At 40.0% G+C, this 121,944-nt stretch overlaps 3 protein-coding genes and 1 long non-coding RNA gene across 8 annotated transcripts; 2 read left to right on the top strand and 2 right to left on the bottom strand.

Moving 5' to 3' along the window:
* Positions 1-12,669: 12,669 nt before the first annotated feature.
* Positions 12,670-16,580, top strand: LOC127575452 (uncharacterized). Its single transcript, XR_007957061.1, has 3 exons — positions 12,670-12,742; positions 14,376-14,483; positions 16,559-16,580. It is a non-coding gene; the product is annotated as an uncharacterized LOC127575452 (long non-coding RNA).
* A 13,180-nt stretch (positions 16,581-29,760) lies between these two features.
* fam167ab (family with sequence similarity 167 member Ab) lies at positions 29,761-45,467 on the bottom strand. 2 transcript variants are annotated; one of them, XR_007957060.1, is made up of 4 exons: positions 44,998-45,467; positions 37,323-37,719; positions 34,947-35,431; positions 29,761-30,453 (listed from the first exon to the last, which is right to left on the bottom strand). XR_007957060.1 is itself a non-coding variant. In XM_052025339.1 (3 exons), the coding sequence occupies exons 2-3, from the start codon at positions 37,689-37,691 to the stop codon at positions 35,168-35,170; spliced, it is 633 nt and encodes a 210-aa protein (XP_051881299.1). In that variant the 5' UTR covers positions 37,692-37,719; positions 44,998-45,467; the 3' UTR covers positions 29,761-35,167. The 2 variants fall into 2 exon arrangements, 1 of the variants encoding a protein (XP_051881299.1); XM_052025339.1 differs by having other exon boundaries at positions 29,761-35,431.
* A 6,878-nt stretch (positions 45,468-52,345) lies between these two features.
* mpg (N-methylpurine DNA glycosylase) lies at positions 52,346-59,222 on the bottom strand. The gene has a single exon (XM_052025358.1). It carries the CDS (start codon positions 57,736-57,738, stop codon positions 56,761-56,763), a length of 978 nt encoding a protein of 325 aa, XP_051881318.1. The 5' UTR covers positions 57,739-59,222; the 3' UTR covers positions 52,346-56,760.
* LOC127575460 (tyrosine-protein kinase HCK-like) lies at positions 57,137-118,688 on the top strand. Of its 4 annotated transcripts, none has more exons than XM_052025355.1 (14): positions 57,137-57,270; positions 59,229-61,324; positions 85,482-85,576; positions 86,072-86,114; positions 90,836-90,926; positions 92,216-92,314; positions 93,333-93,436; positions 94,193-94,342; positions 94,430-94,582; positions 107,662-107,841; positions 108,036-108,112; positions 111,422-111,572; positions 115,779-115,910; positions 117,010-118,688. In XM_052025355.1, exons 2-14 carry the CDS (start codon positions 61,288-61,290, stop codon positions 117,207-117,209), a joined length of 1,512 nt encoding a protein of 503 aa, XP_051881315.1. In that variant the 5' UTR covers positions 57,137-57,270; positions 59,229-61,287; the 3' UTR covers positions 117,210-118,688. The 4 variants fall into 4 exon arrangements, with proteins under 4 accessions (XP_051881315.1, XP_051881314.1, XP_051881317.1 ...); XM_052025354.1 differs by having other exon boundaries at positions 90,833-90,926; XM_052025357.1 differs by lacking the exons at positions 57,137-57,270; positions 59,229-61,324 and adding an exon at positions 61,876-61,937 and having other exon boundaries at positions 90,833-90,926.
* Positions 118,689-121,944: the final 3,256 nt, after the last annotated feature.

Raw genomic sequence — 121,944 nt, 5'->3', positions numbered from 1 at the left:
TGGAAACTAGGCAAGCACAACTTTTAATAGTTAGCAAGGACATGATGAGCTTCTGACCATTGCACAAATTCCATAATTCCCAAAGGAATGACAATTTCTGTGGAATTCAAGGATGATATCTTGAAGGACTTTAGAAGAATATTTTATGATCTGAGTATTGTCATTATGACAAGAACTAGAATATTATAAAATAGTGTAAACTTGGAACTGTTTCCTATGAGGAGAATTGTGCAAAGGCTGGTCAGCAGACTTCAGAGTAGGTTGCAGTGTTAGAGCTCATCCAGTTGAGTGCAGCAGAGAAGCAGCTGCATTGTGATTATAGGCTGGGATTCTTTAATGTTCAGTGGTATGATACCAACTGGAAATGAAGCATTCTTTGCAGTATGCACCAAAAATGTTCCTATCCTGGAAATTTGAAACCAATATTAATTTCTGTGGATATCTACAAGAACTTGAAGCTCATTGTATTCAAATGTTTGGCAAGTTAGTACTTTTCTTAAATGGGGTCTCTGTCAGTTCCTCAGCAGCTTTCAAGTCAATTCTGAAGGCAGATTTTGCTTTTAAATTGCTTGGTGCATGCTTTACATTACTGAAAAAGCAGAACATTCAGCTATCACCGCATGCCACTATCAGCAGCCTATGCTACTATTGAATAATAGAGTAACTGTTGTCATTTATGGCTAGGATGTGGTCAGATTCTTTTTGGACCTCTACTATGCCAGACCAGTTGTTTGCATTGTTTTAAATTCATAAATTGATAAGGTGCTGAAACAACATTCAACCCCAACATTTGTGCCAGAATGGTGTCTGCCATTATCTCTGAGCGTCTCTTATTTGGCATTTTCTAGCAGTCTGAAGATCCATATACATCACATCCTCTGCATTTGCTTTATCCTCTCTCCTTTCTCTTCAAAGAAAAATGTTATACACAGTAAGAATGTTTTATTTTAGTTGTGCAAAATGTTAAAGTTTACAGTTCTTCCAGACCCAATGCAGCTTCCCCACTAGCTCAAGAGAAGTGCAACACCTTATGTGACACAGTTGTGCCCGATGATAAGGTCCCAATACAGACTTTGTGCTGAGTGAATTGATCTCAGTTAGGATCGTGATGAGGAAGCTAATTTAACAGCACTTCTGCATTGGGAAGGAATGTATTAGCCTGTGGGACTTCATTCCACATTTTTATTCAGAAAATAAATGGGGATTGGAGTTGCAACACCTGCTCTTTCACCTCTTCCCACCATCCAGAGATCCAAACAGTCTTTCAGGATAAAGCAACAATTCGCTTGCACTTCCAGTCTAGAGTACCACATTAAGTGTTCACAATCTGGTCTCTTCATTGAAGAAACCAAATGCCAATTGGATGATCACTTTGGAGAGCTGCTATGTTTAATCCTGAGGCTCTGGTTGGTCTTCCCCCATGAGAGAGATTCCTTTTGTCCATTCCTCCTCACATTTTCTGCTACTGAAAACTAACTTGTTTTCTCTCCTCCCCAGTTCTGACAAAGGGTCTTGGACCTGACAGGTTAACTACTTTCTCTTTTCACAGATGCTACCTGACTGGTTGACTGTTTCCACCACTTTGTTTTTATTTCAGATTTCCAGCATCTGAGGTCATTTTGATAAAATTGGAAAAATGTTTCTAAGATGGAATTTTTAGTCTAGCAGTGAGCTGTTGAATATAAATTACTTTTTTGCACACTTGATTGTTATTCCATTGGATGTTATTGAAGTATCAGTAATCTTAAAAGTAACTTTTATTGCATCTAATTCAAAATTTTGCACCAAAGCATGGGACAGTCTGAAACTTCTGTCATAATTCTGAGTCCTGATGAAGGGTCTTGACCTGAAAAGTTGACTATCCTTCTCCCTCCATAGATGCTGCCTGTCCTACTGATTTCCTCCAGCGTTGCACATGTCCTTCAATGCAATGTTACTTTGATGACCTTCTCTCGTCCAGCATCTGCAGTCTCTTGTGTCTCCAATAAATGCTGGAAGTACTCTGCAGGTAACCCATCATCACTGGGAAGACTAGCAGAGTTGAAGGGAGGGAGACCACTGGGTGGATGTCCATTTTAATGGGAACCCTGAAGATGACCTTTAAAGTTTGTAACTCATCCTTAAACATAGTTTATTGTAATATTGTAGCTGATGTTGGATTTAAGTCTGAAAATGTAAGGTTGGCAGGGGAATTATGGGGTATTTTGCCTTCTGTCTGGGATTTAAAGCTATTTGCAGAAGCTGGATGAGAGAAGGTCATCAAAGAAACATTGCATTGAAGGACAATGACAGTTAAAAGTAAAGTTTTTTTTTAAAGTGATTATGATGATTAGTTATGATTTGTCTCTTTTTAATGCATTTTTCAATCCTCTATTGTCAAGTAGCAGAAAATAATTTCAAATTTAATTTCAGTACAAGTTAGCTAATTGATGGAGGTGGGTAAGTTTGAAGTCAGCTGGGATAGTTGTGTGTGGAAGTAACAAACTGAATCATCTTCGCTAGTCCCAGGTTTAAGATGATGGAAATCCAGTAAGTAAACGAGATAGTGGATCAGGCCAGGGTTGAGTTTATTGGAAATATAAAGATCCTGGTTAAAGAGATGATGCAAACACTTGTTTGTTGGTCATTCTGCACAGTAATGTGGTTCCCTGTTCCCTTGATCTGGACTGACTGAGTGCTGTGTAGGGCCATCATCTGATTATAAACTGCAGGAGACTGACACTCCTAAGTCCTTGTGATATCATTTACAGACTAGAGGGCAAGTTCTCTGGATTCCCGATGGCACTGATCTCCACTACTGACTGAATATTGCAACAGTACAATCAGCTAGCCTCTACCCAAACTTTTGGGGGGGGGGGTAGAAATGTCATTGCCTTTAGTTCCTACCAGAAATTACTCCACCCTAAGAAAGCATCATTTTGTCTCAAGCACTCTGGCTCTCTCATTCTGCACCTAGTCCAGTTTGGGCATTGGTTTCAGGATTCTCAAACTGCTCAAATTTCAAATCTCCTTGTTTAAACATATTGGTGAAATCAATGGATGTGAAAATCATGTGATCACTAGAATCAGTGGCTTCTCGGTAACCTTGGTTTAATACAGGGGTAGCGAGTTGAAAATCTAGGCCTGGTTCTTCTATTGGCTGCACTGCTGTATGCCTAGAAATTAATTGAACCTATATTGATGTATGACACCATCACTGAGTAACACCAGTGCCAAATTAAGCAAACAATTGCAAAGTTGATTGCAAAGAGATGTGATGAAGTGATCTGTATGGATGACATGCAAAACCAGTTTTTTACTGTACCTCAGTACATGTGACAGTAAACAAATTTACTGATTTTTAAATCGTGACCTGCTGGGGTCCCACTGGCAGTGTACACAATTTATTGCTGAGTCTCATTCTGAATCACACCAATCAGAGAAAGGTAAGAGCTTTGAAAGCACACTCTTTGTAGCAGACAAGTTATGGTTACCATGTTGGAAAGAGATCCTGGAAGGGGCGTAGAGAGCACAATAGTTCTCAGAGAATATAGTTCACTGCTGATGAATGAGATAAATACAAAAAAGGGGAAACGGCATGCAATGGAGTAATCACTAAAAAAAAATAAAGCCGCTACTGGATTTGTCAAGGTAACCACTACCACTTTATCTCTCCAGTGAGAAAGAAACTTCCAGAAATAGGAGACCATGCAATTGGTGCGTCAGGTACAGCATATCACAAGGCTAGACTAGAGGATTCCACTCCTTACGATGGAAGGTCCACAGAAGCAACCACTAAATGAGATTCGCAGCAATAAAAAGCAGTCTCTGCTAATTTTGAGCTCAGTCCAAGCATTTTGGGAGGTGCTTTGGGTTTAGAAGCTGCACTGTGCAGACCCCTGTTGTCAGCTGAGGTGACATCTAAATGTTGAACTCCATTAGGCATGCTCCTGGTTTATTGTGACTCCCAAATGACAGTCACTTTTATCGGCCTGAGCCTTCTGATTTATGTTGAGAAGGTTTCATGCTGATTGCTGTCACAAGCTGTATGACCGTATGAGGATGGCCGAAAGTGGTGGGTAGATCCCAAGCAGGCAATTCCAGTGCAACTTGGTAGTTGGAACAATTTCAGCTAGAACTAATCGCTAATGTAACTTGTACACTACTGCCTAGAAATTGTATTGTGTAAAGTTCTGTCTGTCACTTGATGCAAGAAACCCACAAGTATAAGTGCAAATACAGCCCTTTCCCTCTGAAGATTGATGCATGCTGCAACAACTGGAGTAGAGTATAAATGTGAGTGCTGATTCTTCAAGGTGTTAACATGGAGTTATTACCCTGCTCCCTACTCTTATCAATCTAGATTTTAAAAAAATCAATTGTGATGGAGCAATGCTAAATATCACAACTAAAAATAAAAGCCATTCAGTAATCTTTCAACATTGCATCCTTTGTTATTTCATAAGAATGATTGATGAGTAGGAAATACTTTTTAAACCTAAATAGAAATGAAATTACAATTTCATTTCAAGTTGCACTGATTTGAAATGATAGAACTGGTCCACTGGAGGGAATTATAAGGTATTTGTTGGCAAAAGTACTACTGGGTCAACAGATGCTTGAGGATTCATGATGTCTTGGGCATCTTTCTTGTACATAAACTAAAGCATTTCTAAATGTGCTTCATCTTATCTAGATTATCTTCCTTCAGTCAGGGCAATAAAAGAGAACTTCCTACCAGCTTAGTTGTCACAATGTTTCATAGGGTGTTCACTCAGAATGAATAGGTTACTATGTCAACTTAACCCATGTGACTAACAGTAAGACAGTCACTAGCCATTAGTATTCAGCACTACACAGCTGCTGCTTTCAAGTTTCTACAATAAAGCAATGCGCTGAATTACACTTAGGCACAAATGAATCATTTATTAGAACTAGATTTCAAAGATAATCCATAAAAATTTTACTGAAGAACTATTCTACAAGGTATCCATCATATTTACAGCTGGAGCAATTGTTTATGTTTAAACTATTAGAAGTGTTAGAGACGATTAAACCAACCAGAAAAATCTCTTCCACGATTCTTAGAAACCAATTTAAAACACCACATGTGTTAAACCAAGCCACATGTGGCCTGTGTCTGAAGCACACAATGCTTCACATTACGTACTGCACTAGTGACATCTGCTCATGACCCTGGCCTGGCTAGGTGTCTGCCCTCCCACCCCATCATGCTTGTCCTTGACCACACCCAATCACAGATCCAATTGCATGTCTGATTCCCTCCCTGAACCACCCAATGTTGTGTTCAATACCCCAACCCCCAACATTCAATCATGTGTCCAACACGTCCCAAAACCCAATCGTGCTTTTTGCCTTTTTCTACAATACAGAATCACATGTCCAGTAGTTCCCAAGACCTAATTGTATATCTGAACCCCAAAACTCAATTGAGTGTTCCATCATCCCCAACACAATTGTGTATTTGAGCCCTCTAACACCCAATTGAGTCTCTGACCCATCAGCATATTCTGTATTTCAATACAACATAGGAGGCTATTTAGCCCATCTACTCAATCCTAGTGCACAGTGCAATCCTGTTCCCCACTAATTTTTCTATAACCTATTCTCCCCACAATGCCCAATTGTATCTCTGACACCTCCCACAACATCCAAATGTGTCCAACTGCCTCTAATGCCTAGTGGTGTGTCTGCTCCATCTCCAGAAAACACAATTATATGTCTGACTCCCCAACACCCAACTGCAGTCAGAACAGAGCTCAGTAATGAGTTGAGGAGATGGGAGGTGCAAACTCTATAAGAAATGAAAGGCAAACCTATTTGCCAGCAGTGGAACAGATGGGCATAGTCCCTTTCACCAGTGATGGAACAGACAACAGTTCTCCAGTTAAAGCCTGCTTCATTGCTAGTTGGCAAAATCACTCACAGGCCTTGAATGAACAAACATATTTTGTGCTAATGACATTGAAATGTGTGAACTATGTCTTTTAATGTCACTACACATCCCTGGCAGCTTTCCTAATTAATTGCTGTACCAGCATGTCAGCCTTTTGCAAGTTATGCAATAGAACACACAAGTTCCTCTGCATCTCAGACTCTTCCCATTGAGATAGTATGAGTACATTCTTTTTATTTTTCTTGCCAAGATGGACAATTTCACATTTTCATACATTATTTTCCATTTGCCAGATCTCTGCTAACTCTGTTACCTATCTGCATACCTTTGTCGTATCCTTTTGTCCTCTACACATCTTGCTTTCCAACCTAATTTTGTGTGATCAGCAAATTTGGCAACTATACCTTTGATGCCTTTGGTAGCACACTACTCATTACACCTAGACAACCATAAAAAGACCTACTTATGCCTATTCTTTGGTTACTACTGAATCTATCCACACCAATACATTCAAAGCTATGAGTTTTTTAATTTGTTGCAATAACCTTTAATGTGGCAGTTTTTCAAATGCCTTCTGTAAATCTGAGTATAGTATATCCAAATGTTCCCCTTTATCCATGTTACTTCTGCAAAGAACCTCAAATTGGTCAAATATTATTGCCTTTTATAAAACCATGCTGACTTTGCATGACCATCTTGAATTTTTCTAAGTGTCCTACCATAACCTCATTAATAATAGACTAATGTTTTCTCCATGCCTGATGTAAAGCTAACTGTTCTGTTGTTTCTTGTTTTCTGTCTCTGCCCCTTTTTGGATAAAGTAGTTGCATTCATTATTTTCCAATCTAATTGAACTTTCCTTAAATGTAGGGGATTTTGGAAAATTCGAACCAAAGCATTAAGTATCTCACTGGTCCTCAGACATATCAGCCCACAGCTCCAACAATTTAGTCAGTCCCACTGCCCTAGTGATTGTAATTTTCCTGAATTCCTCCTCTTCTGATTCTCAATTTGCACAGTGGTAATGCTACTGAAGTTATAAAACCTGGTAGAGAGGAACCTCGGGCACAAACTTGGAGACCCATCTCCCTCTCCTTCATGCGAGACGGGGAGGATTTGCTGGGACCTCAGAAATGCTGTAATTGTGATGATCTTCAAGAAATAAATTGTGGTAACTACAGAGGGGTCTCCATGCCTAAGAAGATTCTTTTTAGCTTTTCAGTTCTTATTTATTTTATTGGAACTTTTGAAATACTTTTGCAATCCTAGATCAATGTAAAACTTTGTTTCTAATATTTTTCTTGTTTTGTTTCAACTGCTGTAAATTCAGGTGAATTTTCTCTATTTTAAGATTTAGAATTTTCCATGGATTTTATATTTTTCAATTAACCTGAAACTGTAAATGGAATTCCAAGAGGTTTTCATGTATCTGTACATGTGCTTCCTGACTTCAAAAAGTCATCTCAATATTCCATACTATTTCTAGATTCATTGGAGTTTTGATCTTAATTGAAGATTCACATTAAATAACAAAGCTATTAATCATTTTACATATTAAAGCACCTTTTGAAATATAGTCATTAATGTGGGGCTTGGAAATCGTTAAACTGAACACTAGATGGCTATTTGACAGGACTGGGTGCTTTTACACTTCTGCTTTTCTTTGTCAATTGGATTACTTCTCACAGCATAAAAAACAGTGGTTAAGCAAGCTAATTAATTTGCCTACGCTGGGTTTTCAGTAAATGGAACTTTATCATACTTGGTGGTTGTGAAAGACACATTGGCCTTGACTTCAGGAAAGGGTTCTTCTCTTTACAAGTAGTTCCCACAAAAGTTTTTCTAGAACAGGGCAGTGAATGACAAGGGCTTTAATGCAAAGCAATGCAGCACTCTCTGCTTGGATCACATATTTGGGCTTGGAATGAGATGTGTGTGTGTGTGTATGGATGTCTATTAGGGTCCAGTTCTCTCCCCAATAACTATTAACCCTATTAAGGACACGGGTATATGAGCATACTTGTATAATATACAAATATTTAAAGTGTATTTCCAAAAGTGGTCAGGTGTAAATTTTACCTTTGGAATGAGATCTAGAACTCCTAACATTTTGGTTTGGATAAGTGTGCTACTAATTGAACCAAGCGAACATTTGATTTGAATGTTCATAAGTTTTCATGTTGCTGCTGGTTCTTTTACAAATTCCATTGCTATACACAGGGTCAATATTTACTTCTATTCATGATTTTGAACGTTTTTATCAAACCTCTTCTTAAACCTCAAAACTCTAAGAACAGCCCCAGCTTCTCCAGTCTTTCCACAGTCTCTTTCTCATGACTATGTGGCTAAGCACAACTCAAATGCCATCTATAAATTTGCAGATGAGATCACTGTTGTTGGTAAAATCTCAGATGGTGACAAGGAGGCGTACAAGAGTGAGATAGTTCAGCTGGTTGAGTGGTGTCACAACAACAACCTCGCGCTGAACATCAGCAAGATCAAGGAATTGATTGTGGGCTTCAGGAAGGGGAAGTCAGGAAAACACTCACCAGTCCTCACTGAGGGGTCAGTGGTGGAAAGGGTGAGCAGCTTCAAGTTCCTGGGCATCAACATTTCGGAGGATCTCTCCTGGGCCTAAAGCATTGATGCAATCATGAAGAAGGCACGCCGGCAGCTCTATTTCATTAGGAGTTTGAGGAAATTTGGCATGTCACCAAAGACTTCTGCAAATTTCTACAGATGTACGGTGGAGAGCATTCTGACTGATTGCATCACAGCCTGGAATGGAGACTCCTATGGACAGGATTGCAAGAGGCTGCAGAGGGTTGTAGACTCAGCTAGCTCCACCATGGGTACAATCCTCCCCACCATCAAGGACATCTTCAAGAGGTAATGCCTCAAGAAGGCGGCATCCATCATTAAGGACCCTCACCACCTGGGACATGCCTTCTTCCCATTACTACCATTGGGGAGGTGGTACAGGAGCCTGAAGACCAACACTTTACGTTTCAGGGACGCCTTCTTCCCCACCGCCATCAGATTTCTGAATGGTCCATGAACACTACCTCATTATTCTTTTTTTTTGACTATTTACCTTGTTATTTATAGTAAATGTTATGTCTTTGCACTGTACTGCTGCTGCAAAACAACAACTTTCATGTCATATAAGTCAGTGATAATAAACCTGATTCTGATTGCTAAAGTCCCTCATTCTTGACATCATTCTCCTAATTCTGTTCCTCACTTTTTTCAAGTCCTGAATATCTTCACTAAAATGTGGTCCCCAGACTTGAACATAATACAACTGGGGCTCACCCAGTGTCTTATAAATGTTTAGTACAACTAACTGCTCCTGTACTCCATGTCTCTCATTATGAAATCAAGGATACTAGCTGTCTTTTCTCAATTTGTCCTTGTGTATGCACACTGGTTCCTTCTATCTCTATCTCAACCTCAATCAAAGTTGTACAATTTAGATTATATTGGTTCTTGTTTTATTAATTATTTCTTTGCTTAAAGTTCAATCTAGCATATGGCTGCTCATTTCATAAGTCAGTCCACACCTTTGTTTTTTACATTTGAGCTTTGCACCATCAGCAGAATTTGAAATCGTGCTTGTTGTCAAATAATAACAGCAAATACTGGAGATACACATGTGGCTCGGTTGCATCTGTGGAGAGGGAAACAGAGCTAATGGTTCAGGTTAATGAGCATTTAGCAGAATTGGGACAAGTTAGAGATAAAACAAATTATAAGATGCAGAGGAAGGGAAGGAAAAATAGAACAGAGGGGAAGGTCTGTGATGGCGGAGAGCATGAGAGATTAAATGACCAAAGGGATGATAGAGCAAAGTGAAAGGTTTTCAAAAAGGCTTCCTTTTATTACATCGTGTAAGTCTTCTTCCTTCCCATTCATACATCCCTTTACAGACCTTCCATTTATGTATTCCATCCATTTTAACTAATATTATTGTGTTCTTGACATTTGAAAAGCAAAGTACGGCAGATGTTGTAAATCTTAAATTAAAAAAATGCTAGAAACACTCAACAGGTCAGGTCATCACTAGCATTAAAATAGGTATATTGGCTACCATAAAGTCCATGTATTCTGTTCATGTCTATCATTCTAGAAGTTATGTTGAGCGGATTTGCCATGATTGTCAAGAGTGAGGTGCTGCCACGTTTGTTATTACCTCACCTCCATTTGAGGAATTATGATCATCAAGAGAGTAATGGTGCAGGTTTCTTATATAACGTGTGTAGGAGTCATCCTTGCAGACCAACATTGTAAGCTGCTCATTTAAATGTTGAAGCTATACTTGCATTCTCCCTTGACCCAATGGACGGCCTAAGAAGGAAAATAGGCTTTTAATGTATTTGTAAGTTTTGTAACATTGGTAGACACTAGGTGATGATGTGTCGCCAAGACTATAGGAGATCAAAATAGTAATATTTGTTTCAGTATTCTGCCTGCTAGATTCCTGGAGTCTGGTTTTGGATCAAATTTCTAAAAACAGGTTACAATTATACCTTTTAAAGGTTTGCATCTCATCAATGACCTCTAGAAAAAAAACAGTATCAACTCCTTTTCACCATTTGACTCCAAATTCTTTGGTATCAGAACCATCAATACAACTTTTGGATGATGAAAACTGAGCATTAAACAGGATGGAAGACAGCAGTTTTGTTGAAGGGTCTTCGATCTGATTTCAGATTAACAGCATCTGCAGTCTTTTGATGGACATTTGTCTCTTTTCCTTGAGATTACAAAAGGCTATTCCACAGAAGCTAACGTCATTACAATTCTCAAATCCCTCCCTGATTTTTGGGCCTGACTTCTGCTATAACTGGATTAAGTACTACAGAACAAACACTACCAGACAGCAAATTATCCTACTCTGGCAAATGGTTTTTAAAAAAAACCATTACCAAGATATGTTGTCAGCGGTCAGTTTAGGGAAATCCAGCGCAGCTGAAGTCCAAGGCCTTCATCTTTCTATGTCTGAGGTTTGCATGTAGTAAACTCATGTTTGTGGAATTGTACAACTTTAAGTAATTAAGTGCAGAAGGTCTAACTGCTTTTAGCCCATTTATTCATTTCACCTATCAGATTATTCAGAATGTTTTTGTGTCAGAGTTACTGTTTCTATCCAGAGATATTTTGCTTCCTGTTGTGGCAGTTTATGATTCTACAATTTTTAATTTATCTGTTGATGACTTCCATCTCTTAGCATGGTGATAGATAATGAAATCCACAATGTGGATATCATAGAGATGTGGCATGCATCCAATGCTGGATGTGATTAGCACTGAGCCTGATCATTGTTGAAGTCTTTTTTATATCCCATTTGATCCCCTAATTATGATCATTTACTTAATTATAAGCCCGACATCTATTGGATCTGCAAAGCTTACAATGTTGTGACACTTAAGTTAACCTCAGGGGCAGGGATGGTAGTGTAGCGGTTAGTGTAACGCTATTACAGCGCCAGTGACCCGGGTTCAATTCCAGCCACTGTCTGTAAGGAGTTTGTATGCTCTCCCCGTGCCTGCGTGGGTTTCCTCCAGGGCCTCCGGTTTCCTCCCACATTCCAAAGACATACGAGTTAGGAAGTTGTGGGCATGCTGTGTTGGCGCTGGAAGCGTGGCGACACTTGCGGGCTGCCCCCAGAACACTCTACGCAAAAGATGCATTTCAATGTGTGTTTTGATGTACATGTGACTAATAAAGAAATCTTACCTAATCTGATGGAAAGTAAAGGGGAAAAAAAAACAGGATTAAGTCTTCCACTATTACTTATCTAATGACCATGAGTGTAAAGCGCATGTTCATGAATCTATCATCCATGTTTAGGTTCATTTCTGATATCCTCCCCAATATACTTGAATACATTTTGAACCTTATTGTCTGGGCTCAGAGTATGAACATTTGAACACGGTGATGATGTGCAATATTCATTGAGCGGATTCTTTCTGAAGAGAACAGGAGAAAGGGTGAATATAAAATTAGACTTTGATTATCTTGAATAGTCTCATGTTATAAATGGATATTGTCAAATAAGAGGCAGTTTACTTGATTAGGTTCCAATTTGGCACTCTAAGAAAAGATTAATGTAGGTATGTCAGGAAGGAAGACTTTTGATTCCTCACCTTGCTTTCTAATGATAAAGCCAATTTGTATTCAAAATGTCATTCCAGGTGAGATTAGATACTTTGGATAAGAGCCAAAAATCAAACCTGGTCATTTTCTTTATTTTCAGAGTTCATAATGTCATCACATAGTAAGTGCATTTGCCCACCAAGACACAAGGGGAAAGTGTTGTGCTCATGGTGACTAGCTGTACCTCAGATCATTGGTTTTCCTATTGATCTTAACAATAAAACTGCCCTTTCATATAACCTGACTAGGTTTTGATGTCAATTATTGCCAATTAAGACAGTCTTCAATTTATATTGTTGCGGAGGAAGAAATAGCAAGACCCAAATTGAGCCAATTGTCTTCAGTAATATAAGATCAGAATTACATATTTTAGAGCATTATATTTCTTTTATGGTGTTTGCCAATAATGATCCATGTCACTGGGAGCAAGAATGTCATGTACACATTATTAACAAAGCCTTCAAAGTGCTGCAGTCTTGTCTGTCATCTTAAAACCAGTGCAATATGGTAAATCTCTCCAGGTCTGCGGTACTGCAAAAGGCTTGTGCCATGAATAGCAAAACAAGAGCAATTTGATGCAGTGCCAACTGAACGCATTTCAGCTTTGTGGAAAGCTGGAACAGAAAATGCTGGAAACAAGCATCAAGACCATTAGCAGTTCACGGCACTTGCAAACAGCATTTTAAGGTTGTGTTTCAAATTTCTACTATCTACTGTATTTTGCTTTTGATGTTGGAAGACAGTCAACAGAAAGGAACAGAGTCAGCAACACATAGGAATGAGAGCAAGTGTGGTGTTGGGGGAAGGGGTCTGGGTGGTGAGCAGGAACATAACAGAGTTTGAAAGGCATTCACAATAAGAATGATTCACCACAAACTGAGGATAAAGTGGAGAATGACATTAGGTCAAGGCTCCAATGTTTCATTTGCCACCCTTTCTCCCCATTCAATCAATCAGCTCTTAAATTATCTTCAATTAGTCAGTCACGTTGACAGTTGTATTCTTATTTCTTTGATAGTGCCCTGGGAAAATTTGAGTTTCTGTTATGGTAGTTTAAAATGTAGTGACATAATTGTGCAGAAATTAGTATTTTACTGCACCAAAAACCTCTGAAAAGACCTCACAATGGGACATTTTCAGCAGGACACCAGGTATCTGACATCCTTTGCACACTTCAAGTCAGCAATTAGATCTTGAAAAGTACTGTACAATCTTACATCCTTGTAAAGTCAAGCTTTGCTAGAGAACTACATGAAGCTTTGAGAAAAGAGGCAGAATTTTTTCCTATTATTTGAAATTTTGATTGAGTTGTGTGCCAACAGCCTGGAAAACTGTGCTGTTACCCAGAACAACGGCACCACATGAAATACAGCAAAATAACCTTGTCAGTGAAATCCTGTACTGCTAAATCTTTGCCCATTTAAGGTTTCTGGGACTGTGTTTTCAGTACTTCTGTTTAAAATGCCAATGATTTATGTTGACAATTACTAAAGGATCTTAATGCCTATGATACAAGTTTAAGAAAAGACCATTTGCAGCCAGATTATGACTTATATCAACTTGTACTTTATTTTATGCAAATACAGGAGCAATTGCAACAATGTGGCACAGGATGGGATTTAAAAGGGAAACCAAAGTGTGTAAAATGGTAAAAAAATTAACATTATCTGTTCTCTGCAATGACTACAATATTGATTTCTGTTCTCTTATCATAAAACTTCACTTATAAAGTATTTAAGTGGAATTGGCTAATGGGAAAGAAAGGAAGACAACAATATCGTCTTAAACCTTTAAGCCTGGTTATTACATAAATCTTGTCAATTTTTTATGACCATACAAAAGACTTGTTGATAAAAGTCAGCAATTCAGTACTGTAATCCACCATTCATTCATTCATTCATCTTACTGAGTGAGAGTAATAGCTAGGAGTGGATAGACTGGAGAAGAAAGTGCCCATTATATTAGTAACTATTCATGTTGAGGAGAAAATGTCTTTCTGAACTGGTCATGGGAGAACTGGATTGAAGGTTATCACCAGGTCGTGTCATTAGTTGCTGCTGTCAAGTCAGATATTGAATGGAGTTTTCAGAAACCCAGACAAACACCTTGGCTTCATAGAGGGGCTCGACAAGCAAAATGGTCACAGACTTTCCCAAAGTAGGATTGTTGACCTATGAGATACAATCTTCTATAATCACAGAGCTCTTGTTCCCATTAATATTAATTTAATACACATTCATTAAAAAGTAATAATTTTTTTAACTGAGCTTTTTAAAGTTCTTTACAGCATATGTAGTTAATTTGCAATTTCTCTCTGTAGCACCTCACCAAGTCATAACTACCAGGAAAGCAGCCTATCTTTATGGATGAATTAGTTTTGTGTAATATAAACTGGACTTCCAGATGACATCCATTTCACCAGGAGTGGGTAAGAGAAAACTCAGTTCAACATATAAACATTATTTTGTATGGAACAATGTGCCCCTGATTTCCTGTTTATCCAATATCTGTGAAGTCTATACTTCAAGATATTTTGCTATATGTCACATTAGCACACTTTGAGAATTTTGCCTGGGGAAACATTGGATTAGGTTCAGCATGCAAACTGTTATGGCTGCATAACCTCCCTTGGGTGACGTTCTCTACATGGCGATCAGGTATAGGCAAAATTCCTGGTTGAGCTGTATGTCTTGCAATCCATATCAAAAGAGCCAATTCATAATTTCTGTATTCACAGATTATAGTACTAGAATGGCTTCACTCATTTCTGTCTAGTTGAAGATAGTTTTTGAGAAGCTACTCCTAATTCTTTAAGAACTATGAGAACCAATAGTAATCAGATTAATATTCACTAAAATTGTGTATAGAGTAAAGTGTCTATAATCATAATTCACCTTACCTTACCCTTGGAAAATGGAAGAAGTGATCATAATCCCTACATCCATTCAAACAATGAAGGAACTTCATTATTTAATAGAAACTGGTGTAGGCGATTCGGCCCCTTGTGACTTCTCCACCAGTTAACAAGGTCATGATGATCTTTTACTTAGAGTCATAGAATCATGCAGTATGGAAACAGGCCCTTCGCCCAACTTGTCCATGCTGACTATGTTGCCCAGTAAGCTAGTCCCATCTGCCCACGTTTGGCCCATAGCCCTCCAAACCTCTCCTATCCATATCTAGATGGCTTTTAAATGTTGCTAATGTGCCCGTCTCAAACACTACTTCTGGCAGCTCATTCCAAATACACACCACCCTTTGCGTGAAGAAGCTGCCCCTGATATCCCTTTTTAAATCTCTCACCTCTGATCTTAAACCTTCGCCCTCTTGTTTTTAGCACTCCCTCCCTGGGAAAAGGACTATGTGCTTTCACTCTGTCTGTGCCCCTCAGGATCTAGTATACCTCTACCAGGTCACCCTTCAATCTCCTACATTCCAGGGAATAAAGTCTAGTCTACACAACCACTCCTTGTAACTCAGGACCCCAGGTCCAGGCAACATCCTGGTAAATCTTGTCTGCACTCTTTCTAGTCTAATAACATCTTTCCTATAACAGGGTGATCAAAACTGTACACAATACTCCAAGTGTGGCCTCACTAATGTCTTGTATAACTACAACATAACTTCTCAACTCCTAAACTCAATGCCCTGACTGATGAAGGCCAGCGTGCCAAATGCCTTCTTCACTACCCTATCTACCTGTGAAGCTGCTTTCAGCAAACTATGCACTTGCACTCCTAGGTCCCTCTGTTCCGTAACGCTCCCCAGGGCCCGACCATTCACTGTATAATTCCTACCCTGGTTTGATCTCCCAAAATGCATTTTTCTGGGTTGAAAGCCATTTGCCAGTCCTCAGCCCACATACCTAACTGATGAAGATCTCCCTGTAATTTTCCATAACCTTCTACACCGTCTACACCACCACCTATTTTAGTATCATCCACAAAACTTCTGCACATCTTTCCTGGACAAACACCATATCCTTTGATTCCATTAACGTCTATTGATCGGTCTTGAATATACTCAGCCACTGAGCCTCTACAGCCCTCTTGAGGAGAGAATTCTAAAGATTCACCAACCCTGGGTTAAGAAATTTCTCTTTAACAACATCCTGAAAGACTGGCTCCTTGTTTTGCGTCTGTAATCATTGGGTCTAGACACCCCATTTTGGGAAAACATCAGTACTGCATCTCTCCTGTCCAGTCCCTTAAAAATGTTGTACCTTTCATTTTGATCATCTCTCATTCTTCTAAACTATTGAGAGTGTAGAGCCAGTTTGCTTAATTTATCTTCATACAACAAAACCCACCATAACAGGAATCAATCTGGCAAACATTCATTGCATTTCTTCTGTCACAAATATATCTCTTTCTAGGTAGGGAGGCTAGACCTGTACACAATATTTTGGTTACCAGGTCTCTCAAAAATGAGATGCCAGGTGGTAAAATATATTGTATCTTTAAACATGAAACATGCTGTTTTCTCTGTATCTCAATGTTACAGCTTTACAAACACCCAGATTTTGGACCAAGAGCTCAGAGACTTAACATGTAAGTGCTGTAGTTATTGTGCTGTCATTTAAATAAACCTCTACCTCGTATATGTACTTGCTGTGTCTTAATGCATTCTTGAAGACATTTAGAGTAGACAGTCAGAATCTTTTCCCCAGGGTAGAAATGTCAAACACAAGAGGACATGCTTTTAAGGTTAAGGGGGAAGGTAATGGAGGAATATGGATGATACACAGGAGGAGGATAGTATAAATTGGCATCAAGATTGGCACATCATGGGCCAAATATCCTGTTCAGGCTGTACTGTTCTATGTTCTATTACATAAAATAAATCCTCTGTTGGAAAGGATGTGGGATTTGCTCTTGCCATATCCGGGGTGTAGGGGATTATCTAATGCAGACTCAGAGTTAATGTCTCATGTGTAAAAGTTGGCTAAGATCTCCATTGGGTCAGTGGTGTGGAAAATATTGGTGTGAATTGATGTACTGGGTCAGACCCCAGACTTGATGTCCCAACGTATAAGCACCTATCAGGTTGTTTGCATTTTCCACTGGTGCTGGATTCAATTCCAAATAAGGTATGAATACCTATGTGCAAAAACATTGGGACATACTGCAGATTTATCACTGAAACATTGCTTGTAAACAGAGACAAACTTCTAAGGTAAAAGGTCGCTTATCTTTGGCATGTGTGTGGTAACTCAGCAACAATCCCAGTTCTTCCTCCAGCCCATCTACCTCCTCCAATGCCACCAACACATAGTCCACATAATAGTATAATAAAGCATGATTGCCACAGCTCTGCTCTGCAGGGTCCATTCTTTGGTTGAAAGCAAATATCTTTACTTTTGACTTAGGAAGTGTGGACATTGTTGGCAAGGTTGTTATTAATTGTTCTTGCCTAATTAACCTTGGGAAGGTGGTAGTGAGGCATCTTCTTAAATCACTGCAGTCCTTCTGGTGAAGGTACTTGCATAGTGCTGCTGGAGAGGTAGCTCAGGATTCACACCCAATGATGGAATAGCAATATATTTCCAAGTCAGAATGGAGCTTAAATAAGAGGTGATTCTGGTGGTCATGATGTTCCCATATGCCTGGTGCCCTTGTCCTTCTTGGTGATAGAGGTCTTGCTCTATTGGTTACGTAAGGCAGGACTGCAAGTATGGTAATAGAAGTGCAGCATTTGAAGATTATGGCTTTCTACTTGCAAGATGACTAGTTATTGTATGTTCTACTAACTAGAGTGATAACCAGTGGTATAAGCTTGGACATAGTGTGGTCAATGAATCTGGCTTCTTTGGTTAAGCTTGGTTATTTAGATCTCCAAACAATGTAAGAGACATTAATCAGCCTTTTTTCCTATTTATTAATTTTATTTTAAGCAACATGTAGGAGCAAAGAATGGCTCGCTTCTGAATTAGAAGGTTATAGTTTCAAGTTACATTCCAGAACCTAGAACATTAGTCTCTTACGGCTGTGCAGCACTCAAATCTGCATGAGTAGAGATAGGAAAACATGACCTTGTCTGCCTTCTCAAGAGGAATTAAAAGATTTTGAGGAAGAGCAAGAGGGTCAATGCCATTGCCACGGCCCATTTATCCCTTGGGCAACGGCAGAACACACATCCCTGCTGGTGTGCAGGATTGGGTTATCAAAAAAAATGCCAGTCTTAATTTCCAAGTTATGATCAAGCATGGTACTGTAGGGCAGGCAATGTAGTGTAGCGGTTAGCGTAATGCTATTACAGTGCCAACGACCTGGGTTCAATTCCAGCCACTGTCTGTAAGGAGTTTGTATGTTCTCCCCGTGTCTGCGTGGATTTCCTCCAGGTTCTCCAGTTTCCTCCCACATTCCAAAGATGTACGGGTTAGGAAGTTGTGGGCATGCTATGTTGGTGCTGGAAGTGTGGTGACACTTGCAGGCTTTCCCCAGAACACTCTACACAAAAGATGTATTTCACTGTGTGTTTCAATGTAGATGCCACTAATAAAGATATCTTAATCTTATTGGGAGCCACTTAGGAGCGATGCATGAAACCTCATCTCACACACTGAGTGTATGGGTAAATCTGTGCAGCTCCACCTTCAGTAAGAAAATCTGGATAAAGTCCAGTGGAGAGTTTAGTTATATTGGATTGTTGGAGTCTGATGGGTGAAATATTTCAGTTAGACCAATGTGCTTCTGTCTGGTCTGTGTCAAAGGCGTTGGAGCAGCCAAAAAAAGAACACCAAACTGGCCACATTTTGTCCATGCTTGTATATTGGGTTTAGGCCTATTAGAATTAATCCAGAAAATAATGGACCATTCAGCAGATCAGGCTGGATCTGTGGAGAGAAGCAAAGTTAATATTTCATATTGATGAATTTTCATCAGAATTTTTGGATAAAACATGTTAGAAACAGGTAAGATCTTGATCAAAATAATACAAGATTTCCTGTTTCTGGTGTTGCCCTTCCTCAAAAATATTTACCAAACTTTTTAATGATTAATGATGCAGACAATAATCTCAACATAAGATCTTTTGATCAATACTCCTTTGCAAATTTGAGACTCATCTGTGCTTATCTCATGAAAATGTTCCTGAAGCAGCTTCATTGAAGGCATTACTGCAGTATTTCCGATCATTTGACCCCTTTAAGTCTTATAATTAATTATTAATAATACATTTTGAAAATTCATTAATCAAAGTTAACTGTCAGCGATTATGGTATCATCATCTATGCCAGCAACATCATTAAATAGGGACACTTAGGATTGGGTTTCAGGATAATAGTGTAGCCTTAATGATTGGTTTGAGTGACTAAAATGAGAAAACGAAGCTGGTAATATCTGATAACCAAGCTCTGTTATTCTAGAGAATGGGGAGCCAGTCAGATTGGCGTTAGATCCTGTTTAATCATTGTGCATGATCAGTTGCTTCATAATGATTCACTGTAAATGACCACAAGCTGTTCTTTTCACATTCATGGTTTATTTCTACACAATGAATAATGATTAACCCTGCAGTTTTTATGCTCATTGAGTTCCCTGATATGTTGACTGGTTGGTGAAATACAATTGTTTGTAGGTATGGAGCACATTTTTTGGGGAGAGGCAGGTATAATGTAGTAATTCAGGTACTTCCAAGAAAAATTTTAATATTAGCATAATCACCTAGAATCATATACACACCAATTTTCAAACCACCTAGTCTGTTTCTTTTTTAATCTCAAGGACATGTTATTCTCACATGATTGTTCCCATCTCCACCCATATATATCGCATTGTGAGTCCCAAACTCCTCCTAACTTAAATCAGGCAGAAACAAGGCGACAATAATGGAGGTTGTTAAGGCATCAGATGGAATTTCCCTCCTGTCTGGCACCAGGTTAAGTGTATTCAGGTTGCAGTAGGCAGTGGAGAGTTTGAATACCGACTCAATTCCCTCCCTCTTACCCACTTGCAGCTTCCCTATTTCTGGGAAATGTTTGCAGTGACTCTGGGGCTTTTGCAGTGGAGGGAGAGGCAGCTGCTGTTCATGTGAGTCCCTCTGCTGTGGCCATCATGAACCCTTTCACCATCTTTACCCTCTGCTGAAGCTAACCAGGGCATTTCTGACGCATCACCCGTCCAGCTGGCTCCTCTGGTGCTGCAGCACTAGTGGAATTCTGTGACTGGGCAGTGCTGATCTCCCTTCCTTTGGCAGGATCCTTCAGGAAATCTGCTGCCAGGAGACTGTTCCAGCATTGTTGCAGCTCATTTACAGCTCACTATTGTAATAAAGAGGCAGGTGATAGGTTCTACCTGATAGATCACTATCACTGTACAGATTATCCTGCTGGTCTGGAATACATGCAGAGAAACCACCAAAGGGACAAGCTATCTCAGATACAGCATGATGCAATTCCAGGATTATTTAGTAATTTTATAGTTCATCTGTGGAAATCAAAACATGATACAATGAAAAAAATCAAAATACTGCAGATGCTGGAAATTAAAAATATAAACTGCAAATGCTGGAAAAACTTAACAGGTCGATCAACCTCTGTGGGGAGAGAAACAGAGAGTATGTTTGATAAATGACCTTTCCGTTTTTTTTTTGACACTTAAACGTAAGGAAATAGTCTTTTGTTGAAATGCTGGATGTGATGAAGGATGAAGGGATCTGAGGATTAAATAGCTTTGAGACAGACCGAGTCAATGCAGCTGGGGAGAGAGGTCAAGGGCATGTCTGTGCTGATGCAGGACTGAGTGTGGACCTCACAATGTGACTCAAGATATTCTTAATAATGGGCAGATCCAAAGTGTGAAAGGCTGGAAGTTCAGTTGGAATCCAAGTTGAAAAATTCAGTGAGATATTCAATAAGAAAAGAGAAGCATCTGTGGAAGTAAAAGCTTGGTAATTAGCAACAAGAAAGAAAACAGAAATCAATGAAAGGTGAACAAGTGAATAAGAGAGAAATGTAAATCTCATGGGAGAGAGGAGCAGAGCATCTTTCAAGTGGGAATTCCTGGAAAAGAAGTAGCAGTAAATATTAATCCAAAATCAAAATATTGCACATGTTGGAAATATAAAATAAAAACAGAAAATGCTGGAATTACTCAGCAAGCATCCTTTTTTTTTTATTTTGTTTTTTTTTTCTCCAGATGTGGCCAGCATTTATTATTCATCCTTATTTGCCTCTGAACTGAGGAGGTAGTTAAGAGTCCAGCACATTGATTGGTCTGGAGCCAGACCAGGCCAGAATGACGGTTATTAGTTCACCCATATCCTTCAAGGAAGGAAACCCGTAGTTTCCTGTAATTATAAACATGAAATCTTGTAGTTTCATGTTTATAATTAACACACCTAGTTTTTTTTTTGCTAATGCCAGATTTATTGAATTACTTGAATTTAAATTCCCCAGTTACCATTGTGGGATTCGAACTCTCTCCTCTGGATCAATGATCCAATAGTCTGGCCAGAACTTAACTACTGCACTACCATTAACACTTCAAGTCAATGACTGCGGTTAGGCTGTTTCTCTTGACATCTGAAAAGAAGGGGTAAAAGGTTTTTTATTAAAAATTTGGATGTGGCAAAGAATGTGCTGGTGCAAGATCATCGACCTGAAATGTCAATTCTGTTTCCTTCTCCACAGATGTTGCCTGAACTCCTGAGAATTTCCAGCATTTTCCATTTTTATAACATAACAGAATTTAATAAGTTTGAAAATATGGCTGTTTAACTCTAGGGTAGTAAATATAAACAAAGCAAGTTATACTGGTATGACACATAGCCTAAGAAAGGTCAGTTTAATCTAGACAGTATGATAATAAATTATCCATAATTTTCAATAATTATGCATTCCCTTGAAGAATAAAAATTCAAGAAGTGATCCATCCGTGGCTAACTGAAGAAACGGAACATGGTAACATAAGAAAGAGAACCTGTTGGCTCTTCACAATATCATGGCTGATCTTCCACCTTAAACACCACATACCTGCTCCATCTCTTGATTCTCTAAGTATGCAGAAATTTAGCAATCTCTGTTTTGAATACAATTGATGACTGAGTTTCCACACCCCTCCAGGGTAGAAAATTCTAAAGATTCATCTCCCTCCAAGTGAAGAAATTTTTCCCCATTTCAGTCCTAAATGTCCTACCCCTTATTCTGAGACTGTGACCCCTGGTTCTAGATTCCTCATTCGGAAAACATCCTTCCTGCATCCATGCTGTCGAGCACAATTGGAATTTTATATGTTTCAATGAGGTCTTCTCTCGTTTATCTAACCTCTGCAGAATACAGGCCTAACCGAGGTAGAAATTTTTACTCTTGTATCAAATCCTTATGTAATAAATGCCAACATACTATTTGCCTTCCTAACTAGACTGCTGCACTTGCATGTTAGTTTTCTGTGACTTGTGTATAAAGATTCCTTTGAACAGTAAAAGTTTCCAATCTTTCGTTGTTTTAAAAAATAATCCATATTTCTGTTCTTTGTTACTGAAGTGGATCATCTCACATTTCTCTATATGGAACTCCAATGCTGTTGCCCACTTTGCTGGTCTATGCCCCTGGTAGCCTCCTTGCATTCTCATCACTGCTCATATTCCCACTTAGTTTCATGTCATCAGCAAACTTGGAAATATTCCGTTCGATTCTCTCAGCCAAATCATCAAAATAGATTGTGAATAACTGCAGATCAAGCAGTGATCCCTGCAGGATCCCACAAGTCACATCCTGCCGGGCTGAGAAGGATGCTTTGATTCCTACTTTGTTTTTTATATGTTAACTTACTCTCAATCCACATTGGTATATTATCCCCAATTCCATTCGCTCCAACATTATTCAGTCCTGCGTTGGACCTTATTGAAAACATTCTGGAAATCCAAGTGCATCATATCCACCAGTTCCCCCTCAATTACTTTTCTAGAACATCATCAAACAACTCCATTAAATTAGATGAATATCATGTCCCTTTTATAAATCAACATTGACTCTGCTCAATCAGATGATTTTCTGTGTCTTGATATCCCATCTTTCATTATAGGTTCCAGCAAATTCCCTTCCACTAGTGTCAGGTTAACAGATCAATAGTTCCTTTTTTTCTGTCTCTCTCCCCATATTTGCTACCTCCCAAACTGCAGGAACCATTCTAGAATTTATAGAATTTTGCAAGAGAATTCATTATCTCTGGCCACTTTTTTTAAAAAACTAGGGGATTTAGATCATCAGGTCCTTGGGATTTATCAGTTTTCCAGCTCATTAACTTCTCTAGTAGTGTTTCTTTACTAATAATTATTTGTTTTATTTCCTCATTTGTGTTGGTCCCTTTGTTCTCCATTAATTCTCAAGGTTTAGTCTAGCTTCTTCTGTAAAAGTAGACACAAAATATTTGTTTAGTTGCTCTCCTGTTTTCTTACTTCCCATTATAAATTCTCCTGTCTTTGTCTCTCCATCTCCTCCTTCAGCCATTCAGTAACATCCTTGACCTTGGCACCAGGAAGGTAACATACCATCCTGGAGTCACATCTATGGCAGCAGAAGCACCTGTCCATCCCTCTTTCTATTGAATTCAATATCACTGTTGTTCTCTCACTGTTATGAACTAGATGGTATTAGATGAAAGAAGCTCAGAGTGTTGCTAAAAAGAACAATTGCAGGGTTTTAAAACTCAGCAAAAGATAACCAAAAATTACTTAAAATGCCAAGAATAGAATTCATTCTAACATCAATATCATTTTCCTGTTTTATTTTATGTACATTATGACATTATCAATGTGCACAACATGTATTATTTACTTAAACAACAGAAAATCTATCAAAATGTTGTAACTTACAATACACAATTCAACAAGGAGTCCATCACACTGAAAGTAATGAAACCTGTGTAATTTTAAGATGCTCCCTCAGGGTATCATTTCATATGTTGAAAGTGGTCCCCAGTAATTTTTATTTCTATTAAACTTTTATCCCTCCATCTGTGACTCTTGTGTTGGCACTGATCGCAGGGACTCAGTGCTACCAATCAGCCTGCTACATGTCCAAGTGGGAGTATTCTTCCCCTAGAGATCCATGCACTGGTACCCCATCTCCTCCACTCCCCACTCATCCCTGGAGATGACATGGAGAGATCACTTTAACAGTGCTGACTCATTTCACATGGCTCTGTGTTTGAATGCCATGGTTATTGCCTGCCCAGCAAGTGGTTGTGTATGCGTAAACATCATGGATGGATTCTAATGTCTCTTAAAGTACTGGTATCACAATTATGCTTTCTTTAGGCAAGGATGTCTCAATTTTACTGTTGACTTTGGCTTCCAATTTGCTATCTGTGCTAATCTTAGTGCACATTTAGTGCACCAAAAATAGGTGTAATCCAATATCTGGGCAGAGGTATTTGAAATATTTAAATTAAACTAGTTTTACAAACATTTGTTTGTCAGTTATACTTGAGTGTATGAAAATTGTGAACATTAGGAGAGGCAGTCTGGGCACAGACACCCCTCCCACCTCACCCAAACATTGTCTAACAAATCGTATTTTATGTGAAGTTATAGTTGTGAGTGTAAGCATTAATCCCCATAACATTAAGATGCATGCATGTGTCCCTCCAAAAGCTAACTGTGTCGACATCCTGCACATGTCCTTTTTGGCCATGGAGGTTGGAAGAAGGCCAATAGAATAGATGGACAGGCGTGAACATTTACATGTTTCCTGCCCGTAGTTTTGCAAGAGACTGACAAAGGGACTTTCACCTAAAACATTAACTTTGTTTCTCTTCCCACAGATGTGGGACATCATGTTACAGTTGTACAGGATGTTGGTGAGACCACACCCGGAATATTGTGTGCAGCTCTGGTCACCACAATATAGGAAGGATGTTGTCATTAAGCTAGAGAAGGTGCAGAAAAGAGTCACAAGGATGTTATCTGGACTGGAGGGCTTGAGTTGTAAGGAGAGACTGGATAGGCTGGGGCTGTTTTCCCTGGAGCGAAGGAGGCTGAGGGGTGACCTTATAGACGTTTATAAAATCATGAGGGGCATTGATAAGGTGGATGGTGACAGCCTTTTTCTCATGGTAGGGGAGTCTGAAACTAAGGGGCATGGGTTTAGGGTGAGAGGGGAAAGATTTAAAGGGGACAAATTTTTCACACAGAGGGTGATGGGTATATGGAACAAGCTGCCAGAGGAAGCAGTAGAAGTGGGTACAATTACAATGTTTAAAAGAAATTTGGACAGGTTCATGAATAGGAAAGGTTTAGAGGGATTATGGGCCAAATGTAGGCAAATGGGACTAGCTCAGGAAGCTTGTTTGGCATGGACAAGTTGGGTCAAAGGGCCTGGTTCTGTGCTGCATAACTCTATATGACTCTGACTCTGTGAGATGTGGCCTAACCTGCTGAGTACTTCCAGCATTTTCTGTTTTTATTTTAGGTTACTAGCATATGCAACTTTTTTTTTTGATTTTCAGCTTCTGTTCTTACCATTAAGGAATATACTTTTTTTACAATTCTTTGAGATCACAGACTTCCTGCAGCAACAGTGTAAGAAGACTACTGAAGTAAATCCTGGTAATCAGCAGATTTTCCTACCAGTTTCCAGTCATATTTTCCGATTTAGCCCAATCACCGTCACAGACAGACATTGTGCTGACAGTCATGGTAATGCTGGAAATTTCCATCAAGCTGTCTCTGCTCTCTTCCTTTAACACATGGAGTGCAGTGGAAACCTGTTGATGCCAATGGATGGAACCGTAAAGTCATTCCCAGGCAAGGCATACCTCTGAGCAACTACTGGAGAGTTGCCAGAACCTACATAGCTAGATTACATGAGGCATTTAGGGGAGCAAGGCTGGAAATTGGGTGGGGGAAAAAATGATAATATTAGATAGAAGAAACAAAGAGATAATTATTAGCTCATCTTGTTTGTTTTTTCCTTTTTTCCCTCTGGGAATGGAGGATATGCCCACACTGATCTACTGGGCTTGTCCTCCTGCTCTGCATTTTGCAACTCCTACACTCTTTTATCTATGCTCTCACTCTCCCATTCATTCATTGACCTGATAACCTTGTTTAGAGCTTATCCCCATTGGCCACCCAAGTTTTACTCTATCAGAGACATCCTCCTTCCCCACATCTCCCTAGAGCTTAATGAGCTTCTTTCTCTCCTTCCCAATGCTGATGAAGGGTCTTCGACCTGAAAAGTTAACCCTGTTTCTGTGCCCACAAACGTGGCGTGACGTGCAGAGTATTTCCAGCATTTTTTGATAATGAGGTAGCTTTCTTTACAATGATTAATATCCACGTTTATTGCACAGATATCAAAGCCTGACATAGGGCCAGGATTCAGTAAAGCAAAAGTGTACACAGTTTCCTGTCCCTGCTTTCAAATTCTCCTAAGTCAGATCCACACCCAACAGGAATTGGCACTGCAGTCTGAGTGAGAGGAGAAGGCAGAATTGTGCTTTGGGGTGGAATCTTTGGGAAAACACGTGAACATCCCTGAACAAGAAAAATTCTGAAACCTGGAGCCCTTGATTGGCCAACATGATTACTATTCACATGTAGTTTTTAATGGAAAGGGCATCATCACATTGAGGACAGCAGCAAATTCCATTGTAGACTGAGTTTTAACTTCAAAATGAGGGGGTGTTTAATTTCTGGATTAAGCTCTGCAGTGAATACCAAGACAATGAAGTGCTGAGATTGCACTTTCTACATAAGCTGCTTGTGACTTATACCAGTGTATCATTTGTAGAAATGTAAAAACAGCTTTCTCAATACTGGAGCACATGGGATGACATCAGAAGCAATGGGAAACAGTAAAATTGCAAATTCAGTCTCAGCAATGTGGGATCTACTGGTATTCTTGACTATTTGGAGCCAGGTAAGGATGAGTTCTGCTCCTGATACCCGTCCAGTAAAGTTTGCTGAAATGTACTTATCTTGCGTGTGGTTGGATCGCTTGTCTGATGTTTAGACTTGAACGATAATTTTCTCCAGCCTTCTCCACACATCCCACTTTACTCAAATGATAATTCTGTGCAGAGTGAAATGCATTGGCTCCCAGCCAATAAACAGCTCCAATTTAAAATATCCATTACTGTTTACAAATTCTTCCATTGCCTTATCCTTCCTTACAGCAATGTTCCCCAATTCTGCAACCCTCCAAGAAATCAAAATGCATAAGCGCAGCTTATTTTAATGCTATGTAATCCAAAATCAATGTAACCTGCAGTAAATTGCATTAATGGTGACACTTGACATTACTCTAACAGAATTCACATCTTAAAGATTGATAAAACATAGAGTGCAGTGTAATGATTCCACGTTAACACACTACAGAAGATCAGCACTCACATTTACACTCTATTCATTGCCACGAGCACACATCAATCTTCAGAAGGGGTTGTGTTTGCATTTGAATTTATGCTTGTGACTTTCTCCCATCAAGCTGCACAAAGAACTTTTACACCGCTGCCTAGAAGCTGCCTCACACACTGCCAGTTCATCCAGAGTTGTGCGGTCCAAGAGCTGTGTTACCTCGGTCAAATCATATTTACAATCACTTCTGGGTGAATTTGCACCAATCGCCAAAGTAGATCAGACACTTCTTGTTGGGATTCCTCCTCTGCCAGGTGTGCAACTGATGATTAACTAATCATGAAATGTAATTTGACCCCTTCCCAATGTAAACCTGGACTCCCAGGTGCCGAAGATGATACAAAACGAGGAGCAATCCCAACTGAGTTCAACAGTTGGGTGTCACTTAAATGGCCACTCAGCTCACAATCGCATTCTACACCAGACAGCTCCTAGGCTCACTGGAGGCTGCTCACCCATCTACCAAAGTACTCAGATTAGTAGTGTGCTTTTTGGAGAACTTAACAAGTAATAAACTAATTTAATTCCGTGGACTTTGTCCATAAGCAGGAGGGATATCCTCAGCTTCAGGCTGGTGAGGGCCTGACCATGAGAGCAGCACCCACCTGTCCAGATGATCTCCCTGAATCTCCATCCCACTGGAGGAAATGAAGTGAATAACATGTAATAAAAAGGTTTTTAGGCTTGATTGGTGTGGGAGATTGTTGAAGGATGGGGCTGGTAATGGTCAGTGGGGTCGTGGAAGGTGTGGATGCAGGAGGATGTGCGTCAGCATTTAAGAGCAGTATCTATCGTGCCGTAGAGGTTATCTGGACCTATCTGGCAACAACATAACATTTCTTCTGGCATTGTTTCATAGAACAATGGTTTCCCCCTCCTGACATTTTATTTTATTCACCTCAGAGAACCTTAATGCTTTCTTCATGTCCATTCCAGCATCTCTCCTCTCCAACAGACATTAGCACCACAGCTGGTGTGAGACAGGAAAGTGGAAGTGTGCTTTGCAGCAGAATCTTTAGAAAAAGATTTGAGCATCCCTGTAAAGAGTGGACTCTTTTGTTCCCACAAGAAGAAGACTTTTAAAACTGTCTGTCTGTCATGGGGAGTCTATCTTTAGGGGCTGGCATCTTTCTCTGAATGCTGTGAACTGGAGATGAAGGCAACAATAAACTAGGAGTGCTGCTGTCAGGACCCATAACACATCTCTTAACACATCTCCTTAGGTAGAAGCCACACTAGAGCTATTACACTCTGTCTTCGGCCAAATGTGTCACTTTTTGGAGTGGAGGTGGGGTGGAGGAGGGGGAGTGAGGGGGTGGCCTGATCTGGTGTTCATTCTACACAACGTTTTGGCAAAGTGAAAAAGACGCTATCCAATTTCTTTCTTCCTATTGGTATCCTCCAAGCCCTTAATTTCATTATTGACCACTGTAGCTTCAGCAACCTGGGCCCTGGGTTCTGGAATTTTTTCACTAAATTTCTGTCCCTCCAACAAGCTCTTTCTCTCCCAGAACCGTCCTTAAAACCTCTCCCAAAACGTTTTTAGATTCTGTTCCTGACATTGTTTTCATTGGATTGGTGTCAGTTTTTGTCATTGCAAAGTAGCAGTAACATTGTGCAACATACAGTGAAACATACAAATTATTATGGATGAGGGGGTAGATGCAGAGATGATATTTCCTTTGGTTGGGGAGCTTTGAACCAAGGGCATGGGGTCACAACCCCAAAATAAAGGGTTGGGCATTCAGGACAGAGAAAAAGTTTCTTTGCCCAGAGAGTGGTGAATCTTTGGAATTGATTGTTTTCAGATACTAAGGGAAGCAAGGTATGAGTATGGGAATGTGGTACTGAGGCAAAAGATCAGCCGTGATCTTACTGAAGAGCAGGGCAGGCGTGAGGGGCCCAATGGCCTATTCCTGCTTCTTTTTCTTGTGGTTATACAACTCAGAAATTGCACAATCTCGATAGCTGAGTAATTAAAGTGGGTGGCCTGAATTTAGGTTGGAACCCGAATCCACAAAATTTCCATCACATTTAGAAATCTTGAAGAACTTACAATGTGGAAGATCATTCTGCTAACTGCAGGACATGCTGCAGGTGTCTGGTGGGGTAACCAGGAATCCTGTCGGATATTCCTCATAGTTCCAGCAGAACCAACACATGCCCAAGAGCAAATGCCAATTCAGTCGTGGACCTAGTGAAGGCTCTGACAGGGGCTAGCAGTCCAATGATGTCACCAAATTTCTCCCCTGTATTTATGGAAAACACAATTGCCAGTGGTTTTAATCAATCAAAACAACACCAGTCCTTTGAATCAATAAAGACAACTCCTTTGTTTTCCCTTTTACATTTTTATTAATTTTGGAGCTGCCACAACAAAGCAATAGCTACTGACAAGGGCAGCATCCTGCTCCCATTCAGAAGTTAATATTAAGATATTCTAATTCACAAAATTCAGATTCTTCATTGGGAATCACATCAGAGTGCAACAGTATTTCTGACATGGAGCCAATGGTTACTACTGCTATCAGAAGAACTAAAGCAGGTATGAGACAATGCTGCTGGGCATCTATTTATCAGTCTTCAAGCAAACAAATACAATTAATGCCGCTGCTGAACACAAATGTTGAATCCAAGTGCGCACATGCCCAGCAGCCTGTTTGTATTATGATGTTATGGTAAGGTCAGTCAGATGCTATTTGCTATTGATAACCGCCTGGGTACTTCTTGACATTTTTCTGTCAAAACAACATCAGTCCTTTGAATTTCTCTTAATTATGTGTTAATTCTGTAGTACCTGCTCTAACTTGCTGAGTTCCTTTGGAGTAATCATTTTGTTTATATATCTGTAATTTAGAATAAGCCCCACCCCAGCTCCAGGAATAGTTATATACACAAGGCATCCTTTCCAATGGAGTGGGAGAAATCCAGCTGGCTTTATTCACTCACACTTTCTCCTCTTTGGCAGTGACAGATAAGGCTGCGATCAGTTTCTTCCAACTAGGAAAAGGCTGCCTGTGCTTCTGTCCACATTCATCCTGACAATAAAAGAATGCAAAGGCACAAAACTAGATTGAAAGCAGAAGATGAGCATTAAACAGCACCTATTTAGTTTTGTTTCTACCATAGTTCAGTGGTGTGGTACCAAACCATAAAGACCAGGAAAGACATAATATCTCTAATTATTTTCTCATAAACTTGAAATCCCTCTGCTAAAGTTCTGATTAGTATTGGGCGAAAGGATTGGACTTAGATTGCCCAATAGTCTGCCAAGACCAATGGATGATGCAAAGCCAGTGGCAAGGTATTGAATGGCTGATGGCAAGATTGGAACAATTTCCAGCATTAATGACTGCTATTGGAAGAAAACTGGGGCAGAGGGAAACCAAAATGGAACTAAACATATTTCCCTAAATTTTACATTAGTAACTTCAATATCCCAGGTAGAGAAAGTGCAGATGGTCTGAACAATCGGCAAAGCAATGGCCATTGACTAAAGGGGTAACTTGTTCTTTCAGGATTAAAATACGGGTTTTTCTTTATTGGCTATTGAAGAATCCCGTTCCCATTCTCCCTGGCCTGTGTGATCTTACCCTTCTGAAACTTTGCTCAGTTTTCCCACCCTTCCACTCAGGCAGGTATATTCCTTTAGTTTGCTTTCTGTTACAATGGTCTTATTTTACTGCATTTGGGAAACCCATAAGTGGTTAATCAGCTTGCCTGATGTCTTCCTTGCTGCTGGATGCTACAAATAGCAACAAATTCAGCCCATCAGAACAGAGGAAATCCACTTAAGGATCTTTGAAGGCTGTTTTCATTTTGTGTCAATGGCAAACACCATCCCCGTGCCACTGATCACAATATCCTGACCAATAGGTCTGAAGGTCTGGGACATAGATTTTGGAAATGTGGGGCCATGCTTCCCTGCAAATTTATTTGCCCAACCACAGCAGATGACAGTGAAAATTCTAACTACATTGAGGTCCTTTAACAGTTCAAAGCTTCTCAACAAAGTCAAAGGACCAATTTGATTATTACTGTTTCCTTTTAAAGTATCTCATGCTTCCTTTTCTTCCCATCTTCAGGTCGCATTCAAATCCCACTCCCATCAAATACCATTCTGCAGGTGATTGAAACATTTATATAAACCTGCAGAGTCTTGGCCAATGTTGTTCTGTGTCCAGTCTCTTTTTGGGTGGGCGCTACCTTCTGACTTCGGATAGATGATTTTCACAACATGAACAGAACATGAATCACCTTGTTTTCCAGTAATATTAAATCTATAAACCAGTACTTTAGTTGTCAGGATTACCGTAAAATGTCCCACAACAATAGCTTCATGGTTACATTTACAGACAAAGTGGCCATAATTGCAGTATTAGCATGCTAAAGATCTGGTGCAAGCTATTTTCGTCAACAGGTGTGGGGATTGTGAGGGGAGGGGGAAGTATTAGTTATAACAAATGTGAGTATTGGTTAATCCACCTCTGATTTTCACTCTGTTCAGATAGTTAAATGTCTTCCTTCCACTTGGCATCTCATATTGAAGGTGTGGCCAACCTGAGGAGCTCTTCCTGTGGAGAACTGGGAGTGTGAACCTGTATCTCATTACTTCACGGTGCAATATTTAGGTTTTAACCCCTGCCTGACTGCATACTCTCTGGGATCATAGTTCAGCAGCTCAGGAATCTACCTATTTTCCTTTATAAATAATTACAGTGTAATGGCTTTGTTGAATATCAGATTTTTAAAAAAATGATTGCTTTGAAATTGTATGCGTGTCTTTAAAGAGCTGGAGCTTGTACGCTTGTTGGTGATGAGACGCATATAAAAGGTAGTCGCCCCATTATTGGATTCCCAGTGGCAGTTACTGCGTGTAATCAGAGACTACTGAAGGGTAAGCAAATCACTTCCAAACATAGGTTAAACATGGTCTTAAATTACATATCAGCAGTCATACGACTATATCCTGGGGTTTCCCATTGTTCTCGGTGTCCCCTACCACCAAGGACAAGAACACCAGGCACATGGGAACAGCACCAAATCCAGTTTCTCCTCCAAGTTACACACCATTCTGACTTGGAATTATATCAGTTCCTATATCAGTGTTGGGTCTAAATCCTGGAACTCCCTCCACAACAGCATTTTCCTCAGGACTGCAGTATCAAGGAGGCAACTCACCATCACCTTCTCCAGAGCACTGAGGGATGGGCAACAAATGCCGGCTTTGCCAGTAATGCCCACATCACAAAAAAATGAATAAATAACAAAATACTAAAATCTCAACTTGCTGTTTTCCCAGGGTTGCTGTATTTAAGATCAGGAGCTTAGTGTGCGGGGTTGTGGTAGCTGTGATACTCCAAAGTGTTGGATGTCATGCAGCTGTTTCCCACCAGGCCTTTAAAATCATCTGGTTTGCCAGTAATCCGTCAAGTGACTTTACCTTGTTCACCATGAAAGTTACTCACATACGTCTCAAAATTCCAGTGCACACTTGGCTATTTTGGACTGAATTTGAGTAAATGCGAGCTGATATCTCGAGCATGAGGCTGTGCTCTGGAGGCTGGCTGCAGGCACAATTAGGGAGGAGGGATGGGGAGGCTGGTAATGGTATTCACCACCACTGATGGTGCTTTATTACTGTTGTCTTCTGTTTATCGGGAGTGGGTGGGAGAAGATTGGCCTGGCATTTGGGACGGGCTGGTGAGATCAGTGAGACTGGCATGTTCTGGGCGAGGGTCAGCAGCAGGAGAAGGATGAGGAGTGGGGGAAGGAAAGGGGAGTGACAGTAAAGGTTCAGGGAGTCATGTAGAGATGGTCGGGGGTAGGCTAGGGTGGAGGGAGCAGCATGTGGAGAAGTTATTTTTGTGTGGGCTTGGATTTTGTGCTTTAAGGGCAACCTGATGAGTGGGGTAAATACTGTATCTACTTGAAGGCCTCCCAAGTCGGTGCTGAATTTATTAGGTCTATGTTCCCCTGGGATTGCCTGGAAATGTCTGGAAACATGGTTTACTCTGAGCTAATTCAACCCTCGTTCATATACCCGTGGAAAATGAAGCGCCATGCAAGCCAGTTTCCAGGCTGCATTCCTCCTGTCAGTGGGAGAAAGATCTGAACAGCTTTGCATGAATTTCAAGGGGGTCTCATCTAGAGGTGGCATAATTGGATTGTCAAAATACGGTGATGCATCTGGAATTGCCCCACTCGCTGCATGCTTACTGAAAGCCTAACTCTTCAGGTATATCTTCTTGCCTTTAGGTGTCCAGTGCCTTCATTATGAGACAAATGCAGCTGAAACAATATGTTAATTCCACAACAAACTGAATTGAGAATGGAAAACAAAAAATCCAAATACAGGAAATCTGAAATAAAAACAGAAAATGCTGGAATCACTCAAGCAGGTCAGGCAGCATCAGTGAAATGAGAAACAGAGTTAACATTTCGGGTCCAAGACCCTTCACGAGGACTGGGAAAGAGAGAAGCACAAGTTAGTTTTAAGTTACAGCGAAGTTGGGGGTGGGGGGGGGGGGGGCGGGGACAGAAATAGACAGAAGCAAGGGAATATCTGTGGTAAGGTCAGGTCAGGTCAGGGTTGACAAGGGGACAAGTAATGGTCGATGGGTTAATGGCAGCAGTTACAGAGTGACAGCACAAACAATGGAGTGTAAAATGTTGCAAAATGCAGGTTTGTTAGACATGCTCAGCAAGTCAGGAGGTTCAAATGGAGAGAGGAAAAATGGAGCCAATATCACAGATTGATGACTTACAGCAGAAATGGCTGGTTCTGATACAGACAGAGAAAGCAAGTTACCTGATATTAAGCAATTCGACATTGAGTGTGGAAGGCTACAAAGTGCCCAGTGTGGAAGGCCCAAAGTTGAGGTATTGTTCTTCAAATTTGCAGTGGGCCTTGGTAGGACGGTGCAGGAGGCCATAGGCAATGAGAGGGTGATGGTAAATTAAAGTGCCACACAACAGGGAACTCAGGGTCACTCCTGTGGAGGTGCAAGTGCTCCACAAAGTGATCACCTAATCTGCATTTGGTTTTTCCAATGTCAGTCTATCACAGATATTCACTTTGTCACATTCATCCCTCCCCCCACCTTCTCTGCAACTTAAAGTTAACTTGTTTTTCCCTCTTTCCCAGTTCTGATGAAGAGTCTTCGACCAGAAGTATCAACTCACTTTCTCTTTCCACAGATGCTGCCTGATCTACAGAGAGATTCCAGAATTTTGTTTTTATAACTGGACTGACAATCTCAATTTGGTGCCCCATTGAAATCAGCTATAATTACAAAGTGATTTTAGACTCCTTTTATAAGATTTCTGACATTGCATTCACAATGAAGATTCTTCAGCTCTGATGACCAAGAAAGTCTTGTGTTTGATCAAGGGATCCCAGCTGAGGTAAAGGGACTTTCTGCAGCATTCCTGGATAAAGGGAGCGCAATAATCTTCTCAAGTTTCATGTTTCTGATCTGCACCTCGATCACAAGGAGAAGACTGAACCATGTAACCTACCGATACTCACCCTGCCGGGGTCATTCCTGTTACTCATGGAGAAATACCACACCAAGAATTGCTGTCATCGGGAGAAGCTTGGAGGAAAAAGGGAAACAGAGTAAAAGGGAAAGCAACATAGCGAAAAAAAAAGCAGAAGAGAAGAAACTATTCAGCCTTGTTCCGCTGCAGTTCTGAAACACTGGTTGTTTCTAATGAGAAACTATTACAGTTAAACAATACATGGTGCTCTTAACACAGAGAAAACCGTCTAGAATTGATGTTCATTTTAGTTACGCCGATGAGTTTGAGAGGCGCCGACAGAGAGAAGGCATTGGTCACTGGGAAGTCACAGAGCAAATCCGACAGTTCATCCCGCTCCTCCAGCTCATAAGTGGCATCATTGAGCATCCGTTGGTGCAAGTGGCAGGTCTGCTCAATCTTCAGCTTGTTGATGTCGTTGCGAAGGCGCATCAGTTGCCTGGCCAGCTGTTGGTCTTGCAGACGCATTTCTGTCTGTGTTTTGTTTTAAACAAAAACTCTGCGGATTAGTATAGTAACAAGCAGCAAGAGCACATCAATACCGGGTTAGCAAACGGGCACATTTTCTGGCTTGCTGTTCTTGGCAGAGGAGCCATTACAATGTTAGATGCCACAGTAGTGTAGTTACACATCATTGAAGACAGATCTGAGGAGTTTTGAAGGCTTTCCATAATTTATAAATTCCAGTTTATATGCAGCAACTAAGAAAAGATTGGAAAGTATGTCCAGAAATGATTAATTTTTTTACCTTTTGAAAGTATAAGTTCTTAAAGATTGTTGGGCTCAGCATGTATTCTCTTGTCAAAATGAAGGACAGATGGAATTGAAGCCAGAGGCCTCAGGTTACTGTCAGTCATTATAACAATGTGAAACCATGCTGTCTGGCCCACCAACATCATTCACTCAGCCTTGCACACAATTGCTTCTTAGTAAATACCTTTTTAAAGGCATTGAACTCTTGTTCCATGCCTCTCTGTCTACCTGTCTTCTTCTCCATGAAGATAACCCAGTTTCACAGATCAGCAACTGTTGATTTTTCTTAGATGTTCAACTTTTGGAACTTAACTGAATTGCAACTGATTATAGTTTACCAGCTATTACCAAAAATGTAATCAAATAACTAATTGCAACAGTTTCAAATTAACAGTGTCATTAAATGGAATAAATTACTTCAGACTAAAATTTGTGTCAATAAGATTGAGGATGTATGAATGTGCAAACTCAATTATATTGCTACCCACCTCAGTCGTTTGTTGATACCTGATTGCAACAGACTAATTTAATGTTGATAGTCAATGCCCCAATATATAGAAGGCTGCCGTTTTAAATGGTGTACTACCATGTGCTTTACAGAGACCTTGTTCCCTCTCAATACTTTTGTCCTTCTTCACCCTTGATTCTTCACTTGTCAAGATTACCTGCTGCCACTCTTGTCCTCTACCACCACCCTTCAACTTGTTCTGGCTCTCCAATATTGTTTATTTTTGCTTTCAGTCCTTCCCAAACATCATAATGCAGCTCCTCTCACACTTTCCTCTAGCACCAGTCAAAGATATGCAGTGATACTAACGGGAAAAAAAAATAAGGGGAACTAAAAACTGAATATTAAGAAAAAATTCAGCAACCCCAACTGCAATGAAAACAAGATAGCTGACATGAGCAAATTAAAGACCACAGCTCTCTGTCATGGAGAAAGATTCCTTCTTTCTACCAAATGGTTTGCATCTATTGTGTAAATCTGCAGGTAAGAAAGAGGAGGTGTAGGTCAGATGGCCCTGGAGCCTGCTCCACCATTCAGTAAGATCATGGCTGTTTTCAGCACTGGCCTCATGCCGACTTTCTTATCTGATCCCTGTAAGCCTCCATTTCCCTGTGGGTCAAAACTCTATCCACATCAGCTTTTGGTAAGTGACAGCATTTTGCTTTAAAGTATTGGCCAGTGCCAATAACAGTCAGTTGCTGTGAAAAATGTACTTTTTTCTGCAGTTCCTCTCTGCTCCTGATCTCAAGGTGAGCGAGTGTGTGTGGTGACGGTCTGCCAGAAAGATCATCCTTTTCATGATGCCATGGGATAAGCACATTTGATGTGATATCTTTTGGGCACAATGAGCTTTATTCTAAAGAAGGGATTGAATCCCTAGCTGGCTTAAGACACTCGCATTATGCTTAAGACACACAAGCCTGCTTTACAACTGATCTAACAGTAAACAGATCATTCAGGTAAAATTTTAAACTGCCAAAATTTGAAATTTGCCATTTACAAAAAAAGTAAAGCAATTTTCCCAAGTATTATCCAATTTTCACTAATAAATAACCTTTAGAAGAACCAGAAAAGGGAAATGAAAGAGAATGTGTTTAAACTTACCAATTCCTTCCTAAGCCAGTTCAATGCCTGGTCAATATTTTCAAAGCCACTAAATTTCCCTGAAGTCAAGCTCCTATCCTTGTCAGACCTCTCACTGAGTTGCTTTTGTGTTCTCTTGAAGTTGCTGGGGTCCTCACTGGGTTTCTTTGTAACTGCAGGCTCTTGGTCATCTGATGGCTTTGTACTTTTCCACTCTTTCCCCTCCAGGTTGGCTTTCCACTCCAGGTAGGAAGGCCTTCTGGTTTCAAGTCTCAGTTTCTGGGTGAGTGCTTTTAAACTCCTCAGATGATCATCACTCTGACTCTCTGGGTTGTCCTGGCCACCTTCGAAAAGATTTACCTCAAGTTTTGGCACTGACCAAGTGGCCATTGTGCCTTATTTACACCGTAGCTGTTATCTGTAATAGAGCACACATCCTCTTCTTTTTAAAACTAATTCAATTTGAAAAGTGTCAGAAGTTCCAGTGTTAAAATTCCTCAATTTGTGGGACTATTATTGGAGTAAACAGGATTGCCTTAAGAACTAATTTTATTTGCATTATAAAGAACAATAAAATGCAGCATTAATAATGACCACTTGCAGTACAAATTTTGATATTACATTTTTTATAAAGCTCAATATAAAGAAATCTGCAAAAATCTAAAGATGGCACATAATATAACTTTGTTTTATAGTGACATCTTTAGATTTTTGAAGATTTCTTCCGATATAAAATTCTGATGATCCTGATAGTCACTAGTATTGGAAACACATTAGAATGTTTGAGCCTAGGCAGAGACGGCTCCCGTTCCTGTCTGCTTCCTTTAGTGCCCAGCAGGCTGCAGACTCAATACACAAACATTCAATTGCAGGTTGACTGTCCAACAAAATGACAAAATCCACCGTGGACACAATTCATTTATCATTGTAGCAGTCCAAACAGTAATTAGTATCAACAGATATTCTCTATTCTCTTGTTTGACTCGGTACACTCGTTTACCACCTGTGGTTGTTTTTGCTATTACAACAGCAAACTTGGGCTCTAAACTTGCTAGTAACAAATGTCTTGCATGTGACTGAATATTCCTGCTAGCAAGCTGCAATGCCATTACATCAGAATAAAAAACACAGGGGACACTGATGGATGCCAGGAACTTACTTGAGCATTCTCCCAGCAGGCACACTGACTTTAGCAAAAGATCAATAGAAGCTCAGGTTAATGCCTATCTAGAGTGTCCACTGAACTTGCTGGTCAATTGAGAGAGGCACCAAGGAAATTTCCAGTGACAAATGTAGGAATATTTAAGAGAACACTTTGAATACAGAAAGGAATAAAGTTTTAAAAAAAAGTTAGGAGAAGGAAAGAATAAATTAACAATATCATCACCGGAATTTATTGGGGTGTTTTGTTAATTGGATGATGTAACTTCAGTGCAGGATTGATAAAAACCTTATTTCATATTAGCAGGGGTTTTTTGCTATCTATCTGTTACTTAGCAAGAAAACCCTCAAGGAAGCTTAAAGCAGATTTAATACCAAGCAACTAAAGATGACCATTAATGTTAACCTTCTAGATGTTGGGTACATGCCGCGCGGTGACTTGTGATAAATATTCCATCCATAAGTTTGCGAGCAATGCACTCACCCTGGTAATTAAGGCAAGTGGGTAAAATACAGAGAAGGTTTTAACTGCATGTAAAAATATCTATAAAGAGTGTATTGTTAATTTGCTGATGAATCTCTTGAGCATAGCTTCAACAAATTTGAGTGAGAAATGATTTGTAAATGACTGGCAGCTAAACCTTGTTGTCCATTGTCTCATCTATCAGCATCAGTTTTCAGTAGATGTGGAGGGGTGGGTACTGAGCCTCTCCCTAAAGTGGGATCCTATATTTTCTAGGGCAATCTAATTATCTTTCAAACCTGTTCTGCTGCTGCCTGATTATGTTGCTTCAATATTAGCTTTTCATTGATAATAGCACCCAGAACCCTGTTAATGAATGGAAGTCAGAACTGCTGAATTAGGTGCTACAATAAGCTCTTTGGAGAAAAACAACCATCATTCAGATTTGTTTACCTTTCCAACAAATGGCTACTGCTTGAGTGTTTAGGTTGCCTGCCATATAACTCTTCATTCTACAGTGAAATAGTATCTGTTATCTGGAATGAGACTTGCAGGAGAGTCAGTTGTCAATCCACACCTGAAATTGGACAATCAGCTGAAGAAAGCCACTCTGCATCCGATACTCCTGTTTTTATCTCTGGTTCAGTCTTCAGACAGGCTTTTAGTAGACTTCCACTCATCCACTCAAAGCACAGATGTATAAGTTAGGGTTTTAACCTGGTTGGAGGACACTGATTACAAGTATTAAGAGGTTGAATATACATGCTGATAGATCTTGTTTTGTTGCATTTTGTGCCTCAACCAGTGGCCCTTAAAAGGGACCTTTAAAATCTGTAAATATTTATCCTAGATTTATTTATTCTGACCTCTATTAAGGGTATTATCTTTTAGGGGTATAATTTTCACTATTCTGTATCTCAAAAGAATTATTTCATACTTTTGTGTATTGAATGACACCCACCTCCTATCTGTCCAATGCACTAACCCATTATGTCCTCATGCATTCTTTCTTTTCTCATGCTCCCTAATTTGATAGCACCAAGAAACTTTCATGCAACGCCTCTTCTGCTTACATTCCAAAGAGGTTTGAGTTTATAGGAAGGTTTTGTTAGAGTTGTACAGGGTGTTGATGTGGCCACACCTGTTATATTCTGCACAGTTTTGGTCCCCTTACCTTAAAAAAAGATATTATAGCAATGGAGGCGGTCCAAAGGAGATTCACCAGGCTAATCCTGGTGTGACAGGGTTGTCCTATCGAGAGAGGCAGGACAGTTTGAGTCTGTATTCCTTGGAGTTTAGAAGAATGAGGAGTGACCATATTCAAACATATAAGATCCCAAGGGAGATTGACAACGTACGTAGTTGTTGAGATGTTTTTACTGGTGGGAGAGTTATGAACAAGGGGAAATATCTGCAAATTAAGGGGTCAGTCATTTAAAACTGAGATGCATAGAGATTTTTTTTTGTCAAAGCATAGTGAATCTCTGGAATTCTCTGTCCCCAAGAGTAGTGGAGGCCAGATCATTAGATATATTTAAGGTGGAATTAGATATATATTTGAAAGATCAAGGAATTGAGTGTTATGGGAAACTGGCACTGAAGAGTAGCTGAGGTCAGCATATTTCATTTGCTCTCTTGCAGGATGTTAGGGATAAATTTTTCCCGGTGAGGCAGAGAAGGAATGGCAGGGTGAAGGAACCATGGGTGACAAGAGAGGTGGAAAAACTAGTTAGGAAGAAGAAGGCAGCATACATAAGGTGTAAGCAGCAAGGATCAGATAGGGCTTGTGAGGAATATAGAGTAGCAAGGAAGGACCTTAAGAAGGGGCTGAGGAGAGTGAGAAAGGGACATGAAAAGGCTTTGGCGAGTAGGGTTAAGGAGAATCCCAAGGCTTTTTACTTGTACGTGAAGAGCAGAAGGATGGCTAGAGTAAAGGTAGGTCCGATTAAAGACAAAGGTGGGAAGCTGTGCCTGGAAGCTGTGGAAGTGGGTGAGGTTCTCAATGAATACTTCTCTTCAGTATCCACCAAGGAGAGGGGTCTTGATGATGCTGAGGACAGTGTTGGTAAGGGTATTGTTCTAGAGTATGTAGATATCAAGAGAGAGGATGTGTTGGAGCTGTTAGAAAATATTAGGACATTAGAAGATAAGTCCTTGGGGCCTGACAGAATATTCCCCAGGCTGCTTCGTGAGGCTAGAGAGGAGATTGTTGAACCATTGGCTAGGATCTTTGAGTCCTCGTTGTCCACGGGGATGGTACCAGAGGATTGGAGTGTCCCCTTATTCAAAAAAGGTAGTAGGGATGGTCCAGGGAATTACAGACCAGTGAGCCTTACGTCTGTGGTGGGTAAGCTGCTAGAAAGGATTCTAGGAGGTAGGATCTATGATCATTTAGAGAATCATGGACTGATTAGGGACAGCCGGCATGGCTTTGTGAAGGGAAGATCTTGCCTCATTAGCCTGATAGGGTTCTTTGAGGAGGTGACCAGCAAGATTGATGAGGGTAGTGCAGTAGATGTGGTCTACATGGATTTTAGTAAGGCGTTTGACGAGGTTCCGCATGGTAGGCTTCTTCAGAAGGTCAGAGGCCAAGGGATCAACGGAGGCTTGGCCGCGTGGATTCAGAATTGGCTTGCCTGTAGAAAGCAGAGGGTTGTGGTGAAGGGAGTGCATTCGGATTGGAGGGCTGTGACTAGTGGTGTCCCACAAGGATTGGTTCTGGGACCTCTACTTTTTGTGATATTTATTAATGACTTAGATGAGGGGGTGGAAGGGTGGGTTAGCAAATTTGCAGATGACACAAAGATTGGTGGTGTTGTGGATAGTGTGGAGGGCTGTTGAAGCTTACAGAAGGATATTGATAGGATGCAGAGCTGGGCTGACAAGTGGCAGATGGAGTTCAATCCGGAGAAGTGTGAAGTGGTACACTTTGGAAGGACAAACTCCAAGGCGGAATACAAGGTAAATGGCAGGATTCTGGGCAGTGTAGAGGAGCAGAGGGATCTGGGGGTTCATATCCACAAATCACTGAAAGTTGCCTCACAGGTGGATAGGGTAGTTAAGAAAGCTTATGGGATGTTAGCTTTCATAAATCGTGGGATTGAGTTTAAGAGCCGTGAAGTAATGATGCAGCTTTACAAAGCTCTGGTTAGACCACACTTGGAGTACTGTGTGCAGTTCTGGTCACCTCATTATAGGAAGGATGTGGAGGTGTTGGAGAGGGTGCAGAGGAGATTTACCAGGATGCTGCATGGATTAGAGAGTATGGATTATGAGGAGAGACTAAAGGAGCTAGGGCTTTACTCATTGGAGAGAAGGTGGATGAGGGAAGACATGATAGAGGTATACAAAATACTAAGAGGAATAGATAGAGTGGACAGCCAGCGCCTCTTTCCCAGGGCACCAATGCTCAATACAAGAGGGCATGGCTTTAAGGTAATGTGGGGGAAGTTCAGGGGAGATATCAGAGGGAGGTTTTTCACCCAGAGAGTGGTTGGTGCATGGAATGTGCTACCTGGGGTGGGGGTAGAGGCTGATACGTTGGTCAAGTTCAAGAGATTGTTAGATAAGCATATGGAGGGATTTAAGATAGAGGGATATGTGGGAGGAAGGGGTTAGATAGTCTGAGGTGTGGTTTGAAGGTCAGCACAACATGGTGGGCCGAAGGGCCTGTATTGTGCTGTATTGTTCTATGGTTCTATGATCATATTGAATGGCAGGGCAGGTTTGAAGGGGGTGGTGGCCTACTCCTGCTCCATTGTTTTTGTGTTCTTGTATTCGCATCATTTGTGGAAAAATGGTTATGATTCTAGCAATTCCATATTTGTACGAATCAAAATTCATCCATTTGCCTTTGTTCTCTACTTTCTCCTCCTATTGGTCTGTCTGAAATTGCATCTTGCTTAACACCACGTCTCTGTTTCCCGTACAAGTCTCTTCACTACCATAAAGTTTTCTGGAAATCCCTGGATGTGAGCTTCCCTTTTGATCTGCTGAATAAGAAGTAAAAGAAGAGATGCAGTTCTCTTGGCTGAATGAAGCCGTGCTCACCAGGTCCAAGCCTTGAGTGGGACCCTTAAAGACAGAGATTTCAGCACAACCAGAGGCTGCTGGGCCCAGTCTTGGTCATCTTTTTTTTTCCCAAGCATTAGGCATCATCTACAGTAACTGCTCCTTTCCTATGGCCAGCATTCTTACCAGCTAGCCACCTCCTGAGAATATTTAAAGTAGGGAGCTTTCTCCTGAGCCAGCGTTAACTGTGGAAGTTCCTTCTAAGTGGATCCTGACTCTTCTACAGCCTATGCAGTTTCAGGGCCTGAATTATTATGAGGAGGAATCGTTACAAGAATTATCTTCACAGAGGGCCCTATTATTAGAACACAACACAATTATATCTTTCTGTGGGTAAGAGATGAAGACTGCATGCAATATTCCATGTATGGTCTCACTAAAGCTTTGTACAATTACAACAAAACTCCAACCCCATTGCAATAAGATCCAACAATCCTTCCCAGCTGTTGCTGTACCTACATGTTTACTTGCTGCATTTTTGTGTGCAAACACATTCAGATCCCTCTATACATGATTTACCAGTTAGTCATCATTTCTAAAATATGTTTTTCTAATCTTCTTTCTAAAGAGAACAATCTTCATTTTCCTCACATTATACCATCTGCCACCTTCTTGCTACTCAAATGGCTGTCTATATTCTTTTGCAGACTCTATGTCCTTCTCACAGCTCCCTTCATCACCCAGCTTTCATCACAAATGTTACACACAATCTTTTAAAAACATTATTAATGTAGGCGATATATACTTGACGGCTGGTCCCTATGGCAAAAATGGGCCAACCTAAGGATGATCCTTTATTCATACCTTTTTTCCTGCCCATCAACCAATCCACTGTTCTTATTACCCCAAATTACAAGCCTTTATTTCAAAAAATAACCTTTCACAAGGCACCGCAGCAAAAGTCTTTTGAAAAGCCCGATACCCCACACCTATTAGTATCCTCTTGTTAACCCTGCTAGGTGCAGCAAAACATGAGCAGGATTTTCTTTTTATGAAATATGTCGACTCTACCCAAACACATTAAAATTTTTCAAGACCACTGTGAGCACTTGCTGAATGATGATTTCCAACATTTTCCTGACAACTGATGTCAGGCTCACTGGTTTGTATTTTCTTTCTTTCTCCTTTCTGTAAAAGCATTATTATGTTTGCTGTTTTTCAATCCACTGGATTCATTCAAGAATCTCAGAATTTTTTTTGAAGATCGCCACTAATTTATCCAGTGTCTTTTACAAACTATCATTTCCAGGGCATTTGTTAGCTATTTACAAGTGCTAATTACTTCAAGTTCCTCAATTAAGTTCATTGCCTTCTCACTATTTTTGGTATGTTGTATTGTTTCTTCTACCGTGAAGAGAAATAAAATACTTGTTTAACATTTCAGCCATTTTCTTCTAATCTTAAAATGCAGAATGTTCTAACCCAATGTATAGTGCGTTTAAATCTAATTTTACAATGATAGCCCACTACTTCAACTATTTACAAATATGTCATTAAGATTATTAGCTTTCCTTTAAGTTTAACATGAATCATCCTTGTTCTCTTTCCAGAGTTATCCTTAACATGGAAATATTTGCACTCACATACTTTAAATTATAATGCTATTTTAATCGGTTGGCAAAGAGATGTTATGTTCCGTTTGCTCTATATTTGTGTGGTAGATGATATTTAGATCCTATTATTGCAATAACAGACACCACAAAAAGGGGAAGGAAATCCTTTGTGGTGAGCCCCCACATGGTATGGATCAGAAATGACACACAGATTCTGGCGGGGTGGCAAATGACAGTTTCATGGGTGAAGTGTAACCCCGCCAATTCTCTCTCTCTGCTTCTCCCCCCCTTGAGATCCTGTAAAACTGAAAAGGTTTTGTTTAGACAGGTACAAAAGCAAATGGAAACAAATCTAACTGCTGCTTCATTTCTTACAATTGGCTTTCTGTTTGCAAGACGCAGAAAGCTGATGTCCATCTGATTGCACTGAGACAGGAGCTGTGCTCACCTGGTTTTACTGAGGGACGGAGCGGTACCGAGTGTCCATGCTGCAGCTTTCAGATTGCACCGACTCCCCGCAGCCGGCGGCCAGTGCTTATTCTCAGCGCAAGTCCCTGGGAAAAGACTGGGATTTCTGCGTCAGGGCCGTTGCTGGGAGACCGCAGAGAGTATTTAACTCCAGTTGTCTCCTCAGCTCCTCGTCTGCGTTGTGTGTGATGCAGACTCCTATCTGTCTCCCTCCGGCAGGGAATGCAGCACCAGCTGCCCGGGTCCTAGCGCCTTCACGTTACTGCCTGCTCCAGTTGTAGTGAGGCATTGCACACAAGGAATGTTTCCAGGGCAGGTCTCGGCAGGCAATAAAGAACAGTTTAGAGTCTTCATTTTAAAACCTTGCTGACAATTTGTTGAATTTAGTTTCCGAATTTTTAAAAACTATCTTCCTGAAGTCTTCATCCTGTTCACTTGGTCCAATTTATTGCCATACAAGCGTCTCTTCACTTAACAACCGGTTCTGCTCTGAAATCTTGCCGTGTTTTTGTCCTTTGCAGGCAGCGTGACCGAAGAGCGAAATGGACGGTGTTGTTTCGGTTTATACAATCACTTCCAGTTTTCACTTTCAGAAATTTAAACAGAGGCCGTGGCCCTGACCTCACCCTAAATTGGATCTGAATCAGATGAAGTTCCCAAATTGCTGCTCTGCCTGATATTAGTTAACACAGTACAAACTGAGAATAAAGCCTGAGAGTCTGATCCAAGTGGCCGAATCATCCGCTAGACAGTATTGGGAGTGTTTTGTCCCTTTCTAAACTGCACATTGATACCAGTTAGACCATAAGTCATAGGAGAAGAATTAGGTCATTCGGTCCATCGAGTCTGCTCCGCCATTCGATCATGGCTGATTTATTTTTCAATCTCATTCTCCTGCCTTCTCCCCGTAACCTTTGACACCCTTACTAATCAAGAACCTATCAACCTCCGCTTTAAACGTACCCAATGACTTGCCCTTCACAGCTGTCTGTGGCAATGAATTTCACAGATTCACCATCCTCTGGCTAAAGAAATTCCTCAACTCTGTTCCAAAGGGACATCCTTCTATTCTGAGGCTGTGCCCTCTGGTCCTAGACTCTCCCACTGCTGGAAACATCCACTCCACGTCCATTCTATTCAGGCCTTTCAATATTCAGTAGGTTTCAATGAGGTTCCCCCTCATCCTTCTAAACTCCAGTGAGTACAGGCCCAAAGCCATCAAACACTCCTCATACGTTGACCCTTTTGTTCCCAGGATCATTCTTTATAAACCTCCTCTGGACCCTCTCCAATGCCAGCACATCCTTCCTCAGATATGGGGCCCAAAACTACTCACAATACTCCAAATGTGGTCTGACCAGCACCTTATAAAGCCTCAGCATTACATCCTTGCTTTTATATTCTAGTCCTCTTGAAATGAAGGCTAACATTGCATTTGCCTTCCTTATTACCGACTCAAACTGCAAGTTAACCTTTAGGGAATCCTGCACTAGGACTCCAAGTCCCTTTGCACCTCCGATTTCTGAATTTGCCCTCTGTTTAGAAAATAGTCTATGCCTTTATTCCTTCTACCAAAGTGCATGACCATACACTTCCCTACGCTGTACTCCATCTGCCACTTCTTTGCCCATTCTCCCAACCTGCCCAAATCCTTCTGCAGAATCCTTGCTTCCTTAACACTACCTACCCCTCCACCTATCTTTGTATCATCTGCAAAGTTGGCCACAAAACCCTTAATTCCATCATACAGATTATTAACATAACGTAAAAAGTAGCGGACCTTTACACCAACCCCTATGGAACACCACTAGTCACTGGCAGCCAACCAGAAAAGGCCCCCTTTATTCCCACTCTTTGTCTTCTGCCCGTCAGCCAATCTTCTATCCATGCTAGTACCTTTCCTGTAACACCACGGGCTCCTGTCTTGTTTAGCAGCCTCATATGCGGCATCTTGTCAAAGGCCTTCTGAAAATCCAAGTAAACAACATCCACTGACTCTCCTTTGTCTATCCTGCCTGTTACTTCCTCAAAGAATTCCAACAGATTTGTCAGGCAGGATCTTCCATAAAGGAAACCATGCAGACTTCAGCCTATTTTATCACGTGCTTCCAAGTACCCCGAAACCTTATCCTTAATAATGGCCTCTAACATCTTACCAACCACTGAAGTGAGGCTAATTGGCCTATAATTTCCTGTCTTTTGCCTCCCTCCTTTCTTAAAGAGTGGAGTGACATTTGCAATTTTCCAGTCCTCCAGAACCATTCCTGAATCTAGTGATTCTTGAAAGATCACTACTAATGCCTCCACAATCTCTTCAGCCACCTCTTTCAGCATCCCGGGCTGTAGTCCATCCGGTCCAGGTGACTTATTCACCTTCAGGCCTTTCAGCTTCCCAAGCACCTTCTCCTTTGTAATAGCGATTACACTCACTTCTGCCCTCTGACTCACTCAAATTTCTGGCATATTGCTGGTGTCTTCCACAGTGAAGGTGGTGAAGAGTTGTTTAATGGATGGAATATATTCTTCAAAATAATTTATAACCACTGTTGTGGAAAGCACTAATTTACCAGTGGGTGGAGTTGGCGATGAAGGAACAGCTGCACACCTGGAAACAAATGGAATTTATTGCTCGACACTAAATGTTCCATTAAATTTAAAATTTAAAACTTAAAAGTTAAATTTAAAACTTGCTCTTGCATGGTTAGTACAGCATTACAAATGTTATATTTCTCCAACTAGATGGGGCTGGGTTTGCTTGATTCCAATCTTTAACTATTTCTCTTTCTTTCTCTTTGCTTTCTCTTCCATGTTACCTGTTGCTGACATTGGCTTGGACCTTGCAGTCAGTTTCAAAATGATAGTACTCCCCCTGGGCTGACCCACCAAAGCAGCCACCCATAAATATTGAATTCAGCAATCAGCCTGGATTAGATTTTGCCCTTCCCATCAATGGATGCTATCAGCATTGCATTCTTTGTGTCAAGCAGACCTAGCAGCCAATCACATCAAAGTATCTGCACAGGCTGCAGACCAGGAAGTTAAAAAGCACAATTTTTGAGAAACATTGAAAAATGAAAGGAAATGAAGATTAATACATAATCACAAGATTAAAATGGAAATTGAAATATCATGAACTTTTTAAAAAAGTTAACCATTTTTAAAGTTTAAAAATATGTTGAATGCTGAAATATTTACTGTATGAGGGAATAAAAATCCACAAATATAAAACTAATCTTTTAGCACCAGAAAACTGTTAAGCAGTAACTATACCCATTATACCATTAAAACCCCACTTATACCTTGTTCAACAAAGCTTGATGTTCTTACAGTGGCAATAAATACCTCAAATTTTCATCAGATTCTTGAATTCTGAAGATCAAATTGGAATAGATTGTAAGATAGCATTTCCTATTGAGAAGCAGGAAATCAGCCGTAGTAACATCCAGATTTCCATGGTTAATTGTGCATGTTGTACCCCAGATGTTATCAATTTTGCTGTTTAATGACAAATGTAATGCAAAATCAGGTATAATATACAGGCATGGGGGTCATCTTCCTCATGTATGCTGAAACATCCAGCTCTCTCTCTCTCTGATACCTCACTTGACTGCCAATGTCAAATTTGCTGGATATTGAGTCTTGAATGGGCTGTAATAATTTCCTTGATGAAATCCCATATTAAGCTCCTGCAACAGTTCCATTACTCTGCTCAGCCATCACCTCTGCTTGACATATTTGTATTCTTAGCATCGCATTGAACCATGAGCTGAACCTCCAGTCCTCCATCACAACAAACCACCTACTTTCATGTATGTTACATCTCTACTTAAGCTCAGCTCATTTGCCACTATAAATATCATCCTGAGTCCTGTCACTCCACACTTGGCTATTGCAATGCTCCTCTGGGAAGTGTTAATCTTCTTTATTACATAAACATCACTCTAACCCATTTTCTGCTGCCCATATGTTATCTCTGAGGCAGTCACTGTTCAAAGAGAGAGAATTCATTAGACTCATAAACTGTTAGTTTGTAGAAACTGAAGCCAGTCAATTTTTTAAAAATTATACTTTTTATCCTGGAACATTTTTGTTTTTTTCCAGGAAAATCTTTCATTGCATGACCAAAACCATGGAGATGGAAATTCAAATGAGGATTGGTTCTTTTTTGTGTCATTTTGGGGAGTAAAAATTTAAAAGGACAGTGATTAGGTTTAATTGCAACAGAGGTAAAAAGCTGCTTCTGCCTTTGTCTATCTACTTCTGTAGACCCAGGTACACCCAGGTGAAGTTATCCAAGGGAACATACTTTAGGGATTCCATGTCAGCAAGACGGCAGTGGTTGACTTGCCCCATGATCAGATTCGAGCAGAAGGTACAAGTTCTGTAATAGGAATGACATTGCCATCGTCAAGTATTTTTATACATTAGGCTTACCACCTGGGACATCAGCAACATTATTTAATCCACAACATTCAGAATCACCAAGCAGGTTGTTCACCTGAGAAAATAGATTTATCCAATCCCTGCCACTGATCCTACTCCCCGTACAAACCCAATTTAGTTGTAAAATGCATGTCCAGTTCTAGGTGCAAGCATTTTCCCTTGATAATTCTCTATGTTCTACCTTCCAATGTTGTGCTCCTGCTGGGTGTTTGCTCAGTAACAGGGATGGTCAGCATTTTGAGCTTGAGAAATTTCTGCTGGTTGTTGTGCCAGGCATTGAGAAGGTCTGTAGCTGGTGTCTCCACCCTGATGCTGACTGGCTCCAATCCAATCATAAAACAATCTACTAAAAGATAGGACTTGTCTTTATATGACATTCTACATGATGTCTGAAATTTCCAAAGCTTTCTTTTTCCAGCTAATAAGGTACGTTTGAATTGCAGACATATGACCACCAATGCTAACACAGAATATCTGAATTACTAATTGCAGACACTGTTGCAATGTACGAAAAGCTCCAGCCAATTTGCATACAGCAAGGTTCCGCAAACAGCAATGCAGTACACGACCAGATATTCTGTGTTAGCTTGGTGGTTAAGGCTACAAAACCAGAAGAGCATCCTTATTCTTCAAATAATCCAATGGGATTTTTCACGTTAAGTGGAGAACAAGACCTCGGTTTTTGTTGCATCTGCAAGACGATACCTTTGAAGTGCAGCAATAATGGTCTGGATTAGGCACTTAAATTCCTGGCCTGCAAGTTCAACCCAAAACCTTCTAAAACCAAAATAGTACAAGTTACAGGAAGTCTTAATCAAATTGCAAACTGCTCTGGTTACATCATATCTTAAGTATGGTGCCCACTATTAACCATCAAACATAAGAGAGATTCTCATATCCTAGAGGTAGTCCAGATAAGAGCTGCAAAATGACCCTTCATATCAGAGTAAAGATTAAAAGGCCAGACAACTTAACAAAACATTGATAACTGAAAACTTCATTTGTTAGATAACTTATCTTGTGGGCCAGGTCAGTGCAGTGCGGACAAGCTGATGGGAATGGGCAATTGTATTGGCAGCATGGCATATAAAGGATGATCAGGAGACCTCTGGAATCTGGGGGTGCTGAAAGCAGCAGATGGGCTGAGCCATGGGCAGAGATGGGTGGTGTTGCAAAATTAGAAGTGGGGAGTAGAGATACATAAGTTTACTCAACGAGTGGCAGGGCAATGGAAAACCACTGTCTGAAATGGCGCTGGAGACAAAAGTCCTGATCACATTTTAAAAATTCTTGGATGAGCACTTGAAGAGCCACAACCTATAGGGCTGTTAACCAAGGGCTGGGAAGTACAATGAAAAAAGTCTGTTTTTGACTGGCATGGACACAAATGGCTAAATAGCATCCTTCTGCACTGTAAATTTCTATAATACTAAGAGAATATGAAACAGAAGGCTAGATAGGATGTTGAAGTTTTGTATAGCCAGCTTCTAACTGAAAAAAATACTGGGAAGGTTGAAGAGAGTCAATGACTAGAGAATTTTTGGTGGGGGACAAACCTAGTGCCTTGGCTTTCTGAATGTTTAATTGGAGGAAATTGCCATTTGGTGAAGATGAGATATCAATCAAGCAGCCTGACAACACACTGGAAACCCTGCTAATCCTACTGCCACCAAGTGCTGGTTTAAGAGTATCAATCCAGAAGGCAGTAAATAATTCACAATCGGGATTTAACACCCTCCACTGGAGGCCTACAGAATTATCACTAAAGTGGTACGGTTAATAGTGGCCACATGGATTTTAAAACTTGTTTAATGTGATGTCTTCCTCCTCCAGGAGGGAATCTTGCCCATTTATGATAACAAGTCCTATGGGTAGGATCACACAAACATCTGCAGCAGAAGTTTTATTCTGTAGAAACCATTGGACTAAAAGAAAAACTATTATTTTTGAGGAAAATTATGTTTATTGGTTCAAAAGATTCAAGGATCTACCTCCTTCCATGTCCCCAAAACACTCTGGTTTTACCATGTTGCTGGTAGGAATTGCCTTTGAGATATCAGATACTGCATTGACCCATACTTCAAGCTACGTTTAGACAACAGTTGTGGAGAGGCAGCTCGCTGATGCAATTTGAAGGAGGTAAGGGTATACTGCTGCAAATTCCAGGTGGCTTGCCAGCCCCACCATGACTCGTGATCGACAACTTATCTGTTGGGCAATGGTAGTGTAATGGTTATATTATTGGTCTAATAATCTTGAAGCAGCCATAAAGACATATTCAAATCACATCATAGTTTGTGAATCTGAATTTGAATTAAAAATTGGAATAAAGAGCCAATATCAATAAACAAGTCCATTACAATGTTGGATCGCTGTAAAAATCCAAACCATTTGTTAATATCCTAATTCCAGACTCATACCAATGCTGAAGGGCAGAGGTGGCAGCTCTTTAAAGATAGTAGGCTACCTTTAAAGAGCTGCTCTGAGTTTGTTTTCTGCTGGTGAGCCCCATCACAACAGAACACGATATTTTTGAATGATTTAAATCATGTGGAAAATTCACTCACAATTTCCTTGGTTATGAATCTATTTTCCAGGAACAGTGTCATGGTGCTTCCAGCTGATAACTGGTATGTTCCTCCAGATTTGAACTATCTGAATGATGAGAGATATTGCAGAGGCTGTGCACTTCCAGTTCAGTGGGCCAATCAAATTTACACTGAATAAATGGCCTTGCTGCTTCCAATTTGCCATTTTGCACACAGTGATATTATAACTAGAACTAAGCAAATATAGGGGAAGATATTGCTGCAAAACTGGTGTGTTAGACACCTAAATTGCTGATTATCACAGTTGCAGAAAAATATCACATCGACATCAAAAGCTCAGTGTCACATGTCTGTTTTATTGGAAGGATTTAACTGCGATAGAAAAGAACTTACTCAACAGTCCTCAAGGTGTCAGCATTTCAACATATTGGGTTTGTTTTCCTACTTTATCTCAGGCCTGTCTGCTTATTACATCACTATAATCATCACTAATGAATACACTTCACACCATGTTTAATAAGATTCAGCATAAATATGTACTCTGTGTTGATATCTTCACCATTAATTTCTATGCCAATAAATTCTTGCTGGGAAAAAAACAAGTTCCTTGAGGTTCCAACGTTACGTTAACTTGTTCATTAATGCTAATTGTCTAAAATATCTGAGTTGGTTATGTTGTGCTAATTGATGTTTCATATTGTTGCTCATGGTTTTAAGTGGATTGGTTACCACTGCCAGTTGTGTTTGATAGTTCTGGATTAATGCCTGTTTGGAAGTTCATGGTTAATGAGATTCTACAGCAGTACAACACTATGACGACAAAATTAATATACAAATATATTAAATGAAGGATAAAAGTCATTAAGATAATCCTATCTGTTTGATGGTGCAACCTCATTGACAAATAAGCATTAACAGTGTGGATGATGAATTCATGCAGTATATAAAAGATGGCTCTCTGGATCAGTGTGTTGAGGAACCAAGGAGAGAAGAAGTTATTTTAGATTTAGCATTCTGTAAAGAGAAACATTTAATTGATAATCTAGTCGTTAAGAAGCCTTTAGGGAATATTGATTATAAAATGATAAAATTTATATAAATATTGGAAATAATTTAATTCAATATGAATCCAGCATCATAATCCTGCATAAAGCAAACTACAAAGGCATGAACTATGAGTTGGCTATGGTAGATTGGGAAAGGAAAAACAGTAAATGAACAATGCATAACCTATAAAGAATTAGAATACAGTTTCCAGCTATGGCCATCAAGAGATATTAAAGATAGTATTAAATCAAGGCAAAGGCTTACAACACTGCCAAAAAAAATCAGTAAACCCCAGAATTAGGAAAATTCAAGGATACAGCAAAAGATCATCAAGGTATTGATAAAGAATGGGATAGTAGAATAAGAGACAAAGCTAGTGAGAAACATAAAACCTGATTGCAAGAGCTTCTTCAGTTATGCAAAAAGGAAAAGATTAGATAAAGTTCATGAGTGTCAGCTACAGATTGAGAAAGGAGAGATTTTATTGGGGAGCAAGAAATTGGCAGAGAAATTGAACAAACTTGTTGTGTCTGTCTTTGCAGGAGGCACAGGAAAGCTCCTGCTTTTTTCAAACTTTTATCATTTAATGCACCTGTCCATTATTTTTCAAATACCAATTCAATTTAAAGTCATATGTTCCAATTGTTTTATTAAAAATGTGTTAAAAGAGCTTGGTAAACAAACATTTATCAACATGTTAAATCCTTGCATAAACCAGTGCCAATTAGCAAATGTACTGTCATCAGCCTGTGTAAAGCTTAAACTGCATCCTCATGCTTTGTCTTCAGTTCTTAGTATTAGCTTCTATTGATTCTCCAAGATGTAATGAAAAATATAGAAAAGTGTAAGGTCATGCACTTTGGGAGAAAAATAGAATTTTAAATGGTGAGATATTGAAAGGTGTTCAGAGGCACCTGGGTGTCTTTGCACAGGAATTATTGAAAATTATCATGCAGGTTCTGCAAGCAATCAGGTAAGCAAATAATATGTTGGCCTTTATGCAGACGATTTGAGAACAAAAGATATTTTGCTCCAAGCAAATGGGGCTATGGGGAGACTGCATCTGGAATATTGTGTACAGGTCTGGTCTGCTTACCCAAGGACAAAGGCAGTGCTGAAAAAGTTCATCAGATTGATTCCTGGGATGGTGGGTTTGTTGTATTTGGAGACATTGGGTCTTTCATGAGTTTAGAAGAATGGGAGGTGATCTCATCTAACAGAAATGTACAACATTTGACAGGGTAGATGTGGAATTGATGCTTACCCTGGTTGGGGTGTCTAGAACCAGAAATCAGTATTTCAGAATGAGGGATCAACTACTCTGGACAGAAGTGGGAAGAAATTTCTTTATCTAGAGTAGTGTGTCCTTGGAAATCTCTACCCAAGTGAGCTGTGGAGGCTATTGCTGAAATTGATGGACTTCTAGATATTAGAGGAATCAACGGATGAAGAATTAATGCAGGAAAGTGGCACGAGATAAAAAAAATCAGGCAGTTTTATTCAATGGTTAAGCACATGGTGGGGCTGAATGGTCTGGTACTGATTTTATTTATGTTCTGACACATGTTCACTCACTCCTTTATCCTCCCCTTCCCCCAGCAAACTACATTTCTTTTGTCCTTGTGCTCTTGAATAGGACCATGTAATATTGTAAGAATCTCTACACGTACTTTGGGAGGGCAATGCTCCTGCTCCAGAGTTCCACAAATTGACTATTGCTTAGAGAGCAACACAATGAACCAGAATTCCACTATCAATGTCTTCTAGTTCTGATTCACAAGAGATGTAGGGTGAGTTGTGCAAACTGCAGTAAATGGATCCCCAGCCTGCATTCAGGGAAGTCAGTGATTCTTTTTGCCTTAGGCAGGCTGATTGATACAACATCAATCTTTCAGCATTATATTTGCAAATAATACAGCTAAATGATGCCTTGTTTATAAAAGCAGAATCATCACTTTCCCTGTGAGCGGGACAGCAGATTTAAATCTTGAAATGTTATCAAATGACAGTATTCCCAAAAAACTTCAATGTTCCTGCACACAGGAATACCCCATACTTTAACAACAAAAGCTTTCATTTCATTGATGTTCAGTTTACATTTAGCTGAATACATGGGATATTGTAAGTGAATGGCTAATTTCTTGACATCAGCCTTGATATTTAATGCAAGTTCTGCTTTGCCACTACAATATGATAATGGATAGTATGTCAAGTTCCTGGGAGGCCAAGAATACCTGTGATTTTCTTGGCTCAATGCCCTTCTTCACACCCTGAGACACTAGCAGAGCAGATAAAATGACTGCACAGTTCCACAACAGGAAATTTCAGGGCTTCCCAGCTCAGTAAAATCCAGTGCAAGTTTCCAGAGTGATTGTGCAGTTCTGCATTTCCAGAAGATGGCAAATGAAAAGAAAAACCAAATAGAGCAGTTACAGCAAAAGCCCTCAAAGAAAAATTAGAGGACGAGTCTGGCATTTGCATTTGTCAAACTATTCATCATTTTGGAGAAATTATGAATAATTGTGCAGAGAATGCAGTAAGGGTTGAGAAATTCTTTGAAATGTTACACTGCAGGTGGTTTTTTATGATCAATTTTGAATACAGCATCTTTAGTAAAAATTTGGTCAGTAGATCAGAAACAAATTATGATTTAGCTGGTGCTGCCTATGTTCAAGTACCAAGTATACATTGGATTGGGTTTGAGGAGGACTGGTAGGCAGTGCTACATCAGCTATGTTCTCAATTAATGAGTAATTTGTGTTTAGTTATAGGGTGCGTGGTAGTACAATGTGCCATTGACACAGACATATCTATGCCACTGAACCTCGTGTTCCTCTACCTCTTTTAGATACATTCTCCAAGGCACATACACATAGAATAGTTCTAGAGGTAGATGGTTGTGATTATGTGAAGAAAGTTGAGATACTGGAACAGATAAACTCAGAGATGTTTAAAATTATGAAGTTTTTTGAGAGTGTGGGGGGATATGTTTCTCATTTGGAGAAGTCAGCAACTAAAATGTCAAAATTACCACAAAGGGAATGAGGTGAAAAATTAGGGGAACTACATACAATTGTGTGGATTACAATCACCCATTTTTAGCCAAGAGCAGGTGTCTCTGGAGGAATAGTGAATATAAACCAAGGCAGTTGCAAAGCTTTGTGTAAAGACCAGAGCTGTGGGATTAATTGTGAAATATTTCATAAAGAGCTGGTACAGACCTTATGGGTGAATGGTTTCTCTATTATATAATCTTTATAACCTACTGTAAAAGAAGTATTTTATTGTGAACACAATTAATTGAAATGTACATTATACAAACTTTTTATGGTGTACTTTTAAGGTATCAGTATCTATCTGTACCTGTGCAATTTTAAAATGCTGACAAGTCCATCTACTCTGGCTATGACGCCTTAATGTTGATTTTACTCTATTTTTGTAAATGATCATTTTACATTATGTCAGCGATTTAAGATCATTTTCCCCCTTTTTTGTCAAGCCCCTTATACTCTTTCAATATGGCCATTACAAGGACGCAATCAGAACACTAAGAATTCCTGGAATGTCATATTATTGTGTGATAGTTTGAACAGGCTCACCATTAGAAGCGTCTTCGGCTTCTGTAAACAAAATTACATTATAGAACCAAAAACAATACGAAGGCATTGAAAATCATGAGATTTTAAGGGCACAACCCAGTCTGACTAGTCGTTCATCGTCTCTGCTTTCCTATCTGTAATGCTCACACACTTGTTGCCTTTTATGTAAAACCTGAGAGGTTTGCTAACCCACTCCCCTGCATAACCTATACCAATGCGGCTGGTGGAAACAATATCTGTCCCAGCAATGACTTCGGGACCCCGTTCCATCCAGAGTTCCTTGACCGTGGCCAAGTGCTCCTGGTCAAAGCTCTTGGTGATGTCCAGCGCTTGGCACAGTTTCGAGGGGCCGTTACACAGTTGGTGGTCTTTGAGGGGCTTGCCCCCTGCTCTCCTCCGTTTGCTGCGGAGCCCCCTCATTGCATCGAGTCCCTGCAGAGGCTCCAGCGAGCGCACCAGCACGGCCGCGCCATCGCCCTGGCTGGACACGTTCAGGCAGAAGTAAACGCCATAGATCTGGTAGACGTACAGCGTGCCTGGGCTCATGAACATCGCCGCGTTGCTGAGGCTCCGCCTGCCGCCGCGGGAGTGCGAGGCCTGGTCCTCCCCGCCCAGGTAGGCTTCGGTCTCCACAATCCTGCCCCTCAGCTCGGTACCGTCGGCCAGCCTCCGCGCCATCACCTGGCCCAGGAACTCCCGGGCCAAAGCCACGCAAGGCCGGCTGAAGAAGTCCCAGAGAAGCCTGTTAGGATGCGGCGAGCCAGCGTGGAGACGCTCGGTGCAGGCCGCACATTCCCCCCGGGGCCCGGCGGCCGCACCGTCCTCCCGAGGCCCGGCGGCCGCATCGTCTTCCCGGGGCCAGGACTCGGCGCAAGCCGCACCGTCCTCCCGGGGCCCGGCGACCGCACCGTCCTCCAGCTTTCCTGCAGCCGCCTGCAGCTCGCTGGTCGGCCCGCGCCTCCTGCACCTACCCGGGCTTGCGGTGGGCAGCAGCCTCCTTTTCCTTGATGCCATTTCGACCAGAACCCGCCGCAGCCCGGGATCCTGCATGGCTGCGGAGGGGAAGCTCCGCCTGCCCGCCATCCGCAGCGCGGGAACAGGAAGTAGGAGCCGCTGCAAACACCGAGTCCCCAACTCATGGCCTCTCCGGGCTCCCTAGTCCATCCCCAGCACCATTACTGGTGTGTCCCAACTCAACACACCATCCTGTGGTAACAAATGTCGGAGGGAAGCTCATGTCGTCCTGCTCCCGGCCCAACGAGCTGAAAGAGCTACAACGCTCTTGCTCTTGTACCACGTAGGGGCATTTGTCGGGATAGGAGACTCATCTAGAGATTCAAATCCCACCGCGGCCGTTAAGGAAATTAAATTCAATTAATAATATGGGTTCTTAAAAAACAATTAACCGTTAGCAATCAAACCCTCCTGACTACTAGACTGTCAAAAAAAATCTGGTTCACTGATGCCCCCGAGGGGAGGAAATCTGCCACTCGGTGTGACTCCAGACCCAGCCGAGTGATTGACTCAGTTGGGGATGAGCAATAAATGCCAGTGTCGCACCGATCCTTTAAAAAAAGATCAAATACTTCGCTATGTAGGTTTCCCAAACCCAAACGATTACAATAATACTGCACAATCTCAATTCCTCACATTAGGTCCAAACGTTCACCAACTGAATCCGCACCTTGTCTGTTAGGTTTTCCAGTCTGGCTTCTTCCAGGCAAAATCCAAATACTCCCTCAACCACAAAGCTGTTTCCCGGGTTTTTCCATATCAGTTGGCCAGTTCACCGCAGGTAATGGCTGATATTGAGTACTCTCACATCCGTCTGCTCCTGGTGTCCCAACGCTGAGAGCTTCACGTCGGCTGAAAAATAAATGTAGGCTTCAATGGGAAAAAAAAGTTAAATTTAAGGGTTTTGAGAATTGATTATTATCGCTACAAAAAATTCAACATAAAGCATTACAGCACTTGACTGCCTTGTATTAACTTAAATGTTATTCAGTGTGGAAAATTCAAATTTCTTATTCAATGATATAAGGTCTATTGAAATACAAATAGATGAGCCGCATAGCAGATTTATTTCGCCTCTGTAATGCCTACGCTAAACAAGAAACGAATGTCTATATACTTTGTCAAAGGATGAAGCGTGACTCAGTCCGCACATCTGGGAGTGGCGCTGGGGAGAACTTAGACTTATCAGGAGCATCTCAGGAAATCAGTAGGAAATATCAAGTCTTGGAACAATCTGCTCGCCAACGATGGGAACTGAGGCAAAAACAGCTCAGGACATACAGCATTTTGAAATTCCCAAAGGAGAGTTCTCTCTGTTTTTAGATGTAAATATCCTTGCTAAGCCATTTCCAGATATAGTAATTACTGACATGGATTTCAGTGTATTACATGTGCCTGGCATAAGAATTATAACTTAAACAACTTAAGTTGTGAATTTAAACAACTATTAACATTTAAAAATTCCAGCTTCCCGGTGCATCTTCAGTGAAAACTTTGGTACATTCATTATTACATCTTGCATTCTGGTGTTGCAATTTACAACATGTTTTTTTTCAAAGTAACCCCGAACTAGAATCTCCGGGTCTTGGTCCCTGCGTTGGCATCGGCCCCGCGACAGGTGAAACGGATGCCACCACCGGGAATCGATGCATCGCCTTTCCATCACGTAAGTGGATGTTGGATCGCAAGCTGGAAGCAATGAAGAAGAGAAATCGAACAAATCGCCATTATTTTAAAACAATAAGATGCAATACTGTATAAAATTACCTATCGTCACAGTCACATATAACATGATTGCAAGGTCAGTTTGCAGTGGACAATGTTGTGGATATGGCCCGAAGTTACCATCCACAGCACTGGAGGCTGTGCGGCGCTTGGCAGCAGATTGTGAACATCCGTACTGCACCTGACCCACGAACTGTTCAATTCACCTGGTGACTGTCTTCCTCAGTGGAGCAATCTGCCTCTCCTAGATGTAGAATTAGGATCGATGGAATAAATCCCGTGTTTCTAATGTCGCACATTGCTGCAGTGGGTTTGTTATTATGAGGAGAGTGGGCCTTGCTGTACAGAGTTACAGCATACCAGCCATGATATACATCGGGGCCTTTGTGCTAACCCGTTCTGTAGTTGTGGCGAGATGTTAAAAACGGGTCAAAACATGTGGCGCGCGGCAGTCATGGCAGTCCCTTCCTGCACTGGCTGGTTCATCGCGTCGGAGGCTGCCTGTCTGCAGAGAGCCCGGTGTTCCGCTGGAATCTCCGGATGCTGGTCCTCGTGTTGGCGATGCATCACCACAACGATGTCTTTCCATCACGTAAGTGGATGTTGGATGCCAAGCTGGAACCAATGAAGAGAAGAAATCGAACAAATCACCATTACTTTAAAACAATAAAATGTAGAGAATTCAACCCCACCCTAAATCCACGTCCTCTAGTTCGATCTACCTCTGATACCGTGAACAGTCTCCTGCACTCTACCCTATCAACACCCATCATAATTTTATGATAGGGATATAAAATTCCCTATCATCACAGTCACATATAACCTTCGTTAACATGATTGCAAGGTCAGTTTGCAGTGGACAACGTTATGGATATGGGCCGAAGTTAGCCAGGGCGTTTGATTATCATGTGGCTCCGTTGAACGTGTTCTGTTCTGTGATTCATAAATCTGAATTCAGATCCACACCAGGCCATGACAAAACAAAAGCTTGACACATTACCCTAGGCACAAGAGATTGCAGATGCTGGAATCTGGAACAATAGAAAACAAATAACTGGAGCAACTCAGCGCGTCAGGAAGCATCTATAGATTGAACGTCGGCTCCCACTTCCCTCCACAGATGCTGCCTGACCCGCTGACTTTCCCCAGAAGTTTGCTTTTTTAACTGTAGAAAAAAATGCTGCTTTGTCACAGAACTGAAAGTAATTTATTATAAATGAATTACTATGGGACAGCATGGTGTCCCGTAAATTGACATTCTCTTTTGTATACGGGATATTCTGTACAATGAAATGGGTGGTTGTCAATAAATTTTCATCGAAACAGTGTTTTACCATAAACGACACTGGTCGCAGTGAGAGAAGAGTACATAATGTGATCTTCGTAGCTGAACTGGTATCTTTATCAATGTTCAGTTCTGTTCTTGCAGGTGGTTCACATCTCAGGTGTATGCTACACCCAACTGCACAGCATGTCTGCCTATAATTGGATATGTCTTTTAGTTTGCTGTTAATCAGAAAGCGAAGATGCCCTGATATTTTCACTTACACTAATTATAGAAATTTTTGCATAGTGTTAGATAAATAGCACAAATATCCGGAAGCAAACGATTCATCTCATTGATTTTAATGTGTTACTTTTACCATATTTATTAAAGGCAAGTTTTGAAGGCATCAGTAAAATTAGAACTGTTTGGTTTTTGTTTTGTTCTGCCTGTAGTTTTGCTAGTCTTTGATTTCAGTGAATGGGAAGAAACGTTGTGTTCAGGTCTGGATGATGAAATGCTGAGGTGTCGCCGGGTTGAAAGCGTTCATAACCACCTGGATAGCTTTGGCGAGAGGTGCTTTTAAGGATTTCGGGCATGGAGGTCTTGTGGCGCGGTAATGATAGGAGATGCTGTTGCACAGGCTGCTGAAAAGCCCGATGAGCGGTGAGTTGAGCAACCCAAAACACAGTTTTGTAGAATGTAGGAGATTTTCCTCTCGTCAAATTCAGCAACTGGGAATACTGTTGCTTGGCTCTGCGGAAAATATTTACCAAATAAAATAGATTTATTTACATTGTATTAATTTGCTTTTTCTTTACTAATCGTTTGTTCAGTGTTTGCTGGACCAAGTCAGTATATATTTCATACATCGGTATCCCTTTTAGAGACCAATACCAGATCCCTCTCTGGGAAAGTCACAATGTAATTGTGGTTAAGTGGCAAGCGATTTAATACAATTTAGGAATATGTTTGACTTCGATTGCCACTTGCACAACATGATGGGGAAATATGTGTCAAAATGATTTTGTAATAAAAAAACGAATTGGGTTAAAATTAATGCATGATCTATGTTCACACGGGCAAACGTGTCAGTGTGACCTATTCACACGATTGGAGAGTGGGTATGATATAATTGCGTAGTTATAAAGCAAATATATTCCTCGATATTCTCAATATTCCACTCTTGTAAGTGATTTGTCCTGTCTGCTTCCATTCTGAGGTGAACTATAAACCATAATACGAAAACTGTGTTCCCGTTAGAAAGGTGCCAATAGTGGTAAGTAAACTGGAAGGAGGATTTGAGGTGGCTACAAAGGGATATAGATTATGTACAAGGATCTGGCAAATGGTGTATAATATGGGAAATGTACAATTGTCCATTTTGGCATGAAAATTAAAGAGATATTTTATCTAAATGGTGAGAGATTGCAAAGCTCTGAGATGCAGAGGGTTCTGAGTTTCCTAGTGCATAATTCACAAAGGACTAGTATGCAAGTACAACCAGTCACTAGGAAAGCTGACAGGATGTTATTGTTTATTGCTAAGGGAATTTCAAAGTAAGGCGGTTGTGCTTTAATTACAGGGCATTGATTAAACTACATCGGGAGTATCATGTACAGTATTGGTCGCCTTATTCAGGGAACGTTGTATCTGTGTTGGAAGCAGTTCAGAGAAAGCTTACTTGACCTGGGATTGGGTAGGTTGTATTATGAGGCTTGTATCCACTGGAGTGTAGATGAGGGTGGGGGGGGGGGGGTGACTTAATTGAAGCATATAAGATCCTGGAGGGTTTTGCCAGCGTTGATGTGGAGAGAGTATTTCCTCTTGTGCGAAAACCTAGAACGAGGGATCGCTGTGTAAAAATAGGGGGTCACCCACTTAAGGCAGGAATGAGGCATTTTTTGGGTGGGTTGTGAGTCATTGAAAGGTTGCCTCAAAGGACAATGGAACACAGTCTTTAAATACATCACCTCTACCTTAGTGCATAGATTCTTGATAAGCAAAGGGGTGAAAGGTGACCAGAGGAGGGTAGGTGGAAATGTGGTGTTGAAGTCACAGTCAGATCAGTTATGGTGTTATTGAATGATGGAATAGGCTCACAGGTCACAGGAGTGACCTACTCCTGCACCTAATTCCGTATGCACAGATTTTGTGCATTACGTCCCGCATAAAGAACAAATTGCTTTTGTCTAATCTTTAACCATTGCCTTGTTTGTTGGACACAATCATTTTGTAATACTGCGGGCAAACGTCCAGCCAGCGGTTGTAGGTTTGAAACAAAAACAGAAATTGCTGAAAACACTCAGCAGGTCAGGCAGCATCTGTGGAAAGAGAAACAGAGTTAATGTTTCGGGTTGATGACCTTTAATTTGGTTCTGATGAAGGGTCATCAGCCTGAATTATTATCCCTGTTCCTCTTTCGAGCAACTGCAGTTTTTTTATGTTAACCAATAGTTGCAGATATTTGTTTAATGTCAGAAAATCATTAAAAAAAACTAAAATTGGCATATTTTGCATCCAAAATAGACGACCCAACAGGGAGTGTTTGAATTTTAAACTTTTATTTTTTTTAAAAAAGGAAAGGTTGGGCAGGAGATTTTTTAATGAAGTAAAATTAGTTACAGGAGAGAACACAAACCAGATAATGGAGGGAACTGGGCGCGATTAAATAGCAAACATATTCAATATTTATTTCCCCTTTATCATCTGAAATCGTCATTGGTAGAATTAGATTTCCAGTAACTTTATAAAATGGGGGGGGGGGGATATTTATGTCAGCCTTGGCGCAGAAACTGAAAACTCGGAGAAATCTATAGCCATTCAGTGGAAACCGAGCCTTAAATCCAAATTTGCTGTTGGACTTCTGGCAGTACCTCTTCGGTAAGGGAAAAGGGAATTGAAAAAATGTCGGGCTGGGTGGGCGATAGTGCATGGGAACATCACATCATCGACCGCTGCTGGATATTTGGACTTCAACGTCACATGGGTTTACAAAGGGTTAAATTTTCAGCCAGCGTCGGCCCACAGCAGGTCCAGAAGGCAGTTTCCACCTAGCCGCTCAGCGGCTCACATGCAGTGTAAGAACACCTCTTGGTTCAGAAAATTTACTCCTGACATCTTAGAGCTGCCCATTCTTTTTGTTAAAAGAAAGAGAAATAAATAAACAAAAGACACGGAAGAACCATAGCTTGGCTCCAGCCGTGGCGGCAACTCAGCAAAGTGTGGCTAGTCCGAGGGCTGATTGAGAGCCAGCCCGGTGTGGATGCGAACCGAAGGACGGTCGGTAGAACGTGCCGGCTGCCCGAAGCCCCGACAGAGGCACTGCCCCAAGGCAGCAGCGCACAATGCACGCCTTTCATGCGGCTGATGTGACTGACCTGAGTTCCTTGCAGCACTGATCTCTCACTCAAAGGCACCCTTTATTCTTCGCTTGCATCCTCTTCTGGTGCCGGGCCAGCATGGTCGAAGGGCTGTATTTTCGCTGATCATATTCTGGGGAAACTGGACAAAAAAAAAGCGAGGCGCGTTGTGGCCATTTTCGATCTGATGGTTTCCGATTCATTGTCGATGTCCAACCCGGCTAGACAGCCAGAAAAGAACAAACTTGCACCTCTCAACCGGATTACGAAGGGCGTCCCCACATGTTCCCTTTCCAGGAGTTAGATGGAGCCATCGCGATTTTCATCGATTGAGACTTAATGTAAAAAGACCACATTTCAGGTAAATATACAATAAAGTTGAACTTTCGTATGAAGATTTCGTTAATTAAAATAGTTCTTTTTAAAGGAAATCATTCAGACAATCACTGAGCTGTATCTGGAAAATAAAAGTGGTTTATTTGTATTCACCCATATTAAAAGTGAAGGGTGGTGCCTTTCTTAAAATGAATGGAATCCAACCAGGAGAAAGAAAAGTCAAGGGGAATCTTTCCGAGAATCACAGGATTGATCCCTTTTAACGTCATTTAGGTCACTGGCTATCAGTTGGTCTTGCCCTGATAGAGTTAACTTTGTAGTTATGTGAGGTGATCTATCTGATATCGCTCGCCGGGTTTTACAACTGTACTTAATTATTGCTATCAGATGGGATATTGCTCCGGCTGTTATTTAGTGGCAAATGGAAGAGAACATCTGTGAGAGCACCGATGACAGGCTCCTGTAAAGGCGAAAAACCCGAAGCTGTTGTCTCCCATTCATAAGTTCCACTAAAGCCGCCTGGCTCCCCTTTCAAATACACGGAACCGCGTGAAGTTCAATTGCGTTGGATTACACCGCCAGAAAGTCAAGTAATTTCAAATTGACTTTAAAGGCATAATAATTTATAATTACTTCCAAACAATCTCTTTGGCACCGAAAATTAACTGATGAGTGACTTTAATAAAAGGTTAATCTTTTTAAAATGTTTTTTATTTCCCTTTACACTCCTACGTGGATCTTTTGGCCTTTTTTTATCTTCTGTTCCTGATCTAACATTTAACATGGGCACTTCCTGCTTCTGACTCTGTGGTCTTCAACAAGGATTCTAAAGTCCATTTGGTAAAGTGGTGCACAGTTGTTGTGCCTCTTGGCATAGGTGTTCTGTAGAGGCTGCAGCACTGTGCAACTTGTCTTGCAAAGCCTTGTAGAAAGTTTGTGGACAAGTGAAAGGTGAATGAACACAGGCGCCATTCATTCACAGCTCATGGCGGAATCCTGCACCTTGTTCATGTTTGTTTATTTAATTACAGGGAATAACGCAGAGTTTTAAAATAGCAAAAGAACATTTTTTTTGTTGGTTAGTATTCCATTAGTATTGAAAACAAAGTTTATGGTAAGGACAATCTAACAGTATATCATCACAGAAATGGGCTAGATAAACACATGAGAGAGAAAGGAATAGAGGGTTTTGATGATAGCATGAGGAAAGGATGCGGAGTGGAATGGAGTGTGAATCCTGGCATAAACGAGCTGAGCTGAATGGCTTGCTTTCACACTGTATATTCCACTAAATTCATGTTACCTCCACATCAAACTCAATTTGCATTTTTCTTCTCTGTCAAATGCCCCAGGACTGAATTGGGTAACGAGTCAGAAAGGGAATTTTGCAGGGCCCTGCAGAAAGGGCTGGGTTACAGGATTAATCTGATAGCTCATCCAGCAGGAAGGGCAGGCACGTTGAGCTAAATGGACATAAGAAGTAGAAGCAGGAGTAGGTCATTCAGTCCCTCACACCAGCTACAAGGTAGTGACTGATTTTACTTTTACCATCATTCACTACCTTCTGGGTGAAGAAAGCCCTGAATGCCTGATCCCTTATTTTGTAACTGCGACCCCTGTTTCTAGATATCCCAACCAATGGTGCGATCACGCCTGCATCAACCTTGTCAAGCCCTGTCAGAATTTTGTATGTTTCACTGAGATCACCTCTCATTCTTCTAAACTCTAGGGAGTATAGGCCCAGTTTGTATAATCTCTCCTCATATAATAAAACCAGCATTCCAGAATTTTATCTAGTGAACCTGTGTTGCATTCCCTCTTAATAAAACCAGCATTCCAGAAATTAATCTAGTGAACCTGTGTTGCATTCCCTTTATCACATGTACATCCTTGCTAAAGTAGTGAAAACAGAACTGTACACGATATTGAAGGAGTGATCACCCCAGTGCCCAATGTAACTGCATTAAGACATCTTTATTCTTGTACTCAAATCCTCTTTAAATAAAGGGCAATATACTATGTGCCTTCCTAATTACTTGCTGTGCTTGCATATTAGCTTTAAGTGATGCGTGTACAAGATCTCTCAGGCCTTGATCAGTGCTATGGAGTTATATTACTCAGCGATAAAAACACTCTAGCCAACTTACATGTTTTTCCCAATGTTTAAACCCACTATGAATCTGATGCAATATCCTGGAAGATTAATCCATGTTATGTCTTCAGTCATAACCAAAAAAACCCTGAAGATTGTAAAGCCGATGAAGTTTCTGAGAGTAACCTTTCATAGTTTCTTTCTAAAACTATTTCTTGAACTAAAAACTATTCCAAAGATTAATCCAAACTAGTGTTGTATTCACATTGTTTGTTTCCTGCTGCTTTGAAAATCTAATGTTTATTTTTAGTGAAAAGAAGCAAAGATTGTAAATGATTTCACAGAGTACCTGGGATGGCTGGGCAGTTTAATTTGAGCAATTAAAACAAAACAGTCTTGGCTTCCAAATATGTTTAAACTAAAGAACACTAATGACATAATATGAGTAATTGGGATTTCTGGAGGACAAAATATAATGAAATTAAAATCTGCAAATGCTAGAATGTAGAAACAAAGAATACTGTGATGTTTCAAGGAGAAAAGAAAAGGGGGTATTTCAGTTGTAATTCATCATTAGAAAAATCAGTATTCCACAGAATTGTTTTTGGACAGCTGTTTGAACTGAGTTATAAGACCTAACCTCTTTAATAATAGTTCGCAATTCAGGCTGTAAATCAATAATGTGTATTATCAATAAAACAGATTTTTTCTGTTACTAATATTCATCAAATCTACAAATTAAATGAAATACAATCCTCAATGTGAATATGAATTAAGTAAATATCAAAATTTGTGTGCTGATTTTTACAGCAGATAAAATGACTATGAATTTGGTCATATTCTCATAAAAACCCAATTCGCTCACTGACATCCTTCAGGAACATACAAATTAGAAGCAGGAATAGGTCACTCAGCCCCTCAAACCTGCCTCACCAGTCAGTAAGACCTTGGCTAATTGAAACTCACATAGTAACCTTAGCTTTGCATTCCTGTCTACCCCCTTGCTTATCAAGAATCAATCTACCTCTGCCTTAAAAATATTCAAAGCTTCTGCTTCCAACATCCTTTGAGGTAGAGTTCCAAAGACTCATGACCCTCTGAGAGAAAAAAAAATCCTCAGCTCTGTCTTATATAGAGAACCCTTATTTTCGAATGATGACCTCTATTTCTAGATCCTCCTACAAGAAGAAATATTCTCTCCATATCCACCCTGTTAGAACCCCTCAGGGTCATAAACGTTTAATAATACTTAAGGAAGAAACTGTCCTTCATTTCTGGTGTGACCTATATGATACCACAGACTCTCTTTACAATTTGTCTCCTGATAAGCTCAAGGTGACTAGAGATGGACAATCAAAACTTCACTTCCAGTGTCACCTGCATCACAATTAAACTCAATTGTTCATTATTAGAAAATCTTTCAAACTCCAGTTTACCAACCATTTGATCACATTTCTGACATTATATATTCTCCTTCTCTTTAGCAGCAAGCCCAACAAAAAGTACTATGACTCACTAAAATCCTGATTTGGCCTTTCAAATTAACGAGCAACTGACAACTCTTTGGTTTAAGTAACATCTATTAAATATATTGGTTTCATTAGGCCTCTGATCAAAACTATTAGAGGTAAAACTTGCATTTGGCATTTTATGTGTAGCCATTTATCAGCTCTCCATTTAAATAATAGGCATGATCAGGATTTTACTGAAAATGCTACAGTGGCCAAATCCATTGTTAATTGCATACTTATATTTAGTTGCATTGGCAATTCATTTTTGCATAAAGGAAAATATATTTTCACATGAAGATGAGGAAACAAATTCAAGAGTATGGGAAATCTCAAATAAAAGTAGAAAAGCTTGAGAATATGTCAGTGGCTAGAAAGCAACCAAAGTACTGAAGATCCATTTATTGTGTAAACTAACATTCTCATGGACTGTGATAGCCCCATTGTGAATTTGCAGCATTTTTCTGTTTTAATTTGTTTAACACTCACCTGCTGACTAATTTATTCATTTTGATAAACAGGCTGACGCTGGCCACCTAGACTGATTTCTGGTTGTGTTCCTATTATTGTATTTTTAGGTGAGCACTGTCCATTCTAATGCCTGAAGAGAAATTTATTATATGGTTGTATTAATTAGGCATTTTAACTTCTTATTAAGCATTAACTTTTGAAAGCTTTACTCTTAAAATATCTTAATAGATTCAAAGGTATCGGTAATTGGTTTATTACTGTCATATGTACCAAGATACAGTGAAAAGCTATGTTTGCATGCCATCTAGACAGATCATTCTATACGTAAGTACATCGAGGCAGTACAAAAGGAAAACAAAACAGAATGCAGAATATAGTGTTACAGTTACAGAGGAAGTGCAGGTAGACAAAGAAAGTGCCAAGGCCATGATGAGGTAGATTGAGAGATCAAGAGTTCATTTTTATCATATAAGAGGTCCATTAAGGAGTCTTATAACAGTGGACAGAAGCTGTCCTTGAGCCTGGTGGTACGTGTTCTCAAGCTTTTGTATCTTCTGCCCGATGGAAGATTGACGATGTTGGCTGCTTTCTCAAGGCAGCGGGGAGTATAGACAGAATCAATGGAGAGGAGTCTGGTTTTCATGATAAAATGGGCTGCATTCACAACTCTCTGCAATTTCTTGCAGTCTTGGGCAGAGCAGTCACCATACCAAGCTGTGATGCATCCGGGAGATTTATTTTTTATTCTCTTATGAGGAAAGAAGGACTTTCTGAAAGTTTGGTTTAAACAAATTCTTTGCTTTGACCTGATAAAATAATATACAACATTCACAATTTAGGTATGAAGTATGTGGAATTTGATGTGGTTTCCATTCATTTCAGCCTTTCCTATGTAAGTCAGAAAGTTGTTGACCTAGCCCTCTGTTCTGAAAGAATGCTGCTAATAACAAATGCCGTTGTCTGCAGATTGCCCTGATTTGAGGTGCATACTTTAACAATCGTAACATAAAGTATCATTATGAATTATTCTTAGCTTGTATTATCACATTGTGGGACCTTGCGACACTTCAGTTAAAGTATTAATCAATTTGCTTTTTTACCTATGTTCCTAAATGTTACAGGAATAAAAGTAGAGACGTTATGCTTCCATTGTATTAGGCAGTGGTAAAACCACATCTGGAGTATTGTGCACCATATTGGTCTTCTTATTTAAGGAAGGATGTTAATATGTTGCAGGCATTTTGGAGAAGCTTTACTAAACTAACACTTGGAATGGGCGGGTTGTCTAATGTGTAAAGATTGGATTGCACCTGCTGAAATAAAAGCAGATGATGTCAGAAACTCTCACCAGTTCAGGCAGTGTCTGCGGAGAGAGAAATATATATTGTTTTAGGTCCAGGACCTTTCATCAGAACTTGAGTTTCCAACATTTTCTGTTTTTATGTCAGATTTCCAGCATCTGCAGTTTTCCTGACTTTCATTTACTATTGTATCTTTTGGAGTTTAGAAGAGGGAAAGGGGATTGATTGAAATATAAAAGATCCCGAGGGGTTTTACGATGAATGTTTGAAAGAATGCTCTCCCAAGTGGGAGACCTAGAACTAGAGGTCACTGTTTCACAATCAACAGTTACCTATTTAGGACAGAGGTGAGACCATTTTTTTTCAGTCAGAAGGTTGTGAGTCTTTGGAACTTTCTTCCTTAAAGGTTGGTGAAAGCAGAGTCTTTGAATATTTTTAAGCTAAGGTCGATAAATTCTTGATAAGCAAAGGAGTGAAATGTTACCGGGGTAGATTGGAGTGAAGAGTAGAGTTATCGTCAGATCAGCCTTGACCTTATTGAATGGAGGAGCAGACTCAAGGGGTTGAATGGCCTTCCACTGCTCCTAACTTGTATGTTAATATGTACAGTTCCTCCTCAGGTTACGACAGAGTTCCATTCCTGAGAGCTGTATGTAATGAGAACAGTTTGCAAGTTGGAAATGTGGCCACAAAACAAGTTCCCATAGGGCAAAAAATGCCTGCAGCCTTGCAGCAGCTGGCAAATCCATCCTGCCGGACTCCTAAATGCTCGCTTGTATGTATGGGCTGTACATAAGTTGGGCAATCGTAAGCTGTGAAGTATCTGTATGTGTTTGCAGGTGCAGTACAAATTTGAAACATGGACTTTCTGAATAAATACACTAATCGTGGCAATGTTTCTACACTTTAATGATGTCTTGTGAAAAATGAAACAATTGCATCCAAAAAAGCATTTAAATTAGTCTCTGCTTGTAGTAAAAGAAGGATTATTAAAAATTAATGGAGCCCTAGATTCCTAAGGTGGAAATGGTGGGGAGGGTAAAGAAGGGTGGGGATATGCTGTTGGTGAAGTGCAGCTTTCTGGATCAATTCCAGTCCTTCACCCCCTCCATTGCAGGATATCTGAGAGTTCTGTTTGATCCTGGTTATTAGACATTTATTAGACTTTCACTTTGCTTCTCCATCGTAGTTTGAAAAATATTAGAACAAAATATTAGAACAAAGATAGATGATGGTACAGCAGTGGATTTTGTCTGCTTGAACTTTAGCAAGGCCTTTGACAAGATCCTGCATGGTAGGCTGTTCTGGAAGGTTAGGTCCCATGGAATCCAGGGAGAACTAGTTAGGTGGATTCAAGATTGGCTCAGACGTAGGAAGCAGAGGGTGGTGGTTGAAGATTGTTTCTCGGAATGGAGACCGGTGACTAGTGGTGTGCCGCAGGGGTCGGTGTTGGGACCCTTGTTATTCGTTATTCATATAAGTGATTTGGATGCGACTGCACAAGGCTTGATCAGTAAGTTTGTGGATGACACAAAATTAGGAGGTGTTGTTGACAGTGAAGAAGGTTATCGTAGATTACAGGGGGATCTTGATCAGTTAGGGAAGTGGGCTGAAGAGTGGCAAACGGATTTCAATACAGATAAATGTGAGGTGATGTATTTTGGAAAATCAAACCAACGTAGGACTTATACTATGAATGGTAGGGGACTAGGGAGTGTATTGGAACAGAGGGACCTAGGAGTAGAAGTGCATAGTTCATTGAAAGCGGTGTCACAGGTAGAGAGGGTGGTGAAAAAGGTATTTAGCACTCTGGCCTTCATCAGTCAGGGCATTGAATATAGGAGTTGGGACATAATGTTGCAGTTGTATAAATCGTTGGTGAGGCAGCACTTGGAGTACTGTGTACGGTTTTGCTCACCCTGTCATAGGAAAGATCTCGTAAAACTGGAAAGAGTGCAGAAAAGATTTATGAGGATGTTGCCAGGATTAGAGGGCCTGAGTTATAGGAAAAGTTTGGCCAGGCTAGGTCTTTATTCCTTGGAACGTAGGAGAATGAGGGGCAACGTTATAGAAATGTTTAAAATTATGAGAGGCACAGATAGGGGGGACAGTAGCTGTCTTTTCCCCAGGGTAGGGGAGACCAAAGCTAGGGGGCATAGGTTTAGGGTGACAGGGGAAAGATTTAAAAGGGACCTGAGGGGCAACTTTTTCCACACAGATTGTGGTGAGTATATGGAACAAGCTGCCAGCGGAAGTGGTTGCGGCAGGTACAATGGTATCATTTAAGAAGTACTTGGATAGGTACATGGAGGGGCAGAGCTTAGAGGGATATGGGCCGAATACAGGAAATTGGGACTAGCTGGGTGGGCACCATGGTTGGCATGGACTTGATGGGCTGAAGGGCTTGTCTCCGTGCTGTATTAATCTATGACTCCATTTAGAAATTATTATTATTAGAAATACCCAGCCACATATTGTAGATGCTGAATGTGATGTGGCTCTGGACAACTAAGTGAGAAACTATCAGGAACAGAACAGATGGCAGCTGGTGATATTTTGAACTAGTCCAGAAATTATATAAGAGTTATCAATGACCAAAAACATTGCCAAGAATCAAGACAAACAAATTAATGTACTGGTAACTACTTTCATTGAAAGTTTCCAATTTGCCATATCCATTGCACAATGAAATACTCATTTTTTTCAGACATATATTTGAACAGTTCCTGGAAATAATTTTGGGATCTATGAAATATTTCAGAAGGATGGTGAGCCTATTAGATTTCACGTTAAAAACCTAATGTTAGACACTTAAAATAAACAAGAATTATGAAATACAAGTTTCAAAGGTCTACTGGATGAATGTTTAATATGATTGCCTGGTGGATTAGTTACTCATAGGAAATGCAGACAAAGGAGAGATATACGAAGGTGCTGACCATTAATGTGATCACGTTAGTCAAGGGAATTTCCGGGTTGTGGCATATCTGCAGTTGTGGAGTTATGTATTAAGAGGTGCATTACAAGCACTAGACTCTCAGATAATGAGAAACAGCAGTGAAACTCTGATTTATTAAATTAATCTCTCAAGAGTTCTTATATTGATTGTCAAGTATTTTTGTTGGTTTCTTTCATGTTTTCTATCATGTCAGGGAAATCTATAACCTGTTGGTTGTTAAACCAAATGTTGCATTATTTACTTAAAGAAACAGACTCAAAGAATTTATTGAACATCAAACTCATAAAGCAGTAAAATTGGTATTGTCCAGTCACCTCCGTCCATTTCTAACGACCTTTCCTGACTCATTGACACTAGTGTGCTTATCATAGCTGTTGCTTAACTGCAGTTGTATGTTGTCTGGGTGTGACATTCTTAACTAAATTGTAAGTGAGATGAATGCAGTGCTGTTATTTTCAGTTGAAGCTCCAATTGAAAGTAGCTGTATATATCACAGATTGAAGCCATTCAGCCCTTTGCTCAGGAGATAGCTGAGTCTCAGAGTTATAAAGGTCTTGCATTTTTCTCTGATGAAAATATTTATCAGTTTCTCAATAAGGTATAGAACTCATTGGACGGGAATTGGTCTAGTAAAATGGAATTAATTCAACGATAGAGCAGCTAAACTGCTTGCCCTAGAAATTCATCATGTAATACAACATTTATGTGTGGTTTAGGATAGAATTTTAACAATAAACTGATTGCATATGAATGTGAAGTATATTTTGGTGATATTTAAAGGGATCCTGCCTGAGCAGGTCCCAAATCATGGAGTCTGTCGTTTGGGACTAGTTGCAGTTTGCTGCCTTTTATGGTAAAACTTACTCCTTGCTGCAGGTCTCCCAACTTCAATGACAGTTACATTCCACACCAACTGATATCTTATGACCCAACCCACTCTCCCAAATCCCCGGTACCCATGCCTGTTTCCACCACAAGGCCCACCCCACCATGGCCTGTGATTTGTGAACCTCTGTCTTTCTGACTCTGCCTACTTGCTCTGCAGTAATGGAGTGAACTCTTTGGGCCAATGTGCGAAATAACTTTGCAACAACTGGCCCTTGAAGCAATTGTGTGTTAACCACCATGCACCTGCCATATATTTTCTTTTCCTGTGTGGAAAAATTCCGAAACTTGTATCTGTTCAGCACAATACTGCATGATTTATTGAAGGTGGCTTCTAGAAACTGGGACTAAACACCAACTTAACCAATCACCTTTGGGCTTTTGAACAGCTTACTTTAGTTAACAAAAAAGCCCTCCTGCCATGGAAACTTAAATATTTAGAACAGTGAATTGTTGATTTGGCAATGTACGGCTCAACTACGTATGCTATTTTTCCTCAATAAATCAAAGATCACTGGTTTGTTTCTTCAAAAAATTGTGCATGAAGATCAAGGTTGCAACTAAACTACACCAATTTTAACCATGAAAACTTCATGGTCACAAATTGTAACATTTAGTTAATGCTTCTACAATTAATTCTGATTTCAAAATTCAGTGGTTGTTTCTAGATGTAAGATAAACACAGGTAAATACATTTCCAATTTTATAAATCAAGCTTTCAAAGTACAGAAATGGTTATGTACCTGAATCTGGTTGTGTGGGTTTGTTGCTCTGTTCTATTCACTACAATTCTCACCACTGTTTCTTGATTTGTTGTTGGACCTCTTGAAAATGCAAAATGATGGGCCAGATTTCTGCTAGTAACAATGTCAAAAACAACTTGCACTCATACAACAAATTTAATCCAACAAAATAACAAAATCAGTCTCAGGAGACCGAGACAGGAGATTCTGTGGTTGCGGAACAGATGCCAGAATGGTGTGTTGCCTCCCGGGTGCCAGGATCAAGGATGTCTCTGAGTGTTATGAACCAGCAACAAAAGAAACACACCGAGTCATCTATAAGTGTTAAAAACTACTTTATTAATAACTACTTATGATAATAAGAAAAATAAAAGTAAAAATGTTACAATGTTAGAAGTAAAAATGTTAAAGCTTAAACATTAACCACAAAAACTAAACTCGAAGTGCGTGTGTGGCAAATTCCCAAGCTCCAAGTCTAGGAATAGTCTTCAAAGTTCAGTTCAGCAAGCCATAAGGTGAAACATGAGCAAAGGCTTCTTCAAAACCACCGTTGACTGAAGACAAAACGTAGAGAGAAAATAGAGAGTAATTACAAAATCCAAATGTTCCACTTTGGAACCCAAACGACACCTCAGTGCCTACTCAGCAGTGACCACTCCACTGCATCTGCCACCCTGAAAGGCACTTGTATCGTGGCCATCCACACAAATACCTGTTTCCTTCTACAGGCTAGCAGGCTGGTCTCTCTCTCCCCCCTTCCTCTGACTAATTCTGACGGACTGCTTCAAAAACGGCATTACGTCCTTTATCTCCTGTTGTCGTAACCACACTACACACACACCACCATACCCTATCCTAAAGAGACATTCACCAATTTTAACCTAGTCCGTAACATGAGCCACTGCAGAAAATTCTCGAGGGGGAGGGCAAACAGCCAGAGGTTGTTGTACATGTTGGTACAAATGACATAGGTAGAACAAGGGATGAAGTCCTGCAGAATGAGTATCGGGAGTTAGGTAAGAAGTTAAGGAGCAGGACTTCGAGGGTAGTGATCTCTAGATTACTCCCGCTGCCATGTGCTAGAAAGGTCAGAAATAGAAGGATAGGCCAGATGAATTCATGGCTGAGGAGCTGGTGAGGGGGCGGGGATTCAGATTCTTGGACCATTGGGATCTCTTCTGGGGTAGAGGCAACCTGTACAAGAGGGATGGGTTGCACTTGAACCAGAGAGGGACCAATATCCTTGCAGGGAAATTTGCTGGTGCTACACGGGAGGGTTTAAACTCAAGTGAAGGGGAGTGGGACTCTGAGCAGGAGCAAGTCATGGGATAAAGCAGTAGCCAGCGAGATCAAGTTTAGTAATCAGGATAGCCAGGGGCACAGTAAAGGTAGGGAACGGAATACTCAGTTAAACTGCATTTATTTCAATGCACAGTTTAACAGGTAAGGCGGACGAAGTCAGAGCGTAAATTGGCTCTGAGGACTGGGATATTACAGGCACAACAGAAACATGGCTGAGAGAAGGGCAGGACTGGCAGCTCAGTGTTCCAGGTGTGACAGAGGTACAGATAAGCGAGGAGGGGTGTTGCCTTTTTGATAAGGGAGGACATGACAGCAGAACGTAGAGGTGACGTTCTTGGGGGATCATTCAGTGAGGCCATATGTGTAGAACTTAGAAACAAGAAGGGGAGGGTCATTCTAGTGGGGCTGTGTTATAGACCCCCCAATAGTCAGCGGGAGCTTGAGTAGTAGGTGTGTAGAGAAATGGCACATAGTTGTAAGAATAATAGAGTTGTGTAAGTGGGAGATTTTAATTTCCTGGGTATTGACTGGGCCATCCAGAGTGTTAACGGCCTGGACAGAGTGGAATTTGTGAACTGTATCCTGTAAAGTTTCCGGAGTCAATATATAGAGGACCCTACTCAGGAGGGTGCAGTACTGGACTTTCTCTTAGGGAACGAGGCAGGGCAGTAACTGAAGTGGCAGTCAGGGAACATTTTGGCTCTAGTGACCATAATTTTATTAGCTTTAAGAAAGTGATGGAAAAGAACAAGTCCGTAGGTCAGGGTCCTAAACTGTAGCAGGGCTAATTTAGGGGGAAGTAGGCAGAATCTAGCAGAATCTAGTGGATTGGGTGAGCCTGTTTGAAGGGAAAGGAACAAATGGCAAGTGTGAGTCTTTTAAGAGTGTGATATCAAGAGTCCGGGAGCAGCATGTTCCTGTTAGGGTGACGGGAAACCTGGCAATTTAGGGAACCTTGGCTGACGAGAGATATTGAGGCTCTGGTCAAGAAAAAGAAGGAAGATACATTGGGTTTAAGAGGTCAGGGACGAGTGAATCCCTTAATGACTATAAAAAGATTAAGAATATTCTTAAGAGAGAAATCAGGAAGGCAAAGAGAGGATGTGAGGTGGTTCTGGCAGGTAAGGTTAAGGAAATCCCAAGAGGTTCTACAGCTATATTAAGAGTAAAAGGATGGCCAGAGAGAGAGTAGGTCCCCTTGGAGATTAGCAGGGCTGCCTATGTCTTGAGCCGCAGGAGATGGGTGAGGTTTTTAACGAATATTTCTCCTCAAGTGTTTACTAAGGAGAAAACCATGGTTGCTCAAGAGATAAGGGAAACAAGTGGCGATGTTTTGGAGGACATTCGTGTTACCAGGGTGGAGGTATTTGCAGCCTTACTGTGCATTAAGGTAGATAAATCCCCTGGCCCTGACCAAGTGCATCCTTGGACTTCATGTGAGGCTAGAGAAGAAATTGCGGAGGCCCTTGCAGAGATATTTGCTTCATCATTAGCCACTGGTGAAATTCCCGAAGACTGGAAGGTGGCTCATATCATTCTGTTGTTTAAGAAGAGTAGCAAGGACAAGCCAGGGAACTACAGGCTGGTTAGCCTGACATCAGTAGTGGGGAGGGACAGGATCTACCGGCATTTGGATAAACAGAGTCTGATTAGGAGGAGTCAGCATGGCTTTGCGCGTTGGGAGTCGTGCATGACGAACCTTTCAGAGTTTTTTGAAGAGGTAACCAAAAAGGTAGATGAGGGTAGGGTAGTCGATGTTGTCTATGTGGACTTTAGCAAGGCCTTCAACAAGGTCCTGCATGGTAGGCTGGTCTGGAAGGTTACACCCCATGGAATCCAGGGAGAGCTAGTTAGGTGGATTCAAAATTAGCTTGGAGGTAGGAAGCAGAGGGTGGTGGTTGAAGGTTGTTTCTCGGAATGGAGGTCGGTGACTAGTGGTGTGCCGCAGGGGTTGATGTTGGGACCCTTGTTATTTGTTACTTATACAAATGATTTGGATATGAACGCAAAAGACTTGATCAGTAAGTTTGCGGATGACATGAAATTAGGAGGTGTTGTTGATAGTGAAGAGGGTTGTTGTAGATTACAGGTGGATCTTGATCAGTTAGAGAAGTGGGCCGAGGAGTGGCAAATGGATTTCAATACAGATGAATGTGAGGTGATGCATTTTGGAAAATCAAACCAGCATAGGACTTATACTGTGAATGGTAGAGCACTAGGGAGTGTAATGGAACAGAGGGACCTAGAAGTACAAGTGCATAGTTCATTGAAAGTGGCATCACAGGTAGACAGGGTGGTGAAAAAGGCTCTTAGCACTCTGGCTTTCATCAGTCAGGGCACTGAGTATAGGAGTTGGGACATTATTGGATAGATATTCAGTCTTTTTCCCAGTGTGCGGGAGTCCAGAAGTAGGGGGCATAGATTTAGGGTGAGAGGGGAAAGATTTAAAAGGGACCTGAGAGGCAACTTTTTCACCCAGTGTGTATATGGAACGAACTGCCAGAGGAAGTGGTTGAGGCAGGTACAATAGTATAATTTAAGAAGCACATGGATAGGTACACGGAAGGGCAGGGCTTAGAGGGATATGGATCGAATGCAGGACATTAGAATAGAGAACGTAGAACAGTACAGCACAGTACAGTACGGGCCCTTTGGCCCATGATGTTGTGCCGACCTATATCAACCTACTCCACCATCAATCTAACCTTTCCCTCCTACACAGCCCATAGCTCTCAATTTTTCTTACATCCATGTGCCTATCTAAGAGCCTTTTAAGTGTCGCTATTGTATCAGCCTCTACCACCACCATCCCAGCAGTGTGTTCCAGGCACCCACCACTCTCTGTGTGAAAAACCTACCTCTGACATCTCCCCTAAAGTTTCCTCCATTGGGAATTGGAAATTGGGACTAGCTGCGTGGGCACCGTGGTTGGCATGGACTCATTGGGTCAAAGGGCCTGTATCTATGCTGTATTTCTCCATGACTCTATGACTCTAAAATCCTGAACCTCGTTTAAAATTCAGATTGAGATTAATTTATTGTTGTATACACAAGGGTTCAATGAAACTCCTTTCTCGCATGAAGCTCACAGAGTAAGCAGTGTACATGGTAATAATAAATACAACAATAAATACAGCAATGAGTGCAAAGCATATGAAACATTTGGACTTTGTATGGATTGCTGTTTAATTAAGATCAAGATGCCAATTGCTCATATTGTTAATATAACACAAGATTGATTTGTAACCTGGTGGGCTTAAATTTTGTTAATTTTGTTCAGAATTGTCCATAATGGATTGAACTTTTTCACACCTACACTGGTCTTAAACCACTGGGTCAGGCCCTGACTCAAAACTTGGGATCCAGTTATACTATTCTCTTTTTGCACATGAGTAGATTTGAATGCCTGGAAACATCGCATGGGGATCACTGCCATCTGATTTTCCTCCAAGTTCTGCAATCAGGGAATCCAACATGATCTCTTGTAATAAGAGGAGAATCTAGACCAATCAAAGCATTGCAGTTCAGTGTGAAACTGCTGTGCAGTAAACTACAGTTCTAGTATAAATGTAGTCTGGAAAGAAAAACATTGTGTGTAATTTACGCCATGATTAACAGTTAATTATTGTCATATAAAAAGAAAGAACACAAGTGGAGATCTGAAATGAACAATGTCAGTTAGGATCTTGCTGGGGAAGTTGTGTTCATGTATTAAGGACTCCATTCTCTGATTGAAGATTATAATACAGATATGGCATTCAATTTTATTTACAGTAAATTGGTAAATTGGTTTATTATTGTTCTTTGTTCTTCATGCTGCCCATGCAGATCATTTCATTACAACAGTGTATTGAGGTAGTACAAGGGAAAAGTACCTTGTTAAATTGCCCCGTGAAAGATGTAACTATTATGAAATTAGATTTAAGTATTATCACAGCCTTAAATCAATATGTATAGAGCTTAAGATAAGTAATTGAATGATTTGAAGTGAGCAATAAACAATTCAATTTAATCCCTTAAAATGTATTCCTATATTACATTACATTATAAAAGAGAAAATGATTTTGTATCTATTTAAATGAACTGTAACATTTTTATTTGACCAGCCAGGTCATCCTTCAAGGCCTGCTGATGTGTCCAGTGAAAATAGTGGGCAAACTAAATGCAGACAGGTCGTCAGTCACGATGAAATAAAGAACGGATAAACAACTTTGGAATATTCTGCCACGTTCAGTTATCAACTACTGTTGTTGTGGGTTTTGTGCAATATTGCCTTTGTGAAATGGCAACTCATAAGGCAAATCAAAAAATAATGAAGAGCTGGCACTGAGTCCGCAATCTAACAGTCTGTTAAGGTAAAGGAGAAGACTGAGGGAGAGGGAAGGATGTTTAACTGTTTTTTTTTGCTCCCTATTTCAGGATTCTGAGATCAAAGTGAGTTTATCATTATAGCTGCTGCCTTCCATCATCAATTAGTTGTGGAGATTTAAAGCAGGGTGGAAGAAATAGTTTTTAAAGTGGCTCACCTGGAGGAGCTGCCAGACAGAGGGTGGATTCTGAAAGTTAACATTGCTTTCCCATTGTTTGTTTTTGTAAATTTTATGATTTAAAGTAAACTTTAGTGATTAAAAAGAGATTACTTCTAATATCATAATTACAGCTAAGATTGACAGTAATTCAAAAAGTGGTAGTGGAGAAAGTGCACTTCTTTATTCATATCTCCGATACTGTCCTGAACTTGCACTAATGTTAGAGACACACCATTGATAATTGGTGAAAGGTACACTTTGCTTTATTTAAACATAGAAATGGTAAAAGCACTCACAACTTGCACAGTATACTGCTTGTTAAGACACGGGGTGGTTTGTCTCAGTCAAACCTGTAGCTTTCCTTTGTTCTCTGAATCCCAGACTCAGGGTTTGTCCTTTCTGAATCTTTGTTCTAGATTCTTACCACCATGCCATGTACTTGCATTGTCCCAGGGTTCAGTCCTGTTTCCAAGACCCACCTGTGTCCTATTCCTTTTGTTGTCATCCAATGAGATGTTTCATTAATAGTCCAGTATAGGTCCGACCCATTTAGTCCATTTTCATCCTGTCACCCCCGGACTGCTTGGTTGCTACAGCATCACCTGCATTTTCCACTTCACCCAAGGTATTGATACTGAGCCAATCAGGTACAGAGAAATGTGAAATTGAATCCTCCAGACAGTTCGTAATGGAACCTCATTCCCCTTTTGTTGTCCCTCTGTTCATCACTCCCATACCCTCCCCCATCTGGTTCCATCTATGCATCATCCCCTCCCCATGTAATTCCACCTATCACCTATTAGCCTCCTTTCCACCGCTCCCCTCTCCCCTTTGTACTGTTATATACTGGCAATCATTCCCGTTCCCTCTCAGTCCTGACATGAAACACCAATTTACACCTTTTCTCTCTACGGATGCTGCCTGACCTGCTGAGTTCTTCCAGTGTTCTGTTTTTTGTTCTGGATTCCGGTATCTGCAGTCTGTTTTGACCTCATTCCCCATGTGGATCCCATGACTAGGTCTCACCAAATAGGTGTTTCATTGTCTTAATTGAGGCATCTAATTATCTCATTACCATAGTAATAGCCAGCTCTTCCGCCCATCTTGGCCTTGGATGCCATGGGAGATGTCTTAAAGTGGATGCATTGTTTCTTATCCCACTTCAAACAGATGACCATTTCCCATCCAATTACCCTCTGACACCTTGAATCTTAGTAAAGTAAGTTAACTTCCAAACTCTTAGTGAAACTGAGAGAATATTACTTTGCAGTATAGTCCTTTATCTAATGCTGGGCTAGATTAATTTATCCTAGAGATTCACTCTTTCAGTTACATTGTTTTTTTAAACTTTCTCAGAGAATTTCATGAACCATTAACCATCCTTGTATGTGGCCACCTCCAAATATTGGTTCAAACTGAAAACACTATCCATTCTTCCATACTGGGATGGTTGTTTTTAACCCTTCGACTACTATATTGGGTATAGAAAAAACCCTGAGATTATTCTGTTATTGAGATGTAGCCGACAGGCTCCCTGTGTAGCATCTTGATGTTGCGATCAATTCAAACATTGTTCAAAAATAATTTGATCCACTCGACATTGCATGGAAGGGATATTTCTGCATCTAACGTGAATAGAATGAACTTAAATTTTCTTTGTTGACAATATAAATGCTGTTTTAAATATAAAAATCTTTTTAAGAGAAGTACGTTTCCAATTTATTTCCAATGGTACTTTAATATTTATAGCATGTAGTCTACTGCTACTGACTTGTCTGCAAAACAATCCTAAAAAATCCTTTTATTTGAAGCATTGCACAGATCTTGAGATTATAGCTAGTGCTATAATCAGTCAGTAACGTCAGTAACGTTTTGCAGACCCAGTTTTTATAAATTATTGATTTAATTTAGCTGCTCAGTTCCATCAGTATCACAACACCTGGGCATCTCATAATGGGCATCGAATTGACCCTATACACTGGGGACAGAATTCATCAAGTATTGCTCAGATATAAAAAATCTTACTTGTGTTCTTTGAAAAGTAATTATGTTAAGATTTGAAAAGCTAAGTATTGAATAGCTTCCATGTTTCCATTTGTTTAGTATTTTATGAAGTATATATAACAAAGGCTTACATTTATATGGTACCTCTATCACCATTTTCACTTAATAGGTAATGAATTGCTATTGCTGTGTAGTCACTGTTGTAATGTAGGAATTTTCAACCACTGAACATCAAACAATATATGCTGAGCTGTCTCTGAGTATCACTACATTGAGACAACCCAGGGGGATTATCAATCCTTTAGCCGCTGAATATTGTTTGCGCACAACTTTCAAAATATTTCGATCAATCATATACTGTCTGAGAAAATTGCATGTTCAATGACGATACTCATTCTGTTGGCTTTAAAATAAATTTTATTGTTGAGATTTTCTTCTAGCATTTCAATGCCTTTAGCTTATTCAGTTTATAACCAATCATGCCAGCTGCTCTTGTACTTGATAGAGATCTATGGAAAGTAAAGACCGATGGTTCTGCCTCTGCTTTTATTTTTTGATTGCTGTATGCTCTACTGGCACACCTGCAAAGACCAAATCTTATTCATCTCTGTTGTCAAGTTTGTAAATCTATTTTTTTAAATTTGTGTTCAGGACCTCTGTAAATCTACGTACATAGAACATAGAATATTACAGCACAGTAACAGGCCCTTCGGCCCATGATATCTGTGCGGAGCATGAGGCCAAATTAACCCAATCCCTTCTGCCTGCACATGATCCATATCGCTCCATCCCTGTATATTCATGTGCCTATCTAAAAGCCTTTTTAACGCCACTATCATATCTGCTTCCACTTCCACCCCTGGCAGCATGTTCTGGGCACCTACCACTCTCCGTGAAAAATCCTGCCCTGCACCTCCCCTTTAAACATTCCTCCTCACCTTAAAGCTATGCTCTCTAATATTCGACATTTATATCCTGAGAAAAAGATTCTGACTCTCCACCACATCTATGCCTCTCATAATTTTATAAACTTCTGTCAGGTCTCCCCTCAGCCTCCGAAGCTCCAGAGAAAACAATCCATATCTGTCCAATCTCTCCTTATAGCTAATATCCTCTAATCCAGGCAACATCGTGATAAACCTCTTCTGCACCCTCTCCAAAGCCTCCACATCCTTCCTGTAATGGGGCGATCAGAACCGCACGCAATACTCCAAGTGCGGCCTAACCAAAGTTTTATATAGCTGCATCATGACATTCTGACTTTCATACTCTATGCCCCTAGCAATGAAGGCAATCATGCCATATATCTCCTTTACAACTCCATCTACTTGCGTTGCCATTTTCAGGGAAGTATGGACTTGGACCCCAAGATCCCTCTGTACATCAGTGCTGTTAAGGGTCCTGTCTTTAACCATATACTTTCCCCTTACATTTGACCTCCCAAAGTGCAACACCTCACACTTGCCCAGATTAAACCCTATATGCCATTTCTCTGCCTATATTTGTAACCGATCTCTATCCTACTGTATTCCTTGTTGACTTTCTTCACTGTCCACAACTCCACCAATTACATAGACACATGTCATTCAAGGCTGCCATGCTGTGACCCTCCCTCCTTTGCCATGCAATAGTAAAACTTCTGTTCTGTGAAAACATTGACAGAACCACTGTTTAGATCCGTTTCACACATTTCTGGGGAAAGGGAGGGAGCCTCATATTTTTTGGATACATTTAGTGTTCTTTTATTTGTCTGAATTCTTCTTCTTCTCATTTTGAAATATTTCGAGTAAGTGTGGGACTTTAATAAGCCTGCCAAATTCTCTGAAGGACTTATAAATGAAACAATTTTGCTTTTATTAATAATGTTAGAGCTTATAGATGTGTATTGATGTGGTGATATTCTTACTGGTGCTGAGGAAGAAGGTCATAGGTTCAAATCCTTTCCCCAAAAATAATTGAGGCTGGCTGTTTCATACAATATTGAGGGAGTACTACACAGTACTACCCTATTTTCATATTGTTTCAGATATGGGCCATGGATCTCAGTGCACAAGCTTTCACCAAAATGGCTGACAGCACATTGTTGTTGTGGAATGTGTGAGGAAGAAATTCTCCACTTTCTGTACTGACGATGAACTTTTTTCAACAGCGAAACTTGGTTAGTTTCGATCTGAAATGATCTGATGAAAGGTTATACTTGAAAGTTAACCTATTTTGCTCTTTTAGACGGTAATGAAGTTGCTCCTTCTCCTGTAAATTTTGGATGCTGAACATTCACAACACTTTTAATGCAGGTTTTCTTGTAGTGATTTTTCCTTTCAAAACATGAAACACTAATATGAGAATTCCTCCTGTCAAATGAGAAATCAAGTCAACGTCTGTTAGTGCAAGGATGCTTGGTTTCCTAAAGAACTAGAAGAAAAGTTTACCGGATGTAAACTTTTCATTAAACTTTTCAGTACTTGTCATTTGATAAAAACAGTTACTTAAATGAATATTTTTTTTCAGGGAAGGGTATAAGGTTCAAATGATATCATGCGGAGCACAGTGAGCATTTTAAAGACACTAAGAACAAAACAGGAAACCAAATGGTCATATAGGCTGGCAAGAGTCTTTGTCAATACAGAGTGGTAGGTGTACTGGAAAGGGCTGCCAGGGAAGTGGTAGGAGCAGATACAACAGCAATGTTTAAGAGGCATTTAGACAGGCACATGAACAAGCAGGGAATGCAGGGGTATAGACCATGTGCAGGTAGATGGGATTAGTTTGGATTGGCATCATGGTCAGCACAGTCATGGTCTGTCCCTGCGCTGCACTGTTCTGTGTTCTATGTTCTATATTGAATGCATGTGCGTTAACAATTACCATTTTGGTGAAGACATGGGGATAACTTAATCAGGTGAAGAATCAGACTCTAGAAACAGGGAGAAAATTGAGGTAAAGGAAGAAGAATTGGGATTACACTACACTGACTAAAAATAGTGCATGCTGACCTGTTCAGTTTTGGTCTGTCACATAGCAGGAGTGCAGTGCCTTTGCCTGATTGTGACTCAATTTACCCGATATGAAAGATGACAAATTCATAGGTCTGATTCCGGTTTAACTCAGCCTTTGTGCTGTATTCAGAATGTAGTTTGGTTGATTTTCCACTCATTAAGTTCACTGTTGCAGATGGAATGTTGCCCAACGAAGTCTGCACTCAATGCACGAACAGAAAATAGATCACTTTGTTAAATGAAACAACCTGACCCATGATTAGAGGCAGACAGTTTGAGTTAATCCATCAAACATTTCTTTCCAGATCAATTAGTTCCTGCCTTTTTTTTTCCAGGAAGGATGGGCTGTGCTACAAGCACCAAACAGAGAACAAATAGTTTTACCCACCGGGACCTGATCAATGGGGCTCTCTTCGAAGCTGGGCAACAGGTTAGTCCATTCCCGTGAGTACAGCTGAAGGATACTCATACTTTCCTTTTACCTGGACATTTAAAACTGATTACTGAATTTTTAAAAAAATAGTAACAACAGAAATTGTGGAAGTGCACAGTAGGCTGGCCAACAAACATCTGAAAACAAAATAAAGATTAATTTGGACCATTGTGATGTGGAGTTAAATGTCAAAAATGCTTCATTGGCTGTAAAGGACTTTGTGATATTTTACTGATACAAAAAGTGCTGCATAAGTCCAAGTTCCTTTTCCTTCTGTGAACTAGGATATTCCCTACACATCCACTTTTCAGCATTAGATGCAAGATTTTAACTGTGATGGCTGCTTCTAGATTATTATGGGTTGCCCAGCATCTTTAAAACACCAGTCTTGATTTTCAGCTTCTCAAAGGGAATAACCAGGTTCATTTCTTTGCTGTGAAATTAGTTTACTGAAAAAGCTCATTCTCCTGAACCTGTTGACTTATTTTTTAGGGTCGTTTTGAAGATCAGGCGGCATCATTTGAACACTCTCAGGGTAAGCATTTCTTATGTTTTTCTTTCTCATGAGTACCTTTCTGTTCTCAAATATCTCATGATTGTGAACTCTTACCTTGACAAATAAACATTGTTTATAAGATTACAGTTTAAATTAGTTGTCAGTGTTTTTCCATACAAACTTATTGACCTTAAAGATATGAATACACCTTATACATATGTTAGATAGTTTCTTATTCCTATTACTTCTTTCCTTGGACTTTTTAACCTAAAAATTCTATTCCACTTCAGTTTTTCCTTCTGTTACCATCCACAACTTTCAAAACTTGAGCATTTGGCACTATTCACCATTTAGTATTTACTGAACCAACACTCAACAACCTATCTCACTTTCTCGCTCATCCTTTTGAAATTGGTGCTGTACAGCAAAATGAAGCTTGAGTTTGAGGAATGTGTATGACTGCATTTTTTGCATATTAGTAATGCTACATCCCATACTCTCTTCATTATCACTTAAAAAAAATAAAGCCCAATCATTTTATTGTACATTAATCTCCTAGATGCTCAATTCTAAAGAACTTCTCACACCTTCCAGTCTTTTTTTTCCCACGAAATATGCAACATTTTCATTACACCTTCTTGGCTTATCCAATTGTTTTTCCTACATGGGTCTTTCTTGCACTTTTGGCCTCACATAGATTTGACAATTTAACAATGAAACTTACTTTCATTTTAGAATCCAACCCAACCAACACTTATGGCATCAGGGGCCAAAGATTTGTGGGCTCACATTCCACTGTAAGTGTTGGGGATGTGTTTACTGATGATCTTGGTAGCATGTGGCCTCAGTGGGCAATCATTCCAACCCTGGCGAGTACCCATCTCAATAGGGTACATTGCACCCATCCTATTGTGAGCAGAAATGTTTTATGTCTGGGACATGGATCTTAAGATGGAAACTTTCTTTCCTACTAGGTTGGAAGTGCTTCAAGGATATCTTGCACAATCACTAGTTAGTGGCCTGGCTTGCATGGTCTTGGCTGTTGTACCAGCTGATGGTGTATGTGAAACCTGACTAGTTTGCAACTCCTCTACCTCCAGTTGTGTTCTGTCCTTGATGGTTGGGCGTTTTAGGGCCATAAATTCTTAAGATGTTCAACTATCACTGACGGAAAGTTTATGTTTCATTCATTTATATCTCTCTATGAAACTAAACGCATTTAGCTCGTGAAAAACTCAGCTGATCTGAAATTCCACCTAATGTTCTCTAACACAGATTACATAAAATTGTTTGCTAATATTTTCCTACAAATCTTTTGTAACTGATGAGACAATTTGCTGTTTTACATAGTGCATTTTTGCATATTTAATTGAATTAGAAAATGTAATGATATTAGAAGGTTAATAAATGAATGAAATCAATAATATGGCTATTTTTAAAGTAATTTTCAGTGATTTAAACTAGTTCATAAGTGGAGGACTGAACCTATTAAAAATACGTAATTTTTGTAATAAAGCCTTTGCAAAAAAGTGAGCAAGCACTGTGCTCAGCATAGTCTTGATATTGCCAGAGAGAACATGCCCTCACAATTCACTAGCACTACAATGAATCAAAATCTTTGGGCTGTGTGCAAATATAACAAATAAATTGTCGAAACAAGGAAATGTGTTAGTGGTCTGTGAGGAGATTTAACAATAAAGTCGATTTTACCAACACCATAAAAATACAGGAAAATTGCAGAATGCCATAGGTCTGCTTGGTGTGTAATGGCCATTGATATTGTTGTTATGTTAAAGTTTGTGGATTTTTATCTGGCACTTAAATGCTTAGAGATAAGGTGGGAGGGAATTGTTGGTTGCTGTGAGGCTGCATCATTTGTCCGCAGATTCTTGCTTCCATGTTTATTTTGCCAGCCTTTGGCTTTAGCTGGTTTGTTTTCTTTGCCTGATCGACTCTTAATAAAAACTGAAATGTAAGACGTAAAATATTTACCTTCATGGGATGAATCCCTTTGTAAGTCCTGAGATGTGCAAACCTGGAACCCACATTTCTGACTCTTGCCAGAAGTCATGGGCCAGGTGTTGGCTGTTAGTGAGTCCATATTGACCAAGGAGTGGCATGGCAAGGGAGCAGATACTGCAAGTACCTGGGAGCTGCACCCAGGGGCTTCTGTTACAACAAGGGTACACGCCACAATACTTTCAAACTGGCTTCAACTGGTTTCCCATTTCCTGTTTAACGGCCTATTGGCTAATGCTGTAGCCCCACCAATTGTGAAGCTGGTGACCCCCTTCCATTCTTGTCTTCCACTGTACTATGGGGGATATCCTGCACCAGGCCAGGATCTTATTTACTTGGGCTCCAATTAATGGAATTCCTTTGCAAAAAACAAACTGCTGGAGGCAGCATCTGTGGAGGCAAAGGGATGGTTGACATTTCAGGTCGAGACCCTGCATCAGGAGTGTAGAGGGAAGATAGCCAGTATAAAGTGGTGGGGGAGTGAGGCAGGGGCTGGCAGGTGATAGGTGGAACCAGGTGATGGGCCGATGGAGCCAGGTGTACGAGGGGGAGGGGTGGAGTTGGGAGACCGTGGGTGATAGAAATAGTGAAAAAAAAGAGAACAGAATGGAGCATATGGAGCCAGGTGGGAGGGGAGGGGAGGGTGGAGTTAGAAACAGAGGGTGGAAGATGATATGTGGAGACACAAGTGGCTGCAGATGTTTGAATTCGTTTGAACTGTGAAAATTGGCTGGCAGAGTATAGATGTCTGATGCATTTCGAATTCACTTTTCTCTGGTTCCCATCAGTCATATCTGGGCAAAAGGTTTGCAAATGATTACAGTATTTCAAACATGGGCAAAGCCACTTGTGGTAATATTGTTCATAACATTCACAAGTTCAGTTTGCCTAAGTCAAGTGTTCTCCACAAAACTGAATACACAGTCAGCTTGAAGTTGGATGAATCTACCACTTAATTTTTTTTTCAGGCAGGCTTTTCAGGGTGAACTAATTTTATTAGGAAATCACAGGTATATTTTCAGAGTTTATTCATATCAATAAAATGTTAATGTATTAAGAAATTAGTTAATGTGCATCAATTAAACTAAGAAATAATTTAATATGGCTATTTTAAAGTCATTTTCATTGATTTAAAATTAGTTTACAGGTGTAGGACGAAACATATTAAAAATGCATTATTTTTGTAATAACTGCTTTGCAAAAAAGTGAGCAAGCACTGTGCTCAGCATAGTCTTGATATTGCCATGGAGAACATGCCCTCGCAATTCACTAGCACTACAATCAATCAAAATCTTTGGGCTGTGTGCAAATTTAACAGATAAATTGTCAAAGTGAGGAAATTTGTTAACAGTCTGTGAGGAGAATTGACAATAAAATTAATTTTACCAGCACCACAAAAATACAGGTTGAAAGTATGGCTTTTCATCCTTCAGTTTAATGACATACCAGATTATCTGAATGTCAGCAGTACTTCTCTGATTAGTATTCTCCCTTTTTAAACTGAATGTTCAGTTCCTTTAAAATATTTTCAGAGATTACAAGTTTGACTTTTGTGACTGTTGCTTTTATTAATCTTAACACCATCAAGTTTTCACATTGTTGATCCAGATACATGTTTTCCACATCTAGAGTCCAATTTGTTAAAGATCTGAGGGATACAGAAAAAGGTTAAAAGCACAGGTGGGTTTGAGCTTTCCTTGAGCCAATGGTTCCACAGAGAACTTCTGGCTGCCTGCAGTCTACAACTCAGCATGTCTAGGGCTTTCCTGCATGTAAGTACAGGAGCTGTATGTACTTCACATGTAGCACCTCAGTTTTACACTGGGGATGGCTGGTATAACAGCCACAACTCCATACATTTGAATAGGGTTACTGACCCTTTGAAAAAAAATAAGAAGTTCACTTATTTTGCTTTATTTTCCTTTGTTTTAATGTTTTTAAAATATTTGCTCGCAATTTGAAGCATTTATAATGTTTTAAAAAATTCTATACTAAACATTGATTTAAATCTATTTGAACTGGTTTTTAATTGTGTCTGACCATCAGTGATAGTTACAAATAGTTCCCACAGCCTTTAATAGCTCTGTGCTGTCAAAGGCCTTCAAGTCATTCTGAAGTGGAGGCTTGGAATCTGAAGCCTGAAGCCTAGTTGCCTTCAGTGGCCTATTCTGCCTTGTAGGACACCTCTCGGGCAGCCCGTCTTATCCAGAACAGGTCAGTGCAGACAGGTGGGCCAGCACTGCGGGGCCCTGGATCCAGGACGATCTGGCCTAATAGAGCATTTATTGCCGACCCTGTTTCAACCAATGAATTAGCTGTTTCCTGAGGATGTATGATTCACATTAAAGAGACTACAGTTTACCAAATAAAGTCCATTCACACAGTAAAAAATCTGTTTTACTCAGCAAAGGAAACAGAAATTACAACTTTTCCCCAGAGAAGCAGGGTCATTTTTCAAGAAAACTGCAGTGAATGAAAGATAGTTATATATAAATTACTTCCCTAAAATCTGCCTTAGTGACTTACAGCAGTGTGGATACCAAGCATGATTGACAGTAACCAATCACTTTTCTGGCTGGCTGTGGCGCTGTTACCATAGGCAGCCAAACAATAAACTGCCTTTTTAATAAACTGGATACTAGATTTGCTAACCACAAGGTCGACTAATTTTTTAAACCCTCTATTTAACTGAAGGATAGTTATATATAAATTACTTTATATAATGGCTTTTCTTCCAGCAGCAAAGACATTTGTGGCTTTGCATGACTATGAACCAACAAGTGAACGCGATCTGGGATTTAAGAAAGGTGACCGACTTATTGTTATATCAGAGTAAGTAAATGCCAATTGCTCTTTCATATAATATAGAAACAACTGCTTCCAGATATGCACTTGGTACTAAAGTTATACTTCTTATTCACCTTTATTGACACTCGTTAAGCAGACTTAGTTATGGAAAATTCAAGCCTATGATAATGTCCTCAACCTCAGCTGCAAAAAGTGTGCATGAAGCCTTGTGCGGGCAGAACATGCCACAGTACAATTGTTGATTTCATAGTGGCCACCTTATATACACAAGGTTGATGCTGCTCTAATTCACTTAGTCAGCAGAGGGTATTCAGTTCTATTTATTTATTTATTTATTTATTTATTTATTTATTGTGAGATGTAGATGTTGCTGGCGATACAATTGCTTATTATCCATCCACTCAGAAGGCAGATATGAGTCAAGCATATTGGTGAGTCTGAAACCTCATAAAAAGAAGACCAGGTTAGAATAAGCGGTTTCCTTACTTGAAGAATATTAGTGAACTAGGTGGTCCAGTAGCATATTAGTGATCATTACTGATACTAGCTTTTTAATTCAAGTTCTATTTAATTACTTGAATTTAAACCCTCCAGCTGCTGTGGTAGGATTTGTTCTCATGTCCCTGGTCTAGGCCAATGGACCAAACCATTGGAAGCTAGTCTAGTAGCTTAATCCCCTGCTACTGTAATCACCAAGTTGTAGATGATAAAACTGTTCAAAGTTGAATTTTTGTCATTTGTTAAAGTGTAGATATTTTTAAAAATGTTTTATTTCTGTTAAGCCAATGATGCCTCATTTTGCCATATTTTAATACATTATTTCCTTATGCAGAATAAGTACCCAGAAAACCTAACAGCTGAGATAATAGATATAAAATTCTACACTGTGACTTGACTCAAAATAATACATGGAGGAAGGATGATCATTTTTGGGGCTGACTTAAGCATGCAATTTACATGAGGATGGATTTGCCTAGTGTGATGGATTTCACAAAACACAGAGCAGCTCATAACTCAGTCAAGTGGAAGAGAAAATGGCCTTATAAGGAGAATTTTGAATAACAGAGTTGAAGATTTAATGCTACAAATATAGCCTGGATCTGACATTAAAATGTTAGAGAATTGTGCTGGTGGGTTACTTTCACAAAGACACAACCAATTGCAGCAAGTCATCTGCAGTAAGTGGAGGAACAATGACAGCGCACAGTGATTATACAAACATTGATTCTATTGATGGATAATCTAATATTAACTAGGTCAGTATTTTCACAGTTGCTTTATAACTGACCATTTTTATAACATTTATTTTCCAGAAAGGGAGATTGGTGGAAGGCAAAATCCTTGGTTTCCGGCAAAGAAGGTTTTGTTCCCAGTAACTTCTTGGCAAGAATGGACACATTAGAAGTGGAAAAGTAAATAATTCAAATTTTATTAATGTTCTTATTCCAGACCTTTATTTTGTCATTTTTAGTTTTATGTCCTTATTTTGATTCCTGGGTCCAAAGTTAAAAAAATGCTCACTGCGAGTTTTTAAAATGCTATAATTAGAAAGTGTATGATTCCAACTGCTTCCAAAGCATTAACATCCTCCTGAAATAAGGAGACTAATGCTGTACACAGTAGTTCAGAAGTAGTCTTGTCAGTGTTCAATATAACTGAAGTGTAACCTCCCTCCTTTTGTATTCCCCCAGTAATCAATAACATCACTGTGTTAGCTTTCCTAATTACCTGCTGCACATGTACACTAACCTTTTGAAAAATGTGCACGGAGGGACCTGGATCCCTCTGCATGTCAGAGCTCTGCCATATTTCATCATTTAGGTAATATGCTTCTATATTTTAAAATTTTCCTGCCAGAATGGACAGTTTCACATTTCCCAAATTATACTCCTTTCACCAGATCTTCTCCTACTGCTTAATCTATTTATATCCCTTTATAACATCTTTATCTCATCTTCACAACTTACTTTCCGACCTACCTTTGTACTCCTTAATGCCTGTCATCCATGTTTTTTATATAAGTTGTACAAAGCTTTGGCACACCACTCATTGCATCTTGACAACCAGAAAAGACTGGTTTATGCCTACTCTCACCTCCTGTTAGCCAGACAAACTTCTGTCCACGCCAACATTTTACCTCCTACACCATGAGGTTTTATTTTCTGCAATGACCTTTGACATAGCACCTTTTCAAATGGATTCTGGCAAATGTCAAGATCAGGCTGTTCGTGACCTTTGTGAAAACTCCTATTGTCAGCAAAGAGCTGTGGTCTTTTAGCTTTGGGAGTCTTAATGCAAACCATTGTTAGCCTGAATTACATGTATGAATCCTGGCGAGGAACCTGAACATTTTCCATGCAGAATGTAGGCCATGACCCAACTGAGTCAAATTAAACACCTATTAATGGTTTCTTATTTACAAACTTTCAGTTGGTTCTTCAAAGGAATAAGCCGGAAGGATGCTGAGAGGCAATTGTTGGCTCCAGGCAATAAATTAGGAACTTTCCTAGTCCGTGAGAGTGAAACTAATAAAGGTTGGTCATTTAATAATCTGTTTTTGGAGATTAGCGGGTGACTCTTTAATGTGAGATTTACTTCAGAAGGAGTGCCACAAAGTCAACACCTATTTAATAGGCAGCAGCTGAAGAAGATAGTTTATGAATTCAGCCATACTAATATTATGCTGATTAGAAACTGAAATATAAACTAAAAATGCTTTAACTGCTTGAAAGTGAAAGATTTGCAATTGTTTTGGGTGGGATCATTTACTTGTCTGCTCTTCTATCTTTCCAGCATTGAGTTTATTTAGGATTTACAGAATGTTTCACAGAATAAAATTAAACTATCTGGTGATTTTTGTGATTATTAAATAAAAATACTTTTCAAGAGTTTTGGATTGGAGTTTTTAAGGTATTATGGGGAACTGAGCAATTTACAGCTTCTTCCTAACTGACAGAAACAAGTAGTCACAAAAGTAAGTTTTTAAGAATGTCAGTTAAGCCATCATTTTGCACAGTCAACCTTGCTTAAGTTGTAGAACCAAAGTTGATAGCTTGTTGGTTTGAAACACTCCAGTGACTTGAGCTTGTAATTCAGGTTGCTTGTGGAAAAGTTACAATATGCAAAATTGCAACATGATTTTAGTTCAAAAGTACTTACTGAAATGCTCTGGGTATCCTAAGCTGGCAGAGAGTGAAATATACTGTATGTGCAAGTTCTAGCTCTTTTAACTTCTAAAGCTCTGCTGCCTAACTGTGACCTTTAACTGTCTCTTTTACTGTTTTGTCTAGGTGCCTTTTCACTGTCTGTGAGGGACCGCGACTCTAAATATGGTGATATAGTGAAGCACTACAAGATTAGACTGCTTGATGACGGTGGTCATTATATCACACCCAGAGCCATGTTCCCCAATTTACAGAAATTGATTCAGTATTATTCAAGTAAGTACAAGCAGCATTAATGAAAGAATTCCATTCTAATCATGTTTGATTGTCTCAAATGTTTGCATATTTACGTTATGCCTTCAGAAAATTCAGATGGTCTATGCCAGCGACTGACTAAGCCATGCCCTATGCTGGCTCCTCGAAAGCCCTGGTGGCCGGATGAGTGGGAAATCCCAAGAGAAGCCCTGAAGTTGACAAGTAAACTAGGAGCTGGGCAGTTTGGGGAAGTTTGGATGGGTGAGTACTGAAATCAGAAAGATATATTGGTGACAAAACTTCAATTCCTGCACCATTTTCTAGTGTGGAATTGTGCTATTTTCAGACTCAGTAGATAGGAATCCCTCGGAGCTGCTCGCATTCCATTCTCCCAGCAGGAATCTTGCTGTAACTGGGTTGTAGCAATGCAACGAGAAAGATTGATAGAAGTGTTTTGACAATGGTGCTAGATGGGTGTACACCAGTCTTCACTGAGACTGGATCTGTTGTGGATCCATTGGTTAGGATCACAGCTTCAGAAAACCTGTGCGGCCTTTGGCCTGCTGAGAAAATGAGTGTTTGAGTATCAACGTCTCCAGTCCTTCAGAAAACTCATTGTCTGCTTCTGAGGCTTCGACTAACTCCCGCAGAGTCTCAAATCACTGGAGAGGTATCACCAAAGCTATCTGCACGAATCCTCCAAATCCACTGGCAGGATAAGCAAACCAACATCGGCATTCTCTCCCAGACCAACATCCCCATGACTGAGAGTTTAATTATTCTCAGCTCTGCTGGGCAGGCATGCCTGACACTAGATTTTCAAAGCAGACACTCTCTTCCAGGTTTTATCACTGGAAGAGATTACCAGATGGACACAGGAAAAGATTCAAGGATAGTCCTAAAACCTTCCTGAAGATGCACAATATCCCCACTCACTCCTGGGAATTCCTGGCCATGACTGCTCAAAGGAGCACTTAGGATGGTAGTGAGAATCTCATCCATCCATCAGAGTAGATGGAAACCCTGCATAAGTGGCAGGAGGAGCACACTATCACCCAGACCACCAAAACCTGCCCACTTTTCCAAGCACCTCCTACACCACCTCTGGCACAATCTGGTCCCCCATTGGTCTCATCAGTCACCTTGGAAGTCATTGAACCAGAGTTGGAAGCAAGTCATCCTTGATCTTTAGGGACCACCCCATGATAAAGATCACTGGATTAGAAAGGAGTCTAGTCTATAATATACGAACTGCATTCCCTTATTCCATTTAATCATCTCTGCTGGTCAATTAATTTTGGGGCATTTGAAATTTCCATGATTATTATTCTATGCCCTTCACTCACTTCTCCAATGTGACTTTTTTCCTTCTTATTCCTTCCACTATTAAACAGCCCATGTTCTGCTCCTATGATGTGATTGGTCCTTCATTAGCTTTTATCCTATCAACATCAGCCTATTTCTATTGTTTCAACAACTGCATTTATACTTCTACCACCATTAAGCTACCTGATGAAAAAATTAACTCATATTTAATATCAGTTCCTTTCACTTTAGTTTCCACTGTGTATTTACACTACTGCGCTGTCTTTTTATTCTCTGGTTATTTATACTTCTTATATCTTCCCTTAGTTTAGTCTGTTCTATATTATCTTCTTCCATTTACTTGCAGAAGTTTCATTTTTTTGCAGATTTGCACACTCCCATTTTACTATCCTAAATCTTTAGCCACTTCTAGTAAGATTAAGACTCACTTGATTCAGTTTTAACCTATTGCATTGGGGTATTATTTTTCTTGCACTGTACTGGTTTCAGAATCTTATGAAGAGAAACATCTCCAACCTGCACTGGTCCTTTATCCTTAAGAATCCTGATCTTTGTGTTTTGGTTCCAAATTGCACAAGGCTCAGGCAATAATTGGTATTGGTATTGGTATTGGTTTATTATTGTAACTTGTACCAAGGTACAGTGAAAAACTTGTCTTGCAAACCAATCATACAGGTCAATCATACATTACACAGTACAGTTACATTGAGTCAGTACAGAGTGCATTGCAGTAGTACAGGTAAAAACAATAACAGTACAGAGTAAAGTGGTACAGCTACAGAGAAAGTGCAGTGCAATAAGGTGCAAGGTCACAACAAGGTAGATCATGAGGTCATAGTCCATCTCATTGTATAAGGGAACTGTTCAATAGTCTTATCACAGTGGGATAGAAGTTGTCCTTAAGTCTGGTGGTATGTGCCCTCAGTCTCCTGTATCTTCTACCTGATGGAAGAGGAGAGAAGAAAGAACGTCCCGGGTGGGTTATTGGATTCCTTTTGGTTTATCTTAGAATTTCTGTAATTAACAATTTAGTTCAATTACTTTGAGCTGGAATGACCAAAGACAGAAACGTTTTCTGCAGATGTTGGAATTTGGGACAGTGTTATTTTACATAAACTCCCACAAACTGCATACAATACTGATACATAGACTGGCTTCAAATCTATTTGGTTTATTTAGATTGACTGCCTTTGATAAAAAAAATAACATGTTGCTTCCTGTTTGCTCAAGTATTTGGCTCATCTTCAGGGCTTAGTTTAACATCAATAGTGACCCACTTTAAGCCTGTTATACGCCCTTAGTCTTCCTGTTGAGATTGACTCTGGATCCTACCTTCTCGAGACAGGTTCTGATTCCTGAAGACTTGGGCTCATACGTTCAATGTTAAAAGTACTCATTAGAGACAATGCAGTCTGAGCTTTTACTTCACAAAACCCTTGGATTCTGCTAGCCTTTTTTAAGAATCCAGTGGTCTCAATTAACTTCTGTGGAACTGACCTGCTCATTATTGGAGTTCATCTTAAGGCAATATTGGTGGAGAGACTCTAGGAAATGCTTGCTGTTGATAATGTTGCTATTCTTTATGGCTGTTCTAATTAGGTGGCCAGTGCTGATTTTGTTTCATCCCAGTGAAAACATGATGGAGATGGAACAATTTTTGTCATGTAATTTACTGGTTATTTTTGAAATAGTTTGCTACCAATTTAGCTAGTGACTTCAGAGAGCAATAACTAAAATATGCAGCAGATTAAAAAAACAAGCAGAAGATGAGAAATATTTTTAATAAACCACTATTTGATCTATTTCTCACCACACAGACCAGAAGTATCCCAACAAATTTCACAACATACTGTATGTCAGTGATAATAAACCTGATTCTGATTCTAAAACCTTGTCCTTTCTTCTGCTGTGTTTTGACTGGGGTGTAGTGTAGGATGTCCTGCTCATGATTTGTACAATATTCAAAAACAAATAGGTGGAGTGATTCAAATTGGCAAAAACTTATAACTTTAATGTTACCAACTACATTAAATATGAGTGATATGAAAGAAAAGGTGACCAAGCAATTATCAGGTCAAGGGTTACAGTAGGAAGCTTATTTTACTACATGATGAGGTACATTCTATTTGCATTTTCTACTCAACCAACATACTTTCTTGGGGACAAATGGTTTTCAAGCAGCAGTTTTATCTAATAAATTTATATATTTGTCTCTAATATTCCCCTTTTCTTAACTGAAAGTTGCAAGACTTGTCCAATGTCGCAGTTCCCTGTGTCTGCAGCCCTCTGGTTGGTTTTCTGTTTAGCTGTTATTAACATGCAAGTTTGGACAAGAATTATCAGCAGCCATTCAGCTAACAGAGACATCAGTCCCGCCTTTCATGGACATCAGCATTTGGGCATCTTCAGTAGAGGTTCACAAGAAAGAGATCAGGAGTTAGAGCCCTGGCTGGTGGTTAAATGTAATTTCATGCTACAGAGTTCTGAGGCACCCAGCTTCGTATCAGCTGCTGCCATTCTGCTGAGAATAGCGACTCTGTACAGCAATAAATTGATTCTAGGATACTTCTGGTCTGTGTGGTGAGAAATAGATCAAATGGTGGATTCTTTTCACATCCTGCATTTTCTTTTCCTTTTATCACTGTACATCTATCTCTTTTTCTGAGGGTGCTCATTCTTTGCTTGCCAGTATCTTCCCCCAAGTAGCCATGATTTGAATAAGTGTACGATCATAAGAGGTCTTTAGCCAAGCTCCTGCTTTATCCAGTGTCCACACTTATACATTCAGTACTCACTGACTAGGAGTGAGGACATTAGTTGACTGATCCTCTCTGGGGCTCTGCAGCCATTCAGCTTCCTGCTGATGCACAGGTCAAATCAGTTAACACGGCACCTATCTTTGTGGCACATCTTGCAAAAGTTAAACTCATGGAGCCTTTAAACTGTCCAAGCCTTTCAGATGATGCATATATTAAACTCTGGAATACTCTTCCTCCATCTGTAAAGCAATCCTGAAATCTACCACTTTAACCAAGCATCTGCTCACCTGTCCTAAAAGCCTCCTTTGGCTCTTGTGCTAATATTTGTCTGATGACGTTTTTGTTTAGCGTCTTGGGACATTTTACTGTGTTACTAATTGTTACTAATACCTTCATTTGACCTAATGAAATTTTAGTTCTTGGGCTGACTAATGCAGGAGAAAATGAACCAGACCTCTGGTCAGTAAGTTCGTGTAGCTCCACTGACATCTCATCTTTCATTTTCCTCCATAATCAATGCTTAATACAGGTGGTGTCTCATCTCATTGAATATATCTTTTTGATGCTGGCAACAGGCAGAGTGTGTGATGCCAGATCACATGAAGAGTGCGTTTGTCTCTGACAGTGGGCACTGTGGCTGGTCTTGACCTACACTGCTGATGGTTTGCAACCTATTTGGCCCCAAAGAATGCCCCAACATACCAAATCCACTGGGGATGGAACCTTGCTGCTTCTCTGACCAGGACAAAAACAGCATCCAAATTTTTTTTCCCAAAAACCTTGTCAATTTGTGGAACAATTGAAAATGGTAGAAGAGGTAATTGTAGGCAGCAGATAATAGTTTTGATTAAACTTTCAGATGAATGATGGATCAACTTATCCTTCAGCAAATGATGGAGGTCATTCCATCAAATCACACTTGTGGCTGGGAAGTAGCAGCTGCTGGGAGTACTCACTGACACTTCAGGAGTGCTCGTCCCTGAATGTTCTCTTGTGATTTCCCCGCTGTTAAGAGGCTTTCTACAAGGGTCATGGTACTGGAAACTGACCAGAAAGGGAAGATGGAAGGCGTATAACCATAAGGACGTAGGCAGATGCAGAAGTGTCTAAAACAATATTGCCGAGAAACTCATACCAAGTCAGTGGTGCTTAGCACTAGTCACGTCAGTACATTGTAGTCTGCCTTTGAAATTCATTCCGTAGTCAATGGAAGAAATTGCAGAGGCAGAGTGCAATGTGTTGATGCAACAATGTTATACACTGAGCACTCCGCCCAGGGAGAAATTGCTAGAGGATCGGCTCTAATGATTGCTGAGAGGTGCAGATGCTTCATAAACACACAATCTCACAAACTTTGATACTGTTGATTACTTAATTTCAGCCACTGGTAACAGATGACCACTGGTGTGATCTGCAGACTTATAAAGTATGACATTTGATAGGGTGTGGCAGTAGTTGGAACACTCATTGTGATCTGAATTGAGTTATTTGGACATGCAAGCATATGAATTGGGAGCAGGATTACACCAGTTAGCCACTCAGATTGCTTTGCTATTTAATGAGATCGTAGGTGATCTGATTTAATCTAAACTCCATATTTCTGTCTGCCCATGATAAGTTTTCACCCCCTTGAAAATCAAGAATCTATTTATCTCTGTCTTAAAAATATTCCAAAGCTGCTTCCACCACCACTTGAAGAAGAGAGATCCAAAGTCTCCCACTGAAAGAAAAAATAACCCACTTAGAGAAAGAAAAAAATCATCTTAATTGGTAACCCAGACTTTGAAACAATTTCCCCGGTTCTACATTCTTCCACAAGAGGAAGCATCCTCTCCACATTATACTCCAATTGCCAGATCTTTGTCCACTCACTTAACTTTGAGAGAACATTTTTGATAACTAATTCTTAAAAATATGAATTACATTAAATTTAAAATATTATTTAGAAAATTATAAATTATAGCTTTTGATATGACAATTTTAATTGCAATGTAATGCAACTGGTTAGGAAAATTAAGTGTCTGATAATATCCCTCCTACCTACAGTAAGGTCACTTCCACCTACCTGTAACTGAAATCATTCTGGTTTTGACTCAGTTCCTGTTACAACTTTTTCATTATATTAGCAGTAGTTATTAATTTACCACCCATAATTAACCCTCAGCTGAGTTTCTGATCCTATAACTTCACCCAGTCTAGGACCAAGATTGGCTACAACATTCTACCTCTGCCAGAGCTTGTTTGCTGCTGAAACCTTCATCTATGCCTTTCTACCTCCAGGTTCAACTATTCCAATGCTCTTCTGGCTGCCCTCTCACCTTTGCCTCTAATGTAAATTTGAGCCCACGCAGAGCTCTGCTGCTCATAAAGCCTGTGCTTGTTGATCTGCATTGGCTCCTTGCCTGGTAATACCTCGATGTTAAGATTCTCATCTTTGTTTCTGAACTCCTTCAGGGCCTTACCCCTCTCTAAGTCTGGAATCTCCTCCGGTAATATAACCCTCAGAGATCTGTGCACGCTTCTAACACCAGCCTCTTGCACATTCTCAGTTTTCATTTCTCCACCGCTGGTGCCTGAGGCTTCAATTAGCCATTTTGCATTTCGCCTCTAAACCTCACCACTTGCTATTCTGTCTCATTTCAGATATTTTTTAAAATCAATATACTTTTGGTCACCCATTCTAATATCTCTATGTGTTTCAACATCAAATTTAATCTGATAATGCACTGTTGGTGCATCTTGGGACATGTTACACATTAATACAGCCAATATACATGCAAGTTATTATTTTTGCTGCATAGTGAACTATGAAAGATAAAACTAGAATACATACTTTGATGAATCTGTGCTTACATGGATGTTCTATTTTAAGGTTTCCGATATATTTTTCCTTTAGCCCCTAGGAATTGCTTTAAAACTATTAATTTACCTAACAATAATCACATTCTACAATGAGTTCAATTCATGATGAATTCAGATATACTGTAACTAGATTTTCAAAAAGAATAGTGAATACTTAAAATTTTTTGTCCAGAGGGTTCGTCAAATCTAATTAGATTAGTAGTTTTAATTGGTAGATTTTGTAAAAGTTTCATTTAATGGATATTGAAAGAGAACTTTGCATTCCATATGTATACACTGGACCTGGGCAGATGGATCAGAATTGTCTTTTCCAGCCCCAGAAATTACTGTTATAATAAAAGAAAATGTTGAGTATACTCTGCAGGTCAGGTAGAATCTGTGGAGAAAGAAACATAGATAATATTTTAGACCAGTGATCTTTCATCAGAACTAGAAAATGTGACAAATAAGTTTTAAGCTGCAGATGAAGTTGCAACGTGGCAGAGAGGACAAAAGACAAGGTACACGTTGGGGCAAAGACTAAGAGAGTTTGAATGACAGGAGTGATGGCAAAGGACACTGAATGACAAAATGGGAGAAGACAAATGAAATCTGAAATACCAGAACAGGAGAGAGTGTAAATAAAACTAACTGAATAGTGGAAATGAGAGAAACAGGAATGAAAAAGTGATCATCTGAAATTGTTGAGTTCTTTGTTGGGTTCTGAAGTCTAATGTGCACTCCTTTTACCTGCACTGTTTGAATTCAAAAGTCAGTGAATTTATTACCATGAGTACAGGTTTGAATTGCTTGTATTTAATGTGAATCTGATGGCGGAGAATATCTATTTTATGGTCTCTGTTGGTGTGGAATTGTTTTCTTAAAGAAGTTATCTTCAGTGAAAAGTTACCAAGAAGGAAGTGTAGAATAAAAACAGAATGATGGAAATGCTCAGCAGGTTTAAATTCAAAATAACACAGATGCTGGAAATTTGAAATAAAAACAGGAGATGCAAATGGGTCGGCAAAAACCCAAGGGGAACAATGGGCTGAATCGAGCTGGCTTTGGCATGTTGCCTGGACTCACTGCCTGTAGTTCCCACCTTCCACACACACTTGGCTGGTTGCAGAAGGCAGATGAGGTGTTGCTCCACTGCTGAGAGTTGGGGACTAAGACACCATGAAGTGGTTAAAATAAGGAGAAAATAGGTAACGTTGTCTTCCTAATTTCCAAACTGGTAATCCCATTTCAAATCCCCATTCCAATCCACTTCAGGTCTGTGAATCCAACTATGTTCAGGCTCTGTTGTTAAACTCCATGTGGAGTCAAGTGAGGGAGCAAAGCAACAGATGAACTGGCACATGCATCTGTCACTCTGCTTGTGCCAGTTCATCTGTTGCTTTGCTTACTGGCTGGGGAGCCATTGAACTCTGGTAGTTCCCTTGAAAACCACCAGTCACAGCCAGCCCTGTTTCACCCAAAGTAAGTGGCTTTTGAAGCCTTTGTATCGGACCCTGCCCCAGCTAAGGTGGGTGATCAGAAGAGCCCACTGCCAAATCTAGCTGCCCCAGCAAATGAGAGTCTGTAACACTAGACAGGGTAAGCCACACACACAGATGGTGGCCATAATAAGAAATGTCAAGCTGATGTAATTGTGGTTAGGGAAGATTAAGGTGCACTTCATACTTGCTTTATAACACCTCAGACCACTTCATCACATTGTGATATAAATAACCTTGGGCTGCTGTTATTGATGGTCATAACTCTAGGGGAACATCATAACCAGCAAGTAAACAACTGAGAGGGGAAAAAAAACACTAAATAATCACTTACGTAGTTACAACTTTGACCATTTTTAAGATCAATCTCCTCCCATATTCATTCTGCGTCTGATCGATATTATTTCCTGTGTTTAGCAGTGTGGTATGTCGTTTTTAAGCATGTACCTGGAAATTCAAGAGTTCAAAAACCACATCTCTGTTACAAGTGAATGATGTGTCATTTGTGGTGGCTTGGCCCAATTGCCATATATTTGGCTTGTCTGTATGGTGGTTGATTCAAATATTTCCATGATATAAATGCAGGGAAGTGCACTACTGCCTGGCACTTTTGATGGACAGGATGCAGTGCAAAGTTTGTTATGATCAGCAGTGACAGTAAGAATGAAATGTTTACCAGGCTGGATTTGCAAATGTAGTTTGAAATGGCATCAAAAAACATACTGAGTCCAGAGATTAATATCTTTTTTTCTCTCTTTGGTGATTGTAAACATTTTCTATGAACATTTTAACTTTCTCATTACTCCTGTGAATCTAACCTTTTTACATATGCGGGAAAACCAAACTTAAGTAATAAACAGGGTATGAACTGTTCTTAAAGAGTGAGCAGAGGATCACCTCTTGAACACATTTGTGTACAAATATCAGTCACATGGTTGTACAGTAAAAATAATAACCTAGCTAGTGATATCAGTAACTTTCCAACTGAGATGAGAGATATGTTGTTTGTTTTCATCTTTACCACTGATCCACATTAACCTCTAACTTTATTGACCTGGTTCCCATTAAAGCCATTCCTCTGTCACCCTGGCTCCTCCCCATGGTACAGTTCTCATGTTCCCTTCCTCAAATCCAGGGGAAACATGAATGACTATAGTTTAACCATTCACTATGAGATTTTGATGGACAACAAAAGGTACCATCAAGTCTTGCTCTTGTCTACCACATGGATTCCTTTTCCAAGGTAACCCCTGTGGTATTTTATTTTAACACAAGTTGTTTTTTTAAACCCCAACCCTATCACTTCCACCCTTACCGCCAATAAGTAGCTCATGGACAATTTGGTACCAGCATTGAAAACCATTTATCCAGCTGCCTGTTCTTTCCTCTCTCTTAACCTTCCAGGCCTAACTTCTAACATTCCCCAGCCTTAGTCCCAAACTCACATTTTTCTCCAATGTTTCTTTTGCCCTTGCTGGACTTGTTCTGTTTATGTGACTCACTTCTTTCTCTCTCAGTCTTATTCCCCCAAATCTAATGACTACCCAACTTCCCTACCCGGCTCTCATGTCTGCTAATATTGTTAAAACTTCTTTCCTTTAAAGCATTGTCCCCATCTCCTTAATTTCTACCATCATCATCCTCTCCTCAACTACCACCTCATCTGAAACCATCCTTGAATGTGTTGTAAAAGTTGTGCATGTCTTACCCAGAACTGTTTGAATTCTTTCAAATAATTTTACTGCCTGGCCCATTACTGGATCACAAAAGATGTCCTGTATGATTGCCACATATGTTATCCTTCTTAAAATTCATTTTTGGGATCTGGGTGTCACTGGCAAGACCAGCAGGTATTGTCCTTGCTTTAACCTTCTTTAACCTCTGCTGTCATCCTTCTGGTGAAGGTACCTCACAGTGGAGAAGCAGCTGCGTATTTCAAGATGGTGTGTGATTTGGAGAGGAATCTGTGGGTGGTGGTGTTCCCATGCTCCTGCTGCACTTTTGTTTCTCAGTGGTACAGATGGTGACTGGGGCAACTGAAGTGCTATCAGGGTAGCCTAGGTGGGCTTTCTCATTAACCTTGCCCTACTTGAAGCCTTTGACAAGGTCAGCTGCACTCTCACCACTACCCCTCCACCACACTGGTTGGAACCTCTCTTACCTGGTTCCATTCAACTCACTCACAGTCAGACAATCATCAACAGTAGCTTCTTTTTCTGCACCTCTGCATTATCCCCAGTTTTCCCACAGAAATCTCTCAGGCCCTTCCTACCTCTCATTTCCCTGATGTCCCTCAGCAACGTCATCAGCAGTGTTGGTTTCCATGTCAACAATCCCAATAATACCAGGCCTATCCAGGTTGTGCACAGGGTACTGGGGTGGGGAGGGGTGTGGACCCCTACTTTTCATCCAAAAAAATGTGTCTTACATGAGGTTACGGAGCTTAGCTCACACATTCACCCCATATAAATCAAGGAAGGGATGGCCTCACCTCTATCCTTTTTGTCCCATCCACTGACAACCAGTCTTGGATCTTAAAACAAATAATGGAAAGACCAAATCCACTGATTAAGTCACTGTCACAAACTCTATTCCTTAGCTGCTGACTCTATCCATCCCTCTACAACGGAACCAGACGCAACCTCAGCTGTATTTGACCCTGAGATGAGTTTCTAACCACATATCTGAGCCAGTACTAGAACCGTCTATTTTTCATCTCTGTAACATCACCCCTTTCTCAGATCATCTACTTCTGAAGTCTTTATCCATGCTCTTGTTATTTGTCAACTTAGATAAGATATCTTTATTGGTCACATGTACATCAAAACACACAGTGAAATGCACCTTTTGCGTAGAGTGTTTTGGGAGCAGCCTGCAAGTGTCGCCATGCTTCCGGCGCCAACATAGCATGTCCACAACTTCCTAACCCGTACGCCTTTGGAATGTGGGAGGAAACCCGAGCACCCGGAGGAAACTCATGCAGTCACGGGGACAACGTACAAACTCCTTACAGGCAGTGGCTGGAATTGAACCCAGGTTGCTGGCGCTGTAATAGTGTTACACTAACTGCTACACTACCGTGCCTGCAATTTCCTCCAACACCAGACTCATCCAACCTTTTCTAAACCTACTCATTCTTATGAACATGTCAAATTTCTGACTTGGGCCATCTCACCACCTTCAGCCTCCTGCACTTTCACTCACTAAATCTTGATAAGTAGACTTGCTTCATTCTACCTAAACCCCTCTAGGCATCCTGACTGGGTGTCACATTTGAACAACTAAAATTATGAAAGCAAATTCTTGGTGTGTAGCATTGCTTCATCTGACTAATCTAATCTGAAGCATTCCTGGCCAGTCTTCCTTATTCTGAGGCTATGCAAAACTGTCCTGTACATGCCCTAACTTAAAACCTCCTGTTAACCCATCATCCATCAGGACCAGGCCCATAGCTATTCATAATTTATTTTAATAACCCAAATTTAGGAATTCATAACATAACAGTTTGTCATCATCTGTTAGGGTATAGCTAATTGACGAAGAATACAGCACAAAATAATACATAATGAGCACTTAAATGACAAATTAACTTTTACAAAATTAATCTTCACAATATTCTTTGTGAGGTGAATCACACAGTGACAGGAAAAAGTAGAACTCTAGCATGCATCTTAGAAAATAATAAAAATGAAGAACAAGGGACCACATAGGTGCAGGGATACAGGTAAATAAATCATTAAAGAAGTTACCATAGCAACCAAAATGCAAAGAAAGCACTTGATGTATTTGTAGGGTTTTGAACCAAAATGTAATGCAGTAATGTAACGCTTATGTAGGACCTGATAAAGTTGCACTTGATGCACTGAGCAGAACTTTAGACCCTATACAGCGAAAAAGCCATAGGAATTCTGAGGAAACTGCAGAAAATATACTAAAGATTTAATAAGAAATGTAAGAAAAATTAATTTGCTTAGAGTGTGGCTAAATTATAGAACAAAAGCTGAAAATGCTGGACGTACTGAATGGGTCAGTCAGCATCTATGGAAAGAGAAGTACAGCTAATGTTTCAGATCAAAGAGCCTTCATCAGAACTGAAGAGTCTTCAACCTGAAACATTAATTCTGTGTCTCTTTCCACAGCTACTGCTTGACCCGCTGAATGTTTCCAGCATTTTCGGTCCTTTATTTCGGACTTGACATCACAATGTTTGATTTTCAATTGCCGCTAAGTTATGGACCTTGCTATTGTCAGGAAAAGTTTCAGATACATTGATGCTTTGAGAAAGAAGCTAGGTAATTGTTTGAGAGATAAGGAAATGGAAAGATGTTGAAATGCTGAGGAAATGGAGGTAGAATGAGAGGAGACCAATAGCCTGTTATGTGCTGTATATTCCATGTAATTTTAAATGATTCTGTAAGTTCCATGCGTCATTAGTTTGTTGTTTCTGTCTGCCTCATGAAAATGCTGTATAGTCCCAGGTCAGATTTAGCACTGACTAGACTCGTTGAAGTACTCTGTGCTCTATTCAGATCTATACAATAAACTTCTTACAATCTTTTACTCCACATTTCACCACCCTGAAAATTTCCTAAACCTCTGCTTAATTTCTGGACAATTTCTGGACTTCCAACAAGTTGGAGTGTATTGGTACTGCACACTTATTTTGCTTGAGTTCCTTGCTGTAGCATAGAGCACAAACATTCCATCTGGTTAGGATTGTATTCAAACCTGGTATCAAGGGGTGATTGCTTACTGCTTTAACTCAGTCATAAATGCTTTTGACAAGACCTGTATTTGTTTGTGTAATGTTTAAAGGAGATGCTTTGAAACCCCTTTGTGGATTGTGTGGATGAAAATAAACAGTTTTACAATAAGGGATTTGATTTTCAGTGCTTCTTAAAAATCCTTTTCACAGGTTACTATAAGAACAATACCAAGGTTGCCATTAAAATGCTGAAGGAGGGTAGCATGTCTCCAGAGGCTTTCCTGGAAGAAGCCAACCTTATGAAGACACTTCAACATGACAAGCTGGTGCAGCTGTATGCAGTTGTGACAAAGGAACCCATATATATAGTGACTGAATTTATGGCAAAAGGTACAGTAAGGAAAGTGCTCCCTGTTTTGTTTGCAGATGACCACCGTGTAATATCTTTAACTAATAAAGCTGGCACTCCATACTTTGTGCATTGGCAAAATAAGGTCCAGTGTGTGGAATGCATCACTCTTTTTACTTTTCATGAGTGGTTGTGGGTTTAATGTGATTTGACTGTTCATTTTATCCTCCTGCAGGTAGTTTGCTGGATTTTCTAAAGACTGATGAAGGAATGAAGATAGAGCTAACAAAATTAATTGACATGTCAGCTCAGGTTGGTCTTCTGGGATTATTTTCTATTTTCAATTTCTTCTCCTGCTTCCTTCCATTCACTGTGGATGGCGCTCCAGGGAAGTGATAACCTCAGACTGTACCGGGATACTTTTTGTTGACATTTCAGTGCGATACTGGGAATCATTATTAAGCAGACTAGATGATAGGAAGAACAGCTTGTTTAAAATCACAGAATGATATTGTACAGAATGAGGCCATTTAACTCTCTGTATCCGTGGTACACTTAGTGCCCTTGTCTTTCCCCAGAGCCCTGTTAAAATTTTATCCCTTCTCACACCATTGCTACAGGAAATGGATATGAGTAAAAATAATAGCATTTCATTCCTAATTGGTATTCTCCCAAAGGGCAACACTAATTACATTGTTGATGCAAATCCCAGATAAACCAGGCAAATGGTGTTTCTACAATGATCCTCTACTGGGGCTAAAACATTTGATAGAAGAATTCCTTCTAGTTCTTTTGGATTCCTGTGCAGACTCTATAATTGTCAATAATTTTTGTGGGGGTTCTGACAATTAGCTGCCATGAATTTGGTGGAAATTCCAAATAAACAGCATGTTTTATGGATGTTCTTGTTATTTTTATTTTATTTCTTGGACAGCAGCTATGCTTCTTTACAAACTTAGCAGTCTCTTACCTGTAGTGATAACCACTGAGGGCAGTGCAGGGTTGTGATAGAGACTGAATGCTAAATGGAAGTAAAGCAGTCAAGGGTGAGAACAATCCATAACCTTTCAGATGGACATGTCATAAACTTGAGATGTGACTAAATACATCAGCAGGATTCTTAAGTTGTATATTCTGTAGAGAAGAGCTTCTGCAAGGCCTTTAACGTCAGGGGGAATAGGGCCTATAATGGCAACCCCTGTTGGTCAGAATTGCCATATCTTGGCCAGAGAGAAACAGAGTCAATGTTTCAGGTCTCTTTCCACAGATACTGCCTGACCTGCTGAGTGTTCCCTACATTTTCTCCTTATGTTTCACATTTCCAGCATCTGCAGTTTTTTTATTTCCACCAACTTTTTAGTGGAGGCAGTTGGTTCATTTGACAAACTATGACACTCTGACCCTTAGCAGAAGTGGGGCCTAAATGTGGGAGAGGTTGGTTGAAAACTGAGGTGTATGCGCAAGAGGGATTGGTTTTGATTATTTATGGGGGACACGTGTACCTCATGAATGAAATTATCCTTGAGCATGTGCTTGCAAGTAATACATTAAAATTAAAAAGCACAACACTTCAATTGCTGGAGTTCTGAAATAAACGCAAAACATGTCGGAACCACACAGCAGGTCAGGTAGCACGTGCAGACGATTAATGTTTCAGTTGCTGAGCTTTGTCAGAGTTAATTAAATACTTAGATATAGACAAAAATGAAATGGATGTCCACATGGAAATGTCAAATGCTGAGAAGTTAAAAGAATAGGCCTAGATCCTTTCATGTGGCCAAATGCTGTGTGTATTTGGTGTGCTGGTATTCTAGTCCTGTTTATATTTACGCAATGGAAACATTAACCGGAATAGTTTGCTACTGATTAAAGGTACATAAAAAGTGTGAGGTGATTGCGGGAAAAGCAATTAGGGGGTTAGGTTGCATTGCTAGGTCTAATGTCCCACTAACTGTGAAATAAGTGCAATTTAACATGAAGGGGAACATACTGTGGGATATGTTCAGAAGGTGATAAAGTAAAGTCAATCTAGCTTAGTGGGCAAATAGCCTCCACAAAGAAGCATAAATAACACAAAGCTAGAAGGAAATATTTTGATAAGTTCTTGCTATTTGTGTTTTTTGTCAGGAAGGGAAATGTCTCCCAACCTAAAATCTTTTCATGGCTGCTCTCATGATTCACAGGTGTAAACTGTGATAAGACACTTAAAGTCACATTTATAAAGATTCCCTGCAGCTATAACTCTGCCATTCCTTTTCCCCAACACATTTAATATAGCTCACATATGTAACATGTTACAGCTGTTGTCAGCTCTGGGGGCGGTGGGTTGGGGTGAGAGTCAGTTTGTATCAATGATCTTTTACAGCTGTCAGTAATCTCAGATGATGGAGGCTCAGAGTGAGATAGACCCCTACAATCAATTGAATCAAACAAGATAACATAGTATGAAATCTTAATGAAAAACATTTCTACAGTTTTTCCTGAATCTACTAAAATATATAGTTGATTAATTTCAATCTTGTTTTGAAAATTGACCTATATATACAAAAAGAGGGTTAACCTATGTATAGTTTGCAGTGTTTCTAAAATTAGACACATGTTCTTGGCAAGAGAAGATGCAAATTTAAGAAGATAAGTGGCCTATCAGAGACTGTTGTTGTTGCTTTACTTTTACCTCTTATCAGCTTTGAGATCAGTAGAGGAAATGAATTCACTGCCTCTATTTTCCACTGTGATAAGCAGATTTTAAAAAAAATTGACCTGAGTTGAGGAAATGAAATACTGCAGACATCTGTCCGTTAGAGATTGGAGTAATTTATTGTATTTGTGTGGAGTGGCAGACTTCTCAGTGTTGACAGTTCAAAATGTGTGGCAACAAAAATACCTGGTGAGCTCAGGCTGAAATTTTGCCATCTCATGAGTTACTGCAAGTTTTGGATTTAACTGGCAAATGGAACATTTGCAGCAAATCTACAGAAAGAAGTTGAAGGACAGTCAGTCTTCCGGGATGCTGTTGGAAAAGGCCACAATGAGGCTTGAGCAAAAACAAAAAACTTTAATTAGTGTGAAAAGTAACATTGTAGGCAAAGGCCCTACAGCGTCACATTTTCACACAGTAGTGAAATGAATGTCCAGTTACTCTGATTTTCGTGGTCTTGAAATCCCCTCACCAGGGGAAAAAAAAAGCAGTTCACGTCAGTGCAGAGTGACTTCACTCTGACATGATTAACAGCACTTGGCTCAGGCTGAGCCAGACTGTTTGCACCCTAGGTATCCCATTCAGCCCCCTTTAGAAGTCTCTAACTGCGCACCCATCGCAATATCCTGGGTGGGTGGGGTCTTTGATTATGCTGACTGCTTTACTGAGGCAGTGAGAAGTATAGACAGAGTCCATGGAAGCTGGTTTCCATGATGTGCTGAGCTGTGTCCACAGCTCTCTGCAGTTTCTTGTGGTGCCGGGCAGAGCAGTGCCATACCAAGCCGTGATGCATCCAGATAGGATGATTTCTATTGTGCATTGATAAAAGTTGGTGAGTGTCAAAGGGGACATGCCAAATTTCTTTAGCCTCCTTAAATAACCATTTATTAGCAAATTTTATATACTGAATGTGTATTTTTCAGATTGCAGAGGGAATGGCGTATATTGAACGGAAAAAATACATCCACAGGGATCTACGAGCTGCCAATATATTGGTATCAGAAACATTGGTCTGCAAGATTGCAGATTTTGGTCTTGCCCGGCTTATAGATCATGAATACACAGCACGTGAAGGTAAGTCTTTGCTAATGGGTCACACAATCTCAATGAGGTAAGTGTTCCTGATTTTGCATGAGTTGAATGCCAAGACACACTTGACACTTTTTTTCAGAGATACTTTAGCCCTGCAGTCCCACTTCCATTAAGTCAAAAGACTTTGCAAGGGTGACCAAGCTGTTTCATTTTGATGCTGGTCCATCTGTTACTTTCCAATGGAACAAATTTATTCCTCATTTCTCTCACCCAAAGAGAGGAGACCATTCCAGGGGTCCTTAAAGATCCTGTAATTGCAATTATCATCAACAAAGGAGACAAATCCGATTGCTTGCACAACAGTGGGGTCTCTCTTCTGTATGCCAGAGGAAAAATCTTTCCAAAGATCCTCAGCTGCTTTCTTTCAGTGGCTGAAGAGGTGTACCTAGAATCACTGTAGGGATTCCAACTGTCTAGAGGGATAATGGGCCATGATACAAATCCAGGAGAAATTATTTCCATTATTTACTTACTTTTTATTATAGCACAGAAGAAGGCCAGTCATTGGATTTATGCCTGCTCCTCACAAAATAATCCATCAGTCTCATCCCTCTCACTTTTCCGCTTTATCCTTGAAACTTACTTTCTCTCACATGCTGTTCAACTCCCCTTTGCTTCTTTTGCCATTGACCTACGCTAAGGTGTAATTTACAGTAGCCAATTAACCAATTAGCAAGTGTTTGGGATATGGGAGGAAACCAGAACAGCTGAGGGAAACTCACACGGTCTTGGGAGAACAAGCAAATTCCACACAGACAGCATCAGAATCGAACCTGACTGTAGAAAGAAGTCGAATGGTGAGGAACGATATCAATACAGCATTTGCTCCCTGAGAGAAATTCATAATATCTCAATAGAGATATTATGAATTTCTCCGTACCCTCAGAAAATCATCTCCGTTCTGTGGCTTCTACATGATAACAAGCAAGCAAGCAGGCTGTGTTCCTAACCAATGGGTCCACCACAGGTTCAATCTCAGTGCAGGCTTGTTTCAAGCATTGTGTCACAATGCTGGGGGAGCTAATCTGAGCAAGAAACTGTTCCAGAAACACAGTCAATCCCACGTCAGTCAGTGATGCTTGCACATTTTCACCTTTGGATGCTGAGCACCACGTCATCCCTGAGTCCTTCACCAATGCATCATGAGAATGCGCCTTTCATTCAACACTTGTCAGACAAATGCCCTCTGCCAACCTGCTCCTGCTGCGCACAATCACCTGGCTGACCAAAAAGGTCTGTTACGGGATCTGGAAAATGTGGGTGACTTTCCATATCTGCCAGTGCAAACATTGATGAGGAATTTCGCCATTTGGCCATCTGAGGAAAATAGTCATTGTGATACAGCACAGAAACAGACTCTTTGGCCCACTGAGTCCGTGCCAACGTTTAGACACCTATTTACAAACCACTTTATTTTCCCCACATTCCTATCACTGCCCCCCAGATTCTACCATTCACCTACATACCAGAGGCAATTTACAGTGTCCAATTAACCTACCAATCCCCAGACTTCTTTGGGGTGTGGGAAGAATCTAGAGCACTCAGAGGAAAGCTATTGTGTTCAATAAGCCCTCAGGCCAAGAACAAAAGTCACAGTCTATAGACAGTAGTGATTGCCACCCTCCTGAATGCTGCTGAGACTTGGACTAGAGAGCACAGGGACCTCAAAAGCACTGGAGAGATGCCACCAATGTTGTTTTCACAAAATCCTCCAAATCCACTAGCAGTATAAGTGAACCGTCAGCCTCCCAGCCCAACATCCTCAGCACTGAAGCTGTACTTGCACTGTTGGATGAGCCACATGTTAATTTTCCCAACACAAGACTCATGAGATGGGTACTCTACTCTGTCATGCAGGAAATTTCCAGGATCATGAAGAAAATGCTTCTTGTAGAAAGGGTAACATCCTCATCAACTTGTGGGAATCTCTGACCTGTGGCTGCTCAATATGGAAAAGGAGTATTTGGGAAATCCCTGCAGTGAAGATAGCAGAAGGAGCCCAAAACTTCCCAAATAACCCATCCACCAGCTTTGTCAAATGGCTCCTATCCAAACTGTGGGGGAGTCTGCAGATGCCACATTGGCCTCATCAGACATCTCAGAACCCATGGACCTGGAGTGGAAGCAAATCATCCTCAACCCCGAGGGACAGAATAAGAAGAAGACATTTCAATCAAATTCAGAGCTTCAGTGTGAACCTAGAAAAGGTCCTCTTGACTTTTCTTGCATAAAACTGGGGATAATGTATGATGAAACTGAATTTAAGGAACAGAAGTAACCAAAGTGACCATCTAACATGAGAAAGAGATGCGTGCATCTATGCCTGCATTATGTAGGGAGAATTAGTGTCTAGTTTCCTTTACAACAACATGGCTGAATGTATACTCCTTAATGGTCATTAAGGGTCCTAAATGGTGAATGTCATTATCTGTTTCTGGATTTAGGCACAGAATTGCACAGCAAATTGCCCAGCAATGGCCACTCTTTCTTTGGTGATAGCATAAAAGACCGATTGTCTCAAACAGTGGAAATGCAACATTGATGCAGTATGGTGATGTTTTTTTTAACCAATGGTAAAGGTTGATAAGAACAATTCTTTTGATTGTTATAAATGCTTTTGAAAGGCATTGCTTAATGCACTGAGCAGCATATGCCAACCACTGGGAGGGCATAAATACATCTACCGTAGGGAGATGTGACATTGTTAAGGCCTGTGGGTTAATTGTACTTTTCAGTGGGAGCAGAAAATGGTCAGGAGTGGTTCAGCTGGATACTGTACAACTTGCCTGGTTTGCCTTTCCTTCAGCTTCAAAAATGTATTAAAAGCCAACAGTTAGAATTAATCTTTTGATTTCCTATCCCATCTAACAAAAAATAAATATGCATAAAACAAATGACAGCTTAAAAATTCCTCTTGTTTCCTTCCATATCCCAATGATGTGCTGGTGGGTTAGTTGGCCACTGTAAATTACCTATTAGTGTAGGTAATAGAGGTGTATTAGATGATGAGAGGCATTGATCGTGTGGATAGTCAGAGGCTTTTTCCCAGGACTGAAATGGTGGCCACAAGAGGACACAGGTTTAAGGTGCTGGGGGGTAGGTACAGAGGAGATGTCAGGGGTAAGTTTTTTACTCAGAGAGTGGTGAGTGCATGGAATGGGCTGTCGGTGACGGTGGTGGAGGTGGATACGATAGGGTCTTTTGAGAGACTTTTGGACAGGTACATGGAGCTTAGAAAAATAGAGGGCTATGGGTAAGCCTAGTAATTTCTAAGGCAGGGGCATGTTGGGCACAACTTTGTGGGCCGAAGGGCCTGTATTGTGCTGTAGGTTTTCTATTTTCTATGTTCTATGTAAGTGGCAAAAGCATCAGAAGAGCAAGTTGATGGGCACGTGAGGGAATGTTGCAGGGCACTGAGGAATAACAGGAAGGGGAATTGAACCAAGGAGACAACTTTGCTTGCAGCTGGCATGGTCTGAATGGCCTCTTGTGTCAAGTTAAGTAAATGATAACTCAAATTGTGTGCAGTGATTATTTTCACTTCCTCTGGGCTTCGTGTTGAAAGAGCGCTTTCCTAAAATTTACCCTGTGAAATGAAGGCATAAAAGCCAGAGGATAATAACTATTTTTAGAAGATAACTATATTATGATTTTAAATCATTTCCCATTCATGATCATTCTAAGATAGGCACAAATTTGAACAATGTGGCCTGTTTTTAATTAAAGAAAAACCTTCAAGTGCTTTAATGCATTGGTCTCTGATGAGTCCGCAGGGTTTTTGGAAAATACATACAATTCTAATCATGTCTTTAAAAAGATTGTTGTTGTTGTTGTTGTTGTTATCATCATCATTATTCATCCGTCCATCCTGAAAGATCAGTTGCTCGATGTTTCAGTGATTTAGTTATCTACAGATCTGTGTGGACCAGCTGGGTTCCAGATTGGGAACTAGTCGGTGCTATATGAATGACACCCAACTGCATTGGGCAAACTGAGGGATAGTCAATGACCCTCACTCCCTGTGCAGTACTGCAATAATGACAAACTCTGGGTCAGCTTGTGTAATAGTCATTCAGCACTAGATTTCAGGACCTACAGATAATGAATACCTAACAAATCAAGACCTTCAGAAGGAAAATGTGGGGAAATTGGAAGGAAAAACGTTTTTTTTGTTTTCTTTTTTTGCAGGTGCCAAATTCCCTATCAAATGGACAGCACCAGAAGCCATTAATTATGGCACATTCACAATCAAGTCTGATGTCTGGTCCTTTGGTGTACTTTTAACAGAAATTACAACATATGGGAGAGTACCGTATCCAGGTAGTTGAGAAATTTATGCTCTATTACACATAATCTCTGGAATAATTTCATATGGTTAAGATATCCGATTAAAGGCAGTTCCATGCTAGTCTGAACAAGACCCATTAAATAAGTGACACAAAGTTGTCGTAGTGTCATGTTGGGTTCAACTTAATATGACCCCACTCCTCCCTAAGAACATGTGCATGTTTTGACACTACAGTCACATTACCCTGATCCCTTAGGCCATGGATCAAAGCGGATAACTGGATTGTATCCTCTGGATATGCTGGCTTTCTCTGAAATGTGAAATGCCAAATAAATAGAGCTTGCTGTAGCACATTACTGGATACATATAACATTTTGCAACACATCATGCCTGATGCAGCTCTGTCTCATTCCCCAGGACTTTTTCAGCTCCCTTTATTCATTTGCTAGAATCTCAGATGAATTCATCCTTTAACATTGGTTTTGGGAGAAAATGCATATTTGAAAAGAATTCTCCCCTACCATCTCCTTGCATTGTTTTTCAAAATCTAGATTTCCATGCTCTTATTACCCCTCTTTGTACATATTTGTCTCATTAAAACACTTAATAATTTTGAATATGCAGTCAATTAGTAAAAATGTTTCATGATTCACAAGAATAGGATTTGATAGGAGGCTTTAACATCATGAACTCTGATTTCCACATTCCATTATCTTAACTGAAATTTCTGGAGACATGTGTATACTGAAATTCAGAGGTTATGAGGTCAGAATCCTAGGGCAGTTTGGCATAGCTGCCTCCCTGATGCTCTGGTATCCCCTCCCTCCACAAAAAAACCCTCCAACCCTTGATAACCCTTCAGCATTGCATTGAAGATATTTGAGTCAACAAGATACTAGCTGCTGATAGTTAAGTAACCTTAGAATTAAGATAACGTTAAATAGGCAGATAGAGACTGAAAACCGCCACAACAATTTCTCCTCTCTGCTACTTTTATAACATTCAGGTAATAACAACATGAAATCTGTCTGTGGGTGTATGTGGTTTTCACGTCATTTATTATATTTCATGTGAAATGATAGAAAAGTTACTCTGCTGACTATTTATTGGTTGTTATTTTGTGTTCTGCAGGGATGAGCAACCCTGAAGTAATACGTAGTTTAGAGCGTGGCTATCGAATGCCCCGCCCTGACAACTGCTCAAATGAACTCTATGATATCATGTTGAACTGCTGGAAAAATGCTCCAGAAGATAGACCCACATTTGAATATTTACAGAGTATTCTGGAGGACTTCTTTACAGCCACAGAAGGACTGTACCAATCTGCTTAGCTACAAGCATCTATCTAGTGAAAGAAACAGTTGCTTTGTCACAGGACTTCCAATCAAACACTGTATTTTCATTCGTGCATAGTTGAAAGCAATTCAAAGAAAGCCAACAAGTCTTATATGTTTTATTATATTTGATTTTCCATAATTGATTGGACTCAACCCTAACCAAATCACTCTTTGGGTTGTAATTCAGAAGACTCACTGTCAGCAGAAATATGTACCTGCATAAGGAACTGCTGAGAAAATTTCAATGGAAGTGCCTTCCACGAATTACTGTGGGCCTAAAATATGTTCTTTCTTGATTAAGAACCCTCCCAGCATTTCTGACAGCTGCTTCTCCTCGGGATCTCTTGCTGGTTTAGATAAATGTGTTTATTATTTTCAAGTTGCTTTTTAAAACTCATCCCGAGCTTGTCATCTTGAAACCTTCACATTATGATTTGCAGCCACCTAGTTGTGTTGGTTCACTAACTGAATGCTGAAACATTGAAAGTTGTGCATTTCCTTTTCATTATGTTCCATGTTACATTAGAAAAACAGTATCTGACCAGTTTTATATGAAACTATAATTGCTTATGCTGAAAGTTTCCTTTATGCTATATTGGTTGATCTGGGTTGCTAATTTATTAGAAGATGTATGCAAGCATTTTTAAAAGCTACAGATTTTTCTGAGGTTTAAAGCACCATTGAATTCTCATGTTAAAGTGATCTTGCTTTTTACTTGAGAATGCACAATTGTTCACATTTAAACACACATTGCTTAGAAACTGTACAGTACAAATCCAATTAAGTGGTTTGCTCATTTTAGGACTGTTGAGTGATGTAGATCATGAGAGCACATTTAATCTTGACTCTTGCTCAAACCCTCTGATTACATCAGTTTGCAGAGGCAGAAGTTTACTTAAGAGCTTTTGTCCAACACTGAACCAAGATATAATGTGCAGAAAAGGTAGGGAATTCATCCTTTTGAAAGGCTTGTGGTTTTGCAGTTTATGCATGATAAGAAGGAACCACGATTGAATTTGTTGTTCTGCTGAAAATAAAGAATTTATTGATGAAGTGTCTTCAACCTGTAACATTAACTGTTTTTCTTTCCATAGATGCTGCCTGATCTGCTGAGTTTTTCCAGCATTTTCTGTTTTTATTTCAGATTTCCAGCATCTGCATTTTTTAAAATTTTCATTTACTTAAAACAAGTGACTTGGATAATCAATTTAACACATTTAGGACTGAGAAATGCAGTGATGCACTGGTCTGAATTGGGCACTCATTCCATTTAAATCTGAGGCTCTGAAGGTTCTGAGGCTTGAAATCTGTGCAAGACAGTTTGTCATGTGTACAAAGTTACTGAATGGCTAAATACAGTCAGTGCAAGAAGCAGGAACTATTAAGTCAAATTAAGTGGTGTCAGATTGTACCTTATTCATAAGAGTCGTTTTTCATTACTTCAATTAACTGTTATTAGTTGTTGAAATAAAGTTTATGTTTCCCAGATTTGGTGTCAGTATTCCTCTTTGCAGGCAGTTAAAGCCAGGACACATGAACCTGGACCGATGGAAGACAAGCGGATGGTGATACCAAGGATGTGACAAGGAGGAGTCTTTGTAGTGGAAGGGTTGGAACTTGGAGCTAATATTTCTTCACCCAAAGCTCAACGTTTCCTCACCTGTGGGTGAATCAGCATTTATGTGTAACATGCCTTTCTTTAAAGGGTTCCTCCAAATACAAACAAACTTAAATTTGCATGCATGTCGCCAGTTCCAAATAACATATTACTAGATTAGATCAATTTTAAATGTAGGTTATTTCAAGACTATTCAAGGCCTATTCATCTTAATACACTCTACCAAGCCTTGAAACAAAATTGCCAGATTATGTTCCATTTTGGATTCATCAAGAGATGGAACTACAGAATTCAATGACAAGGTGGACTCCTTAAATTATTCTGCGTTTATTTAATTACAATGGGGTACATATTTACAAAGATTTTATTGACACAGAGATACAAAAGAGATTAGAAAATGCACAAAGTATTTATTTTTAAAATGCCTTTGGCCACCTGTTTGGTTCTAAAAACTCTTCCATAAAAAATTATTAGAAAATTGGTTTCACTGTCGTTCTCTTTCTGCATCATGTGCAATGCATTGTGCACTATATTCTTCTGATACAGACCCAGAAAAATGTGAGTTGCATTAGCATTGTGGTTGTGGTTTGCTGATGTTTGTCCCATTTGGACTTTACACCTCAGTTTGTTGGAAGTTTCCAATTAATTGAACTGTTATGTATGTATTTATAATGTAAAAAACATCATTGGTTTTGTCATCATAATTATTGATTTTTTTTATAAAGCACCATGTTTGTGCATAAATGACATGGTACAAATTGGACAAGATAATTTTACCTCTGCTACTGGTATGTGCACTTATCACTTATGGCAAAACTAAATAATACAGCTTGCCTAATATTTTACTTTCAAATCATTTGGGTAGCTTTTGAGGACCTTGCAAATCCCATGGGAGATCTATAGGTCTGCTCTATGTCTGTTTGACAGCTTTGGAAGAAAAACCAATCTATGATTGTGATCAGGCTTTATTTAATTATTCATTAGGAGATACTATTGCTAATTGCACACCTACTCATGTTATCCATTCAGAAGGTGGGAAGTCCAATGGGATTGCCACTATTCAAAAGTAGCCTGCACCTCAAAGCATAGTGGCACCTTTCTCATGGTTGCCATTGAACAGTTGAGATGAAGACAACAGCCTGCATTTTTGGATGGTGTCATTGCAATGCTAGCTGAGCACATGAGTAGGAAAATAATGTTTTCTTCCAATTTAATGATTGTTGGGTGCCTTGGCAAATTACAGAGCGCCAGTGGTAAAAAGTGGCTGAGCACGTAAATGCCAGATACATTGTTTCTAGATCCTGGCAGTAATGCAGGGAGATATTCAACAACCTGACTAAAATGATATAGCTGGAGTCAAAGTTTGGCAGGACAGAAATAATGAGATCATGGAGGATTTTAATCTACATACAGACAGGAAAAAACAGATGGGCAAAAATAGTGTCAGAGCTGTCAGAGTATTGTGGGGATAGCTTCTTAAAACAGCACATTCTGGATCTAATCGGAGAGCAGATTGTATTAGACCTGGTATTGTGTAAGAAGATCGGATCAATTAACAACTTCATCTTGAAGGCCAGCCCACATAGCAGCAATCAAACTGTGATTGAATTTTACGGGAGAGAAGTTTAAGGGAAAGAAGAATGTGTGCAAAACTAGTATTTTCAAGTTAAATAAGGGCAATTATGAGAGCATGAATGAAGAACTTTCTAAGATGAACTGGTAAATTAGGTTAAAACTTTATTTATACAGTGTGGTAACAGGCCCTTCCGGCTCAATAAGTCCGTGCCGCCCACTTAAACCCAGGTTAACCTACCCGTATGTCTTTGGAATGTGGGAGGAAACTGGATCACCCAGAGGAAACCCATGCAGACATGGGGAAAACGTACAAACTCCTTACAGACAGCAATGGGAATTGAACCCCAATCGCTGGCGCTGTAATAGCGTCATGCTAACTGCTACACTACTGTGCCGCCCAAAAGGATCCATTCATAGCAATGGAGTAGCAGACATTTAAGGGGATCTTGCAGAATACACAGTATCGATACAATCCAATGGGAAAGAAAAATTCTAAGGGGAATTAACCATTTGAGGTCATCTAAAAGAAGTTAAAGATAAGACACTTAAAACAAAAACATACTACTGCACAAAGAAGGGTGGCAGGTCAGGAGAAAAAAATATAAAAAAAAGAATGACCAATAGATTAATAAGAAAGGAAAATTAGAGCACAAGATATAACTATCCAGAAATATAAATACAGATAATGAGAGTTAACAAAAGGGAAACAAGGAAATGGCAAAGATTTAAAGAATTATTTTGCATCAGTCTTCACTGTAGAGGACAGAGGTAACATCTCAGAAATAGCTATAAATCAAAAATTGGAACTCAGGAAAATTACCATCACCTGGGAAGTGGTACTGAGCAAATTGTTGGAATTTCAGGCTGACAAGTCTCTGGGTCCTCGTGGACTTCATTGTAGGATCTTAAAGGAAGTGGCCAGTGAGATAATTGATGCATTGGTTTTAATTTTCCAAAATTCGCTAGATTCAGGGAAGTTTGTATTAGATTGCATATCCTTTATTTAAGAGACAGGAAGCAGGAAACTAGTTAGCTTAACATCTGTCATAGGGAAATGTTAGAAAGTATAATTAGTTACATAATAGCAGTCCACTTAGGAAAATTCATGTTACTCAGGCAAAGTGAACATAGTTTGTGAAAGGGAAGCCATGATTGACTAACTTATCAGGTTCCTTTCAAGAAGTAAAGTATGCTGTGGATAAAGGAAGATCAATAGATATACTATACTTAGATTTCCAGAGGCACTTGATAAAGTACTACATCAAAAGTTATTGTGGAAAATAAAAGCTCCAGCCTAAGTGGTAAGATAGAAGATTGGCTAAATAACAGAAAACAGAGGAGGCATAAATGGGTCTTTCTCTGGATGGCAGCACGTAATGAGTGGTGCACTACTGGGACAGGTGCTGCGACTCAGCTTTTTACAATTTATATAAATGACTTGGATGAAGACACCAAAGGTATGGTGACTAATTCGCTGATTACACAAGATGGATAGGAAGTAAATTATAAAAAGCTAAGGCCCCACCATCCTTACCT

Source organism: Pristis pectinata, chromosome 10 (genome assembly GCF_009764475.1).
Source record: "Pristis pectinata isolate sPriPec2 chromosome 10, sPriPec2.1.pri, whole genome shotgun sequence".
NCBI lineage: Eukaryota > Metazoa > Chordata > Chondrichthyes > Rhinopristiformes > Pristidae > Pristis > Pristis pectinata.
The sequence above is the reverse complement of the archived record's forward strand: the minus strand, read 5'-3'. Positions and strand labels throughout refer to the sequence as shown.

Excerpts from the sequence above, each read along its gene's own strand:
- mpg (XM_052025358.1), bottom strand. The coding sequence starts at position 57,738 with ATGGCGGGCAGGCGGAGCTTCCCCTCCGCAGCCATGCAGGATCCCGGG.
- LOC127575460 (XM_052025354.1), top strand. The coding sequence starts at position 61,288 with ATGCTGTTGCACAGGCTGCTGAAAAGCCCGATGAGCG. Across the intron at positions 94,583-107,661 it reads GTTTGGGGAAGTTTGGATGG|GTTACTATAAGAACAATACC; the intron begins GTGAGTACTGAA and ends TCCTTTTCACAG. Across the intron at positions 111,573-115,778 it reads TGAATACACAGCACGTGAAG|GTGCCAAATTCCCTATCAAA; the intron begins GTAAGTCTTTGC and ends CTTTTTTTGCAG.
- fam167ab (XM_052025339.1), bottom strand. The coding sequence starts at position 37,691 with ATGGCCACTTGGTCAGTGCCAAAACTTGAGGTAAATCTTTTCGAAGGT. Across the intron at positions 35,432-37,322 it reads ACTGGCTTAGGAAGGAATTG|ACAGAAATGCGTCTGCAAGA; the intron begins GTAAGTTTAAAC and ends AACAAAACACAG.